Source organism: Desmodus rotundus, chromosome 11, assembly GCF_022682495.2.
Source record: "Desmodus rotundus isolate HL8 chromosome 11, HLdesRot8A.1, whole genome shotgun sequence".
Taxonomy (NCBI): Eukaryota; Metazoa; Chordata; class Mammalia; order Chiroptera; family Phyllostomidae; genus Desmodus; species Desmodus rotundus.
Window position 1 is genome coordinate 87,341,247 of NC_071397.1, and position 123,683 is coordinate 87,464,929.

General features: G+C 41.9%; 2 protein-coding genes, 1 long non-coding RNA gene, 2 other non-coding genes and 1 pseudogene across 8 annotated transcripts; 4 read left to right on the forward strand and 2 right to left on the reverse strand.

Moving 5' to 3' along the window:
* Positions 1–23,713: 23,713 nt before the first annotated feature.
* On the reverse strand, positions 23,714–24,453 carry SF3B5 (splicing factor 3b subunit 5). Its single transcript, XM_024552206.4, has one exon. The coding sequence runs from the start codon at positions 24,321–24,323 to the stop codon at positions 24,063–24,065; it is 261 nt and encodes an 86-aa protein (XP_024407974.1). The 5' UTR covers positions 24,324–24,453; the 3' UTR covers positions 23,714–24,062.
* Positions 24,454–26,750: 2,297 nt separating this feature from the next.
* On the reverse strand, positions 26,751–26,873 carry LOC112297482 (small nucleolar RNA SNORA25). Its single transcript, XR_002974051.1, has one exon. It is a non-coding gene; the product is annotated as a small nucleolar RNA SNORA25 (small nucleolar RNA).
* A 10,937-nt stretch (positions 26,874–37,810) lies between these two features.
* On the forward strand, positions 37,811–89,327 carry STX11 (syntaxin 11). Of its 4 annotated transcripts, none has more exons than XM_071219652.1 (3): positions 37,811–37,919; positions 56,280–56,469; positions 87,277–89,327. In XM_071219652.1, the coding sequence occupies exons 2-3, from the start codon at positions 56,421–56,423 to the stop codon at positions 88,143–88,145; spliced, it is 918 nt and encodes a 305-aa protein (XP_071075753.1). In that variant the 5' UTR covers positions 37,811–37,919; positions 56,280–56,420; the 3' UTR covers positions 88,146–89,327. The 4 variants fall into 4 exon arrangements, with proteins under 4 accessions (XP_071075753.1, XP_024407975.3, XP_045044804.2 ...); XM_024552207.3 differs by lacking the exon at positions 37,811–37,919 and adding an exon at positions 56,004–56,159; XM_045188869.2 differs by lacking the exons at positions 37,811–37,919; positions 56,280–56,469 and adding an exon at positions 60,038–60,291.
* LOC112297394 (nibrin pseudogene) lies at positions 73,544–74,668 on the forward strand (annotated as a pseudogene).
* Positions 89,328–106,753: 17,426 nt separating the features above from the next.
* Positions 106,754–122,286, forward strand: LOC128779533 (uncharacterized). The gene is made up of 3 exons (XR_008425562.1): positions 106,754–107,008; positions 114,247–114,302; positions 120,989–122,286. It is a non-coding gene; the product is annotated as an uncharacterized lncRNA (long non-coding RNA).
* Positions 107,668–107,750, forward strand: TRNAL-UAA (transfer RNA leucine (anticodon UAA)). The gene has a single exon. It is a non-coding gene; the product is annotated as a tRNA-Leu (tRNA).
* Positions 122,287–123,683: the final 1,397 nt, after the last annotated feature.

Consider the following 123,683-nt stretch of genomic DNA (forward strand, 5'->3'; position numbering starts at 1 on the left):
AGTGTGTGCGTGGAGCAGGAGAAAGGCACCGGACTACACTACAGAAGTGGCCGCTCCTCACTCAGCCTCCCCCAAAGCCTGCAGGACGGTGTTATCTGACAGCTTACCAGGGCTCCCACCAGGATGCAGTCAAGTCAGAAAGTAGCAGCAGCAGAGGCCACGCCTGACGGAGGGTTTATCATGGCCAGGTGCCTCCTAAGCCTCATAGCTGTTATTCTCCCAGGTCTCCTGGAGATACTAGCCTCGTTTCACTAATGAGCAGACACAGCTAATTGGGACGCTTGCCCAACGTCACCAGCTAGAACTTACTCCAATTCAGGGCTCCTGAGCCCATACTGTAACTATCACATTAGACTGCCTCGCTCAAAGTATGTTTGAAACAACTTAGAAAATTAAAAGTCTACATGCAAGTTTAATCAAAATGTGTAAAAGACAACAGACCCCTGAAGGAGCTGACAGCCATGTTTGATCCACCCATTTCTTTTCCCCTCTCCTTTCCCAGTGTAAACAATAATGGAAACGGAGCCACTTTAAAATGGAGCTGGAGTAGCCAGGACTGTCTTCATGTCTTATGTCTCCAACTTTGGAATGTTAAGAAGGGGCAAAATGACCTTTGCATGGGGCCTAAATAACCTTGTTTCCTGCAGAACTGTTTGTGAAGATAACAAGAAGGCAGTTATTTTGACTACTGAACTGAAGACAACTGGACTGAAAAAAAATTTTTAAATAATTGTTTAGAATGAACATTACTATGCTATGTGATTTGTACCATTAAAAGTGCCTTCTTTCTAGTGACTTCACTGTTGCCCTTCCCTTTCTCATACTCACTGCTTTTGTCTCCTATTGGAACTGGGCTTCTGTCTGAACTAATGATTCCCAAATAGCTGTTCTTATTAATCTCAACAAGTGCTTGTTGTCTCTCGCGTTGAAAAGCCTTTTATTTTCAGGTTAGCACCAAATAGCGCTTACGCCCGCCCCTTCCCGTCACCTCTCTCAGAGTCCTTTCTCCTCCCCTTCTCCCTCTCCTGGTTATCCCCTCTTTATTCCTCTTACAGTGTTCCTTTTGTGCCTTTCTCCTACATTAAATCATTTTAAGTGTTCCTAAGAAAACATGATGAGGGCCCCCCAAAATAGCACCACTTTTAAAAGTGCATGTAATTAAAAGACTTTATCTACCTGCATATTATATTTTAAGTGGAATTAAGTATTTAGTAAGAATGCAGGACATGTAAAATTTTTCTTTTGTTTTTTCTTGCCACCCCCTTTCTTGAATTAACTTTAGACATTTTACAAAGATGACAGAGAGCCTAGTAGTAAACTTTTAAGAATCATCATGAAACCAAAAGTCATTTGTACTCTAGACCGTCAGCGTATGATTACACCAGAATTTTATCAGATTTAAAAATAGGAACATAGATTTGACTTCACAGAGAATTCTAACTTCTCAGAGCTTTTTACTGAAGGATGCTGTTTACCCAGCTCTTCCGTCACTTTCACCGATGCCCTTCCCCCGAGGCTGATGGAGCTGCTCTGTCCTCTGGGCTGAATGTACTTCGTTCATTCTACACCCTTATTATCATCTTAAGTGGGTCATATTGTGGCCTGAGTTCACCTCAGACCCCCTCCGCTAGACAGAGATGGCGGGGGGAAACCAGCATTTTATTCATCTTTGTGTTTCAAGGATGCCTAGTTCATCAAGGTCCTCAAGGCAGATCTGTTGAGTAATGGGACAAAAATTCACATTTGGCCTTCAAATGGACTCGGGCTACCACAATACAGGATGCATTGGTCATGACTGGCTCTTGATTTGCCTGAATAAAAATAATCTAAAGCCTTCGCCAGTTGAGAAGAAGAAATGTATATGGTGCATTTTTCAAACCACCTACGGACAGGGTGGGCCACAGCTCCCTTCCTTTTTGTCCAGGTGATACCGATTTTCTGAGTTACGATTTACTACAATGCTAGTATAGAAACGATCACGTGAAAACCAACCCTCCCTTCCTGTTCCCTGGCAAGGTCCCTTTTCCACTCCCCTCTCACTCCAAACATGGCGTGCAGAACCAAAGCAGTCTGTCCTTTTGTTGCCAGCAAACCAACCTCTGCCTTTTCAACACACTTCCACGCATCCTACACTATCTGATCCGTATGGCGAGGTCGTAGGGACAAGTGTACAGGTGAGGAAACCGTGCTTCACATTTGTGTGACGGTCACACTGAGCAGAACCCAGTTCTTCTACCTCCTGATTCTCAACCAGGAGCCTCCAGCAAAATCCCCAGAGGAAAGTTTGACCAAAATTCACAGGCCAGGGCTTCAGCCCATCACTTCTGATTCAGGACCTTGGGGGTGGGCCCAGCAGGTGTACTCTGAAAAACTCTTCTGGTGCTTCCGGGAGGCGCCTCAGGTTAGGCAGCCGAACTACTGGACCACATACATCTTGTGATGTCGTAGGTATTCTCTGAACACGTCTGAGTCATTTCTGTTTTCATTCAGTGGCCAGTGAGCCCGTTCACACTCCGTGAAGCGCCTCCCCTCCCAACACACGTCGAAGCAGCGGCGCTGTCGCTGATACCAAAACAATACAGCGGCGCACCTGCAAAAGCTACCCCGGCCGCAGCCGCGGGCAGCGCGTCCCGCCCGCCACCCAACAAGGGCACCCTGCCCCCATGATTCTTCCCTATGCGTCCCCTAAGGCCCTGGGGGAGCCACAAGCCCCGGTCCCTTTTCTCCCTTTCGTCTGTGGGGACTTCCCCTGCTGCCACTCGGTCATTTTCTTCCCATCAACTCAGTCTCAGGGGACGGGCTACACTTGAACTTGAGATTCTCACGTTTGGGATGGTTCCGAAATTACTTTGCGGTAGACGCAGACATCCCCGCGCCTTCCGCTCCCCATACCCTGTGCACACAGAACCTGGATCAGGCAAGACACGTCCCTGGCCGGGGACCGCGGGACGCACGGGAGGTGACAGCCCCTCCATTCATTGGTCGCCGTGGCCCGCTCTGCCCCGCTCCGCGTAAGAGCGAGGAGCCGCGGAGAAACGGGAAGCGCGCCGGCAGCTGCAACGAGGTGGCCCGCGGCGGCCTGCGCGCTCGTAGCACGTGGGGCGGCCTCAGCTGGTGGGTATCCAGCCCCGCAGTGGTCCCGCCCCGGGCACCTGCGATCCTGCGACGGCCAGTCTCAGCGCACTCCGGCCCCAGCTGCAGCTGCGTCGAGCTACGGGCCTCACCTTCTCCTCCTTGGAAAGTTCTTGAGCCAGACCCCACGGCCAGGCGCTGACAGCTGGGGGAAAGAGGCCACTCTGGGCGGCAGCCGGGCGGGCAGCACGGAAAAGGAGAAGGGGAAGGGGAGGAAGGGGCGGGGAGCCTCGGTGGGGGGATCCCCTGCGACCCCAGCCTGTCCGCGGTGGCCATTCCAAGGGCTCCTGCTCTGACTTCCCACCCGGGGTTGGCGACTGTGTCTCCGACGACACCATTGTCATCACTTGTAGTAGCTAAGAGTTTGGGGTGGTCGGACTACGGTTAAAATCTTCCTTTAACTGTACCCATCCAGGGCACGTTCAGATTTTGTGGGGCCTGAAACTGCAAATGGGGAGGAGGAAGGCCTCTAAAAATGAAAACACAAAATTAGATTCAGGGCTTTGGAAGGGACTTGTAGAAGTGAGGAGGCCTGAGGCTGAAACTTTAGCTTTACGCAAGTGCCTCTGTAAACTCTTCTGCACAAGGCTGCGCGCGAGTAAAAGGAGGTGAACCTCGTGAACAGCCTAGAATGGGGCCTGGCAAACTCAACAGGTGTGCCCCACGGGGGTGATGTCCTTGTAACAGGTCAGGTGGACACAGGGTGGGGGGCGGAAATAACACTGTCAATTATGTGCCATGTGTTTTAAATACATGTTGAACTTAATTCATGCACAAACGTTATGCCAGTTTTACAGCTCAGAAACCAACCGGAAGCATGGAGCAGTCCTATCACTTGCTCAGGGTCACAAAGAACCTAATTCTGCCACATTGCAAGCACCCGGTTTTTCTGCAATTCCACCTCACAAATATTATTATGTAAATATATTACTATGACTGGTTGTTTAAGCAAGAAAAGGAAAAAATTCCCCCATGAGAGATCAAAGTGCACCAGAAATACCTGTATTTCTGAATTTTCACTGCAAAATTTCCCCAGCTCAGTACAACAGCGAGTGGATCGCCCTGGAAACCACACCAGCTGCATGTGAATTACCAGGTTGCAAAATCAATAAATGGCTTTGCTTTACATGTGTTCGGGTTGCTTGCTCTGCCAGCCCAATGTGTTTACTTTTTCTATAGAGTATTAATACCACTGCAGTTTAGATTAATGGGTTTATAATTTGTCTCTAAAGGGCTGATAAACGAAGACAAACATAATGAAAGGAACGCTCTTTGTGTGAGTTACTTGACATACTTTTCTCACTGCATTGCCACATCTCTGCCGTAGTTAACTGATGAAAGCTCAAAAAGTATATGTGTAACATATAAGCTTGCTTTCTTTCTTTTTTTTTTTTTTTTTTTTACAACTGACACGTACTTTATTTACATGACTGAAACCTTCTCATGGTACATACAGTGTTTCACAGGGTGGACCTCTGCTTGGTTCACTCTGCCTTCAGTGAGTTGTATTTGGGTTTCTAACCTAACACTCTGCTCAGTTGTTGCTGTTGCCCTTGGTTTCTTTTCTTTCAGGATCAAGGTGGGTACTTGCATTTTAAAATCTTATTTTTAACTCATCCTCTCACAATTCTTTCTTAGATTCTTAGTTGTGTATAATTGTACCTACGATGGAGCTGGCATCCCAAAGTCACCAAGATAAACCCTTCTGCTCCGCAACATGACATGATCTTCTGATTCTACCTTCCCCTCCCCAGCCTCGTCAGGCACCAGGCCCACCCTCGAAAGTATGTTAAGATATCTAAACTCACACATATGGCCAGGATTTAAACCCAGTTTTGCTTGGATCCTAAACCTTGGCACTCTTTTCTATACCTTGGGGAGAAGAGAAGAAACTAGCAAAAATACGTGAAATAATTCATGTCTTGCAAAGTGGGGGAAAAGAAAATACCAAATTCTAGTGGTTATTTTCTGTAGCCAGAGAATTAAACATACATTATTTTATGTTTAATTAATTTCACAAGTTAAACATAAATTTATTACACATAAAAAACTTGGACCCACAACTTGGTTTTCTAGAGTAAGGAAGGAAGAGTGCCTCCTATAGTGCCAGGCCCACGATGGTATATTTGTTGAATGAATTAATTCATAAAAGAATTAGTTATATGTTACCTGGTGGTGCCCATTAAGTCACAAACTTTCAATAGATGTGATTCTTGTAAAATGACAATACAGCAAAGAGGGTTTTTCCCCCTTTATTTTTTCTCACTGTATCCACTCTTGGGTCACTATCGGCCAATAACATGAGCAAATTAAATGTTAAAAGGGAGCAAAAGGAAGAAGGAAAGAACAGAGAATAATAAAAGGACCATAGGCAAGACAGGGAGAGGAAGGGAGAACGAGAAGGAACATCCTTTTCCTTGCCAGTTTCTGAGAAAGAAACTATTTTATATATATAAAAAAAATTTTAAAGCACCTTAAATCCTCTAACTAAAGTGTTAAATTAGGCCATCGCTTTATTCTTGTTGTATTTGTGTGGAAACAGTGATACCTTGTTAAGGCAGAAAATAAACCTGCATCTTAGCAGTGTGTGCCCCCCCTCCCTGTGGCTTTGGATGGGGTGGAGGATGGGAGGGGCGCATGCTTAGATAAAGAAGGCAAATTCACTCCCTCTGCCTCCGGCAGAGCATTCATGCAGGAAGTGAACTTTCAACGACTTTCAAAAACAAATTCAATAAAGGAAGTGGCGGGGACAAACATGCAATTTTCAAGGAATTGGTGATTTTTCAGATATTCCAGGTCGGGGATGGAATGGTGGCTGTAATACGGGAATGGTGGCTACCATTGTAGTGTTTACCCAGGCGAGCTGACTCCAGCGCCCATGCTGTGGAGCCCTTCTAAGCAGAGCGAGTTAGAGCATTTGATCTAGATATTGCAGTCTGGGCAATACAAAGTAACAGGGAAAAGGAACTCTAGGTGCTTTATTAAATGACCTGCAGAGGATGTGAGGCTCTTGAGCCTCGAGTTTAAAGCAAACTTTTAGGAAATGGATGAAGAATGTGAAGAGGTGAAAACAAACAAACAAAAATATCTATTAAGTGAATGAATAGGTTGGCTGAACTGCAAACAGAATCATCTCTTCTACAAAAATACAGAATTGACTTTACTCATTTAATTTTATTCAATAAATGTTAGGTATTTTTGACCTAGCATTTTTATCACACTAGCTTATGAATGAATAAAATTAAGCATCTTGAGACAAAAATAGTAATTTGTTTTACAGTTTTTTCCCGTTGCACACAAGGTCAGCTTTGCTGCCCGACAATAGAAATATCATAATTTTTTCAATTATTCTTCATGTATGTTCAATAGATTAATAACAAATCACTTGCTTATTGTATAATTCTCTAACAAGATCAAAAAATAAATGTAGTATTGAAAATGAAAGAAAGAAAGATCACAAAGGATACTTGTCTCTACTTACCAACTTCAAGAGGGAGGGTCATATTACAAAATACCTTCAAGTATCATAACCATTTTATTACATCAAAATTATCAAAGAGTTCTTAAAATTATATCAAAATATAAATTGCCAAAAAATTACGGAACCTTAAGGGAAAGTTGAAAAATCCACTACTTATTGGAGGAGGTCAACAAGAAGATATGACTGCTGGTTGATTCACGAGCTGGACTGGGGCAATCCCAGGCTCTTCAGCATCCCCCACCCCGCCCCGCACCCCCATCCCTGTCCTTAGAATATATGCTCCGACCGCTGTGCCCATAGTGGGAGCCGTTTTCAAGAACACAGCCTTGAGAGAGTACGGTGTCGTGGAGGCCATCCAGACTGTGTACATGATTGAGCCCAGGGTTGGACTGTACATAAACCTTAAAGATTCTGGCGGGCAGGTGCCCAAAACAAGACTTTCATTTCTTAAAGCTACCACCTACCAATCTAGAGTGGTCTGCCTCCTTCTTTGGTCTCTCCCTGTTCTGTGTGAGTATGGGGGCCAGTTTCAGACCACACAGATCAGCTCTCGAGGTTGTGAGCAAACCATCATTCACAACCCAGCCAGCCGGAACACTGGAGAAATGGGCCTTGGGAAGATGCAGGCCCACAGGGGAAACCCTGAGTTGACCATCCACCTCCATGTGGGAAGTGGCCCATGTGTCAGATGTCGAGGACTGACGTGTGAGTACAGGGGTGTTCTGGACAAGCTAACTGCTTTAATGAATTTGTCTGAGAAACCACGCATAATGCACTGTGGTTAAGAGAAAGGTATGGCTGCTACAGGGGGCTGGTCTACTGTGGGCAGCTCAGCTAGCCACTGATGCCCAACCAGAGTCTGGAGCCTGAGTTAGAATGTTGGAAGAAGAGCTGCAGTTAGAGATGGACAGCCAGTTGTCCACTACTCTGCTAGCTTCAGGTAGCCAAGGTCGAAGAGCGGAATAATAAGTTGGAGAATTTAGTATGCCTTTTTGCAGAGGCATACTAAATTCTCCAACTTAAGTAGGAGGGCTCAGGCTGCCACAGATTAAGAATCCAGTCCTTTGACAAAGCCTCACTCAGACACAAAGAGGTAAAATTCTGGGAAAGCGAGGGGAGTGGCGGGGGGAGGATGTTGTGGTCATAGACATCAAAACAGACAGTGTGTCTCATGTCCTGTAACCCCTAATACAAAGCAAAATTTTAAATAGTAATCACCCTGGACTTATGATAATAGAGAAATATACCCCCCAAATCCTAGGAGAAAAACTTGCATTCTTTTCTGTTCCTTGAAATTGTAAATCTCATCACATCTTGGAAATGTAAACACTGCCCACGATTGCCTGAGACTGAAAAATGAAGTGTGGGGGACTTTTCAAAATACAGAGTGAAACAGAGGCTCCCTTACCCCAAATCTAGTCAACAGCCTGAATAAGATTTCTGGTGAAGGGCAAATACGAATTTAAGTTTTCTCCACAAAAATTCGTAAAAAGCTTTCTCCGTGAGAGTAGATAATCTTAATTTGTTCTGTCTGCCAGTGATACATTTGGACTCAACTATTCTTTAAACTGATGAGTTTTACATTGTTGTACGTGATTCATGGCTAAAGGTTTGGAATGAAAGCGATGGTGTCTGTAGGTGTGTTTATGCGTTTCTATGGGCACATGGTGTGTATATGAGGTATTTTTCTACTTCTGGAGGGTATTGCCAAAATTAATTTCTAAAAGAGCTCTATTTAATTGGCTCAAAGAAAAATTAGCTTTAATATGAATAATGTACTTATGTAAAACTGAAACTTAGTTTTCTTTCATCTGCCTCATGGAAAAAGTTTTCTTGAACTATTTGTTTTTGATAGGATTTGTGAAAAGCTTTTCTTTATCTTTTAAGTAATCTGCCCAGAAAACAAGGATTCTGTGTTTTATCAAAATAGTTTCCTGTGCTTCATGTTGTCTTTATCAGGCCTTTGATGACTTAAGAAAACTGAGTCTTCTCTATTAAAAGAGCTAAGTTTTATGTGCAACTATGTAACTCTCTGTATTTGCCTTTGAAGTCTTTAACTGTCACTTTGTTTAAATGGATATGTTGTTTTTACAGTAAATTATGATCTTATGCAATAGAATGTTTTAAATCTGGATATTTTAGACAAACTTACCAAAAATCAAATTCTGAATATTCTTCTTGACTTTGGACTAACTGGGATTTTCCAGGGGTACCTGAAACATCTTAAAAGACGTGTTCTCTCTTCTTATGAAAGAACAATTAAATTATTAAACTAATTTAATTAGGCTTATTTGATATGTTAAATTATATGGGAAGCATTGTCAAGTAAGGAGTGATGCTAATTTTTTAGGGTATATTTATATGAAATTCTTAAAAATGTGGTATTTTCTGGTACAATGTTATAAGTCATAATTTGAAACTGTATGCCACTAAATTTTTTTTGTCAATTGTATGATAATGAACTCTCACCAGATAACTATGGTCATTTTTAACTCTATTGTCATTTACAGTTATTGTTTTACTCTGATGCCTTTGCAAAAGTGTGCCAGCAAAAGTGCTTCATCATCAAGATGGTCCATGGAAAAGACTGACAAGTATAGGTTTCTGATACCTAAGATCAATTTGCCTTCTTGTGGGGGGGAGTGACCACAATGAACCTTTTCGGTGCCCCCCGAAGGCTCCCTGCACAGTGCCACAATATGTCGTAGGAAGGTAGCCCAAGGTGTGTGCCTGTTCTCCCTATACTGATGGTAGGATGTTAACATGCGAAGACTCGCCTCTGCTGCGGGATGCTGTGGTTTTGCTGGAACATCTGTGAGAGAGAGGATGGGTCTTGAACCCCTAGGAAATTCAAGGTCCAGGCACCACTATAGGTTTTGGAGAATCATTTGGTCAGAACACCATTATGCAGCATGGGGTGGTACGCACTGGGGTCACAAGCCCCCGGCACAACTGACAGTACAGACCTTTTGGTGAGCAGCTGACAGTACCACCCATCATCACTCAGCAGCTGATGTTATCTCTTGGCAGATGATGATGCAGAATGGAATTTGGCGTATGAAAGGCAGGTGGGGTAGGTGGGTAATATTGAGTGTACAACTATGCAGACTGTCCATCACCAAGACAGCATATTTGCAAGTGGTGGACTGCAGGGTTAGCCAGTCAAATTTAGTTTTAAGGGTTGTCTTACCTAGGTATGTAACTAAGGAGAGCTGTTCTCTCAACCTGGGACTGGAGAATGAATTCACTTTATTTTATTTTATGTATATCTGATCGATCAAGCTTGTCAATGATGCTTTTCAAACCTCCTTACTATTTTTTAAATTTTATTTATTAATTTTAGAATGAGGGGAAAGGAGGGAGAAAGAGAGGGAGAGAAACATCAATGTAAGAAATATTGACTGGTTGCCTCTCGTATGCACCCCCAACCAGGCAGGCAACCCAGGCACATGCCCTGACTGGGAATCAAACTGGTGACCAACCTTTCATTTTGTAGAATGGTGCTCAACCAACTGAGCCACACTGGTCAGGACAAACCCCTTCCTATTTTTGTCTGCTTAACCCAAGAGTAATTTAAAGGGATTCTGTTGATACCTCCTACTGTGGTAGTGTTGGTGTGTAAACTGACCCCTACCCACGCAGAGGGCAAAGAGAGACCAAAGAACGAGGCAGACCACTCCGGATTGGTAGGTGGCAGCTTCAACAAGCAAGGTAACTTACCTGTGAGGCTTGTCTTGGGTGACTGGAAGGTAAATAGATCTTCACAGTGGCCCATCAGAATCTTAAAAGTTTACATAGAGTCCTTCACTGGGCTCAGTGATGGACACAGTCCAGAAGAGCTCTACACCCCCTTACTGTCTCAGGGCTGTGTCCATAAAAATGGCTTCCACTATGGGATCAGTGTGCCGCAGGGTATACATTCTAAGGATGGGGAGGAGCGAGGAGCTTCTTGTTGTCTGGACCCAGCTTGAGAGTCAACCAGCAGTCACATCTAAGTGACCTCCTCCAACACTCCACCCCCTGTGACTGCCTCTTACAATGTGACATGCTCCCGTCTCCCCCATGTGCCCTGAGTGAGCAGCAGGGGGTTTCACTAGCATGGAAGTATCTCGTTTGGCAGCTACTTGGCTGCGTTGGAGTCAGACACCACAATGATATGGGCACATGTAAGAAAAAACAGGGGGTTAACACATTATTAAAAGAAGCCATAATGCTATTATACACTAAAAAGACTACAGTGCAGTATACACATAACTTTTATAAGCACGGGGAAACCAAAAAATGTATGTGACTTGGTTTATCGCAATACTCACTTTATTGTGTTTGTCTGAAACTAAACCCACAATATCTCTGAGATGTGCCTATAAATTGTGTTAAGTATGTATCAAGTCCCTAGACTTGATAATTTGCAATATTATGGAAATTGCATAAAGGATACGACACAATTATAATCACTTACACTTATTGGGTACCTACAACATGCTTTTAATTTGTACTCTCCGTGTAATAAATCATTTAAACTTTGCAGCAACCTTATAAATAAGTTGTAAAATGATCCCTATTCAATGAATGAGGAACCAGAGGCAGAAGAAACCAATTAGGTTACTTTTCCAAGGCTTTTCTTACAGCCAATAAGTGACAGACAAGATTTAAATCTAGGCCGCTTAACCCCCTGATCCTTAGAGGCCTTAGGTCCTCAGCCTCCATTGCTGTGCAAAGCCTGTATTAATGTGGCCTAAGCTGGGAGTGAGACGGAAGTCACTCATTAGTTCTCAGTCAGTACAGGCCGGTGTCCACTTCCCTCATGGCTCCTGGGGACTTTTCCAGTTTCAGAGGGGCTTCGGGGAATCCCCATCCAAGTAAAGCAGTGTGGGATGGGTCTGAGAATACTGTTGAAGAGCAGTGGAAAGCCCCAGCCATTGAGAGATTTAAGGCTCTAGCAATTTCCCTTTGTCAGTGGTGGAAAAATGGCACCGGGTGTTAACCTCGGTTCAGCAACCTCAGTTCTTGAGTTCTGGCTAAGAGAAGAATTCAGAGCCAAGACTCAAGTTGTATAAGAGAAAGTTTATTTAGAAAGTCATTGAAGTAGAAGAAATGGGCTCAGAAAACAAATTACAGCAAAAGAAGGGCCCTTGGAGCTTAGGAGACAAAGAGATACCTGCTGGGTATGTGTGTGGGAGGAGGGAGGAAGGGAGAGAGGGAGGAGGGGGGAGGGGGGGGGAGAGAGAGAGAGAGAGAGAGCAATATCCCTTGGGGTGGGGAGAGGCACAGGTGTGCTCCATAGAGAGAGCAGTGCTGGGTCCTTCATCCCAAGGGCTTTGATCTGAGGTCTCAGGGGAGGATCTCAATAGAATACTTATCAGCTCTCCCAGTGTGTCTCCTGAGGGTCGTGGTCTCCACTGATTGGTTGGCAGCTGGCCCTGAGGTCAGCCATGGCATTGCTTCACCTGGTTTTGCAGTTTTTCTGGACCTGGAGTTGAAACACAGCTGAGGCCTAGATGTCATCTCCAGAGGTTTATGCTTAAGGAAGTGGTTGTGCAGGGGCCTGTAGTTCTGCCAGTTGCTGGGCACCCGGGGTTCTCCACGCTGGTGACCCTCTGCACCTGGCCTGTCATTCCTACTCTGCTCGTGCCTAACTCACTACCTACTACACCTTCCTGTCTCTTCTGACAGAACTGGTCAAAGTTAGTTAACAGAGATTGCGGCAGATCAAGACAAAAGTGGCTATGTGTGCCTTTGGAGGACGGCAGATGTCGTCTGTGGAAGGCCGCAGTGTCTACATCCCCCATGCCTTCCTGGAGCACTCAGGGGAGTGGACTTTGCACGTTGAAGATCAGTTCTGACGGAACAGACTTACACGGAAAGTTGCTTGCCACACATGCCTTTCTAGAATCCAAAGATGTATCACAGTTGCAAGTTTGAACTTTGTTCTGTTTTATTGCAAAAACCCACTTACATATCTGACACTCTGCTGAACAGTCTAAAAAACTGCTGTTAAAACTATTTGTATTAGTTTCCTAGGGCTGCTATAATAGTACCACAAATGGGGTGGCTTACACAATAATAATTTATTCTTAATTTTTGGAGGAAACTCCATAGTGTTTTCATAGTGGCTGCACCAATTTGTATTCCCACCAACAGTGCACAAAGGTTCCCTTTTCTCCACACCCATGAACAACACCTGTTATTTCTTGTCATTTCTTGCCCATTCAACCTTCCTGTAACTATCTGCTACTTCTCTCACTGGGTCCAGCCCCTTGTCTACTGTGGGGTCAGGTACCTCCGTAGGCACGGACTCCACTTGGAGTCCAGGGGTGGAACTCATGTCTAAAGTTAAATTAGTCGATTTATTATTACCCTTGGCCAGATTCTATAATCAGGGAAAGTCTGGATTTTGAACCTGAAAGAATATAGCCCCTAGAACTGGTGGTAGCCTTCAGCAAATAGCAAATGGAGGCCACACTGAGGAATTCGGTATAAAAAAATCAAGAAAGAGAAAAACAAAGTTGTGGTCACATATTTGAGCCCTGGATCATGAAGCACCGAGACAGAAGTACGTGCACTGGTCAGTGACATGAACCAGACGGTGTGGCCCTCCACATCTCCACCCCTGTTTTCTTCTAGCTGAAATAATCCAGACTCAGGGCAGGGAAGGCAACCCGCCCTGGGCGTAAAGACACATTCAACAAATATTTATGGCATGCCTACGTGTACACGCGCTGTGTTAAAGAAAAAAATAAGTGAAATAGTCTCTCCCTTCAAGCTGCTCTCACGTAGGAAGGGAAAATTCTCCCCCGGCCTCGCCCAAGTCAGCATGGCATTCTACCTGGACACTGTGTCCCCCCGAGCAGGACAAATGCAGATTTCATGTAAGTGGCTGTGTCAGGAGGAGTTTCTGTAAGTACATTGTATAACAGATACAGTTTGGACATTTATTAACCACACATTTATGGTAAACTCTGTCCTTTCGAAAACCACAGTCTCTCATTATGAAAAATTAAGCTGTGACACCAATTTAGAACATAAATTCAACATTAACTCTTGAAATAGCAGTGCTAAGGATATTCTTTAGTATCTCTTACTAAAGATACCCACATGGAAATGAGAGGGTAGTTTGAGTCAAATCCTTTTAAGGTTTCTGTGCGGTGCACCACCGATATTCAAGGTTTGGTGGAAATCTGAAACAGAAAATATTCAGCGGATTAGGCTGAAGAACAAAGAGAACTGTGCCGTTCTGGGTGCAGCACTCAGTGTACAAATAAATGCCATATTCACTCCAATGCCTAACGTGGCAGAGATAAGCCAACTGGTGTTGATTATTAATGTGCTGGGCACATAAAATTGCATTGTAGAATGCTCATGAATAGTCTGACACCAAAAGATTTCACCAATTTGGAGCAGGGTAGAAGAACTTATATCACTGAAAGCTCGTGAAAATCAGTATTATCCTGTGCATACTCCGGAAAAAGTGAGCTAGTTGTTATTAATGCTAATTGGAATTAATGCTAATTTTAAAAATCAAAGGTTAGGTGGAAACACAGGTTAAGAGAAACCCATACATGTGTTATATCATTGTGTGAAACCCCAAATGGGCATGTGCACAGAGCGAGAGCCAGGTGTGACCTTGGTAATGCCTATTCTTGTGTCTGAGGCAACACTAGGCTTTTACATAAATTAGAAATAATACATCAGAATGGGAAGGGACCTTAAATATCTTTAAAAGTGCTCAGATGCAGGGCAAACTCCTCATTTATAGAGTAAGGGTAAGCTGAATATCTATACATATAACTTCCTTGAAGACAAGGGGCAACCCTGTTAGGTCAAAGAACAAGTTTGAGATGATTTTACAGGCTTTTAAAGTCAAAGAGACTTTCTGTATGGCGATACCCACATCTATTCCTATTTCTGAATCTACAGTTGACCCTCAAGCAGTGCGAGTTTGAACTGAGTGAACAAATCCTTTTACACGGATTTGTTCTCAATAAACACTGTCAATGTATTTTCTCTTGTTCTTTTCTTAACATTTTATTTTTACTAGCTTGATTTATTGTTAAGAATAAAGCATATAATATACATAGAACATATAAAATATGTGCTAATTGACTATGTTTTCAGGAAGGCTTCTGGTCAACATAGGCTATTAGTAGTTATACTTTGGGGGAGTCAAAAGTTATACTCGGATTTGCCACTAAATGAGGTTCAGTGCCCCTAACCCCCATATTGTTCAAGGGACAATTGTATGTCTGTTTTTTATCTATCTAGAAATAAATACATTCTAAAAATTAAAACAATCCTTTCAGAAATACCGAAACAACAACCCCGAAACTACCCTACCCTGAAACTCTGAATATCAAGAGTGACTTTAGGATACAATCCTTTCCTTTCATATCGTGTGTGATGCTATTGGAAAGACGCGCCCTTTAGACAGCTTTCAGGTAACAGCATCCAGACACCTGTCTTCCTACCAGAAACATTTTTAAGAGTCCTGGCCTGGGTGGCTTAAGTAGTGAATAAGCTCACAACTATGCTCTCATTTGAAAGAAACTTTTGTTAAATAAATGAATCACCCTTAAGGTTTTTTTCAGATGTTTGATACAGAAGCATGAATAACCAGCTCAAATATAATCAGTACATTTAACATACTCAAATGTTCCTAATACAAATGAGTAATCCCTATAACTTCCTTCTACCGTACCCACCTGTAACAAATATAAATATTATTTAGCATTTAATTCCATTAACAACATTTTATAGAAATTAATGTGTGCTGTAAACTGTGGATTGCTACCTTAAAAATTTGGGTCTCTATGACACAAACTTCAGATTATGTGACATTTAGTTAACACTACATCTCTTAATATGTGAATTCTAAAGTTGTTGTAGGGCTCTGAAGTCGTATTGGCTTCACTACGCTAATGGTCTGTTAAGTTTCTTATCACAGAATAGCAAGGGTCAAAAGGAAATAAATAGGAAGGGAGATAGAATAAAATCCAAGAGACTACTGAAGAAGTAGAGAAAAAAATTGAGTATCAAAACAGCTTCCAACCATGAGTGTAAAGATATTGACTTTTCACAATTCGGAATCCCTGAAGTACAGGACTGTTAAAATTAATGGAAAATAAGGTGCACATTTTATCCTGTGCTACCACATTAGATTCACCACCCCCACATCAGATCCACACTGAGATGGATTTATGTTAGCTTTCATTTTCTATGTCGATAATTATTTTCTTCTTCTCATGAGAGATAATCTTGTTTTTAGCAAAATATCCTTCGTCAAGAAACTAAGCACCCCCACGTGACCCTATAAAAATGAATGTTGTGAAATTGCTTATCCAATCAGAAATATGTGCTGAGATTTACCTAGCTTGAAACGTACATTTTTTGGGAACTTGTCAAGTTATGTAGGTATTTGATATTTTTCACATTGCTTATTACTATGACAAGGGATAGGAACAAGTGTGCATTTCTTAGAGATTAAAAAATCTATCACGCATATCATACTTGATAGGATTAAAATCACCTCAGTGAGGTTCTTACCCATCACAAAACATCAGAGTTCTGTTTTGAACCTAAGGGTGGAAAGGTTCATAATCCATCTACGTTTGTTATTTTCTATGCCCATATCAGCTTTACCCAATCCCCATACTTCTTGTGTATTTGTTTGCTCATTTGTTATTCATTCACCTACTCATCGTTTGACACATACAGTTATTGAGTGTTCACTATTATGGAATCTGGATCTCCATTGGTATATATATTTTCCTTATTAATTGTGATCTTATTTTTTAAAATTGTTTTTATATTTCTTCAGTGTTTTACCTGCTCTGATAATAAGGTTGTTGGAAAACAAATATTTTTAAACCATCTATAGTGGATTGAATACTAAGCTACAGGATGGACAACACCAGCTCAAGCCATTGTCCTCTCTTAGTAACACTTTATCATCTGAAGTTCAAGTTAACCGAGCACAAAGACACAAGTAGTAAGAGATGTCCAAGCCCTAAATTTCATAGAAAATATACATTTTGCTTCTTTTAAATTAATTTTTAGAAAAAAATTTTCTAGTATTATTTTTAAAAAATGAAATGGAGTAAGGATCTTCCTTATTGGGAAAATTATTTTAAAAATAGGAAAGGGGGAAGCAAATTTGACAAAATATAAACAGTTGTTCATTTGAAGTGGAATACCCCATGTTATATTATTCTTTGTACCTTTCTTATTTTTTAATTGGACTGTTTCCCCTAAAAAGTACATATATTTGATCCTCATGGTAAAATTGATGGAGGTAGGACTGTGATGCCCTCATTGTAAAGGGCAGAATTCTGATAGAGCTGAACCAGAACTAGACACTAGTCTGCTAGCTGAGAGCTTGAACGGAAGAGGGAGGCTGAGGAGGTGAACCCCCGAACTCTTTGATGCTATGTACCACAACCCCCCAAATTACTTTATTTCCCCACATTTTTAATGGTGTGAGACATTTCTGAGTTTAGGGCCACTGCATTGTGAGGAAACATGGAGTTACAAAGGATATGATTTTTTAAAACATTTTATTTATTTATTTTTAGAGAGAGGGGAAGGGAGGGAAAAAGAGGAGAACTTCAATATGTGAAAGAAACACTTTGATTGGGTGCTTTCTGCATGCACCCCGACCAGGGACCCACAAGCCAGGGAAGTGCCCTGACCGGGAACTGAACCCAAGACACTGATTTACCAGATGATGCTCCAACCAACTGAGTCACATCAGCCAGGGAAAGGATAGGGTTTTTTAAAGCTGCTGGATAGAGTGATAAGAGGGAAAGCTGGAGGGCAAGATTAACCACTGAGAACAGTGGATAGAAGTGAGGGAGGGGGGAATGCAAGGATTCTGAGGAAGCGCAGACCCTTTGTGTATTTACATGAGAGATGAGACAGAGTCTTCCATTTCTTGAGTTCCCACCAGCACCATTCACCCTTTCCCAGTTTGCACTGCTTCTGACTGAGTGGGCAGGTATGTGTGGTGTGTGTATTACAGGTAAGGGAAATGAAGGACACCGGGAGCCTGGGAAGACTTTGGGACATGAGGTAAGAAGCCAGTTACATTAAGAACAAATTGTCATCTCTCTGAAGTAGGCCAACTGTTAGCTGCCAGAACACTCACTACTGATCACTCCAGACACTAATACAGTTAGTGAGCAAAAATGTCCAAATCCCTCAATAACATTGTTTTTTTTCCTCCATTGCTCTGGAGAATGAACCTCAGATAACTTCATAACTAATCTGTGTAATACAACTGTCTCTTTTCTTTCTAAGATCTTTTAAGTTGCTAGTCTTGGAGAATTGAAAAGAATCAGAGCTGAGAACAAAGAACTCTCTGCTCACAAAGGTATTCATTTTCAGCTGAGAGCGTTACAACCTAAGGAGGAAAGGAAAATTATCTGTGGTTACGGGTTCCACCTACACACTGCCGTCAGATTCATTTTCCTCAAGCCCAGGGCTGAATACATCATTTCTCTATTCAAATTTCTTTCATTGCCAAAAGCAGCACTCCCCTGCCCCCCAGAAAATTTTCTCAAAATTATCTTGGTAAGTATTTCTTGAGAAAAGGAACTCCAAGATCAAATAGGTTTAGGAAATGAGTTAAGCAAAATTTCTTACTGCTGAACTTTAAAAAACTAATCTGAAGCATCAATTTCCAAGGTGTGGGACATTTCTGAACCTTTTAAAATCAAGATATTCCCTTACCCTTATTCCCCACCACCCAACCAATACCTATGCAGAACTTTTCACAGATGGGAATTCTGTGAAACAGGTTTGGAAACCCTGACCGACCCTATGAAGACCCTGGATGCTGGAATCAGACTTGAGTCCCCTGTGTCAGTACTTGCCAGCTGAGTGTTATTTGAAACAAACAAAAAAAACCCTTAATTTTTCCTATGTCTGTTTGCTTAGTAGTGAAATAAGATAATGACCTTCCCAGAGTTTTGAACGTTGAGATAACAACCTTAGGATTTAGGCCTTAACTTTCTTTTCCAGCTTTATGAAGAAAGCAGGAAGGAAAGACTGGGGGATGATATAAACAATGAGTTATTGAAAGTACTGGAAAGGTTTTAAATAGGAATGAGTGGTTTGAGTTCTTCTGCCTTTGCTAGGGCAGCTGGTGATATCCTCAAAGGCTCATAATTCCTTGCCCTTATCATCTGAACATATGTAAATCCTACTTATCACTCATGGTCCTGCTTAAAAGACTCTTTCTCAACAACATCCTCATCCACACCCACACCAGCAGTTTGCAGTAATCTCTTTGTAAAAGCTCTACAGCCTTTTTTCTTTAGCACTTACCACTCCCTGCTACAGATCAGAGTTATTTATGTGCTGTTTTCTGTTTCCTTAACCAGCACCCTTTTAGGGTAGGGTCCACATCTTGCCCCATGTTTATCACTTTATAGTTCATGAAGCGGCTTTCTGATTACAACATCCCTGTAAGTAAATATAGAGTTGATTTTCTCCCAAGTAAGCAGGACCCTACACATTCCAAGCTCTTTCGAAAAGTAATTTCTATCAGAGCATCATCTGCTGCCCTCCTGTGTTTGATACAAATATAATTTTACACCAAAACAAAAAAGAATAACTGGCTCCATTCAATTTTTTTGGACTACACTTTGTTTTCAGATCCTTGAATGGATTTTTTCCTCACAAATCATTACTCTTCCCATTAAAATTATCTTTATTTAAAATATTTCAAGTTAACATCTTCATTATATAAGAACTTTTTATGTTGCTCTGATAGTCCTTCAGTAGGATTTACTACATTTTTAATGTTTCAATTTTTTTATCTGTGACAATAACTGATTTAAAATTACTCTACTATGATTTTTAGATACCAGGCCTGTTTGGGGAACAGTATATTTAAGACTTTGTACTTTGGAACAAAGAAGGACCTGGTTCAAATCCTGGCTTAGTCACATAGCAATTGTGACCAAATTGCTTTTCTGAAGCTTTATCGCAGGTAAAACAAAGACCATACCTCCAAAACATCACATGCAGCATGTAGTACACCATAAAAGCTATCCGTGTGAGCTAGTATTACTATTTAGGAAGCATGTTTTACATGTATCTTTTCTCTGGCATGACCTGTTTTGGTGAGGTTGAAGACTCCCTAAGAACATGAATTAGCGTGGGTCCAGCATACTATAGGATATCATATCTTTCCATATTCAACACTCAACAATTACTAAACACTTGTGATGTGCCAGGCACCAGTCTAGATACTTGAAATACAATAGGTAATGAAACAGACCCAAATCCTTGCCTTTGTGAAACCTAACAATGCAAATCCTAGCCAGTTCTCTGAATTACTAACTTCCTTTTAAATTCTTGCCGTTCTTATTGTCCATGTTACTCTTCTGATTCTTTATGTAAACTAACCCATACTTTATATCCCGTTCCGTCCTCTCTGTCTCCAGTGAAGGCGGTCATCTCTCCTGGTCTACTGCTACCACTTCCTATTCCGGGCACGGCTCACTCTCATGCCACTTTGTAAACCTCTATCAAGTTTTATAAGCATAGGGTTTTACTGCTAGGCTCTCTCCTAGTGTTTAAGGGAAGGAGGGGGGTGGGGGGGAAGCATTAGTGTTGATAATTTTATTTAATCACTGACAATTACCATCTATTCTCTTTTACATTACCTCTCAGTCTATTCTCAGCATAGCAGTCAGAGGGATCCTCTGGAACAGTTCAGCTGTTTTTCTTGAAATGATGTCCCATTTTATTCTTTTTTTTTTTTGGTGAAAACGTCTGCCAAGTATTTAAGTGTGAATAACCACCCAGGGATGGGCAAAATTAGCTTTACAGTTGTTCATATGGAAAAAGACTAGCAGGCTACGATTATTATAATAGCTATATTAACTCAGAAGAATGTCAGAATCTCACAATGAAAACCTACTTTTGCTTACCCCTGTAGTTTAATTTACTATCAGTCTATCCTTTCTTCCCTCCCAAGTAAAAATGGTGGGAAAGAAATTTGAGAAAACTCGTAAGTCAACACTGTTTTCATAATTCTAAGATTTGCCATTTCCACTGCACTCACACTTGCACTGAAGGCAGAAAAGCAACCGTGAGTGAGACCACCAGCAGGCATTGAGGCAGAGGCAGCAAACTACTGGGAGTCATTGTATTCTCCTCTGCCACGAACTTCCTAATGAAACCAAGAACACCAACATATCGACTGTTTCACTTAACAATGTTCTTGATGAAGCAGTAACAGTACTGATTTTATGAAATCTTACCCGGAGAACACATCTTTTGAAGTTTTTCGTGGGAAAAATTTGGTAGTATGCGTAAAGTGTTTCTGCTGCCACCAAAGTACAATGGCTTTCTCAAAGGAAAGCACTGTTTGGGTTGCAGACTTAACTGGCTACTTTTTTCCTCAAGGAATATATATCGTTTTTACTTGTAAGAACGACCAACTACAACCCTTCAGAATTATTTAGCAGACGTTTTCTTGAAAACAAACTAAGTGGGCCTGTCACTTCAAGGAAAACAGCAGGCCGTATTTGCTCCCAGCGATCAACTTTAGGCTAGCAAGCAAAAACTTACAACTGTGGAAAACTTACTCTATGAGTTTTTCGGCTTCCCAATACTATTAGCCAAAAAGTCTGTACGTTTTTTTCTGTAAGATAAAAGACACAGTTTTCATTTTCACCAATTTTATTGATCTGTATATTTTGACTATGTCGGCTATCTCCTGCGTGATGGAATATTGAAGTTGCTTTGAAAGCTATCAACTTCAACTGGCCTGACCATGGAGCACTGTCCAGTGAGGGTTCTCCAGCACGAAACTCCACAAACCACTCTTGACATGTTCGATCAGTCACAGCACCTTCTCCATACACTGCATACATAAATCTTTTGCATTTCAGTTGCTCTTTTACCTTTCTTGAAATAATAAAGCATAATATGCTTTTCTCATATCTTCAATATTAACATGGCTACACAAAAATTCACCAATTTTGATGTTTTTTTAAACGCACGCTGATATGACAGCTCTCACAATACAATCTGATAAAATTGTTTCGAATGAAGTTAAAGACAATTAAGCGCTACTAGAGCCATCTTATGGGAAAACCAAATGAACTTTTTGGCTAACTCAATATTAGACTTTCCCGATGATATCAGTGATGATATTAATACATGTGGCTTGATACGCATGACATATGTCAACATTTGGGAAGCCCATATAACTCACTGAGCCATATCCAAATGACTGATGCATGATGTTGCAAAATCATGTGGGTAAAAGATTCGTTCAAAGTTTTAGATAATACATTTTAAAGTAGAAGACAATGAAAAGTTCAGTGATCAAATTCCATGTTGTAACACACTTTTAGGAAATTACTACTTGTTGGGTTTTGGTGGAGTGTCAATTATCTACGTTTGAAAAAATTAGTAAAATATTTCTCCCTTACTACATATTCACGTGAAGTAGATTTTTTCATACTTCAACAAGAACTTCATATTCTGGTCCTGAACTGCTGCAGCTAAGTGGATTGAGCATGGGCTACGAACCAAAGGGTCACCAGTTTGATTCCCAGGCAGGGCACATGCCTGGGTTGCAGGCCATGTCCCCAGTATGGGGTGTGGGAGAGGCAACCACGCATTGATATTTCTCTCCTCTCCTTCTCTTCCCTTCTCTCTAAAAATGAATAAATAAAATCTTAAAAAAAAAAAAAAAAAGAACTTCATATCCCCATAGACTGAATGCAGGAGCAGACAGGAGAATCCCAACTGTTTTCTACTATGCTAGACATTGAAGACGTCTACAAATTTTTTTTTTTAAAAAGCTACCATAGTTATTTTAAGTAAAAACTGCTTTGCTAGCATGTAATGGCTTTATTGCTGTTAAATACATTAAATATTTCTAACTTTTGTTTTAACTTCTAATTTGGTGAATATCAACAGCTATAAACCTCATACACAAAGGCTCTGTGGAGTCTTCAAGAATTTGTAAGAATGTAATGGAATCCCAAGGCCTAAATGAGAACCACTGATCTAAAACATGGGAGATCTCATCACTTAATAATCTTCCGGTGGCTCCAGATCTCCCGCAGGGTAAAAGCCAGAGTTGGCCTAACAGACTCTTATCTGTTCCCTTTCCGTTACTTGTCCCTCTGTTCTTTCCCTTGCTTAGTACCTCCAGCCACACTCACCCCTGCTGCTCCTCCAACCAACCAGACACAATCCTGGCATTAGGACCATTGCACTGGCAGTTCCCTTTGTCTGGAAAGCAATTTCCCCAGTTTTCTGTATGACTATTTCCCTCACTTCCTTAAAGTCATTGCTCAGATGTCACCATCTCAATAGTCTAACGTGAGCATCCTGTTTAAAACTGCAACCCTACCTGCTCCTACCTGCTCCCAACACACTTCTAACATTCACTATGTCTAGCAGGGGTGTCCAACCTGCGGCCCGTGGGCCACAAGAGACCCAGGATGGCTATGAATGCAGCCCAACACAGAATCATAAATTTACTTAAAACCTATTTTTTTGTTCCTCAGTTTTCGTGTTAGTATTTGTGTATTTAATGTATGGCCCAAGACAACTCTTCTTCTTCCAGTGTGGCTCAGATGCCAAAAGATTGGACACCCCTGGTAATTTGTGTGGCTTCCCTCTCTCCCCAACCAGTATAAGACCCTCGGAAATGTGAAAAAATGCCCACCCACTACAGTAGGGTTCAATAAGTAATTGTTGAATATTGAGTTAATGAGAAAACGTTTTTGACATCTTGTTACATCTCATGACATGTCCACAAAGTCCCAAGAAAAAGAGGATTCAATTTCTAAGAGAGGGGAGGGTAATGATTGAAAATATTTTTTTTAATGGGAGAAAAATGAAGGTGGGATATAATTATCTCAAACCTCAATACTGAAGGCATTATGGGCCTGAAAATGGCTCTTGGGAGAAATCAGGGTGGGAGAATTTTTAAAGTTGTGCAGGGTGGCCTTAAGTGTCTGGCGAAGAATGCTGGCCTCCCCCCGCCCCAATTTCCAGCTCGGACTCCCACGAAACCAGAACCCTCCCTGGACCCCTCCACCTGAACACAAGTAGCCCACACAAAGGGACTGAAAATTTTCTAAACTTTATGGAAAAAAATCAACGACAATCAGCCAAAAACGAGCCTCCACTTTGCATCTCACTCCAATGCAGTCTCTCCTAACGCTCGCTGGCTTTAGAGTCCAGGGTCACAGTTCTCAGGTGTCCTGTCTCCCCAACGCTGTGTTCCGAAGGGTCCGCGCGAAGGCAGGTCAGGCGGGACGCCCGGGATAAGCAAGCACATTCTGTACAGGGACAGCACGAGAAGAAACCACGGAGAATCAGTCCGCTCGAGGCAGGGCCGCGCGGGAACGACGGCAAACGGTAGGCTCGCAGAAGGGATAGGCGCTCTCCCGCACAGCGCCGACAAGGCGGGATCTCAGTTCTCCTCAGGCTTGTCGGCTGGCGGCCCGCAAGGCTGCAGCATCTTCTCCATCAAGTTGAAGCGGACGCGAGCTTTGCTCTCATTCTCCGCGATGGCGAAGTAGTTGAGAAGGTCGAAATGGCCCATGTAGGAGCAGTAGGAGTCGCGGTGCTGGTTCACCAGCCATTCCCACTTGGTGGTGTCGGCGTGGCCGGTGCCGATGTATTTGGACTGCAGGTGCTCCAGCTGGCTGTGGATGGTGTAGCGGTCCGTCATCTCGCCGCTTTCCTTGCCGCTCTCAGGCCACAGGCCGCGGACGAGAAGAAACTCCTCTAGAATTTCACGCCGGAGAGGAACCGCTACACTCCAGCTCCGGACCGGTGCAGTCGCAGGCGAATGGCGTCACCGCGACGAAAGCTGCGTGTCCTCGCGCTTCCGGGACTCAGAGACGGAAGCGGATATGGGTTCTGTCCCGTAATTGGAGTTGCTTAGGCGACGCCATAAGTTGGCCGCCCCTATCAAGAGCCCCGCCCCCTTTAGGAGAGCGTTGCAAGATGGTCCATTTAGTCGCTCCTGTGTTAACTGGGAGCGTTGCATGCTGGGACTTGTGGTCTCCGAAGTCTCCTGTACCGGGCCTCTCGGACCCCTCGCAGCTTTTTAAGAGGCATTAAGCGACCTGCCTAACGGTGGGGGTTTCTACAGGCAGTTGACGTCCGTAGGCGGTTTGGGGCTGACGGGATATGGGAAACTCAAGAAGAAACGAACTGGGTATAATTTTGATTTCGGGGCCAATGTGGCTCCCCGGTAGCCCCTTCACAACAAGAGGTACATCGCCCTAAGTCAGGAGACGCGAGTTCTGATCCTTACTAGTCGTGTGCAGTGAAGGCTAGGTCAAAGTTTGCAGGCCGCCGTTTCCTGCCCTCTGGCCGTGGCACAGTACCAGTTCCAGCACGTTCTGGCTCTCACATGAAGCCCCTCCTTACTCTTGAGCTTGTAATAGTGATATCCTCCCTCCAAGCCGTCTCCCCACCGCACCCGCCCCTGCCTATACTCGTCGGCGTTCCGTGCCGCTCGCCTCCCCAGTTGTCCGTACAAGCTGTTCCCTCTGCTTGGAACGCCTTTGTACCCTTGGCACACTCTTTCCCCGTTGAGTCAGCTCAGAAGCATCTCCTTGAAATCGGCTTTGGCTATTCCAAGCAGATGTAAATTCTCCTTCCTCTTTGCAACTTGCCTCGTCCTCTCCTCTCCAGGTTATTGCCGTTTTCTATCCCCCCCCCACCTCTTTTTTTGGTTTAACAACTTCCTCATGAGACTACAAACTGCTTGAGAAAGTTTACTTTTTTGTTATCTTTTATAGTATGCTGCTTTTGTGATAGCCTCGTAGCCTGGCACGGGTTGTATTCTCAAAAAACATTTGATGAATGGATGAACAACAATAGAAAGAACTCTTTACTGGAAGAAAGATAACTTTAAAATAGTTTTATTCTGATGGAAGTTGCGGATTATAGTTAATACTGTATTGAATACTGGGAATTTTCTAAGTGTAGATTTCAGGTGCTCTCACCGCTCGTGGGTATGTTGATTACCTGGACTGTAGTAGTCATTTCATTATGTTGCACCCCTTCAATATAAACAGTTTTTATTTTTAAAGGAGATAAAAATGAAAATATTCTTTATGAGATTAAATGTCGGTACCAAGTATGAAAAAAAAGGGTTATTCTTCGGATTAAATCTTATTCTAACAAACGTTTCACTCCTAAAATGTTAGAGACTATTACAAAGCATACACCTTTGGATTCACCATCCAGATCATCAAACCTTGCCATCTTGCCATTTTTGTTTCCAAATCTGTTATTTTGGGGTTTTTTAAAGAAATAAAACTGTGGAAATAAACTTGGAGTTCTCCGTATTCCCCTCCCTTATCTATTCACTTCAGGATACTATCTTGAGTATTGATTGCTGATAGTTTGTGCATCCATAAGCAATAGTGTTAGTGTTAGGAATGTTTTAAAGCTTTATATAAATGACATCCTGTATGTATTGTTATGAAAATTACTTTCCCCCATTGTATCCCTGCCGATATATGTAGTTTTAGTTCATTTCTACCATTGTCTAGTATGCTACTGAATTAACATACCATCACATGCCCATGTTCTCAATGATGGACATGTAATTTCACATTTATATTGTAAGAAACAATGCTGCAAGAAATATCCTTGTACATATATTCTTATACATCTGAAGAAATTTCTTGGAGAATATATAAAGGAATAAAGTTGAGATAAAGGAATGTCTTCAAGCTTTGCTAGATGTTGCCAAATTGCTCTCCAAATCAATTATACCAATTGGCTCTCCCCCAGCACAATGAGAATTTATTTTGTTGCATATCCCTCCCAAAACTTGGTGTCCTCAGACATTAAAAAACTTTTCAAATCAAATGGGTGGAATGGAATTCCATTGTGCCTTTAATTTGCATATCTCTGCTTACAAAAGAGACTGAGTATCTTTTTTATGTGTTTACCGGCCTATTATATTTTTTCTCTGTCGATTGCATATTATATCTTGCCCATTTTCTTTTTGGGAATTTGGTGGGGTTTTTTTTTTTTACTATTTTTTAGAAGATATACATTCACGATACTAGTCTTGTTAGTTATAATGCAATGAAAATCTTGGATATATTTATTTATTATTATTATTTTAAAATGTTACATGTCCTTAGGAAACAGCACTGTTGAGTGTCTACTACATCCAATGGAGAATTTCAGTCTTAGGTCACAGCATAAGAGCTCCTGGTTTTGGTCCCACAGGCTCTTTTTGAAATGACCTATATGAAAATCTTTTTCCAGTCTGCAGCTCAGCTTTACCCTTTCTTTATGGAATCATTTGTTGTACAGAAGTTAACATGAAATTAATGAAACCATGAAAATTAATATTTCTATATCATGAAGAATGATTCCAAGGATATGTGAGAGTTCCTGCAAATTCAAAGGCCTGCAGAGATAGACAGAAAATACATTTACATGTATGAACTAAGAGCCAAGGTATATCAGTTTGCTAGGGCTCCCAAAACAAACTGCCACAGGCCGGGTGGCTTAAACAATAGAACTTTATTTCCTCACAGTTCTGGAGGCTAAAAGCACAAAGTCAAGGTGATGGCAGGGTTAATTGCATTTTGAGCTCTCTCTCCTTGGCTTGCTGATGGCCATTTTCTCTCTCATGTCATAACACGGTTTCCCCTATGTGGGTGTCTGTGTCCTAATCTCTTCCTATACAGACACCAGTCATATTCGGTGAGGGTCCCCCGTATGACCTCATTTTGCCTTAATAACCTCTTTATAGGTTCTAGCCCCACATGTAGTCACATTCTGAGTTACTAGGGGTTTGGACATCAACATATTAATTTTGAGGTGACAATTTAGCTGTGAAGTGTATAAGAGAACTTGTTTCTTTTTATAAATTTTAAATGTAATTAATTAGCTTTGTGAAAATAATTTAGGTAGGTGAACAGATTTTGTTAAAACAGACAATTGCAATATTTGCAAGGAAAATTAAATATATTACATTAATGAGTGTGATAATGTTTAAGAGTTAAAATTTGGAGTGGACCTAATTTTATGCAAAGGCCCCTTAAAAATGATTGTCAAAATTTGCCAGATTTATAGTTTAGGATTTTTAGCTGATTTTAAAAGCTTACGGAGAAAAGTGGTTTTTTAAAAATTTATAACTTTAAAAAATTGAACATTAATTTTTAAAACCTAAGTCAATCTCTGCCTAGTACCTTAGTACCTTCTGCATCTCCCAAATGATCCTCAGAGGCACACACACACACACAAACAAACCCTGCTTCAATTTTAATTGTAATCACACTGAATTTAAAGACTTATTTGGGGAGAAATGTCATTTTAACTATATTGCGTTTTCCCACCTATGTACATAGTATATATTTCCATTTATTTATGTCTACTTTTTTTACTTTAAATAAAGCTTGTGTAATTCTCATGTAGGTCTTTCCCATCTTCTGGTAGATTTATTCCTGGGCATTTAGTTGTACAGGGTGGGGCAAAAGCAGGTTTACAGTTGTTTGTATGGAAAATAATACAATAATTAATAAATAATAACACATGAATAAATTCTGTTTTGCCTACTCACAACTGTAAACCCACTTTTGCCCCACCCTGTATATTCCTTATGAGTTTTAAATTATGACCTAGTAAGGACTATCACGATTTCTTTACACTTACTGCCAACGAGGAAATTTGGTCTGGAACCAGGGGACTTGCCGTCAGGACATGCCAGGACAGCTGGTTCTCTTTCATGCTCCAAGATATACCCTCGAGTTAATCCTGTTACGTTCCTTGTATGTAACTATCAGATGCTGCCTGACAATTTGGCATTTGAGTGAGAAAAAATATGCAAGAAAAGATTCCACAGAAAAAAAGACATAGAATTAAAGATTTGTAATGAAAAATATGTTTTAGATAGAAAGTGATATATTGTCTAGTCTATTTTTTTAAATTTGGAAATGCAAGGCAACTTTTTCTCTTTTTCATCTTGTTCTTGTGCCAATGGCTTTAACTTTTTAAAAAAGTCATTTAATATTTTAAATAGCCAAGGCATCATTCAAAACGTAAAAGTACACAAAGGAATGCAGTTTCCAACATCTGCTCATTTTCCATGCCTCTTGTTACGTGTCTCTTGTATATCCTTCCAGAGATTTTTAATGGATCAATAAGCAAACACAAATATATATGATATTTTAGCCCTTGTAAAATTCAGATGGTAGCAAAATGCTCAGCATAGTTCTTTAGTTTTTTGTTCTATTGCCTTTGACGTATAACGGAGGTCATCCCATATGAGTGCATGAGGCGCTTCCTCATTTTTCATCCTCTTTTACAGCTGTGTAATATTCCATTGCATGGGTGCAGCATACTCTCAACATAACACTCTCCTATTGATAGTCAAACGTCTGTGTAACCAGAAATTATGTTTACATTTTATTGTAACTGCATAAAATGTGAACTTCAAATTGAAATGAACTAACGTTGCCCTTCCTTTGGTGAAATACTATTCTAGATGCCCCTTTTGTCTGTAAGCAAGCTTTAAATTATTAAAAGGATTTTCTATGGTAGAGGTACTGATGCCATGTCTCACACTAGAGGTCGCCAAAACAGCATTTAACACCAATAAATAAACTAGTGGTTGAGAGTATTTTATAACTAGGCACCTTGAGTTTCTTAGGAATCGTAAGTAGGAAGGGAACCTCATAATGGAAATACTGAAGAAAAATGTTCAGTTTGCTGTAGTTTTAAAGCAATTAAGACGTTGGGAATTTAGGAGAGAAGCAAGTGATCTTTCTCTTTTCATTACAAATTTTATATTTTGGGGTTTTATATTTAGTTGGATTAAGCAGTAATGTGGAATTTAGGTAAATTAAATTTAGGGAATTTATAAATAGAAGTTTGCTAGATATGTCTTGTTTTTCTATGGTTAAAAATATCTTCAGCTTAGCTTTTCTTTTTCCATCTACCATGGGTTTCATATATCTGAGAAGATCTAGAACTCTCCATTGCTGGAGGGTTTTGCCTCTACTTTGGCGTATGCTTCATAAGGACCAAGGGTTCTGCCCCTTTTACAGTCTCCCCTGAGGCAGACACGGTCGACATGGGCATGCATTCTAGAACCCCTCATTTGAGATTGAACAGGCTGGTCCCTCTCCGTTCCTTAAGGATAACATCAAACCACAAGCTGATGCAATTTTTGGAACAAAGATTTCTCATAGGGGAAAATCCACAAAGAAACTTTGAAGTATTATATACTCGTTCCATTTGTTACAGTGGTATGAAATCTTGTAGCTCCAAGATTAATGATTGCCATATCATAGGTACGAAATATTTATTGAATAACTGAATACATGCATATTCACGATAGCATCTTGAGTGATAGCAGATGATTGGAAAAAACTTCCGTGCCAACAATAAGAGAATAATTACATAAATTGTGATGTAATCTGGATACATATGGCATATCTCATTTGAATGTAACTTAAGTTCCTTTGAAATATGTTACTTTTTGTTCATTCTAATAGCATATTGACTTACCCATCATCAGCACTACATAAATACTTGTTGAATTAGGATACTGTTCTCACACTGGTTTAGGCGGGGAGATAGCTAAAATCTTAAAGCCCTTCCCTGTAGTTAGAACTAGCCATTTCAAAGTCACGACCATCTTTTACCCTAAGCCTAAGACATGTGGATCACATCAGCAATCACAAATTAGAACATGAAATTTAAAAACAAGAAGTGAAATGGATGGGAGTGGCCTTCTATGCAAAATTCAGGTATCCAATTAACCACGTGGTTTATCATCCTCTACCCAGAGTAAAAGTCACAGGTGAACCTGCAGGAAAGGATCTGACTTCCAGCTTTCCTTTGATTTGAATTTGTAATTTCAAGTGTAAGATTTGCCTGGTTCCTAGGGAATATTTAATGCTTCTCGGTTTTAAATCAACACAGGGGACGTGTTTTGTCTTTACTTTTTAGAACAGGTATGTGTATAGGGGAGAGGTGATGACAATCTTTATCAAAGTAGAGTTTTGTCCACTTTTCACAAGCTGCCCTTACTTTCACAGAACAGAGCCCTGTTCCAAATTCCATGTGCTTTTGAGATTTTATTCACTTGTATTATATCTCCTTCATGTGTCACCTATATTTCCTAACTTAAAGGTCCCCAAAGGATCTGTGTTGATATGCTGTGTACAGTAGCCTCAAAAGAAAACGGCACAGAAGTAAGCCTAATATTTTTAATGTCGTTAATTTGTTTAAGATAGTTTCAGGCTGAAGAGGAATTTGGGGTGGAACAATTGGCACGCAGAGCTGCTGCAAAGCACCAGCAGTGCCATCTCCCACCTGTTCTTTTCGCATGCTCTGCAGCTTACGTAAACCACTGTGCAAATGCCGTTTCAAGTCTCCCCACTCCCGTCGGGATCACCTGCCCCTAAGTCTCTCTGATAAAGAAATTCTAGCCTGACGGCTCCTGAGGACCGCTTAATAACAAGTTTCAGGGAGTTAACTGCCTAGCTGTTTGAGGAACTGATGTGCCCTGAAGAACTGTGAAATATTTCTAGTTAAAGTCTCATCTGGGGCCCTCAGGATAGCAAAATGCTGTTGGCGTACCCTTTCATCTCTACTTTTGTGTCCCTTACTTTCCTAGCATAACCTTTATATTTGGCTTAGTAGCTTTAGTTAAAGAGGCCAGAAAGCACTTTTTCTGTCCTAGTTTTAGTGCAGTTTTGCCCCTAGACCAAAACGAGAGTGAGCCTTGTCCTGGGCCCCCTTACTTGAGAGCGTCCAGCCATGTCTCCCTACCAGCTGTGCATTCCTATGAGCTGAAAAATCCATGGGTAAAGGGGACATACTCATCCATGCTCCCACTCCTCCAGCTCCTGGCTCACACACAGGCAGACTAAGCTTACAACACAAATTCCAAGGACAAACGAGTCTAAGCCCACTTCCAGGGCCAGTGCAGGCTGCGTCCTTGGGTCTGTCCTCCCAAAGGCTGACCTTGCAGTTGGTTGCACACCCCCGGGCCTGCTGCGTGCCCATGGAATGGCTATTTGCCGGTGTTAACCTCGTGAACTCAGAGAGGCAAGCTGAGAAATTCCATTTGAAGGGTTTGGGCTTGGAGGATACTCTTAACTTAGAAATGATTTTTAGAAGGGCTCAGGTATCTTAGTTCAGAAAGAGTACCCTATTCTTAAACTTCCCCCAAGCCCCCTTCCAGTCCCAAATTTCTTACTGGTAAGTAATCTTAGAGTCATAAACTATATATACTTAGTAATAATAACTTGTTTTTGGTGGTAACCTCAGCTCTCCTGAAATGGAACCGCTGATCACCTTCGATGTTAAAGCTGCTTTATTTAAAGGGTGAGTGACTTTCCAGTCAGAGGAAGATTTTAAATTAAATATGAAGATGATAAATCATACCATTAGTATTAATACTTTTATTTGAGGTTTAGGAATAACTTATTTATGTATGTTATTTAAAGTGTTAGCAATACTTAAAGGACTTTGGCATTTTAGACTATCTGACAGATTAATGTTGCGATTCTATTTATTTAAAATGTGTAATTGACTTATAATTCCAAATTAAAAGAAGACTGTGAGCAAGTGTGTACGTGGTGTTCTAATATTTAGAAGAAATGGACTCACCGGATTCATAAGTTACCATTAGATTTACAAGAGGCACTCACGTGCTTTGGAAGGTTTTTATTACCAGGAACATGTACTTGCCCGGTCAGGCATTTGAAATGCTTAAAATTGAACATATTAAAGCTATTAATGCAGTTTAAAATACTCAAGGGAGGTTGCTGGATACAAAATCAATATTAGGAAAAAGGAATGGTGTTTCTATATTCCAGCAACAAGAAAATAAAGTGGCCCCACACAAACAGGTACGTGGTACGTGGCACAGGCGTACTGCAGGGACGTGGGAAGAAAGACCATCTTTCCAATAAGGGCAGCCAGGACGACTGTGTAAAAAAAAAAAATGCAATTGGACTTCTGATTCACACTAACACAATAGTGAGTTCCAGGTGGGTATGAGATCTAATATGAGACAAACGATGAAGTTACTCAGTGATAAACAGGAGAATATCTTACGACTTTGCGATAGAGAAGTGTTTCTTAATGAGACACAAAATGCACTAACCAAAAAGTAAAGATTAGGAGGCTGAGGAAGCTCCCAGCAGCAGCAACACTTCAAGGGCTGGAGAGGGTGGCTGGTCAGCCCCAGCGTCATTTTAAGTCCAGAAGAAGCTGGTCCTTCAAATAGGCCCAAGAGGGTGGCACTGACTATTTTTGCACCCACTGAAGTAGCTTAAACATACCTAAAAGGACCATCTCCCTGGAGGGCAAGGAAGTGGTATCTCTAATAAGTTAATGGCATCTGCACCCACCTGGTGGGAAGACCAGCAATGATTTTGGGTCCCTAGTCACTGCCATTTCACCCTTGGGACACGCAAGCCAACGTAAGGTCATAAAGGAGAAGACCCAAACTCGGACCTGAACCGAGTTGGGTGGAGGAAAGCAGCCCAGGCCCAGAAGCAGGGCCCACTCCCAAGATAGCAGCTTGGAGCTCTCCAGCTATGTCCCCAACCTGTAGGGAGGAAAACCCCACATCCGCTTACACTCAGAAAGGCTCCCACTTCCCTGGGGCCCGACAAGAAACTCTAGAGATAGGGTGTTAAATACTGTAGTTTCTTTCAGCCCAAGGGTGCGGGGTGGGGAGAGGGGTTGTTGTACCCCTGAAGCTGGCTGTGCAGAGGCTGCGCTGCCGAGAAGACCTCAAGGGAGCGACCATGGTGGGGCTTGAAGTGGCATCTTCCATGTCCTTGTGCATCAGCGACCTTTTGCTAATTGGGCATCTAGAAATGACTAAAACAGTATCAGAGTTTAAAGCCACTGAGAAAAGAAACAGTGCGATGGGGGGTGGAGTACAGGAGGTCTCTGGATACCCACCCACTTCGGACCGTAATGCCAATTACCATTCATGAATTTTGCTCTCTTTATAGGAGCAAATTGTCCCCCCCCCCCCATCAGCCTTTGCTCTTCACCAATGATGTGGACAGTTCCCTTCACAAGCTACGGTTCTTCCTATCTGTCAATCCACGGACTTCTGCAAGACTTCAACATTTATCCAGATCTATCCAGGTGATGGGGATTTTAAACGCTCCATATGTCTTACTCTATCCCTGTTAACGGTGGGAAGAAGACATGCTCCAGAATCTTGGGATCATGGGTTAAATTCTTTAATAATACCTTAAAAACCATTTTCAAATGACAGGTTCATATAAATGACTCTCGGCTCTGGTTTGTTTCTGTCACCTTTTCAGAAAAAAGTCAATCGCTTCGGCACACCAGAAATGGAGAGAAAAGTTTGCTCAGGCCTCCTTTTATAGAGCTTCACAGGACCTCTGACCTGCATTCACAAACAATTTGCAGGAGAAACCTGGAGACCTTAGGCCAGAAGATTAAGCAGCTTGGCAGTGGAGCCTCAACTGGCCAGTTCCATGATATGAGCCAGCAAAGTCCATGGGCTGTCAAGAGCCACGTTGCTTTACCTTGTCAGGCAAGTGTTTTTCGAAGTCTGCAAAGCACTCCAGCCTCAATTCCCACACTTCACTCGTGTTGGACCAGCTGTTAACAGAGGGGAGGGTTTGGGTGGTGTAGCTACTGCCTTGAGTGCCTACCAGCATTATGCCAGGTGCTAGAAATAGCTCCTTCATCATAAAAATGTAGAAAAGAAACAGTTGCTTTTAGACACTCGCCTGTTGGCCTAGCTGCTGAAGAGCCCACAGGCGGTACCTGCCCATCTCCACTCCTTACCCAGCACAGACAGACCTGCCAAAGACAGTTTTCCCCCTTTCAATTGCCCTGCTGACTTGAAACTCTCATGCCATGTAACTCTGTCAAGTACTTCTCGTCTACATCCTTTAAATCGTTTGCAGTTCTAAAGTCCTTATAAGAAAGTTGTTTGGAATTCAGAGCATTTCCACCCCCCATTAAAAAATGTCACAAATCGTGGCTAGCTTTTCAAGCCTAAACACACTAACTTGTTTAACTTACAATGAAATGTTCTAATGGTAGAAATAAACTGTCATTTGTAACTATAGTCTTTTTCCTGAATAGGTAAGGAAATGATTGGTGAATTCCAAATTGGGCTGCCAAGAGGAATCCTGACATTGCAGTGTGGGCCCTGTGATCTACCTCCCTCTCCCACGCCCTCTGTCAGCCAGATGAACAGAAAGCTCTCTAGTTCTATTTTCTGGGGAGCAGAGGGAGGAAACCAGAGATGAGCTCAAAGGCCTTATAGAATGAGGAAAGGATGAACTATAGCAAGAGCTCCTGAGCAACAGTGAGAGAACTTCCTGCCTTACTCTGTCCCATCTTTTTTCCTTCCCATCCCTGAGGCTGAAGGCATGGTTCACAGTCAGGCTGGACACTGGGAGGAGCAGCAGGAGTTTCTGCACCTGTGGGCCCCATGGGGGTGGGCATCCACTTGGAAAATGTGCTATACATTCAGGATGGCCTGTATTGGAAAGATGCAAAAACTCTTAGCATCCTTTTCTCAACCTCTAAGTTGCATTGAGAAATTACTGGTCTTTGTATTTTTCCTAAGCCTTGCGTGTTTTGAAAAGTACATTGGTACCAAATTTTTTCTACAGTTGTACCAAAAACAAGATAACAAACCTGTATTCACATCACAATGTAATTTTTATAGGACTTAAAAAAATTTTACAAGGCAGAGTTGGGTAAAACATCTGAATTAAACTTAGCAATCATGTGCTGAAAAAGTAAAGATTGCAACATTAATTACATTAAGCACTTCTGTTCATCAAAAAATACCATTTAAAGAATTAAATACAAGCCATAGGCTGAGAGAAGATATTTGCAGCCTATGTAATGAAACTGTAACCACACCAAACTTGTTCCAAATATATAAAAACTGTTTAAATTTGGTAAGGAAAAAGGCAGAAAAACCAATAGAAAAAATAGATAAATGGTTTGATCATGCATTTCCCAGTAGAGGAAGTCCAGATGTCTAGCAAACATTGAAAATGCTATCAACATACTTAGGAAGCAGAAAAAAATCAATTAAAATAATGAGATGCCACTCTATGCCCTCCACATCAGCAAACTTTTACAAGTTTTACTATACTACGTATTGGTGAGGAGTTCTATTTGGTGGCCATGTACTATCACTTGTACAGCCACTTTGGAGGACAGTGGGGACTATCTAAGTTGAAGATAGCGATGCCCCGTGTCCAAGCAGTTCCACCCCTGGGCACATCCTTTAGAGAAGTGGTTCCCAAAGTGGGGTTCCTGGATCAACCGTGTCAGCATCGCCTGAGAACATTTTCAAAAGGCAAACTTGGCGACCTTTATTAAAATTACACCCATGTTGATTTGGGTGGTAAAGTGCTATTATATAGCTTCTGCTATTCTGGGATCCTATCATCTCCACGGTTATTGGGAATCCTAGTTCTGTAACAGCATCTCTTCCCATCAACCCTGGCCTATGGGGGAGAGCCACTGCTGAGCTTCTCAATGACGCTGGTGCCCCTCGGCACCCACCACTGGTAACTTTCTTATTTCTTGATGCACAGAGTCCTCTATGCTCTTCAGTGATCATAGCTGGCTGAGAAGATTTCCAGTCTTACACAGTAGGCCCTCGTCAGCGCACCCACTTCTGTTGCCTTTCCTCCGCAGTCTGACAGCTGGCATCTCTACTTGCTTGCGTATGGACCACTGCTTTTCAGATCTCCCAGAGACACTCCTATTATGCATTAGAACAGTCCGTGTGACGGTATTGAATCCTGTGTCATGGGAGAGTGCCTCCATGTTGATAAACTTTCCCTTGGTGAGCTTTATGTTCTGCCCCCACCTCGATTCAGCATCTCCTGATTCACTTCAAGGCCTCTTCCTCTGGCTCCCGGCAGGGCACGCTAGTAAGATTCTGCAGTCTCTGTGGTGTGTCCGCGCCCTCTTCCTTGGCAGGCTCCGGTGCGGTCACGCTGAAAGCCGGCCCTAGGTACCAGTGGGGTGAGCAGGGAGGCAGATGCGTACAGATCTTCAGGGAGCGCCAGCACTGCCTCGTAAGGGACCTGTCTCACTTGAGGCATTTGCAAAATCTTCAAGAGATGACCTCTATCTTGCAACAAAGAACAGTTGCCCACTTCAGTAGATCCAGAGAGTTCAGGAGAGTTTGGGACTCAAGGCACTCAAGTGAGCCCCCCAGAAATCACCTGGAGTCTTAGGGTCCTATTTCTTTCTGATGAGTACCCCGAGTCTGGGACAGGAGACTTGACCAGGCTGTGAATTCAGCCTTCTCTGAACTGCTGCTTCTCTGACAGTTAGGTGCTATGCTCTATCTCCTTCTGGCTGTAGGAGATGAAGATTTTTTAAATGCCAAGGAGGTCCTCTGACTCTCACACTTTGCTCTAAGTTGCTGATTAATATATTAGATACTGTTATTTTCTCTCTTCAGTGTATCAGTGGCGCTTAGCAACAGGCTCCCAGTTCCAGCGTTTACAGTTACTGCTTTGGTTTCCTCCAGGATTCTCAAAGTACAGAGACAGTGCACTAGCTATTGCATCTCTTTCCTTTTATTGGCCATCAAACTCACCACAGGTGAAAGGTCTTAGCGATTTTGTCTCTATAGTGTGCCAGGAGCTGACATTGTAACAGGGTGCAGCCAAGGGGGGGTGGCAAATAGGGATTTGTAATGGTGTCCAGAAGATATTAAATATATATATTTATATACGTATAAATATATATACATATATACATATGTAAATATATGTATATATGTAAATATATATACATATATATAGGGTGTCCTCACCCCCACAAGTCTGAGCTGGGGGATGTGACGCATGGAGCAGGACCATTGAGACTTGTTTTGAATAGCAACAGTTTTGTAGATAACCTCTAGGATGGTCGTTTAACATATCTATAACCTTTAACTGGTTTCGTAGATATGTTAAAAAGCTGTGGCCATGCTTTGAGCCAGGGGGGTGGGACTGACTTCAACGCATGATGTAACTGGGAGGCAACTCCCCCTGGTTACAGAACCTGAATAATAGCTTGGAGATGATTGGCTCCATACCACAGGGCCACACCTGCCTGGACTTACTATGGCAGCCCAGTAAAGCTGGAAAAATATGGGAATGATGGCAGCTGTGGCCAGTTGTGGGAGGAGTCAGAAGATTGGCGCTGGGATTTAAACCCAGGCGTGGCAGCCATTTGGGGTCTTTTGGGACCCCGCAGCTTGGGCAGAGAAGAACCACGGACTTCTATTTCTTTTTCTGAGGTACGGTACCCCGGACTGGGCAGAGGAGGAGGAAGGACTGTGCATTTGTGGGTATTTTAAAGGACTTTGGGATCTCAATGAAGACATTAAGTTATTACTCTTAAGTTTGTATAACTCTTTAAATAAATAATCCCTTTCCTTTTCACCAATCTCTGGCATTGAGAGACATCTTTCCCTGGTGGTGGGCAAGGCAAACCTAGTACAGGGTAGGGGACTCCCGGAGCACAAGGGTGGGTCCATTCCGTAATAGTATATCATTTGCCACACACCCCCACCCTGGGTCTGTTCTGTAACACCATTACTCCACCTACAACTAGTGATGGGGTTCTTGTTGCTCTCTAACCAGCAAGTGAATCAATTCCAGAACCTCATTCTTGAATTTTCTTAGGATTAATTCCAGTACCAATTGTCTCAGGTTGAGATTTCTACTAGCAGAGCTTGAGACCAGGGCGCTTGTGCAAATGATTTATTGAAAGAGTGCTCTCAGAGGGGGAGTGAGGAAAGACAAATAGGGGAGGGGAAAGGACTAAGCAAGGTCATGGGGTCAGCTGGTGATGCACTTCAGCCTGATTCTGTGGGAGGTCTGGAGCACGAATTGTACCTGAATGGTTCCATGAGTCACTGCCCGAATAATTTGTCTTTTCTTTGGTTTTCCCCTGCCCTAGAAAGTTATCTGATGTTCCTTGTATTAAGAAATGACTCAGTATTGGATATAGAGTTAGAACTAAAAATATAGCCTCATAGTGTATTTTCAATCCACCCATATACTCCCCTAAGCCTTCTTTGAGCTGGAGTAATGAGTGATCCTGAGCTCTGATCGGTGTCCTAATTCTTCCCATACAACCAGGGTTAACTCAAAGTGCATGAAATAGTTTTAATCAGATCAGAAACAAGAACTATGGACCCAAAAAGAGGTCAGAGAGGGCACAGAAGAGGGATAGACAGAGGGACAAATAAAATTACAAACAGGTTAATCTGAAAGCCTATTTTATAGGAACAGGTGTCCTTTTAAGTCCAATGTGGGATTGATTTTAAACAATTTATTAATCTTAATTGAAAATGTATTGTTTCTTTCAAACTCTGTAGCCATATTTCTCCTGTCTGACCCTAATTAAGAGCTAATGAAGTTGGCCAACAGCCACAAAAGATTAGTATGAAATAGATCTTGTCATATTTTAACATATAATTCTATCTGAAACTATTTCTCTCTCTACCTTTAGTCACAAGAAAATTAGCAGCAAGTGAACTAAAATTTCCTTTTATTATTTCTTTTTTAAAATGCCTTTAATTTTTTTTAAAAGAGAAATAGGAAGGGAAAGAGAAATATCAATTTGCTGTTCCGCTTATTTGTTCATTCCTTGGTAGCTTCCTGTGCGTGCCCTGACTGGAGCTCTAGCCTGCAACACGGGGGGATCAGAACCACACTCCAACCCACGGAGCTGTCCTGCCAGGGCCTCTTTTGTTATTTCTGAGGCCTGAGAGTTAAAAAAGAAAGTAACACAAGTGACACACAAAATGACCTAGCAAGTGTTTGACAGAGATAAGTTATAATACTTCTGCTAAAAAATTTAAAACTGTCACTTCCTTGCTGGAACTGAAACTAGCTTACAAGTTGTTCTTCCTGATGCAAATCCATATTAAGCTTTGGATATTAACACAGCACACTCAAGAACAATTCCAAATGAGCACGTGTAGTCTTAGAAAGTATTAAGTAATGAATAATGCTAGATTATTGATAAAGCATTTAATCCAATTTAAAAGAGAGCTGACTTGAGGTTTTTCTCTTTCCTTCGATAAATTCAGTGCTTACATACCAATTCCATTCTTAAATATCTCTTACATAGGTATTAGGTAAAAATTCAGAGACTAGGGGCTCCCAGGACTATAAAGATGAATAATGTAGTGAATACCATGTAATTTGCAATGTAATCATGCTCATAAACAAGAAAATTTACAATGTATTATAATGTAGGATAATATTAAAAAGTGACTATTCAAAGAATGGGCAGGTTATTTTTAAGAGAAATGATGACGTTTCTAAAAGGAATTTCATTGCGGGTAGGCCGTGCTGTGTTTCGGAAGTTGGCGATGGGCTTTTAGGAAGGTCTTCCCGGTGGAAGGAGAAGTCAGGGAGAACTGCAGGCAGGTGGTGTGTTCAGGGACTGGCCAGTTGAGAGGAATAAAGAAGAATAGGAAAGAAGACAGTGACCAAAGTGAAATGGTATTATGGAGGAAATTCATATCATGGCAAATAAAAGGGTTTGAACTTAATCTGTACGTAATAGGAACTCACTGATGATTAGGGGACCAGGGAGTAATTTAATTGAACCTGTGCTCTGAATCAATGAGTAATGACAGTGGCCTAGGAGAATGTGAAAGTGGAGACAGACTAGTCAGGCTCTGATGATAATGTAGGTGGAAGATGAGGTCGAATGTTGAAGAGTCTTGAGATATTAGGCCCTCGGGACGAGGACAGCTTGTCCTCCAGTACCTTTTCCCCCTTCTTCCTTTCAGCAAAGACTAATCCCCACCTTCTTGCAGCTGGATGGGGCCATGTATTTAAGGATGGGCCAACAGATGTAAGTGGGAACAGCTTGTGCAAATTCTGTGAATGATATTGAAAGAAGAGGTTTCTCCTGTCTGTGGTTAGGATGTGGTGCTATAGACTGAATGTTTGCCCCGCCCCCCAATTCACATATTAAATTCTAATTCTCCCTTTGGGTGAAATGTTTGTTCATGCCTTTTTCTTGTTTTATAACTAGATTATTTACAATTGAGCTTTGGGAGTTCTTTTTATATTTGAGATTTAAGGCCTTTGTCAGACACATGGCTTGCAAATCCTGCATTCTCTTTGCAAGGAAAAGTTTTTAATTTTGGTAGTTTATTCATTTCTCCTTTTTATGAGTCATGATTTTGGTGTCATGTCTAAGAACTTCTTGCCCAGGCTTGTTCCACAGAATATAGAAGTGATTAACAAGAAGAAGGCACATCACATCATAATCAATCTATTGAAAGTTAGTGATATGGAGAAAAATCTTAAAAGGAGTTAAGAAAAAACTATGCTAAACACGAATTCAAGGGACTGAAAGGGGAGTTACAAAAGGAATGGTTAATATGTTAGTTTTCGTGTACCTACCTACACGCGTGCACATACACACACGGAGTTGACCTCACACTGCTGGGTTGCCGGTTCAGGAAACTCTGTCGGGCGGATGCTGGAGCTTGAAGCCAGAGGGCGGGCAGGCAGGAGAGGAAGATGGAGAGTGAGAACAAGCTGGAGCTTCCCAGGACAGCCTGGAACCCCTGTCTGTTCCACCACCTCAGATATTGAAGGGGTGAGGGTCCTGCAGAATCTGAGGCCTCTCTTGAAGGAGCTGATGGCTCAAGAGCCGAAAAAGGGAGATCCTGGGGCAGATGGAGCACTCGGAGGTATGGCTGTGCCTCCCACCAGCGAGGTCATCCCACAGATCAGCAACAATGTGCGCGGGCTACAGAGATTTTCCCCAAACCCCACTCAAGACTATCTCCTGTGGAACCTCCCTAGTTAGAGGAGTTCTGGGAAAGAGAATTGAGCCTGGCCATCACACGCGACAGTTCAGTTTATTTTAGCAAAATTTTAATAAAGTGGACATGGTGATAAAGGTATCTGAAAATCACCTGGCAAAAGCAGCATGCGTAATTGGTAGGTTGAGATCTAATTTGTTGTGTGGTCCATGCTCCAGAAGAGTTTCATAAACTCTGCTTTACGGAGGGAGAACACATCCGAGTGGGCCCCAGAAGAAAACAAGTCCCTTCTGGCTGGGATTTTGACAAGGGTCTATTGAAATAACATGGTGAAGGCAGGGTGAAGAGCACCAAGAGGAAAACCGAGGCATCCAGAACAAGGAGTGGAAGGAAGCCTTTCCTTCCCATGCCTGAGGGAGCTGTGCTGATGAGGGAGCGTCTACTGCTGGGAGCTCGGTGTCACCTGCAAGGACTCGAGAAGAAATACCGTGGCCCAGTCCCATCCTGCCAAAGCCTCCTGGGGCTCAGAGCAGCAGATGGTATGGCTGAAAATGGATCTGGGAGGGCGCACAATGAATACCTAATGATATCTCATTCAGCCATACTTCCTAACACTTTACCAAAGAGCCTGAAATAGTTGTGACCAGAAATAATCTGGCATAGGGTTCACATTTTTGTGAAACTTGCTCTTTTCCACTGGTTTTGAAACCTATCACTGTCTTGACAAATGCCATTAATTTTCATTTTTCCTCGAATGGAACACTGTCCTACAAATTACTTTCATACAAAAAAGTGACTCATCTCTCAATAAAGGTGATTTATGGAAATCTGCCATGTTCTCACTCTGATACTCATAATGTTTGGGAAGGTTCTGGGCCACACTGACTCATTGTCAGGCATTGAAATGCAACCTGACTATTCCAAAGGTGAAAGTGTATACTGGGTTAATATGCCAGTCAAGAAAGCAAGTCGCCTGGCAAAGTCAAAACACAATACACTTAGTTCAAAGAGCTGGTGGATTTACCCCTGGCTGGTGTGGGTCAGTGGATTGAGTGCTGGCCTGTGAACCAAAGGGTCACTGGTTGGATTCCCAGTCAGGGCACATGCCTGGGTTGTGGGCTAAGTCCCCAGTAGGGATGGGTGAGAGGCAACCACACACTGATATTTCTCTTCCTCTCTTTCTCCCACCTTTCCACTCTGTTTAAAAATAAATAAATAAACTATTTTTTTTAAAAAGCTGGTGGATTTAAACTCATAAAGTCAATGCCATAACAAAATACCCATATTTTGCTGGTATAATGTGCACTTTTTTGCCCAAATTTTTGAGAGAAAAATAAGGATGCACAATATTCATGGGTAGTACTAATTCTATATCTATATAAATGTTTTTAATTCTTTTACTTATGCATTAAAAATATAACTCTAGAGAGCAATAATGAAATTCGTATGCAAAATAATCCCCTGGAATATAATTGATTTCATTTCTTAATATAAATTAAAAAATTGAATTAAAGTATTAAAATGGCCCTGGCTGGTGTGGCTCAGTGGATTGAGTGCTGGCCTGAAAACTAAAGGGTCACTGGTTGGATTCCCAGTCAGGTCACAGGCCTGGGTTGTGGGCTAGGTCCCCAGTAGAGGGTGCACAAGAGGCAACCATGCATTGATGTTTCTTTCCCTCTGTCCTTCCTTTCCTGTCTCTCTAAAAATAAATAAAATCTTAAAAATAAAAAAGCAGATTTTTTTCCTGAAAGTATGGGCCAAAAATGTGGTTGCACATTATATATGGCAAAATACGGTACCTCTCAAGTGCAGTCTTACCTTAAGTGCGAGTTTAAAAAGTCAAGCATTAAGTCTGGCTATTTCTGTGGACTGTATTTGGGGGTCACCCTTCCTCACTCCCTCCTTTTCTTCCTTCTATTTTCAAGCACTTTCATGTACAATGTCTTATTTAATTCGGAATAAAGGTGTTATCCCATAACACAGAGAATAAAACTGGGGCCCTTTAATGCAGAGGATGAAATGAGGAATTTCAAATAACTTGCCCACTCTCTCCAGCTAGAAAAAGCTACAATCTGCAAATTAAAAGCAGATAACGTACTTCCAAACACTTCCAACTTTAATAAAACACTTAAAATAATAGTTTTAAAAAAACCACTTACCTGCTTGCTGACTCTACAACCTATACTTTCTGTGACCCGTCATCCTAAAAACCAGTCTTCTGACTTCATGCCTCTGAATGCCCTGCCTTGCTAGAGGGATGTGGCGTGTTCATACGGCCTTATAGAAAAGCCTTTTTTATTTTTAAAACATCTCTGCAAACTTATAAGCTCCATTGTGATTAAAAAACGCAAATGGAAGTAGTGACCTTTAAAAGCCACTCTTTAAGCTGAGAGATAATAAATTGGTTACAGGGACAGCAGTCACCAAAAGCACCTGAAACATACATAACCAGCTCCTGAACGAGCTCGAAAGAGGAACCCTGCTGAAAGTGTGCTTGCATATTTAATCTTCTTCGACCAGCTTTGGGGAGTGCAGGGTAGAGCATACGTTTTTCTCAGACACATATTTTCAAGCAAGTCTACTCTCACTTGACACTTCCCCTCCATTCCCAATGATAATGATAATGGTATTTATTGAGTTCTGACTACCTGCCAAGCAACGCTCCTCAGATATTTATATACTAAATGCACCGAGTCCTCATATGGACCCTATGAGGTAGGTGCAGGTGATGATGGCATAAATTACAGATAATGAAGCAGGCAAAGGGAGGTGAAGTGACTGGCCCACTCACCCAGCCAATATTGGCAGAGCCAGGCTCCAAGCCCAGCAGTCTGAGTCTTAACCTGTGCGTCTCATTGCCCTTTGGCCAGGGTCTTCATCAATTTCCATCAGAGGTACTCCCGTTCCCCTGTCACCTTCCTCCAGAGCAGGAACCGGGTACCAGTAGAGTGCCCAGTACTATAAACACTCAGCAAGTGTATAACAGGTGAAGGAAGGAAGGATGGGTAAAAAAATGAATACACAAACAGTGGTTTTGAGAGGTCAGAAAAAGAAGCGATTCTTTTAGAGTGTTGGGGGAGGAAAAAAGGGTTATAATGAGGAGACTTGACTAATGATAGAATTTCAGGAGGCAGAGATAAAGAAAAGGAAAGTTCAGGTGGAAAAACTACAGAAGTAGAGTCAGAAATAGGAAAGCCTGGAGATACCTTCAGAGAACAGCAAGTTCCACAAGTTGGCAGTGGCTTAGTCGTGGCCTCTAGGAAGGGAACGCAGGGAGAGAAGTCTGATTGGGTAAGTTGAGGCTCGTTTGCTGACTGTTTTAAATGGCAGGCTGAAGGAGTGAATGACAGCTTAAAGAACCAGAGGCCTCTGGAGGAGATTGAAAGAAGAGGTGAGAGGGTGACCACCGCCAGGACTGCGCTTTAGGGAAACTAGAATGGCAGTAACGTAGGAAATTTAGAGCAGGGGCTGCTGGCCTGGAGTCCCTGGAAGAGTTTTAGGGAGACTGTAAATCCCTGAAATGAATACATTTTTTTTTCTATATTTGTGCACTTTTCTGTTGAGATTATCCATAACTCAGTGATTTAAAAAAATTGTGGCACCGCCCTCCCCCCTCCCCCCACCAAACAGGACTACTTCGAGGAAAGAGTCCAAATAGAGGTCACCTTCCATATATCTAAATATTTTAAAATTATAAATGAAGTTAAACTGTTAAATAAAATGTCTTTCATCCTATCTTGGCAAACAAAGCCTAACAATAAGAAAACTGAAAAATATGTGACTGAAAGTTGGCAAAGTATCAAAAATGACTAAATTTAACTTTATTGAGCATGTTTTGAGTATTGATGAATCATCAATGTTTTGATGAATAAGAAAATATAATTCATAGATTATGGCACATTTATTCCATGTAACTTGTTTTTCTTGCCTTCATTTCAGCAAAACATCATGTTGTTATAGGATTTCATATAATTTTGTTCTATTGGCAGTAATATCTAAATGATTTTACAAAATGAATAGTGATGATCTTCAAACTTTAAGTTTATTTTCATCAAAATGTAAATTGATGTAAATTTTAAACAATATTTTAAACAATATGTCAAAATGATCTATTAAAACTAAAAAGTAATTAAAATAACAATGAGACGCCACTACACACCTATTAGAATGGCTAAAATCTGAAACACCACCACAGACGCTGGTGAAGATGCTGAGCCGAGAAGCTCTCATTCATTGCTGGTGGGAATACAAATTAGTAAAGCCACTTTGGAAAACAGTTTGGCATTTTCTTACCAAACTAAACATATTCTTGTCACGTGCTATGGCAATCATGCCTTTCAATAGGTGAATAGATAAACAAACTGAGCATGTTCATACGATGGGATATTATGCAATAACAAACTGATGAGCTATCCAGCCATAAAAAGATGTGCAGGAACTTTAAATGCATACTGCTAAGTGAGAGAAGCCAATCTGAAAAGTCTACATATATAAAATTCTAACTGTATGACATTTTGGAGAAAGCACAACTAGAGAGACAATAAAAAGATCAGGGATTGCCAGTGCTCTGGGGGAGAAAGTGGGATAAATAGGTGAGCACATGAATTTTTTGAAGCAGTGAAACTTATTCAGTATACAGTATTAGTGGATACATATGGATACGTTTGTCAAAACACACCGGAGAATGTACAGCACAGAGCGAATCCTAATATAAATATATTAGGGGCATAAACTTTCAGGAGTGTTTTCTCACCCTGCCTAATCTATCTCTTTATCATCATGAAATGACTTTATTCCTACTAATATTTCTGCTCTGAAATGTATTTGTCTGACATTAACAGAGCTAGTCCTGTTTTCTTTTGATTTGTGTTAGCATGCGTATCATTCCATCTTTTTGTTTTTACCTATTTGTGTCTTTATATTTAACAATTGATTTTTTTTTTTTTTTAGGCAGCATTTAGCTGTGCTTTGCTTTTTTATCCAATCATCCCATTTCTGGTTTTTCATTGGGGGTGATTAGACCACTTATATTTAATATGATTATGTGTTAGGTAGAAATCTAACATCTTGCTATTTGTTTCATCTGTTCTTCATTTTCTTTTTCTGCCTTCTTTTGGATCAGTTGAGTATTTTAATTCATCTGTTTTCTTCCTTGCTGGCACGTTAGTTATAATTCATTGCTGTGTCATGTTATTTGCTTTTATGTTTATAGTACACCTCATTAACTTACCACAGCTTACTTTCCAGGGACATTGTATCACTTCACATATAGTCCAAGAAACTTATAATGAGGTACTTCCATTTCTGCCTCCCAGACATTGTGCTGCTATTGTCATATGATTCACATTAACATATTTTATAAACCCCACACTATATTGTTATTTTGGTTTAAACAGATAATTATCACTTAAAGACATTTAATTTAAAAATCTTGTGTATATTCATGGAGTTACCATTTCCATTCTTAATTTTTTTCGTATGGACTTCCATATTTCTTTCTAGTGTCATTTTCCTTTTTCCTGCGGACCTCCTTTTCCATGACTGACAGTGTGAGTCTGTTGGCAAGGAATTCTTTCAGTTTCTGTATGTCTGAGAAAGTATGGTTGATAGCTGACAGGGTTTTTCCTTAATACTTTTTACTTTAGTCCTCCACTGTTTCTCTGGTACATTATTTCTGATGTGAGATTTGCTGCCATCGCTCTCTTTTAACATCATTTTTCCTGTCCAAATAATGTATCTTTTCCCCTCTGGCTTCTTTTAAGATGTTCTCTTTATCAGTGGTGTTGAGTAATTGCTTATGATGTGGTTGGTGTACTTCCTGTTTCTCATGATTGGGTTCCTTAAGCTTCTTGGATCTAGGGGGTTTATATATTAAACAACAGAAAATATAGTCATTTGAACTTTTACCAAAAATCACTGATATACTTGTAATTAATTTTAAATTTTCTTTCTGTGCTTTATTCTGGGTAGTTTTATTGCTCTGTCTCCAACCTCACTAATCTTTCCTTCTGCAATCTGCAATTTGCCATTAATTCCACTAGTTTGTTTACTTTTAACCCCAGACATTGTATCTTTTATCTACAGAAGTTTGGATCTTTTAAATATTTTTGTCTCAACTTCTTGAACATACATAATATAGTTATAATAACTGTTTTAATATCCTTGCCTGCTGGTCCTAACATTTTTTTATGCATTCTGATTGGTTGATTTTCTCCACATTATAAATTGAATTTTCCTGCTCTTTAACATGCCTGGTAGTTCTTGAATGGATGTCACAGATTATGTATTATACCTTATGTATTATACCCAACTTTGTTGGGTGCTGGATAATTTTGATTTCTCATAAACATTCTTGAACTTTGTTCTGCTATATTACTTGGAAACAACTTTTATCTTACTGAGGCAAAATTCTTCTGACCTCATTATTCTGTGATAAGAAATGTTCCAGCCTGGCTAGTGGGAATAAACACAATTTATGGTCCTTTGTGAGGAACTGTTACTTCCGTTCATTTTAAGTGGTTTTTCCCACAGCCCCAGCTAGTCTTCTCATGCACACGCACTGATAAACTTCCTGTTAAATACTCAAGGGGACCCTATACTGATCTCTAGTCATCCCTCTCTCTCTCCAGTACTCTCCAGTACTATGAATTTTAGTCACCTTGGTCTCCCTGGACTTTAGCTTTATGTCCTCAACTCAAGGAATCTGTCCGGTTTCTCCTTCTTTGTGCCATGTGCTGGGAAGGCCCTCAAAGCAGTAATCTGGGGCAGGCAGTGCTCACTGTGTATATTTTCCATTTGTGCCTCCATAGTTACTACTACATTCACATTTGAGAGATGTATCATAACATTTCAATTCATTAGCACTAAATATGATCACAAGTATTCAATGAAGGCATTTTCATCAAAGTAAACTTATATTTTGGCATTTTATTTTAGGGAGAGTTTTAAAATTATTGACCAATTAAAAGCGTAGATTGATTCCCTGAGTGGTGTGGCTCAGTGGGTTGGGTGTCATCCTACAAACCAAAAGTTCACTGGTTTGATTTCCAGACAGGGAAAATGCCTGGGATGTGGGCCAGGTTCCCAGTTGGGGGTGTGTGGGAGGCAACTGCTTGATGTTTCTCTCACACATGGATATTTCTTTTTTTAAAAAAAGATTATTTATTTTTAGAGAGTGGGGAAGAGAGGGAGAAAGAGAGACATAGAAACATCAATGTGTGGTTGTCTCTCGCGTGCCCCCTACTGGGGACCTGGCCCACAACCCAGGCACGTGCCCTGACTGGGAATCCAACCAGTGACCCTTTGGCTCACAGGCCAGCACTCAACCCACTGAGCTACACCAGGCAGGGCTTCACACATGGTTATTTCTCTCCCTCTCTTTCTCCCTCCCTCCCCCTTCTCTAAAAATAAATAAATAAATAAATTTTTTAAAAAAGCAAAGATTGATGAGCTTTCCAGTCCAAGATGGCTCCTGAACTTCCTGTCATGGACATACTGAATCTGTTACTAAACAAAAATTGGAGTTCGGCTGCCTGTTATCATAAAAGCCAAACTCATGAGGCAGATGCTGGTGTAGAAAGGAAAGAGGTTTTATTCAGGTGCTGCATGATCTGGGAGAATGGCAGAGTCTTGTCACAAAGCCCATCTCCTCAGCAAGACCAAGAGAAGAGGCAGTGTCCAGAGTTCCTGCTCCAATTTAAAATACAGCCCTTTGAAGGCTACAGGAGGCTGCCAAATGGTCATCCCTATAGTTTAGTTTGTTCTCAGCTGCTATTCATTTTGGGTTCCCTTCTGGAGCCTGCATGTGGAGCCCACATGGCCATGGGCCATGGGCTATGGGCCTAGCGGCTGCTAGGGCCACAAGGTCACATGAACGCACAAAGAGTGCATCACCAGTGGGTGAGAGAGCCTTTCTTTGTTACCTTGGGATTATATTAACTTGGTTGTGGGATGGACCAGGTGCATTCTCAGGTTTTGCAGGCAGTCCCTTCTTTCCCCTGGCTAGACTCACAGGCCTCTTTTTCCCAGAACCTCCCCTGCTGCCATTTTGACTTCTATGGCACATGTGACTACCTTCCTCTGGTCCCACGCACCGCCCCCCACCCCCAATCTGGTACTGGAAGAAGGTGGAGAGATTTTTCCTCTATCTAATTATCTTGCTAGCTTTCTGGGAACTCAGTATAAGAAACTCCCTTGCCATCATCTTGGCCAATGGGGGAGACTCCCCTGGTGCTCCACCATCTCCATGCCCCTCATGTGCTAGTCCGCTACTGACAGAGTATCTGAACCAAAGGCCTAAGAGAAGGAACTCTTAAAACTCCTCAAGGCCTCTCAGGCAGTGTTGAGAGTGGCCTCAGTGGTAGGGGCGGGCATCTATAGCCAGAGGCAAGGCGTTTGCATGGAGTGTGGGGCATCCATGCTGGGGCAGAGCATCTACAAGGCACATGCTCCATTACCCAGGCAGCACGGCCTCACGCCTTGTGGAAGTGCAGCCTGGTGCTGCAGCTGTGAAAGTCAATGTCCTTGCCATGACCCCAGGTGGTTGGCCAAGGCATTCTTTGACTGGTTGCATGACCTCAGTACTCGAACCCTGAAGAGCATGGTTCGGTGCACAAGCAGCTCCCAGGTCCCACTTTCATGGCCTAGCTCTATAGCCCTGTCAGCCCCTCCATTCCCACCCTCAGCCCGCTCCCAGTGTTGTTCCAAGCTGGACCCTCCTTGGCCATACTGTCAACCAGTAACAATTCTACAGCTACACATGGAAAATTCACTCTGAAAAAAATTTAAAAAATAGCTGAGACTCCTACACATTAGATGACCAAGAAAAAAAACCCAAGCCCAAAGGGTGGGGAAAGCTGAAACACACTGTCACTATAAACTGCACACACAGCACAGTGATATACAATTGGGAGAAAACTCAGTTCCCAGCTTCTTCCTGAGGAGCCATAGGTTTGTGCCCCACCTAGTGCCCCAATTATTAAGACTTCCACCAGAGAGATGGGCCTCCCAAATGCCTACCTCTGACACTCAATGGGGCTTTTGTCCATGGAACCACCAGGCTTAGAAAACAAGGAAAGAATTCTTAGCAGGCTAGCAATGACTCATCTTGGGACTATCCCCCCAGGACTCAGCACAGAGGTGACAGTCAGAAACACCCATCTTCCAGGTTTCCCTGAAAGAGGCCTATTTGCATATCTTAAATGCTGCAGTCTGAGGTTCAGGCTCCTAATTTAAAATATAGCAAGTGGCTGACTGCGGTCCTCCTCAGAGGCCAGGACAGCCTATAGAGGCTGTCTCTACATTCTCCCTCCGGCCAGCTCCACATTGCTGGTATCCCCGTGGAAAGAGCTTGTGCAAATGTCTGATGCTCTGACTTTTCTAAATGCTGCCCAGGGGATGCACCCCTCAATCACCTGGCTCTGATGGCCAGGGGGACATCAGTTCCAGGTCCCACAAGATTGTAACAAACGAAGAAACACTTCTTAACCAGCTATACAGTTATACCCCTCAGGGCACAGCACAGATGGAGCACGCAGAGATGCCCATCTTCATCTTTCCCAGGACTATTATAAAAGTTGCACCTAAGCATCAGGCTTTCAATCAGCCTGCATTGAGGAGTTAACTGAGACCCTCTCCTTTGGGACACTGACAGGTCTTGGTACATCCTCAACTACTGGAAGCCACTAAGAACAAGAAAGCTTAAACAATCACAAAGGTCTGAGAGACAACCCAGAACTGGGACTGCACTGAGTCCAAAGAGAGCCATACTGAGACATGTTATAATTAACCTGTCAAAAGTTAAAGACAGAGAGAGAATCTTAAAAGCAACAAGAGAAAAACAACATACTATATACAAGGGAAACCCCATAAGATGATAAGTATTTTATTATTTCAGCAGGAACTTTGAAGGCCAGAGGGAATGGCATCATATATTTAAAGTACTGAATGAAAAAACTTATCAACCAAGAATACTCTCCCCAGCAGTTTTTCTTCAGAATCAGTTTTCCAGACAAGCAAAAGCTAAAGGACTTGGTCACCATGAAATTATCCTTATAAAAAAAATGTTAAAGGAACTCCCTCAAGCTGAAATGCTAATTAGTAACAGAAAAACAAATAAAAGTATAAATCTCTCTGTAAAGGTAAATATAAAAATTACACCTCAGCAGTAATCATCTGGGAGCTTTACGAATCAAGTTTTATTACTCTTAAGTCCTATGCAGTACATGCTACAATTGGGGCCATACAGCAGCAAGGTCACAAGTTGAAAAGAGAGATAGAGGAAGAGGGAGAGACAAAGGGGTGTGGGGGCTGGGGAGAGAGAGAGAGAGAGCGAGAGTGAGCACACGGGAGAGTGAGCAAGCGTGCACTGGGATTCTGCCTTGATTGGGTTTGAGGATGGGTGCCTGGGGTTTTACAGGTTTGCCACTTTATTGGTGAATCTGAAATATAAGAGTGGGAGTTAAAGCATGAAGTGGAAAAGCAGGATCACTCAAAGTTCAGTTATCTTGGTCACCCAGGGCTTTCTAAAAGGGGAACTTACTGGGTTAAGTGGCCTGGCTCCTTATTTGTGTTTAGTTGAGATGAATGTCTTTGAAATGAATGACTCGGCAATCATAAGCTTAATGCCAAACAATTACATTACAACCAAAGCTAATTATCAGGTACTTATGCTATACACACACACACACACACACATACACACACAGAAAGTCAAAAGATGGAAAAAGATATCCCATGTAAATGAAAATAAAAAGAAAGCAGGGTAGCTTATACTTATGTCAGACAAATTAGACTTTAAATAAAAAACTGTAATAAGAGACAAAGAAGGTCACTTGATAATAATAAAGGGGTCAATCCAACAAGAGGATATTACATTTGTATGTACTTATGCACCAAACATAGGAGTAACTAAATATATAAGGCAACCAAGAACAAACCTGAAGAAGTAGAGAGCGATATAATGAGAGTGGGTGAATTCAATACCCCCACTTTTAACAATGGACATATCATCCAGACAGAACACCAACAAAGAAACATTGGATATAGGTTACCCGTTAGAGCAGATGGATTTAACAGACATTTATAGAACATTTCATCCAGTAACAAAAGGATACACATTCTTCTCAAGCACACATGGAATATTCTCCAGGATAAATCATATATTATGCCACAAAAGAAATCTTAATAAATTTAAGAAGATTGAAATCATATCATGTCTTCTCTAATTATGATGGTATGATGCTAGAAATTAATTTGAAGAAAAAACTGAAAAATTCACAAATATGTGCAAATCAAACAACACAATACTGAGCTACTATTGGGTCAAAAATCAATCAAAGAGAACTAAAAAATGTCTTAAATAAAAATAAAAAACAACATACCAAAAATCTATGAGATGTAGCAAAACCAGTTTTTTTTCTTAATGTAGCATGCAATAAGCAGCTACATGAAAAAAAAGAAGGCCACCCTGGTTGTTGTGGCTCAGTGGATTGAGTGCTGGCCTATGAACCGGAAGATTGCTGGTTCTATAACAGGGTGCAGCCAAGGGGGGCGGTGCCCAAATAGGGATTTGTAATGGGGTTCAGAGCTCAAGGTATCCAGAAATATTAGAAAAAGTATATATATATAGGATGTCCTCACCCCCACAAGTCTGAGCTGGGGGATGGGATGCATGGAGCAGGGCCATTGAGAGTTGTTTTGAATAGCAACAGTTTTGCAGATAACCTCTAGAATGGTCGTTTAACACATCTATAACCTTTAACTGGTTTCATAGATGTTAAACAGCTGTGGCCATGCTTTGAGCCAGGGGGATGGGAGTGACTTCAACCCATGATGTAACTGGGAGGCAACTCCCCCTGGTTACAGAGCCTGCATAATAGCTTGGAGATGATTGACTCCATACCACAGGGCCATACCTGCCCAGACTTACTATGGCAGCCCAGTAAAGCTGGAAAAATACGGGAATGATGGAAGCTGTGGCCAATTGTCAAAAGAAATCTTGACATAGAACAAAGCTAGAGACATCACACTTTCTGATTTCAAGCTACTTTACAAAGCTATAGCAATCAAAACATGGTATTGACATAAAAACAGACACATACATTAATGGCAAAGAATAGAGAGCAGAGAAACATGCACACACATCTATGGTCAACTAATTTAGGACAAAGCAGTCAAGAATATTCAATAAGGAGAGTCTCTTCAATATGTGGTATGGGGAGAAATGGACCGCCACATGCAAAATAATGAGACTGAACCCCTATATCATACCATGCCCCCAAATCAACTCTAAATAGATTAAAGACTTAAACATAAGACCTGAAACCATGAAACTTCTAGAAGAAAATATAGAAGTTAGGTTCCTCAATATTTCTTTGCAATACTTTTTGGGCATTTGACACCAAAAGCAGAGGCGAAAAAACCCCCCAAACAACCCAAAAACAAAAATAAAGAGGTGGGACTACATAAATTTAAAAAGTTTTTGCACCTCAAAGGAAAACTATCAACAAAGTGACAAGAAAACCTACGGAATGGCAGAAAATATTTGCAAATCATGTGTCTGATAAGGGGTTAATATCCAAAACATATAAAGAATTCACGCAACTCAATAGCAAAAACAAACCAACAACCAATCTGATTAAAAATGGGCAGAGGACCTGAATAATCATTTCCTAAAGAAGACATACAAATGGCTAACAGATACATGAAAGGTGCTCAAATCACAAATCAAAAAGAAATGTAAACAAACAATGAGATATCACTTCACATCTGTTAGAATGGCTATAATCAAAAAGACAAGAGATAGGGGAGTGGGAGGGGAAGAGGGGGGAAAGATACAGAGAATAAGTAGCATAAATGATAGGCAGAAAATAGACAGGGGGAGGGTAAGAATAGTATAGGAAATGTAGAAGCCAAAGAACTTATAAGTACGACCCACAGACATGAGCTATGGGGGGGGGGGATGTGGGAGGGAGGGGGTGGGCAGGATGGAGTGGAGTGAAGGGGAGGAATGGGACAACTGTAATAGCATAATAAATAAATATATTTTTTTTAAAAAAGGAAAAAAAAAGACAAGAGACAACAAGTGTTGGCTGTGAATGTGGAGAAAGGGAACTTTTGTGCACTGTTGGTGGAAATGTAAATGGTTGGAGCCACTGTGGAAAATAGTGTAGAAGTTTCCCAAAAAATTAAAACAAGAATTACCACATGATCTAGCAATTCCACTTCTGGATATTTATCTGAAGAAAAAAAACAAAAAAACTAACTAAAAAAATATATATACTGTCACACATACATTGCAGCATTATCCACAATAGCTGAGATGTGGAAACAACCTAAATGTCAACAAATGAATGAATAAAGAACATGTAGTGTGTATATGTGTGTATATATATATATATATAAATAGTGATCAGCCATTAGAAAGCAGGAAATTCTGCCACTTGCAACAACATAGATGAAACCTGAAGACATTATGCTAAGGGGAATAAGCCAGACAAAGACAAATGCTTCCTGGTATCATTTATATGAGGACACCCCCCCCACCACCCCCCCAAAAAAGTCAAACCCATAGAAACAGAGTTGAAAACTGCCAGGGACTGGGGTGGTGGAAATAGGAAGAGGTAGGTGAAAGAGTACAAATGCTCAGCTATAATATAAATAAAGTCTGAGGATCTAATATAAACACAGCGACTGTAACTAACACTGTATAATACAATGAAATTTGCTAAGAGAGCAAAACTTAAATGTTCTCACATGAAAAAAGATAAATATAGGAGGTGATGGGTGTGGTAATTAACCAGATGGAGGGACCCTTCGCAATGTATACGTATATCGCTTGCACACTTTGAACACTCTAAATATCTTACGATTTTATTTGTCAATTATACCTCAATAAAGTTGGAAAATTTATGAATTGATGATTCAAGATGCATGTAGAATTCTGAAGGAAAAAATCATAGCAATGATAATGAGGATCATTCAAATGAGTGATCTTATTGCCTTAAAAATAGAGAGAATCTTACAGGTAACAAGTGAAGCACAAAATGCCCCAGTGCATTTTTCTAGTTTTAGAACAAACAATTTTGATTTCACTTCAATGAAACATTAAATCAATGCTTATTTTAATATTATTAATTTTGTACTGTTAATATGTAGGTTGGTTTGGATTTTATATTTTGTAGCCATAGGAATTTATACTATCTGTAAGTAAGTAACACTGTATTTATATGGTTAATATTTGGGTAACATTAGAGTGAAATAATTTGTCAGCACCGGGTGCCATACATTTCTTCTCCTTGAGGAGGGGTCTGCTCATTACTGAAGTTGGCAAGATGACAGACCAGGACCGTGAAAGACATGGGTTTGAATAGGTCATGTCCCCCACTTACATTTGCTAGTAATCAACTCTGATTTGCATGGGGGCATTTGTTTTGTAAATGTGTCTTTGGTGGCTAGGGATGTAGAGTTGTGGCAAAAGTTCCTGTTTCATAAATTACCTTTGTTCATCGCCAACCTGCAGAAAATAGGGCTTAAAGAAATCAGCTGGAGCGGCTTGCTTTCAACACCCAGAGCTGGTTATGCAAGGTCATACTAGAGATTCCTCCTCACCCTCGGGGTACACAGCAAGGTAAGGAGCTGTGGCCTGAGGAACATCTGCCAGCTTCTCCAAGGTTTCCCCAAGATCATCACCCCAAAGGCAGATATTCTCAAGGAAAGATTTTGCCCACTGAATTTGTGAGTTCACTGTTCGGATTTCAATGTTTTCATTATTATTTTAGTAAGTTTATCTTAAAAACATTTTGAAAGATGTTTGATTTTTGTGGTGCCAATATTATACTTCTACATTTTCTTAAGGGTCACAAAGGGATGCTGGCTATGGTCCCTGAACTCAGAGAAGTTCAAAACCATACTGAAGGAAGGAGTCAGCCCGTCTGAAGAGTGAGTTAAAGGAAACAGAAGACGGATAAAGATACGGAGCTGCAGCAAGGGGATGAAATGGATGAAGAGGAGGAAAAAGAGAAGAATACCACATCTCAGCCCCAAAGTAAGGCTTTTTGATGTATGAATATATAGTTTCTAAACAGATTGCACAAATTCATGTCAATGAAAAAGATGTAGATGTAAAGATTGTTTAGCCTGTTTGTGAAAATTACACCTGTTGAGAACTTAGTGAATTATTCAAATTCAAAACCAGTATTTAAAGGTTTATGACTAAACTATCATCTGTAAAAGGCATGGCTTATTTGTCATGTTCTGCTTATACTTTTCTTTCACTTTTATCAGTTCCGCAGGATAGGGCCATGGTGCAAAAGGGTTTTACCAGAAATGACTATTGAGTAACGGTCTCATCTTAAAATACTTTTGCAACTTGTCATGCATAATAGCAGTTGCAGAAAAATTGGTTTCCCTTAAGCGCTATTAAGCAGATCAGTTCTGCCTCTAGACCAGATTTTTAAAGCCCATGCTCTTTCTCATTCTATTTGTATGCATACAACGGGCAGTACATGCTAAACTTCAGGACTCTTACGAGTACGCCAATATCTAAGAGGAAAGTTTTCCCTTAATTGCAATTTGGGTTAATATAAGAATACAACAGTGTCATTTAAGGAATTCCAGGCAGGGAAAACATTTAATTAAATCAAAATAGTACAACTTCCACCACTTGATTTCTACCTCCTTGTGTACCAGGAACAGCAAAATAAGCTTACAGAACAACAAAAAGTTTGCTTTTCTATGAATTACTTGTTAGATTCTTTTTAAAGTAATTTTTCTAAGCTTACTTAGAATTTTTCATGGGTTAATGGATTTATTGAATTTTCATGGAAATCAGAATGAAAATGAAATGCTAGAGGAAGAACACCAGTGTTTAGATTGGCTTGCTCTGGAAGCCTCCCACACTCAGAAGTGGTTCTTGCATAGCCTGTAACTTGGATCTGGACTTGAGGACAGTAGAGGGATCATGAGTAGGAGCTAGTGGTGACCTGGTGACTCACTTTATCCCTCAGGATTATTTTCTGTTCTTTCATCAGTTTAAGAACCTCTGCACCTCGAGGTCAGGTGCCCTCCTTTTCTTCTATGGCAGTCTTAGCCATCTGTGGAGGGAGGGAGGGAGAAACTGGAGAGAGAGAGAGAGAGAGAATGAGTGAATAAGGAATTGATTGGCTCACTCAGTCGTGGGGGCTGAGAAGTCCCATGATCTGCAGTTGCAAGCTGAGGCCCCAGGAAAGCTGGTGACCTAATTCCAATCTGAGTTTGAAGGCCTGAGAAGCAAATGGTGTAAGTTCCAGTCTGAAGGCAAGTTGAAGGCAGGAGTTGATGTCCCTGGTTAAAGACAGTCAAGCCAAGAGAGAAAAGATTCTCCCCTATCTTGCTCTTTGTTCTATTTAGGCTTTCAATAGATAGATGAGTCCCTCCCACACTGGGAAGGGCAATCTGATTTACTTAGTCTACCAATTCAAACCATTCTCATCCAGAAACACCTTTACAGACACGCCGAGAATCACGTTTAACAAACCACCCGGGAGTCCTGTGGCTCAGTCACGTTGACACATACAATTAACTATCACAGCTTCCTAACTGATTGGCCTGCTCACATCCTTATCCCCTAATCTATACTTAACACAACAGTAGGGAAAATAAAAAGCACATCACAGGTCTCCTCTGCTAAAAATTCCTTAGTAGCTTCCCTTCTCAAGCAAAGTAAGATTTAAAAACCATATGACCATCAAGACCCTACATGTTTCACCCCCTACTCCTCACCTCACCACCTGTCACTCTGTCCCTTCTCATTCTGTTCCACGCACACTGATACTATCCCAAGACACGGAGCTTGCGCCTGCCTCAGGGCCTTTACCTTTTCAGATCCCTCCAGCTCGAAATGGTCTTAACCCAAATGTCGTTTCTCCCCTCAAGTGTTTTCTCATCTTGGGAGACTTGGTATATATTCTAACCCCTCATCCTTTCTATTTTGCTTTAGTTTTAAATAAACTTAATTTGGGGGGGAATAGTTTTAGATTTACATAAAAATTGTGAAGCACGGTGCCCAACCCGAGGCCCGCGGGCTGCATGTTGCACTGGATGGCTGTGAAGGGGGCCCAGCACAAAATCACAAATTTACTTAAAACATTGAGAAGTTTTTTGTGATTACGTGTCACAATGTATTGAGTGTGTGACCTAAGACAACTCTTCTTCTTCCAGTGTGGCCCAGAGATGCCCAAAGGTTGGACACCTCTGCTTCCACAAACCTCATTCCCATTTTCCCCTATTATTACCATCTTACATTAGTGTGGTACATCATCACAACTAAGCAACCAATCCTGATACTTTAGTATTAACAGAAGTCCACACTTTATTCCGCTTTCCTTAGTTTTTACCTAATGTCCTTCTGTTCCAGGACCCCACCCTAGATAACCACATAACGTGTAATTGCGTCTCCTTGGCTCCTCTAGGCTATGGTGACTTTTCAGATTTGCCTTGTTTTGGATGATGTTGACAGCTTTGAGGAAGTTTTGGTGTTTTGTAGAATGTCCCATCACTGGAATTTGTCTGCTGTTTCTCTAGTGGTAAGACTAGGGTTGTGGGTTTTGGGGAGGAAGACCACAGAGGAAAAGTGACATTTTCATCACGACATATCAAAAGTACAGCTATTAATATGAACGTGACTGTTAATGTTGACTTTGATCACCTGGCTTGAGGTAGTGGTTTTCAGGTACCTCCAGTGTAGAGTTACTCCTTTTCTCCATTCCATGCTTTTGGGGGAAAAGTCACAGTGAGCAAACCATATAGGAATTCTTCTGCAGGGGTGATTTATCCCTTCTCCACCATTTCTTTATTTATATCACTGTGGACTCCTGGATGTCTTTGTTTACTTTGGGTTGTAATCCCGCACTACTTTATTTTGTAGCTCAAACTGTTTCAGCTTGTGGCCACTGGGAGCTCCTGCATTTCCTTGACATCAGTGCAGGCTTGTTTCTTCTTTGAGCACTTCTTACAACTTTTCAACCTTCTTTTTCAAGGTTCTCACCACATAATGTACCCCACATAGAATGCCTCACGTAATATACACCTATCTGTTGATCCTTGCCCATTGGAATGCCAGGTCCTTGAGGGCCTGTCTCGCGGTATTTTGGACTACAGTTGTAGCCTCAGTGCTGGAGTGGACGCTCAATGGGTAGCAGACGAATGAATGAACCCGGCTGGTGTCAGGCCCGCTGCGGAGAGGTGCGGTCGGGTGGATTCTGGGAAGACCCAGACGGAGCTCAGTTGGGTTCTGGGAAGACCCAGATGGAGCTCAGCCTCGCCGCAGTGCGCAGGTTTCCGGCCAGCTCAGAAGTCGCGGCAGGTGCAGGGCGGCAGCTACCTCACGCGGCCACACCCACGCTGCGACCCTGCAGCAAGTGTCCGTGCTGCGGGAAATCCACCGACTGGGCCCACGTTGCCGCGGGGATTCCCAGGGAAAGTCCTGTCCTCATTGGGGGGAAAGAAAAAGGGGGCTGGGGAGGTGGGCCACGTGACTGGGGGCAGCACCTGGAGCGACGGGGCGGGCAGGGGAGGGGACTGGGCAGGAGTGGGTCCGCCCCACTCCCCCGCTGTCGGGAGCGCACCTACTCCAGGCGGGGCGGGGACACGCACCGGGACCCAGCGCTGTCGTCCCTGGGCGGGGCCTGGTCCCCAGCCGTGGGCGCTTCCGATGCCGCTGGGCTGGCCCGCAGCGCAGCGCCCAGATGCCTGGACGAAGGCAGTGCGGGAGGAGCCGCCAGAGGCGTGCGGAGCCTCGCCACAGGTTCCTGGACTCTGACTGCGCCCGGCGAGGGACAGGCGCCCGCGCACAGCGGGGCATCTGGGTTCTCAGGCTCCGCCCTTCCCGGTTCGTTTTCTCTTTTTCTCTCCTTAACTGCTCAAAAAGCAAGGATGTGCGCTTCGGGATGGGGGCTCCCCGGGGGATGCGGGACTGGCTGGTTCAGGGACTCGAGGGATGCCCCGGGGAGGGGGATTTCGGGCGTGGCCCCCGAGCTCACGCCGACTCTTCACCTCTGGGTACATTGGGTTTCTTATACAGAACGGAGGGATTGTCTCTCCCATTGGGCAAGGGACTGCGCTTTTAGGGCTTCCAGAAATTATTTCAGATACCTGTTGATAGGCTTCCCTTGAGTATTCGCTTAAGACTAATTCTACTTTAAGTCAAAAGGTTAGAGTTTTGTTTTTCGTTTTTGGAATTAGTGGGGGGCTTTACTTCGTTTGAATCACCTCTTCACTTCCTATTAGGTCACATTTTCTCAAAAATACCACCAGAATGGTTACTTCTTGACTTCCCAGTATGAGCAAGGAGCCAGGAAATACGGAGAAATTGCTACAGCTTGGAAACAGCCCCTTGTAAGTCCACATGAGACTTTTTTTAGAAGCCTGAAAACAAGAAGTAGTGGCAGCACCTCTGTGATCCCCACAGTCCGAGGGGGAATTGTAAGCCCACTGTCACCAGCTGAGATCAGTACTACTTCCTGTGGTTCTCATGCACTTGTTTAAGCCGTTTCTCAGCAAAGGGAGGAGTTGTTATTTCCACATGGGTATCCAAAAATGAGTCACAGGCTGCTCTTTTAATTGCGAGACTTTGTTAATGAACTTTTGAAAAGTGGGGTTTGCCCTCGCTGTATTTAAAATAAGACTTAGCTGTGAAATGGGTACACTCCTGCACTGGGGCGGTGGTGTAGGAAGTAACAGTTCAAGTTTTCAGTTTCCTAAAGCGCCTGCCAGTTGGTACAGCATACCAGCTAGGGTCACTAGGCTGATGTTAGATAACCATTTAAATCACATGCTTTGCCACAGAGGCCCAAGAGAAAATTAATTTCTTAATCCAGTAACTGATTTGTTATTACTTTCACTGGCATGGTATGGTAGAAACGTCATTTTACATAGTGATTGTGTACCACTCTCTGAATCAAAATATTTCGGGTCGTTTGTGGTTAGTAAATTAATGCTAAAACCACACGAAAATTTTTGAAGAAGATGGATACCAGTTGGAACTGAGAAATTGAAGTGTTTAAACTGATAGGCCTTGTTGCAGCTGGGTAGTAGCTCTTAGGAAGGAACTTATGTTATCTCAGAAGACAGGAGAGAAGACAGGAGAGAACAGCATCTCTGCTGGAGCTGAGCTGAGCCCAGGCAGCCCAGCACAGAGTTATCGGTCACCCTGTCTTCACTGAGCTCTGCTCGGTCATGAATAAGACAGGGTCCTGCCCACAAGGGCCCTAAAGGCCAGTGTGGAAGGTCGGAAATCCACTGGGAAGTCCCACAGAAGGAGGTGAGCGCTATGACAAGTCAGCACCAGAGCAGGGCCTCTGTTCCCATGTGACTGATGGTTTTGCAAGTCTGGGACTTTGAATGAACTGCATTGCCATTGCTGGGAAAATAAAGAAAGCTTTGAGCTGAATCATCTACCTGTCTTTGTAAGCAGCCTGCTGTGCTGACTGGTAAGTGTTTATTCAGTAAATGATGTAAAATATATTAATTAGAAGGGCATGATGTTTAAAGTTTGAATTAACTATATTTTGTATTATTTCATAACCATATAAAATAAGCCCAGCCTGTTATGACCCCTAGACAATCACAGAAACTCTTGGTTACCCTCCTTCTACAAAATAATGACGAATTAATGGCTTGTAACTTTATAACACCATATTGAAGCAACTTTCTGATCATTGTTTTTATAGTTCACATCAATCTTTTCCAACACATTATAGCTGTATGAGTCAAAATTAGTAAATCCACTGTGTCATAGCTTACTATTGAGATTGAAATCAGCTGAAGTACTTTTGGATTTGATGCCAAAATATATTCAATTTCTCTAATTCTGTAAAGTAGCCAACCAGTAAGGATAACAGTGCTAAATTTGAGACAATTTTGCCTGAATTTCCATAGTTCATTTCTCCATCAAGATACTCAAAGGCACTTTTTCCTTGAGAAAGAAAGGATTGAGTGTGATCATCATCACACTCTGTGAACTTGGCACAGTGAACGTGGAACTGTGAACTTTACTCCTGGTGTTAGGAAGTATTTCTTGATTAAATAGTGAACCTTAATGTAAGAGGAAGGGATGCTGTCAGGAAGATGGAAGGATGGGTGACTCAGCAGTAGGATCAGGGTTGGACAGTCAGGGAACTCCAGCCTGTTTAATGTGGGTACAGGGTGAAGGCTGGGGAAAGGGCTGGAGAGAGAGGCTGGGCCATATCACAAAGGCCTGTGCACTGGGTAGGAACTGTGAGTTTATCTTATAAAGGACTTTAAGCAAGTGAATGATATTAGGGAGACACAGAGGAGATGACTGTAATGTCTGAGAAGAGAAATGAAGGTTTGAGTCAGGCAGTGATAGCGAAGAATAGAAAAGAGGGAAGGAGCTGGCAGATGTTTAATAGGTGAAACCTGGCCCTCTTTAGAAGTGGGTGGCAGTGGTGAGGGAGAGGGAGGAGTTTAAGATGACTCCCACATTCCTAGCTGATGACTAAGATAGGGACATAAGTTGAAGAATAGGAAGATGAACAGAAAGATAATGAAGACCTCATACAGTGCTTGACACATTATCAGCATTCATTAAAAACTTTTGAATGAATGAATAATAATAGCTGAAATTTAGCGAGTGCTTATTAGTGCCAGGCACTATTCTAGGTTCTTTATGTGAATTCGGTCTTTTACTACTCACTGCAACCTTGTGAAGTAGATATTATAACTGACTGCTTTTGACAGGTGTAGAAAGTGCAATGTTGGTAGTAAATAAAGCCAGAAATCGATCCCAAGCATTTTGCTCCAGAACTTGCATTCAGAACCATTCTGCTGTGATATGCCGTCTCCATGAATCGGTGAGTGAATGGATGAAGTCTTGGGCACTGTGGCAAATGCAAACTGGAGCCATTGCTCTGATCCCAGCAGTTCTCCTTCATGCAGGAAAAGCCCAAAACACTATTAGATGCCCCCCCCCCCCCACCCACCATGGCTGTGTTGTGCTGCAGAGTCACCCTGTCCAAACCTACACCTCAAAATATACCTGGTTGATCTAGATAGAGACTAGAATAATTGGGAATTTTCAGCATTGTAATGGAGACTGACAGTGACTGAAGGTTCCCAGAGCTTCAACAATTGTGTCCCTAGACCTGCCTTGGTTACCTCACTTCCCAAACATTGAAGTTGAATGATTGGGGTTTCTCAGATGCAGGCAAAGTTTGGTTGCTAAGACCTGTAATATCCCTCCTGAGGGGAAGCAGAAAGGCTGGCCTGGGGGCATTCATCTCCCGTGTGTGGTCCAGTGGTGGAAGACTCGCTAACAAATGCAGGCAGGTTCACAACAACTCCCTTCCCCTCCGGGTTTGTGATCTGCCTTCTAGGGCCTATTTTGTTCTGATTTTACCCTAAAGCGGGTGCTTACCTGCCCATTCCTGCCTTTAACTTCCAGAATCCTATTAAGTGAACCTGGCCTGCTGTGTCCTCTGTCTTTTTGATTTTGGCCGAGCAAAATTGGTTCAAGGTCCCTGGGCTCAGGCCCTGCTTTCTGTTTGCAGATGCAGGAAGATTCCTTTGGTCCCGATGAAGGTATTTTTGACCGACAACCCGACCTGCCTTTTCCCCTCTAAACCGGCCCCAACTCTTCACTGTTCTCATTGTTGCATGGTTCAACCTACCTTAACTCTGATTTTTGTTCAGCAAGCCGGGTCTAGTTATCTTTTTCCCAGAGGCCTCTCCTTTGGCCACTTAAGGATTATGAACACTGAGTTAATGTTGTACCTAAACCGAATCAGCAACCTCATTGTAAGTTTGAAGTTCTTACATATTTTCTCTACACATGAAGAAAATGTTTCATTCAGCATTTCTTCAGATTTATTAGGAAATCAAGATACGTATTTATAGTTTCCAATTATTTGAGACCGACAGCCTTCTGGGATGATGTAGCCCACACGTTGATCTGTTGGTTTGAATTCCTATGTTTCTGACTGTAATTCATTCACTGTTCAGATAACAAGAAAGGGAAAGGTTTTGGTTACTATTTCATGTGGATTTGTCTTGCGTCTTCAGTTGGATTGTGTTTTCCCTGAGGGGCAGAGAGCAAAGTTGGGAGTCTCGTAGGTCTCTAAGGTCCTCATAGTTTTAAACAATTTGTGACTTTTACTGAAAAAGAAACCATCTGTTAGAGTAAGTCATTTGTTGGTCACTCCTTCTGGGTCTATGGACATCAGGAGTTATTTGCGTATTTCATTCAAGTTCTTGGCACGGCTTAACAATTTGGTCATTTTAATGTGAAACAGAGTTTTAGAGTCAGTAATTTTCAACTATCCCTCTTGATCTAATGAGATGTTTTCAGGTAAATTTGTGTGCTATTACATTTTTCTTGTCGGTGGATACAGTAGCAGAGTAATCCAGAAAATACTCAATTGCCTAGAAAAGCAGTCTTCATTTTATCCCCAACTGTTTTACTTGTTTCTCTGTTCAAAATGCCATTCCATTACTCATTGCATAACTTACTGGGTAATAATGTGAATTCTGACTTTCTAGAGTAGTGGAAATTGCTCTGCTGCTGTCTTCAGATGGAAACAGTGAATGAGTGTTGTTCTGTTTCAGTTTCAGGATTGTAGCAATGCACACCTCAGTTCCCGGTTTTCTTTCTAATTTTCTATTATGTGCGTGGGTGTCTTCATTAGTGACCCAAATCTGTTGACTTAAGTTAGAACTTGATCTGTAAGCCAAATTGTATAATATCAGCAGACGTCCCATTTCCTCCTCCCCTCTTCCCTGATCACTGCACAGAAAACAAACAATAGCGAGGTTAGCTGACAATATGATACAGCTCTTTACAAAGAACTCTTATGTATATTTTCTATTTTTAAATTTTTAATATTTTTTCAATTACAGTCTATATTCACTGTTATTTTGTAGTAGTTTCAGGTGTATAGCACCACGGTTAGGAAATCACTTACTTTACAAAATGTTCTAGGACCTGGTATTTCCAGTAGCCACCTGGTGCCATATGTACTTCCTGCAGTATTATTGACTACATTCTCTATGCCGTACTTCACATCCCCATGACTTTTGTCACTACCGATCTGTACTTCGCAGTCCCTTTACCTTTTTCACTCAGCCCCCTGTGCCTCCTCCCCTCTGGGAATTACCAGTCTGTTCTCTATGAGTCTGTTTCTGTTTTGTTTGTTTGTTTATATTGATCTTTAGATTCCACATATAAGTGAAATCACATGGTATTTGTCTTCCTCTGACTGACTGATTTCACTTAGCATAATACCTCCTGGTCTATCCATGCTGTCACAAATGGTGAGATCTTGTTCTTTTTTATGACCAAGTAATATTCCATTGTATATATGTTCCACAGCTTTATTACCCACTCACGTGATGGGCACTTGGTTGCTTCTATAGTTTGGCTATTGGAAATAATGCTGCAATGAACGTAACGGTGCATATATTCTTTCCAATGATTGTTTTGGTTTTTGTTTTCAGATATATACCCAGAAGTGGAATCACTGAGTCATAAGAAGTTCCATTTTTAACTTTTTGAGGATCTTCCATACTGTTTTGCACAGCAGCTCCACCAGTCTACATTTCTACCAATAGTGCAAAGGGTTCCCTTTTCTTCACATTATTGCCAATAGTTGTTGGTTGATTTATTGATGATAGCCATTCTGTCAGGTGTGAGGTAATATCTCATTGTGATTTTAATTTGCATTTTTCTAATGATTAGTGATGTTGAGCATCTTTTTCATATACTGTTTGGAAAAATATCTATCTATTCAGGCCCTCTGCCCATTTTTTAATTGGATTGTTTGTTTGTTTTTGGTGATGAGTTGCATGAGTTCTTCATACATTTTGGATATTAACCCCTTATCAGGCATATCATTGACAACTATGTTCTTCCCAGTCAGTGGTGTGTCTTTTCATTTTGTTGATGGTTTCCTTTGCTGTGAAAAAACGTTTTAGCTTGATGTAGTCCCATTTGTTTATTTTTTTTTCTTTTGGTTCCCTTGCCTGAGGAGATATATCAGAAAAAATATTACTAAGAGAAGTGTTCGAGATTTTACTGCCTATGTTTTCTTCTAAGAGTTCTATGGTTTTGAATCTTACATTTAAGTCTTTATTCCATTTTCAGTTTATTTTTTAATTATATTTTATTGATTATGCTATTACAGTTGTGCCACTTTTCTCCCCTTTGCTCCCCTCCACTCACCACCCCTCACTCCCTCAGGCAATCCCCACACCATTGTTCATGTCCCTGGGTCATGTGTATAGGTTCTTTGGCTGGCCCATTGCTTATACTGTACGGCTATTCTGTAACTTCCTATTCATACTTCGTAATCCCCTCACCTCTTCACCCATTCCCCTTCATCCCCCTCCCATCTGGCAATAATCAAAATGTTCTCTGTATCTATGATTCTGTCTGTGTTCTTCTAGTGTGCTTAGTTTTTTTAGATTCAATTGCTGATAGATATGTATTTATTGCCATTTTATAGTTCATAGTTTTGATCTTCATCTTTTTCTTAAATAAGTCTCTTTCATATAATGCATTTGAAATGGAATATATTATATTTTCTATAATAATTGTTCAATGATGATGAACTCCTTTAGGGTTTGTTTTTGGGTTTTTTTTTTTTTTTCCTCTGGGAAGCTCTTTATCTGCCCTTCAATTCTCAATGATATCTTTGCTGGGTAGAGCAATCTTCGCTGTAGGACACTGATTTTCATGACTTTGAATATTTCTTGCCAGTCCCTTCTAGCCTGCAAAGTTTCCTTTGAAAAATCAATTGACAGCCTTATGGGAATTCCCCTGTATGTAACTAACTGCTTTTCTTTTGCTGCTCTCAATATTCTCTCTTTATCTTTATCCTTTGACATTTTAATTATGATGTTTGTTGGAGTGGGCTTCTTTGTATCCATCTTCTTTGGGACTCCCTATGTTTCCTGGATTTGCATGTCTATTTTCTTCACCAAATTAGGGAAGTTTTCTTTCATTATTTTTTCAAATAGAGTTCCAATTTCTTGCTCTTTCTCTTCTCTTTCCAGTACCTCCATGATGTGAATGTTGGAACATTTGAAGTCCTCCCAGAGGCTGCTTAAACTATCCTCATCTTTTTGGAGGGGGATTCTTTTTTTCTTCTTGTTGTCCTGATTGGTTGTTTTTTTCTTCCTTGTGTTCTAATTCATTAATTTGATTCTCGGCTTCATCTACTCTACTGTTGTTTCCCTGTAAATTGTTCCTTATTTCAATTAGTGTATCCTTCGTTTTTGACTGGATCCTTTTTATGCTGTTGAGGGCCTCACAAAGTTCCTTGAGCATCCTTATAACCAGTGTTTTGAATTCTGCATCTGATAGATTGCTTATCTCTATGTTGTTTGGTCCTTTTTCTGGAGTTGGATTTTTTCTTTCATTTGGGCCATGTTTCCTTTTCTCCTCATTTTGGCAGCCTCCCTGTGTTTGTTTCTATGTATTAGGTAAAGCTGCTCTGATTCCATGTCTTGGTGGTGTGTCCTAATGTAGTAGGTGTCCTGTAGGGTCCAGTGGCACAGCCTCCCCTTTCACCCAAGCTTGGGAACTTGAGGTTTGCACTTTGTGTGGGCTGAGTACACCCTCTTATAGGTGAGCCTTATTGCTGTTGCCAGGTCAGTGGGAGGGATTTACTCAGGCCTGTCAGCTGCAAGGACTGACTGTGAACACTGACCACCTACCTCTGCCCTCTGTGAAGTATCAGCTGTGTGGGGGCAGGGTGGTGGTGCTTTGACATGGTCTGTAGCTGTCCACTGGGTCTGCATGCCATGGAGTTTCCCTGGGTGGTACAGGCCAAGGTCAGCCCCAACCTGTGTTTTGCCCAGAGTCACCCTGCTTGAGCTATAATGTAATCCAGGTGGGTTGCAACTTGTTTTGGGCTTGGAGATTCCCAGGCAAAGCCAAGCTGTGCACCTAGGCTGGCTGCTGCTAGTGCCGGGCCTGGGGCCACTTAGCAAGAGGTATGGGTGGCTGGGGGCTCACTGTGGCTGGCTGTTGCTTGTTTGAGAGCATTTGGAAAGTTGTGAAGCATGAGCTAAGACCTGCCATTCATATGGAAAAGCAGCTTGGGTGGGCTTGTAAGTTGGATGAGATAGCCTCTGGGGATCTCCATGGCATGGCAAACAGTGTTAGCCAGGTTGACGGAGTCTCAGATATGGCACCAGCCTGCTGGCTCTGTAGCTCTGTGGGGAGAGGTTTAGAAAAGGGACAATGGCTTCTGCCCACCTTTCTGTCTGGGAGAAAGCTGTCTCCAGCTATCACCTTGATGCCAGACACTCCAGTTTCTCTCTGTATACCACTGGCGTCTTTCAGGCTGATACACTGGTGATAGAGCTCAGAGGAAGTGAGTCTGAGTAAGTCTGTGTGTAGGTTGTTTAAGAGGAACTGCTTGGGACTCTAGAAGTTTCTTCCACTGACTCAATGCCTGCTGGTTTTTTACAGCCAGAATTTATAGTGAAATATCCTTCTGGCACTGGTATCCTGGGCTGGGGGACCTGGTGTGGGGCTAGGACTCATCACTACCAAGATACCCTCCTGGCTTTTTACCCACCACAAGTGGTTGTGGGACCAACACATTCTATGTCTCTGCTCACCCTGCCAGTCTGGATGGATGTGGTTTCTTTAATTCCATAGTTTTGAGACTTGCATTCAACTAGATTTATGATGGTTCTGAGTGATGGTTGCTTTATATTTGAGTTGTAATTTTGATGTGGTTGTGCAAGGAAGCAAGCCATGTTTATCTATGCTGCCATCTTGACCAGAGGTCCTAGAATTTATTCTTCTATATGGTATAGTAGGTAGTCTAGTTTCTTTTTTTGCATGTGTCTTTCCAAATTTCCCAACACCAAATATTGAATAGACTGTTTTTTTACCCCATTGTATGTTCTTGCCTCCTTTGTCAAATATTATTTGACTATACAAGCATAGGTTTATTTTTAGGCTATCTATTCTGTTCCATTCTCTGTGTATCTGTTTTTATGCCTGTATCAGGCTATTTTGGTTACTGTGGCCTTCTAGTATAATTTGATATTAGGTAGTATCATTCCTCCAACTTTGTTCTTCTGTCTCAAGATTGCTGTGGGTGTTTGGGGTCTTTTTAGATTCTGTATAAAATTTTTAATTATTGTTCTAGTTCTGTGAAACACACCATTGGTATTTTGATTTTGATAGTGAGTGCATTGCTTTGGATAGTATGGACATTTTAACAATGTTAATTCTTCTTATCTGTGATCATGAGTTATGCTTCCATTTATTTGTATCTTCCCCAATTTTTTCTTCAGTGTCTTATAATTTTCTGAGTACAGGTCTTTTACCTCTTTGGTTAAATTTATTCCTAGGTATTTTTAAATTGAATTTATTGGGGTGATATTGGTTAATAAAATTATATAGATTTCAGCATTAAAATTCTATATATATCATCTGTATGTTGGTATTGTGTGTTCACCACTCCAAATCACCTAAGTGTTTTTTAATGTAATTGTAAATGGAATTGTTTTCTTAATTTCCCTTTCTGATAGTTTACCTTTAGTGTATAAAAATTCAATCAATATCTGGATATTTATTTTGTATTCTGCTTCTTTACTAAATTTATCAATTTTGGTAGGTTGTTTTGGTGGAATCTTTCAGGATCTGTATATACAGTATGTCATCTGCAAATAATGATATTTTTTACTTCTTTTTCAATTTGGTCAGCTTTTACTTCTTTTTGTCTGATTGCTGTGGCTAGGATTTCCAGTACTATTTTGAATAAGGGTGGTAAAAGTGGATATTCCTGTCTTATTCCTGATGTTAAGGGAAATGCTTTTAGTTTTTCACCATTGAGTGTGATGTTAGCTGTGGGTTTGTCATATATGGCCTTTATTATGTTGAGATATGTTCCCTCTATCCCACTTTGCTGAGAGGTTTTATGATAAATGGGTGCTGGATTTTGTCAAATACTTTTTCTTATCTATTGATATGATTATATGGTTTTAATCCTTTATTTTGTTTATGTGGTATATCACATTAATTGATTTGCAGATACTGTACCAACCTTGCATCCCAGGAATAAGTCCCACTTGATCATGGTGTATAGTCTGTGTAATGTATTGCTGAATTCAGTTTGCTAATATTTTGTCAAGGATTTTTACATCTATGTTTATCAGGGGTATTGTCCTATAATTTTTTTGTTTGTAGCATCTTTATCTGGTTTTGAAATTAGGATAATTCTGGCCTTGTGAAATGAACTTGGGAGTCTTTTCTCCTCTTGAATTTTTTGGAATAGTTTGAGAAGTTTAGGTGTTAGTTTTTCTTCTAATGTTTGGTAAAATTTACCTGTGAAGCTTCTAGTCTAGCACTTTTGTTTGTTGGGAGTTTTTGATTACTGCTTCAATTTTATTCATTGTAATCAATCTGCTCAGAATTTTTGTTTCTTCTTGACTCAGTTTTGGTGATTGTGTGTTTCTAGGATTCATCCATTTCTTCCAGATTGTCCAATTTGTTGGCGTATAGTTGTTCCTAATATTTTCTTATAATCCTTTGTATTTCTGTGGTGTCAGGTTGTTACTTTTTTTCTTTTATTTTGGTCCTCTTTCTTTTTTTCATTATGAGTCTGTTCAAAGTTTTATCAATTTTGTTTATCTTTTCAAAGAACCAGCTCTTTGTTTCATTGATCTTTTGTACTGTTTTTTAGACTGTTTTATTTATTTCTGGTTTGATCTATACTATTTCCTTTCCTCTACTCAGTTTGGGCTTTGTTTATTCTTTTTGTAGTTCCTTTATGTGTCAGGTTAGATTGAGATTTTTCTTGTTTCTTGAGGTAATGCTATGAATTTCCCTCTTAGGATTGGTTTTGCTGTGGCCCATAGATTTTTGGGTTGTTATGTTCGTTTTTTGTTTGTTTGTTTGTTTTTTTGAGGTTAGTGGGATAGAATTGGAAGGCTGACCCCTTTGGGATCTCATCATATTTTCTCTATTAATTCCCACAAAACCCTTGTAAAACAAAATAATAAGTATTGTTGTTGTTGTCTGCATTCGAATTCTATAGATAAAGAGAAAAACACTTGGAGGGATTGAGTGACCACCTAACATTACTCAAGAAGTAATACGCAGGGCCCACGACACTGTGCAGTCAGTAGTTGACTGAAGGAGGCAGATTCGGTACCTCAAGGTCAATGATATTCCCTGGAACTAGACTCTGAGGTTTATCGGTTGGTCCTCTGGGAACAACACTTGGCATGGAGAGAGGTTAGCAGGTTTACACAGGGGGGAAATTGAACTACAGTACAGGTACAACAGTAGCCTCCACAGAAGAGAACTTTGGAGCTGGGATGGCCTTTCAGAATTGTTCTGCTACCTCTAAACAAGGGTCATTGTACCCCTTACATCATCATCTAGGATGTGGCTGCACCCAGGATGAAGGCATAATCTTGGGCTAAGAGCTTTCTTCAGTCAAGGGCAGTTCCTGGAGCTGTGAGCCCTTGGTGGATAATATTTCTGGCAACTGGGGGAACAAGGGTCTTGGTCCTGAAGGGGATCTGAGACTCACGTCATCCACAAAATTTGTGTGGAAGAGGGCATTCTCCTCTGCATGGACTTGTTTGTGAATTTCTAACCTAGACCATCACTCTGCTGAATGGAACCAGAAAGTTGGCATTTTGTTTAAGGTCCTTAAGGCTTTAGAAGAGCTGACCAGACAACAAGAAGACAGTAATCTTAATCCTAGGAAGATCAGGAACAGGGAAGAAGAGAAAGGAGGGGTAGACCAGGACAAGTGGAGAAGTGATAAGTAATAGACAAGACTAACAAAAACACTCTGCTGTCCATTTAACTGAAGTGTAGTGCATACCGGTCTTCGCTATAATTCTAGGCTTTAACATTGTAAATGGTAAGTAGTTTTGAGATATTAGGCTATGTTTTTTTTCTCTCTTCTTTCCTTCCTCCTCTCTCTTCTTTTTAAGCCTTTGAAAGGCTCCAAATCAGTCCATTGAATCTCACTAAAGCCTATAGATTACAAGCAACAGAATTACCTGGGGTATTTAAAAATACCACCCTCCCCAAACAACAACAACAAAAAAACAGAAAGGGAAGTCCAGGCCCATATTCAGAATCTACTGAAACAGAATCCTTAGGAGTAGAGCCCAAGAACTGACATTTTTACAAATTTTCCTTAGATGATTTTGATACATGCCAGAATTCAAGATCCATTGCCCTAAACCGTTTTGCCCTGATGGTGACTAAGACTGCTGGTATTTTCAAATTAGCAAGCAGCCATGGTAACCCTGGGAGAGCAGAGGAATACCTCAGCCTTAATCTGAGCAGGCCTGATACAGTGACATTCATCCCTTATCTTTCACAGCACCTCTCTGGTGTGGCCTGAATGCCTTGGCTGGCTTCTGACCAAGATTGCTGGAGAGAGAGGGTGATAGCTCTGGCTGGGCCCTATGATAACTTAGGTACCTGGGTGAGAGATGCCAAATTCCTTGAATAGTTGTAGATGAAGAGAATTCGAGGGATGAGGAATCAGTGAATTATAGGAATCAGTACATTTTCTAAGAGAATAATTTTTTTTTCAAAAGGAAAGCAGTTTTAAACTTGCCAACTTTGAGTCAGGTCATTGCAGGAAATACTAGTCACCTAAAGAATAATCTGATAAACTCCTAGGACATCTTGATATGTTTTGTTCAGTCCTGAGACATCAGATTGCTGTGGTTCCTATCCTTCAGTGTTTCATGCCTTCGCTCAGGTTGTGTTTGCCTTGTTTCCTTCTTCTCCTCCTTGCTCATCGAATTCCTGTTAAACTATTTAGAATAAGCTCGAATAAGCTCGCACAGTATCTTCCCTAAGAAGCCTTTCCTCCCCTCACCCAGATTGAGTTCACCACCCTCCACTGAACTCAGAAAGCACTCCCATATATCTCTCTATTATTACACTTATTATCTTTATTCTCTCTGCCAGCCTTTGAGCACCTTGGGGGCTAGGACCATCTTTTTTCAACTTTGTATTCAAGACACCTAGTCTTATCAACAATGATTGAGAAAAATAATCATTCTGGTAAACGAAGTTATTCAACAAATATTTATCTAGGCTTCCTTATATGCCAGCCCAGTAGAGCATGGATTTGAGTGAAAGGACAAAAGAAATCAAAATCCTCAGAATGGAATGAAAATTCAGGATGCCTTCACAAGAAACATCCACTGTAAAGGAACCCCCAAAATAAGCTTGGATAACAATACTGTAGTATCAAGTACTCTGGTTAAGATGAAAAATCCCAAACTATCAGCTGTTACCAGTGAAGCTCCCAGGCATAAATAGAGGTAGAGATTGGGATTCCCAGGACCAACTCCACCTGAAACTCCTTCCATCCATCCACCAAGGAAGGGGGAGGGGATGAAGAAAGTCAAAATTTCTTCATCTAAATTAGTAAGAATGGAAATGCCTTGTTCCCTCCTAGAAAAAACACAACCTGCTACACCCTCAATATGGAGAAAGAAGGAGCAACATCTATCTCCGAATGAGCTGCTGGGGAAAGATAACTTATTTACAGGTACAGATTCAAAATCCACTGTGAAAAATTCTGCCAGTAAATCTCTTTTTACGGAAAAACTAAGATCAGAAAAAAGAAAATTTGATGACTTAGCCATAGAAAATGAAGGATTGGAGGAGTTATTCAAGAATACAAAACTAGAGTTAGAAAGTTCAAAAATAAGAGGAAGATGTCAAAATCAGAAAAATGCCAAGATTGGATATAAAAACAAATGGATCTTTTAATGATGAAATGATACCAGAAAATAACAAAATATTTCAAGAAAATGAAATCAGGAAGAAATGTGAGGTCAAGAAAGAATTACTGTGGTCAGCTGACAAAACCAGCTAATGATGACAGGCATCGGGTGGGGGTGGGGGGGTGGGGGTGGCAACGCCTCCAAGGAAGGTGTCACTGACTGAACGGAGCTCACTGGTGGTTAGTAACTCTGCCTCCAGAAATGCACCCAGCGTAAAAGATGATTATGATCGACTACAGAATTTCAAGAAATTCAGAAAGGTTGCATTTCCTGGATCTGGAAAACTTCCACAGATCATTAGAGAATCAGACCGAATAGCTCATTGTGCTCGAAAGAATATAGAGTTAGATGAGTGGTTAAGGCAGGAAGTGGAGGTGCAAAATCAGCATGCAAAGGAAGAGTCTCTTGCTGATGATCTCTTTAGATACAATCCTAATGTAAACTGGAGAAGGTAGCTGAGGATTTTATACAGAAGCCTCTGAAAAACATTTACTGTTGAGCATTACTTCTTGTTTCCTCTGGGAGACAATGCATATAGTTGATACAAGGGATTTAAGTTACAAATATTCTGTGGCCTGAAGTTGTTAAATAAAAAGCACAAACCTCAAAAGAAAAAAGATTAGTTAATGAATTTCCTTCACATGTGGTCTAGGTCTAGGTGCTTGGGTCCCTGGGTGAATGAGTCTGTGTGCCAGTCCTTTAAGAGAGGACTTTCCAATCCACCCCCCACCCATGCCGCCCCACCTTTTGGGTCTCCTGGCTGTAAGCCCCATTGGAGTTCAAAGCCAGATGTTTTGAGGGCCCGTCTCTTTGGTGCAGGTCCCAAAGGTTGGAGTGCCTGATGTGAGGCTCATCGCCCTTGCCACTCAGGGAGATGCTCTGTGTGCCTCTTATTGTGGGTCATCACATGGGGTGCAGGGGAAGGGGTCTGGGCGGGACTACATCTCTGCCTCACCTATGATATCAATTGTTGTAGTGAGCTCTTCAGATAGGATTTGGGTCCTTTTCAGATGAAATCGATTCATATGTAGTTTAGATTTGGTGTGACCATGGGAGAGGTGAATTTAGCATGTTTTTGCACCACCATCTTGGACTGTCTTCATGAGACATTCACTTCGACATGAAAATTTTCGTTATGAGTGAGTTTGTTTCCTTGGCCCTCGTTTATACAGTAAATGCAAGGCACTGAACAGCTTCTACTTGCCTGATATTCTGAGTGTGTATAGCACATTAAGATTCTGTCCTCAAGTTATAGGAATAATACAGAACCGGTACTAGAAGATTTAATTGGTTTTGAAGATCATTTTAGGTCATGTGATCTGCAGGAGTCAGAGCATCGTCCCCTACCCCACATTTGCTTTTAGGAATCATGTCAGTTAACTGAGGAGCAAGATTTCTTCCCTACATTTTCCGGCATCTGACGAGAAAACAAAACAAACCCCACCGCCGCTAACAGCAAAACCTAACTAATGGGGTGGGGTGGGGGATGGGGCTTACCTTTGTGAGGCACTGATGAGGGAGATGTTTGGTGGGTATTTTTTTAATTAAAATGGTCAATCTGCTCCCAAAAGAAAGCCTAGGCACTGACTTTGTTATAAACAGGAAACCTTGAAGATAGCCAACCTCAGACTGGCTAAGGAGCTTCCAGACTCTTTCACAGCCTCCGGGCTGTGTGGAATTGGGGAAACCACCTGGAGATTGTTAAAGGTGAAAGTAAAATGTGAAGATTCTCTTCCGGTTTAAAATCCCTTTCCCATTCCAGGTTACCACTGGTGTTTCTTTTTCTGTGATTTCACCTGCACAAAGACGGTGGTGGTGGGAAAGCACAGTGGGACCTGCCCTGCGGCCCTGCATCCCTGAGAGGGGCCCCCAAACAATGAAACTCTGAACTCCTGTGGTGTACCGGGGAATCATTCTATATTTCACTTTATCGGGATCAGTTCTTCTGAATGCTGTCTCTCAATTATTCAAACTTTAGGGTAGAAGGGAGTCTGGAAGAATATATAAAAGACTTGGTCATTGGTTAATTTATATAGTTAATATATATAGTAGTATTAGATGATGAGAAATTTGTACTTTCCGTGTAGAACAGTTCTGTATCATTTGATATCTTCTCCTTCTCCTTCCTTTCCTTCCCACAGAGACTGCAGGTTGCTTTTATACTCAGAAAAAGAGATTTTACAACAGAATTGGAACAAAAGTAGTCAAAAACCCCAAATAATATAGTAAGGCACAGGTGTTGGTGTTCACTTGTGATTGTAGGCGAGGCAGGTATTAACCTGTTAGTAGTATGTGAGCAAATGCACATTTATACAATAGTTACTGACCCTACTGTACTTTTTTGAGTAAATCAAAATCCCAGAATAGACAATAATTGGTAGCGTATATGGGGTGCTTACTCTGCCAAGCACTGTTCTCAGAGCTGTATGTGGATTATCTTGTTTAAGTTCCCCACCATCGTAAGCAGTAGGTAGTACACACGGGGAAGAGAAGGTATGGAGAAGGTGACTACAAAAAAATGTGACGAGGAGAGGTTTGAAAAGCACTCATCCATCCGGAATTGACCTCTCTTGCCACTGGGAACCCTGAAACCAGCGAGGTAGCCCAGGCTGGGCCTGGTTGTGGCAGAGCTGGGATTTGAATATCTCCCCAGGGTCAACACTTGGCCACTCTCTTACAATTCCCTAAGTAGATGTGGAATTCTAAGCAGGTTCTATGACTCCAAAAAGAAGTACCCTGATTGCCTTTTGCCTTCTGAAAGATGAATAGGGCTGTTATCAGCTTGTGGTGTTCTTCCAACCTAGTTCATATCCCACAAATTTTTATTCTCTTTAGTAGAATAGCAAGAAACTGCTGTGGTCCTGTCTTGGAAGACAAAAGAACCTTTGGAATATGGCAGTGGAGTTGTGTTTGGAAACTGCATTTTGCCTGCCCAGTGTTCTTCATTTTGAAGGTCTGAATGACAGACTTGAGATACACTTAGAACTACTCACCTCCATTTCGAAACCGGCTCTTCAAGTTTGCAGAACCTCTTACCAAACTGAAACTCAGCCAGGGTCACAGCTGCCAGTGTCCCTGTGCCATGCTGCCCCCAGCCCGGGGACTCCTGTGTAGCACACTGCATTATCAAACAGTGTCTGCAGGGCCCTTCTGCAGAGCCTGCTTGTGTGTGAGATAATCTTTTTTTAGCATTGTCTTTTTTTTCTTCTGACCCTGGTTATGACCACAATCCTCAAAAGGAAAGGAAGGCTGCCCTCAGACATGTTAAGAAGCACATGGTCCTTTTAGGTGTGTGCTTTATTGTAACGTTTGTATACAACATGAATAGAATGTTGTAAACATAAAGTGCGTTAAAATCAAGGTACGTAATTAGGCTGGGATCATCAAGAGGGTGAACAGAGAAACCTGAAGAGGGGTGTTTGAGTTAGCTTTGTCAGTATAACAAAGCACCCCCAGACCATATCGTCATTTCTCATGGTTGTGAGGATTAAATGAGATAAAGCTTCCCTAATAGTTCATATAAAGCTTCTCTAACAGTAGGTGGCCTAGAGTAAGTACTGGGCGGTTCTGTCCCTCAGCTCACCTGGGCGCAGTCATACAGCTATAGTGGTGGGTCACCTGGGTGCTGGCCTCTCTTTCCTTGTGGCCCTCATCCTCCAGGAGGGTAGCTCAAGCTTCTTCACATAGTGGTTTCTGTGTTCCCGCTGCGGAGGCAGGGCAATCCCAGTTGTCCAAATGCTGTTCAAGTCTCTGCTTGCATCGCATTTGCTACTGTCCTCTTGGTCAAAGCAAGCCTCCTGGCCAAGCCCGGATTCAAAGGGTAGAGAAATTGACACAACTCCTTGATCAAAGGTACCGTTAAGAATTTGTGGCCATTTTTTTGTAATCAAGTACAGTCTGCCTCTGGTAAAATGTATTCACATTGCTCCTATAAGAAAAATGTGCTCGCCCTCACCCTGGGGTTCTCAGAAGTCTCATCCCATGGTGGCATCAGCCTCTAAGTCCACAGTCTTAGCCATGATTTCCATCAGTTCTGGATACAGATGGGAAACCTCAGACACAGCTCTTCAGATGCAGAACCTCTTGATCTTGAGACAATGGACTGGAAGTAAGTTATCTCCTCACACATGCCCAACGTAAATGGTGAAATAGGAGAAGGATAACCAAAATATGTAACCCCTAAAAACAGTCACACAGACATGTTGTAAGCAGCAATCCTGTCCTCAGCATTTCTACCCAGGTCCGTGTGGCTAAGTCCCTCTACTCCCAAGCCACAGGGCGTTCCCTGATTAGGACCCAATTGTTCCCCTCGGGAGTGGCTCACTGGTTTAAAGTTCTCCACTGCTTTTGGCTCTACCCTCTAAAGCATTCTTCCTTTCTCATAAGAAATGCCTTATTGTTGCTTCTGAATGGCTTCCTTGGCCTTGTTCCTGCTCATAAAAAGTCAGATACGCAGAAGCCTCTTTTCTTTTGAATGGTCTCTGTCTCTTTTAGGTCAAGCTTTTGTGCTTGTCAGTAAAACTCTTTTAAGACTTGGTAGATTTCCTAAGAATTCATAGGATCTCTAACCCTAAAACCCACATCCACACTCTCTTCTTTGGGCCGCGTGTCAGGCTGCTGTGAGGGAACACCTGTAGGAATCCCGGAGCCCCCGTGCTAGCTGAGATGGTCCACTACACAGAGGTTTTTACCCTGAGGCCATTTCTTACTATAGAATCTTTTCTTCCAGCTGAAGAGGCTGGAGAGGTAAAAGATTTTATTTTCCAGTGCCGTGAGGTCTGGTTCTTCTCTATTTTCTCTAAACAATGCTTATTGACTAGATAATTTATTTTTAGCTCATCTCTCTTCAGAAACTTCTATGCAGCTAGAAGCACACCACGAACACTTTTAGTATTCTGTTTTGAGATCTTTGCAGCTAGATCCAAAATTCATTGTGTACATTTTAATATCATGCTGCCAGGGGCAGCAATTTTGCCAATTATTTTGCTACTGCATAGTAGGGGTTGCTTTTTTTCCTGACTGCTATACAATTGTCTCATCACTTTTGCAGTCTCCACTAACTGTTGGCATACCATTTTCCCAGTTTTTGCTAATAGTTCCCTGCTTTTAACCTGCTGTCTGATCGCAAAGTCAATGTTGAATGTTGTAGGTTTTTGTTATGGCAGTGTGCTACTTCTAGGTACCAATTACTGTATCAGCTGGTTTTTATAGTCTACGAAACTGCTAGGAATCTTAGTGGCTTAAGCAGCAACAGTTTATGATTTCTCACCATTCTGTGGGTTGGCTGAGCAGTCAGTCTTCTGTTGCTGTCTCCTGGGCTGATTCAGGTACCTAGAGTCTGTTGATGGGTTGGCTCAGGGCCTCATGGTCCTGCAGGGAAGCCCAAACTTCCTTGTGTGGTTGTATCAGGGTTCCCAATAGCAAGCCCTTGTGTACAAGTGCTTTTCAAGCCTCTCGTTGCATCGTATTTATTACCATTTGGCAAAGCAAGTCCAAGTCTTGTGGCACACTCAAATTTGAGGTTTTGAGAAAGTCTATAGCTCTTGATTTGGAGGAGCTGCAAAGAATGTGTGGTAATTTTATTTTCAACCTTCCACAAAGAGGATGTACAAATTTGGGGGGAAAGAATAGGTCACTTAGGAAGTCAGACCAAGAAAGTTGGATGTGGCCCTGGCTGGTGTGGCTTGGTTGATTGGGCATTGTCCTGCAGACCGAAAAGTTGAGGGTTCAGTTCTCGGTCAGGTCACATGACTGGGTTTCTGGTTTGGTCCCCAGTCAGGACACATACAAGAGGCAACTGATTAGTGTTTCTCTCTCACGTTGATGTTTCTCCTCCTCTCTTCCCCTTTCTCTAAAATCAATTAAAAAAACAAAAAGAAAGTTGAATCTCAGATGATGATCATCACATCGGGGAAATAATCTAACAATTCGATGCTTTCCTACTTCAGATGCTATGCGGTACTAAAATAGTGAAGTCAGTAGCAATCACTTGATGAGGTTCCAACATATGGCAGGTTCATGAAAATGCCGTACATAGATTAGAATGTTATGGCTGTCAGTGGAAATGAGGAACAGGGGAGCAGAGGAGAACACGTGTTCTCTGTAGGAAGCCCACTTCCGAGAGGAGGGAAGAAGCAGCGGGGCTACCAAGGACAATTCCTCCTTCCAGGTTCACCAGTCTGATAAGGAATCCATGCCCCTTGGCAGGAGCAGGTGGAGAGAGCCACCTACAGGGAAGGGAATCTGAGAGTGGGAAAGGATGTTTCTTCTCATCAACACTAACCCCACTTACCTCCAGGTCTTCCCACAGCTCAGTGCAGGACTGAGAGGACAGAACATCAACATAGGATCTGGACAGATGTGAGCTTAAGTCCCAGCCTGCTTTCTTCCTAACGGGGTGGACTGGATGAGGAACTTAACTTTTCTGGAATCCATTCATCGGTCAATTGAAAATTGTGTTACCCTCATCACAAAGTTATTGTGAACATTGTGGATGGCTGGTGTATCAAACGTTCAGTACAAAGAGTGAACTATCAGTCACTCCATTTGTCACTGACGTTTTCCTTTCCTGCTTTACCTAGTAGGCTTGATTCTAGAAGGTTGCTGACCCCCATCTAGCGCACCATTATTAAATGCTTGGCTTTTATCTAATTTCTTCGTCTGCTACAGCCTGTAAGAGGACTGCAAGGAAGGCCAGTGTCAGTATACGGAGAAACTGAGGTTGGGTTTGACGTTTTAATGCCAAAGAAATAGATATTTTAAAATAAACAAAAGTGCATCCCCATGCAATTCAAAGATGTTAATAATGACAACCTGAGTCAGCAACAAGTTGGGTCCAATGACCTCTCATAAGGAAGCAATGAGCTATATTACTGCATTTTAGAAGAGGATTTTTAATACAAAATGAGTGAACACCTTTCACCTTTGAAGGGAGGAACTTCAGTTGGTAAAAGTCCCTTCCGTGGAAAAACCTCATACATTGATGATGTTGGATAACAGATTTTCCTGCAGCCAAAAATAAAAATAATTTATTTCCTTGGAGAATTGATGAGGAATAACCAGCCAATGAATCGGTGACTGAAAGGACTTTGTCTAAGAGAGAGAGGAGCAAAAAAAGGAATGTGAAAATTCTGTGGGATTGCCCTTAGCTGGTATTATGGATTGGAAAAAAAGTCACTAATGATTCTAGAAACTCTATTGATTTCTCTTTTTAAAAAGTTCTCCGTGGAATAGTTATGTAAAATAAAGCTTGATCAAAGACATACACATTTTCAAATTGGACTCAAAATTAATTCATTATTTTCTCCTTTTACATGAATGTCTTCTATATTTTCCAGCCGAAAGCTTGCTTCACATTCTAAGGCCAAAGCCAGATCAAATGTAAGATAGAGCAACAGCGGTTTTCGTTTGTAAATGCGAATGCAGACAAGAGTGGACAGACTTGTGTAGGTGATTGGACCCCTGACCCTGGAGCGCCCTTCTCCCTGAGCAAGCTCACCTGCCAGCATCTTTTCACTTACCGCTTCTATCCTCCTGACTGTAAAACTTCTATCTGCAAGTATCACTGCTTGGTTATTTCATCCTTGGGTCAGTCATAACCACAGTGAATCTTTGTTATAAGAGAATTATCTTTGAGCCGTAATAATCCTGTGGACTTTTGGATGCGTTACTGTTCATTTGAATGCTCTAAAACCTGAAACATCACTGTGTTTGGGGACACTCTGACATGAAGAAATTATTGTGGGAAAGAAGATAATGGTCTTAAATGATGAAAAGATTTCCTTGTGTGCATCATCTAAGTTACTACCTGCTAATAATTGTTCTATATATAAAACTTTGATTGGGGAATGCTGTGGTCTGTTTGTGCCCCCCAAATTTCATATGTTGAAATTGTAACCCCCAAGGTGGTGGGGGCACAGGATCCCTGGGAATTCCTGGCTCCTACATGATCTTTGTGCTGATGGTTGGGCTGGAGGGACTGGGTGAGGTGGTAGAAAAAAGTGGGTTCAGGGTGACCACATGGGACTGTGTGTGTTTTGCCAAGCACAAGGGCACCTGGCTGCATGGATGAGAGGGTCTGGAAAGCCCTCTCTTCCCAGTTCACCAGGCTCTGTGCCCTGGTGCTGGGGTGCATCCCCCTGGACAAAGGGGCACTCTTCTCGCTTCCCCAAAGATGTCATACGGTTCTTACACAAAGGTTGGTGAAGGCGCTGTATGGACCTGTGGTGAACCTAGGCATAAAGACCTTCTGGTTTGTCATCACCATTTTCTTTTAACGAGACAGTAAAAATTGTATAACAGGACGTAGGAGAGATGGATGATAAAATCTGAAAATCAGAGGATGGTAACTTCGTTGTTGAAGTAGCATTGATCAAAAGTTCTCTTTGAGAGCATATGTTTTGGGGCAAGATCTTTTTAGTTTCACTAGTAGATGAATGGTGTGTGTGTGTGTGTGTGTGTGTTTCTAAACATGTTACATATGTTTACATATGTTACATACATATGTTAGTTCTTAAATGAAACAAAAGCCTTAAACTTTCTGAATCCACATTATAGAAGAATAGTCTCTAATGCATTGCTTGTCATAACTACAAAAAGAAGGCCCTTGCGTGCTTTGGGGTTTGCTCCCCTCCTGTACTCCACAAGTTCGTCTTCACGGGAAACCTCACATGATTCACACATCACCTCGCTTGCATTGTGTGTCCCACGTCTGAGGTCTCTTGTGACTCGTGGAAATACTTTAACACATTGCTGTGAATCAAGGGAAAGGTTTTGTTTCCTGGTAGTAGGGCAAATTTGCTTAATGAATGTATTGCTTAATGTACAATAGTGTATAGATTATATAAAGACCTCCTTTTAACTTAATTATCTCTTCAAAGACCTTATTTCCAAATACAATTACGTTCTGAGTTACTGGGGTTAGGGCTTCAACGTATGAATCCCTACGTAGGGCTTCAGCGTAGGGGGATACAATTCAGCTCATAACCACGTATTAACATTTTTTTTTCTTGTTCTCCCTGGGGTAAGTAGGCACAGAGCCTCTATTTTATGATCAGAGATAATGACTATGTGATGTGTTTACAACCGGTTCCCTTAAAAGCATGTAGGGAACTATGACTTTCGTGGTTGTTCCTTGTAGCACCCAGGGTACAGCTTGCTTAGGCAGTAATCACCCCCTCTCTTTGGTTTTCTGAAATAGGTACAAAGCTGCTTTCTGAACCTCTTTCCCTCTCTTTGTGAATCTTTCTTTATCAGTTGTTTGTTCAAGTCGGCCCCAAAATGGGGACTATTGTAAGTTGTCTGGAACTGCATGGAGTTTGTGACTAAAAAGCTGCCATAGTAAGTATCTATGGAATGGGCCACAAATTTCGGTGTGCATTTGGATCACCTGCAGATCATCCTAGATCCACTGAATCAGAAACTTCAAAGGGCCCAGGCATCTGTACGGTTTGTAGCTGTCCAGGAGATTCTGTTGCTTCCTAAAGACCAAGAGCCACTGAGCTACCATCATTTGACTGTTTCTGTATTTTCTCTTACTTAAAATTTAATTGCCCAATGAAAGAAGGGTTGTGCAATTTCCCCTTCCTTCCCTAAGAGAACTAGTTCTCAGGGCGGATGATATGCATGCCTGAAAAGAGAATTAGAAAGCAGAAGCAGATTTCTGGTTCTAAATTTTCTTTGGAGTTCTTCATCTCTGTGTGAATCAAAGAAGGATTTATGTTAGTAATTTTATGACTACACTTTACTGAAGTTTATTACATTAGCCTTTATCACAGACAAGAAGGCCAGTATAACTGTTTGATCATTGTTTCTAATTTATGATAATTCCCTTTTCAGAACCTCACAGTTCACAATCAAGCAACTGCACGTGCAGTCTAGCTCGATGTTCTTTCTGTGCCTCCTTCTATATTTTGATGTAACTACGGGAAGGAATATACCTGAAACTCTCGGGAGACATTCTTAGAAATAGCGGCTTTTCGGTTGAGTTTCTGTTGTAGTTTTTCTAATGCTTGCTCTTTGGCAACCAGGAGACTTTCTAGGTCAGTGGGACCAACAGGTCTGGAGCTGGACTGCGCCAGGAAAGGTGGGAAGGAAGGCAAGGTGAAAGCCCCCTTCTTGTCTACACTTCCGTGGAGAATCTTTCGTTCCACACACTATTCCTTTCTCTCTCCTCACCAGATTATGGTATGAACCTAGGCCTTCACGTAATTTAGGGCCAATGACTTTATGGTTGGTAGGTCTTGAGAAAGAATGACCATCTCTGAATATCATCCAAGGCCATTTTCTGTATGATTGAAGTCTGCTTTGCTCTTCATGTTATGAATGAGATGGCGCACGGCTTAAGGAGAACAGCACAGAGCACGGGAACTGTCCAGGACTAGTGGGAGGTCAACGAGCAGATCCCTGATGTTCTGGTGTGTGGCACTGCCCCTTAAGCGCCCATTTCCTTCCATGGCAGTGCTTCCTGAGTCTTGGCCAAGATGCAGGGAAGGCATGTGTCACCAAGTCTTGCCTTGTTCATTAAAATTCATCCATTTTCTCTCCCATCTAAATCTTGCATAATAGAATAAATTGGATACTAAAACAGGTGGATGCAGCTCAATTCCGTAGTAGCTAAGTAATGTAATTTCCCCAGGTCATAAAAGATGGTGAGCTGGTTGTAATGCATGTGAGCCCCATGTGAGGCTCCCCAGCCAGGGTACCTGTGCCGGGAAGAGGAGTCCACATAACACCTGGCTTTGAAAGCCACTGAGGATTACATCTGAGAGAAATGAAGGGCTGTGGAAGACCAGGATGCTCTTCTTAGAGGACTCACCCACAAACTCACTCCATGCTCCAGGGCAGAGGCAGCAGCTGGAGAAGCACCTGGGTCATACAGGGAGGAATTTAATTGACTAACTTTCAGGTGAAGGGTGGAGGGGAGGGATCAGTGGTAACTCTCTCTGGGGATGGAACTGTTGGCAGATGCCATTGTTCCATTGTTGTGCTCTCCTTCCACGTGGCTTGCCCAGTGCAAGCAGGCACGAAATCTGCCCCTCTCCGTTAACCTGGCTAACACTGTTCACCCTGGCACGGCATTCCTCAGAGATCCTCCCCTGCCCAACCTGCCTGCCCTGGCTGGAGTTAATCCCAAGCCTGCTGCCGACCCTCCAAATGGGCGGAGGCCGGCCTTGGCCCACAGCACAGTCTTCACCAAGCACTCTTGAACCGGCACAAGTGGCAACCAGCTTTGGCTCGAATTGGAGATGCTTGGTAGGAGCTCCAAAGCTAACTAGCATATTTGATGGCCAGTTTCAGCTCAAATTATGGCATTTCCCAAGCGGCCATAAGCATGGCACATGCAGCAGCTGGCCTCAGCTTGCTTCATAGCTCCTACCAGGCAGGTCCAAGCCCAGCATAAGGGGCACCAGCCTGAGCCTGTACTGGGGCTCCTCCCAAGAGGCTCCAGATCTGACATTTCCTTGTTTAATAGAGTAGTCTTTCATGACTCACTGTTGTACATTTGCTGAAGATAATTGAGTATGGTGGTTAGGTGGGGTTCTCTGAAGCCTAAATGATCACTTACTGGTGGCCCTGGGTAAGTTCTTCAATCTTCCTATGCTCAACTTACCAACTCTGGTAATGACAAAGCCTACTTCATAGAGTCTACCTGAAGATCAAAGGAGATATCACATGAAAAGTGCCTAGAAATTGGTTACTGGCACTATGTAAGCCCCAGATACATATTAGCTGCTCCTATGGAAAAATATGGATACAGGGAACATTATTTTGCTTTGCTAAGCAGGAAAATGGTCACCACCACTCTTATAAAAACATAGAAATTCTCCTTGAGCTGCCAACTTGTTTCAAAAAGCCATTAAAAGTGGGCAAATATTGTTGCTGTGTGATGGATAAATGGGAGTGTGTTTTAGTATTGCTACTAAGCTTGTGCATGATTGAAATTTTCCATGTAAATGTTTTTTAAAGCAGTTTTGTTAATGATGCTCACTTCTAGAGACCTTGGGGAAAACTGTACATCTTTTGTCTTTCATTACTGATCCTTTATCTGGCTTGTGCTATGTGATTCTTGCCTTAATGTGTACCTTATTTCTGCTCACCTCTCCTACTTATTAAAATCACATTAAACTTAACTATTTTCTTATATCCTTTACTTTTAATACCTTCCATTAGAATATATCTTGATTTTTTCCCCTTCAGACATTTGTAAGCACTGAGTATTGAACAAGTATTCAAACTGAAGTATATTGGGCAGAGGAACAAGGAAATTTCAACTTCCAAATTTTATACTTCCTTGTTAGATTTTTGTCTTTGTGTATTTTGTTGTTTTACTTCAAGCATGTTTTACTTTTATAGCATTTTTTAATCCTCACCAAGGATATGTTTATTGATTTTTAGAGAGGGGGGGAACATCTATCAGTTGCCTCCTGTACACACCTTGACCAGGGATTGAACCTGCAACTTTTTGGTGTACGGGACAACGCTCCAACCAACTGAGCCACCTGGCCAGGTTACAACATTTTTCAAAGAAAAAAAAATTAAACCATGATTTATATGGTCCTATTTGAAGAGCTGTTATGATGTACAGGACTGAGATGCTCACCAGTGCTTAAATGGACACAGAACAGACATTTAGACTTGACCCCAAAGCCTTGTTAATTGACTCTCTTTATTAAAAAATAATGACCTTTGCAAGTATTTTCTTCCTATTTTTCCTTTTTCTGTCTGTTTTGATTTGTGATTATTGGAGAACTCAAAAGCAAGAAAAAGGTTGGTTCCCAATGCAATCCAAATTTTTAAATTGCTGGCTGAGCATTGTAACATTGAACTGCAGAGACCTACAGGCTATAAAATGCTACTGTGCCCATGGCTTTAAGTCACATTTGCCCTTTACTTGTAAGCAAAATGTCATAGAACATGTAGCTCCGTTCAGTGCCTGTGTTACACCCGAGGATAAAGAATTGGGAGTACTGAGCGGAGTGGTCCTTTATTTTCGCTTCAGTCCCCTCGGTGTGAATTTCTGACTGTCACTGGAGGAATTTAACCTCGGTATGTCGGCTTGCAGGCAAAATGAAGGACCGGCTACCAGAACTTCTGGAGTTAACCAGGCAGTACGACCAGCAGTTCTCAGACGGAGACGATGACTTCGACTCACCCCACGAGGACATCGTGTTCGAGACGGACCACATCCTGGAGTCCTTGTACCGAGACATCCAGGACCTTCAGAATGAAAACCAGCAGCTCATGGCAGACGTGAAGAGGCTGGGAAAGCAAAATGCCCGCTTCCTCACGTCCATGCGGCGTCTCAGCAGCATCAAGCGTGACACCAACTCCATTGCCAAGGACATCAAGTCCCGCGGCGAAAACATCCACCGCAAGCTGCGCTCCATGAAGGCGCTGAGCGAGGAGGCGGAGGCCCGGCACGGACCCAACTCAGCGGTGGCTCGCATCACCGGCGCGCAGTACAGCGCGCTCACCCGCACCTTCCAGCGCGCCATGTACGAGTACAACCAGGCGGAGATGAAGCAGCGCGACAACTGCAAGATCCGCATCCAGCGCCAGCTGGAGATCATGGGCCAGGACGTCTCGGGCGACCAGATCGAGGACATGTTCGAGCAGGGCAAGTGGGACGTGTTCTCCGAGAACCTGCTGGCTGATGTGAAGGGCGCGCGGGCGGCCCTCAACGAGATTGAGAGCCGCCACCGGGAGCTGCTGAAGCTGGAGGGCCGCATCCGTGATGTGCATGAGCTCTTCCTGCAGATGGCCGTGCTGGTGGAGGAGCAGGCCGACACCCTCAACGTGATTGAGCTGAATGTGGCGAAGACCCTCGACTACACCGGCCAGGCCAAGGCGCAGGTGCGCAAGGCCGTACAGTACAAGAAGAAGAACCCCTGCCGGACCATCTGCTGCTTCTGCTGCCCCTGCCTCAACTAGCAGACTGGCCTGGGACACCACACTCTATCCTAACGGGAATGGGCTGGGAAGCACAATGGGAAAGATTTGGGGGCTCCCTTTATGGGGGCGAGTTGTCCCAACCCCTATGGAACCCCAGTCTTTATAGAAAGAAGGAACTTGAGGTCTAAAAATTCCGATCCAGCCCATGCTTGGGACTACAGTTGATGCTGTCCGATGTTTCTTCAGTAAGTACAGAGATACCCACTGAAGTCGTATAAGGTCATTATATGGCAAATTGCACCCTTGCCCTTTTAACAGAAGCCCAATAAAGCACTGACGTTGTAGCATAGTGTAGGGTCGTTGTCCCAGACACGTCTTCTGGGAGGATGTCAATTCCGCATTGGCTAACAGTATGAACTCATCAAGACAAATTTCATTTACCCTGTCCCGAAAGTACCTTGGTTCTGTTCAGTTTCACGTCTTTCACTTCAGATGCTTTATCTGGTTAATGCTGTGTGATTCCTGCCTACAAGTACATCTTTCTGCTCACCTCCGTACTTATTTGAAGGCCAGCACTCAATCCACTGAGCCACACCTGCCAGGGCTCACATCCGTACTTATTAAAATCACATTTAACACTCACTATTTTCTTATCTCTTCACTTCTATTATCTTCCATCAGAATATAGTTTGGGATTTTTTTCCCAAATATTTTTAAGCACTGGGTTTTGAACAAGCACTCAAATTGATGAGTGTATCACATTTTATATTTTTTCATAAATAAAAATAATTTAAAATTTATCTTTTTTATGTGGTTTTTACAAATGCACATACATATGTAAATGTGAAATACTAATATTCACTAACACATGTACATAGTGAATGATTGGTTTTCCCTTTACTTTTGTAAATACAGACTATAAATATCAAGAAAAACACTTTTACTGGTTGTTGGTGTGGATTTTCTGGTTTTGAGTTGATCTCACTCTCATCTGCATATCTCGTCCAGTTGGGTCAAAACGTTATTTTGAACAACTCTGTGTCAGTTATGGTGATAAAGACCGATGTCAACAGCTGATAATGCATACAGAACTAGAGATAATAAAAGACATTCTTGGAAATATTACATTTGTTTTACTGTGGGCCATGCCTTTCATGATTTAAATTAAAGTAATTCTTTTTAAGTTAGTTTAATAAATATAACATATAAATATCCCTCTTATGTGTTTGTGTCTTAGTGTACTTTTTCAACCATTGTGTTAAAAATTCTTCTAGCAGCTTAAAGCTGAAACATCTGGATGAAACTCTGAATAGAGAAGAAACAAATGAAAGAGAATTCACACGGGGGTGTCTTTTTTCTCTCCAGAGTTACCTACAATAGTTGAGCAAAATCAGCATGTTTTAGAGGTTTGGTTTCATTTGCAAACTTGGGAGTGCCCCTACCCACATTTACCAGGTTTCCTGTCTTTCTCCCGAGTCAACTCTGAACTCTTTCTACTCATTATTTAATAAAAGTGAGAGAATTTATTCAGTGGTCATAATTCTCAGGTCCTTTGGACAATGAAATTTGGAAATAGACAGAAGAATGTGTGAACTCTGCAGCTCACTGTCTAAACTGCTTATGACCATGAGAATCCAGCCCTGCGTCTAATTTTAATTTCACGGTTACATATGAGAATTGTGGAAACCAGGTCCCAGTGGGCTCTTCTCAGATCTCTCCTGATTTCTTTCTCAGATAACTCCAGCATTGTTTCACCTTTGACCTAACTTGACCTAATTCCCTTTCCCTAAAAGAAAGTCTTCCTATAGCTCCAGTGTTGTCTTTCATGGAAGAGAAGAGGTACTATAAATGCAGACTGCTAGCTAGTTTTCAAAAGAGAATAATTCATGCATTTGACTTGTTTAAGCCCATAAAGCATTTTCTTTGCTCAGACCCATTCATAAAAGTGAGTGAGTTTGCAGGCTCTGTGTATTTTTGAATTCCCCACATTTCACATTGAAGAATTACATAAAAATTGCACTTTACTAAGAGATATAGTGAACTCTTGCCTAGGAAAAGGCAAGAATTTTTCTTTCTGCCTGTTAGTAACCATCTGGGTGTGACAGTGGTTAAGAGCACAGAATCAGGACCCCACTTTCTTGGTTTAAATCCTACCTCTGCCTCATGCTAGCTGTGTGACGTGGCGTGCTCCTTAACCTGTCTGGGCCTCAGTTTCCTCATCTGTAAATGGACACAATGGGACCTACCTCATAAAATTGTTTTAAGAAGTAAATGACTATGTATGTAAAAGCAAGAAGTGCCTGACATATGGTAAGTGCTCTGTTCATTTTTGTCATTAAATAACTTTCTCATAGACTGAGAGAGCTGCCATTGGCGCGAGTAAATGAATAGTTGTTAACTTCTGAGGAAAAAATACGTATTCTTTTGTTAACAGTCTTTCATAACATGGAATAAAGAAAGCAAGACTCTATCTTTGAATATGAGAGCTTTTTTGTTTCTGTAATGAAAAAAAACATTTTTCACGGTGGTATTTCTATTCCTTCTTATATCCCAACATGTTCTGAAAAAGAAATTAAATGTTCCATTCAAAAAACTTAAACAGGAAGCAGCTGTTCTGCTCAATTTGGCAAGTGCTTTCCCCCAATTCTTCCCAAACTGCGGATCACTAAGCCCCAGAAGGAGTTCAGCTGTGGAGGCCAGGCCACAGTAGACTGAAGGGAAGGGATCAGTTGGCTTTTCCCACATCCTGCCCTGTCCCCCCTCAACCCACCCACCGAGCCATCCTTGGCTCTGACTGCCACTCTGAGCAGTGGGTAAAACACTGCTTTTTTCCATAGGAAAGAGTGCTCCAGCGCCACCAAGAGATGCTGTAGTATTGGTTTACCCAATCTTGTGATGCTCTGATCTTGACAAATTCTGAGGAGTGACTTTGGACAGAAAGAAGACTTTGTGATAAACCTGCAAAATTCATATAGCAATGTCATTTCGTATGAAATGAAAGAACCCACCACAAAGAACAATACAGCCTTCAGGGGCTGAATGTGGGAATCTTTTAAAGCTATTTGAACATAGGTGGTGACTACTTCCAGCTAGCCAATTGCCACACCTTACTGCCACAACCACGGGTTATAGGTGATGACAACTCCAGAAATACCAGAAATAGGAAAGGTGTTCATCTAGGAGGCGTCAGTGTCCAGCATACCGTATTTTTCAGACTATAAGATGCACCTAGGTTTTAGAGCAGGAAAATAGGAAAACAATTTTGAAGCAAAAAATGTGGTAAAGTATTTAATAACCTCCTTTAAAGCAGAAATCCTTTTCTGCTTTGACATCTTTTAAAACTACGGTAGACTCAGCAGGAGACTATGGTACGCTATCGTATCTTTCTATGACAAAATACAGTAATGACAGAACTATCAGCACTGTGCCCTTCGTAGTTATGGGGGTGCTGTAGCTGAGAACATCAGTGGATGATTCACTGTTATGGGGGGATCTGCTACTGGAGGGCCACAGGTTGTGCAACACTCTTGTATGGGGACAGCAGTTGTGCACAACCTGTGTGGCTCTGCAGCTGTTGCCAAATTACAGCTCCCATCATCCCAACCTGTCCAAGCATGATGGGAGTTGTAGTTTTGCAACAGCTGCAGGGCCACATTGACAGGTGCCCCTGCAGTGGAATTTGCCTGTTAGTGTTAATGGGGAGGGGAGAAATACACTAGTCACGTGATGGAGGCACGAACCGGCGCCGCAGGCTTTCTCCTAACGTGCCTGCACCACCTGTACCCCCCTCCCTAGCACTGTAGTTTGCCGCAGCGGGACTCCGCTCCTTGCTTCGCACCGCGGGACAGCACCCCCTGCGCCCCCCGCCCCCCCTGCCTTCCCACAGCCAGCCAGGTAAGCTACATCCAGACTATAAAACGCACCCCCATTTTCCTCCCAAATTTTGGGGGGGTGCATCTTATAGTCCGAAAAATATGGTAATCTGAATTGCAGTTTTTTTTAAAGATGATTAATAATTTAAAAATGTTTGAACTGTGACATCATGAGAGGAAGTTTATGTTCTTCCAAGATAATGATTTGGAAAGAGGATAATGTTCTTGTGCCAATACTTTATTTAAAAACAATCCCAATGCATTGAAATAAAGAACAAACTGACAGTAACCAGAGAGGGGTGGGGGGGATAACGGGGGAAAAGGGAAAGGGTCATCAAGGAACATGTATAAAGGACACATGGACAAAGGGGATAGGGTTGAGGGTGGGAGGTGGGATGGCTGGGGTGGGGGAGAGTGGTGGGGTGAAAATGGAGATAACTACTTGAACAACAATTTAAAAAAGAGGAAAAATAATAAATAAATAGTGCCCTAAAAATAAAAAAATAAATGAGAAAGTTCATTATTTTATATTATATAATAATGCAATTCTGAATAGTATAAAATGCATACTTACAGGTTATAAATTATATTAATATATTATGCATTTATATTCTTATATTGATTTTCTCAACGTGTGTGTGTAAAAGTAAGCAGACTAAGTTACCCTTCATTATTTTGATGTCTTAAACAGTGTCGTAGCCACGTCTCAGTTTCTTAGTTTCCAAGGCATCACCGCGGTATTTTTCCACTATTACATTTTGGTATGATTTTATGATTTTAATATTTTTTGTAAAACTAGCTGCACTTTCTTTAAAGTTGCCATCTATTTGCTAGTAAATATGTACATGTGTACACATAAGTAAATTAATAATGAATGAGTGAATGAATAAATAAATAAATTAAAAAAAAAACACTCCCAATGCTTTATAGTTAAATGTCATATGCAAATATTTTTAGGCTCTACAATATAAAGTTCTGACCTTCACAGGAAACTACTGAAGATTGTATATAACTTAAAAATAATAAATAGGATAACTGAAGTCTTAGATTTTATAGATAAATCCCACCATTCAATTTTCTACCATCAGACATAATTTCTACCCTTCTCTTTGTAACACGCCTACTATTGCTCTCTGCAGCCTGTTATTCACACATTGCAATCAAGATGATAGTTTCAAACATCCAGTAGTAATCAGAGTAACAGTTGACTTGTTTTTGATGGCAGAATTGAAAATCATGGCAATTAATAAAATGGGGCCATTAGGAATGGAAAACGAATAGGCTCTGGAATGTAAATTCACCGTCATATAACTAGTAAGCATCTTTATTAGAGACATGTGTTATAAAGAAGAGGCAAACTATCCTTACACACTGAAAGCTTTTGTTGTAAAGATTATACATTTACTGGCGATAAAGAAGGCTTCCTGAACTGATGATCAGGGTAAAACTTCATAGGATGCTTTAAAACCAGTGATACCCTGACAAATCAGGAGTGAGAGACAAGTCCAATCACTATCATTTTTTAATTCTTAGTGTTTATTTTAAAAGTATTCTTTATCCCTGGCTGGTGTAGCTCAGTGGGTTGAGTGTGGGCCTGCGAACTAAAGGGTTGCTGGTTTGATTCCTGGTCAGAGCACATGCCTAGATTTCGGGCCAGGTCCCCAGTAGCAGAAATGCTAGAGGCAACCACGAATGGATGTTTCTCTCCCTCTCTTTCTCCCTCTCTTCCCCTCTCTAAAATAAATAAATAAGTAATATATATTTTTAATAAAAAATATTCTTTATACTCCATTTTAATTGCAAGGCATCCTTAGCTTGTCAGACCTCTTCCATTTTTCCTAATATATGGGGTCCAGCAGAAGTAAGGTCTACTTGAGTGTGGTTGGTAGAGTAATATATGGTTGTAATAATTTATAGTTTTAATTTGAACATTTTATCTAAAATGTCATATGGTGTGCTTGAGTGTAATATTGTTATGTTACAGAATTACATGCTTATGCTTTTGTAAAAAAATATTTTGTAATAAAGAAGGGGCATTATTTGTGCCAGAGGGAACCTGTGTATGTCTACATTTTCATGGTTCTACAGCGAACTCTTTAGGCATATTTCTTCCAGAATCCCATAATATTTTATAGTGGGTAAAAAAACAGAGCATACAAAACATGTATGTATATATACATATACACACACAGATATATATCCTTCTTTCTATTTGCAAATAGGCCCAGCTATTTGCATGTGTCCAGTCTAGCTATCCCAAACAGAAAACACTGGAAGCTGTGTAATAGGAACATACATGTAATGCATGTGTTTCAATCTTTCTATGCCAGGATCTTTATATATTTTTTATCAGTGTGGTCCCCAGTTATGTGCCCCTTTTGCCCGATACCTCCTGCTGATCCTAGGTTACCCACACTTGAGGATTTGTTCTAAGCCACCGTTAATGTTTTATGGAACAAGGTAGAGACAGAAGGTATGAGGAAATACCCACATATACCAAAGCTCACTTTGAGCAGTGCCTCTGTTTTCTAATTTACTTGGGCATGGATGAGACCTCACATCTGTCCTACACTCATTCCCCGCCCCTCGGTTTCTTTGTTTTGTTTGCTTTGTGTGTGGACATTTCACTCTCTGCGTGTTCCTGTCTGTCTAGTTTCTGGTCAGCTGCTCGCTCTGACCCTATATCCTCACTGTTGTTGCTTTGCAAATTTTCCCAGCTGTCTGTCACCCTAACCTTCAACTTATGTACACTTTGGGCACTAATCTGGGCCTGACCACACTTGGCTCAATAGTTGTCCCATCACACAACAGCCAGACATGTCATTCAACCAACATAACACCAGTGGTATGACACTTTCCAGTTTACAGAGTGCTTTGATCTCATTTTTTTTTCATGACCATCCTGTGAAATAATATTACCAGCTCATTTTTTTTGAGAGGTGGAAACTAAGAATTCAGTCCTCTAACATTTGACAATAGTTATGTACTTCTGTGTGGCTATTTCTTACTCTCGTATTACTAAGATTTCTCTCTAGGAACGTTCACATCAACACCAATCTAGAAGCATAAATTGCACGAAAAGAGAGAGAATGTGTATTTTCTTTGACTGATCGCTGTAATATCAATGAAACATCTTCCCTTGGCCTCTGACTCCACACTTTCCCCCTACCTTTTTCCCTCCTCCCCAGTCTTTTTTGCAGGTTTCTCTCCTTCTCCCCAGCCATCATCACTCAGTTTGCATTCATGGCCTTTTCTCTTCTCAGTTTACCCAGTCTCCCTGAGCTAGATCTCTCACTCCCAGAGTTTTAAACATCACCATCCTACATGCTGATGGTCTCCTGGTCCGTAATCTCCAGCCTGTACTTCTCAGCTGGGAGTTGGGTCTATACCTCCCACTGTCTGTCAAACATCTGTAATTAGATGTCCCAGCAGCACTTTTTTTTTTTTAAAGATTTTATTTATTTATTCAGAGAGGGGGAAGGGAAGGAAAAAGAGAGGGAGGAAGGAAGGGAGAAAGACAGGGAGAGAAACATCAATGTGTGGTTGCCTCTCACATGCCCCCTACTGGGGCCCTGGCCTGCAACCCAGGCATGTGCCCTGAATGGGAATCAAACCAGAGGCCCTTTGGTTTGCAGGCTGGTACTCAATTCACTGAGTCACACCAGCCATGGTCCACCAGCACTTTTAATGCTACAGAACCCACCACCTTTGCCCACTTGCAACTCCTGTTTACCTACCTTGCAAATGGCATCATCAACCACTCTCTATCCCACTGGCTGGACTAGCTCCCTTGCTGCGGCCTCCTGTCTCTCTCCCACCCCACCTCTCCCGAATATGTGCACTTCTCTCACCCCCACTGCCACCTCCCAGCTCACACAGTTGTCCTCTCTTGCCTTTATGATTTCAACATCTTCTTCTAACCTGTCTCTGGCCTCTCGTCTCGCCCCTTGGATCCACTCTCCACACTGCAGTCATAGTCCTTTTTCTTTATTTTTGTTTTGTCATTATGATTTGTTTATTTTAAATTGTGGTACAGTATACATAACAAAAAAGTTACCGTGTTAGGCATTTTAAAGCATATAGGTCAACTGCGTTAAGTACATTCACATTGTTTTGCCCTTCCATTGCCCTTCCATTGAGCTGTGAGCTCAGCTGGGCTGTAAGGCTCTCTCCCTGCTGAAGCTGACTTGGTGCATCTACTGTTGCTTGGCCCCAGGTGTCTCCCAGCTGCCAGCAGCTGAGCTGGTGCTCCACCTCTTTCAAAACAGGATGTGGGCAAAATCAAGAAGAGAATCTGCAGGGAGTACAGAGGATATACAAGGAATGTTACCCTTAGATAAAGTGAAATTATTTAGCCTCCATGTGACGAAGACAGGAATTTCTCTTGCAGCTAGGAATGCAGGAATGTTTAACTAGTTTATTCTGTTGCCCTGCCCTGTGGTTTACCCTGGTCAAATGCTCCCTTAAAAGGGCATGGATGAGGTAACATGGGTTCTCTTCATAATCTTCATCTGTGTTTAGTAATCTGGTTCATGGAAGAAACCTGTCAAACGAGAACTGTTACTAAGTGGCAAGATGTTAAAACATGCACTTACCCAGGAGAAAGTAAAACTGGGAATGAAAGAAGGTGCCTGTACTTACAATGCTGCAACCCATCGAGAGGGTAGCTTCTTGGGCTTGGCACTCCGCACTGACCATTATCAACATGTGATGTAACTTTGCACCAAGTCCTCATTTCCAAAAGGAAGCCACAGCTTTAAAAGCAGAAGTTGCATTTCTTCCCACTAAGAATTTCAGTGCTGCATTGAAAACAGACTGGAGAACACACTAGGGGATGTGAAAATAATGAAGAGAAATCCTTTCCTTCCTGATAAGAGGTGAGAGCCTTACAATTAATATTTTTGAAAGGAATAATTTGGTGGTGTGAATGAACTGGAGATCGAAAATAAAAAGAAAGACCCTGTCCTGGGAGTGATGTCAAAAATTAAGAACGGAGTTACCATATGACCCAGCAATCCCTTTTCTGGGTATCTACCCAAAAACCTGAACTATAGTTATTTGCAAAGATATATGCACCCCTTTGTTCATTGCAGCAATATTTACGGTGGCCAAGACATGGAGACAACCAAAGTGTCTTTTGATAGAGGATTGGATAAAGAAGATGTGGTCCACATGTACGATGCAATACTATTCAGCCGTAAGAAAAGATGAATCACTGCCATTTGCAACAACACGGATGGATATTGAGAATATCATTCTGAGCAAAGTCAGTCAGTCAGAAAAAGCACAGAACCACACGATTTCACACATATGTGGGATATAAAACTGAAACTCATAGACACAGACAACAGTATGGCGGTTACCAAAGGGAAGGGGATGCGGAGTGGTAAGGGATAAAGAGACCCAAATATATGGTGACGGAATATTATCTGATTGGGTGGGGGGCACCCAATCAGATAATATACAGATCGTGTATCATAGAAATGTACACTTGAAACCTACATGATCCTATTAACCAATGTTACTGTAATAAGTTTAATAAAAAATAAAATAAAGTAAAAAGAAAGAAAGGATACAAGATAGATTACAAAACAGATAAACCTGGACACCCAGAAGAGCAGAATGAGATTAGGAGACCTGACTGAAGTGGACCAAAATTTAGAAAGTGGAAGCTAAAAATACTAAAGGTAGATGAAGTTGGTAGGTTTCCTATTTTTTCACCCTCTGTGTATACCCTCTGGGTATAATTTGGTAAAATTGTGTATTATAGTATTCTATGACATAATTTTGTTTGGGCTTAGAGTGGTAAGTAGGATGGAAATCTTGGAAATTTCTTCTAACACTTAAAGGCCTGTATAGATTTCTCATAACTCAAAACCTTTAAATTCACTTGAATATTAATTAATTTTCCTTTTATTTTTCTATTAAAAATGACAAAAATCTGCCTGTTCTTAAAATTTGATAAAGTATAATTTCTAATCCTCTCTTCATCCTACTTTTGCATTATTTTAAAACAATAAATAAAATGGAGAGCATGATGTTGTTAATTTCACCTGATCTACTGTTTCTTTGCTTGGTCTGCTTCTCTCTTCAGAAGATATATATATAAAACTCGCAAAATTTTCAGTGTCTTAAAATAGTACATACTACAGTTTACACCACAAACAAAAACTCCTGGAATTATTGACACACCATCTTGCAACTGGACAACTGAATTGCCTCCTTAAAGTATATTGGAAAAACAAAGTGAAAGGAAACATTCATAATTTATATCACCAACTCCTCTGATTTATTTGACAGAAGAAAGAGACTGTAATTTGCCAAGAACCACATGCCTGGTATGGGCTTGGTTGACAGTATTTGCCTTTTCCATAGCTGCACCTGCACATATAGCTATAAAAAATCACCAGGTATGGTTAAGACAACTAATCATATTTTGCCGTGTATAATGCGCACCCATATTTTGTGTGCATTGTACATGGGATTATTATACCCATTATACACCCATATGTAAATGCGCATCCTGTTTCTCCCTCAAAAATTTGGGCAAAAAGTATGTATTATACACAGCAAAATATGATAAGAAAAGGGGGAAGGAAAAGCAGAAAAATGACTGCTTTCCAGTGCTTGATACACAAAGTTACCTCACATATTTTTTCAGGTTATTGGGTCACATAAATTAGCCCACACACTGGCAAGTGAAATGGCCAAGGGTTCTGCCCTCGACACTTCCTTTTCTGTACATTCTTTGTAGGTGATCTCATCCATCCCATGGCTTCGCTTCCAAACCCTGCTGGAGAGAGGACTGACCAGTGGTGATCCCAGCAGCCCTCTTTGGTTTGCCTGACAAGAAGCAAACACACAGCCTCAATCTTACCCAGACTACTCCAGTGCCATGGGCGTGAATGGGCAACCTCCCTGAGTGGCTGGCGCCCAAGCTAGACTTGTTTCCTTCTTCTTGCAAGACTGCTCTTATTCTCACCTTTGAAAAACCTTGTTTTTGAGTAGTGGGTGCCAGGTCCTGCCCAAGCACACCATGGGTGACAAGAGATCGCACAGGCATGGTGCTGGGGCAGCCCCTCTGCCTGTGCTTCTGGCCTATGGGGTATGTATGACACCTGTGAAATTTGCCTAAGTCATTCACTCTATCACTTATTTCTTTAGCTTGGATCTGGCACCTGAGCTCAGGACTTTTGTATTCTGCCTGCTTGACCTGTGTTTGAGAACGTCCCTCAGAGACAGGTTCCTCAAATGCAGAGCCTGTCCTTCTTCCCGTGAACCTCCTTCAGGTAATGGCATCATTATCCTGCCAGATCTGGAGATGAAACATCAGGATGACCTTCATTCCTTCCTATACTTTCTGTCTAACCCCAAATGAAATGAAAGGATTGCTGCTAATACTTTAAAAAATAGATGAATATTGGTGAGCTAGTGTGTGGTTAACGTCATCCGGAAGGCACACCAGATACTCGAGCTCTGAAGGCAAGTACCTGTTGAATTTGCCCAATTCACTTAATAAGGAAGTGTCTCATACTTCAGGAATTGTGTTTTGATTTCCATTTAAGTTTATGTAATTTTTAATATGGTTGTTCATTCAAAAAGTGTCTATTATGTGCAAAACTGATATTAATTTTAGTTCGAACATGCATATTCATTTCTTTTACATAATGTAAATTGCCTGGGACTGGGTTCTTGCAAGCTTGTTGCCCCAGCACAACAAGCTCCTTCTCTGACAAGTGTGTGGCTTTGGATGATAAGTTATATATATGGTCACCCCACATATATGATACATATGTGAGAGTGCCTTTGTTTGACATTTTCTAAGCTCTCCTGTCCCTTTAATACTGAGCTAACTTAGTCTGAGGCCCCGTCCTGAGTGGCTGCAGGAAAACCTGGCCTCTTGTTAGACTGTCCCTCTCCCTCCTCCGTGTGAAGGCTGTGGGGACAGAGGATGTGGCCTTTTTTTTTATTGCCGCTTCCCAAGGCCATATTTCTTACTCACCAAAAACACAAAGTCAAATAAATATGTCTAAGAAAAAAAAGAAAAAAATTAAAGTAAAATAACACCAGGAAGGGAGAAAATTGAGGAAAACTAAAATGTTGAAATAAAAAAAAGGGTTAAAATAGAAATGTAATGAAAAGTGAACTATTATAAGATAAAATAATTATATTTAATTATAAAATAAAAGTAAAAACATGAACATAGATTAAGAAAAATTCTAAGTTAAACCAAGAATAAAGATAACTTCAATAAGATGTAACAGTAATAATATTTTTTAAAAAATACAAATAAAGACAAAGTAAGTTGTCAACATAAGAGATATTCATACCTATAAGCATTTTAATGAGTTTATTTGAGCCAAACTGACGACAATTGCCAGGAAGCAAAGTCTCATTGGATTGAGAAAATGCTCTGGAAAATGGCAGTTTTACCACTTATTTTATACATCAGAATCAAAGAGGAAGACATAAGGGGGTTACATGAAATTCTTTGGTCATAGATTAGGGAGGCAGAAGAGAGCAAAGCAGGGAAATCTCTGGGACTGAATAAAAAGTAAAATGAATAGACAGATTTGTGGGTATAGGATAGTTAACAGTTAACAGTTAACACCATAACAATAACAGTGAGGGGTTTTTTGGTCTCTGCCCTGTGCAGTGAGGGGTCTGGAAAAAAGGAAATTACTCTGACATTCCAAAAGTATGTTATTGTAGATGCAAAAAGACAATAGACAGGCTCAGTTAAGGTGAAGATTGATCTTTGTCGGGGAAGATGCCGGCCTAGGACTTCACAGCCTGCCACAAGTACCCGCCATGACCAGCTTTTAGTTGGAGAGGTTTCATTGTAGACCATTCTGAGTGGTTACTGAGGTCTCTGAGTTTGTAAGGCCACCACGCAGGCCTCCCTGGCCCTGTCAGGCTCAGCATGCAGCCCCTTTACTGCCCACAGTGGAAAACAGGATAGAGATAGAACACTAAAAAAGAAATGGGGAAAATGAGGTTCAATGAATTAAATGAGATAACACATGTAAAGTGATACTGAAACGCTGCTTCATAAAACCAGATATGTCTTTAATAAAGTAGGAAAACAAAAGATGAGGGCAAAATCGAGGAGGAGTAGAGAGCCCTGCCGCAAACAATCTAAGAGCTCTTGGCAAAATTGCCACTTAGACTCCTCTGCAGCTGAGCTCTGCATTGCTGGGAAAGAACAGGCACAGGGCGTGCAAACCTTGTCCCTTACCCCGCCTCCCCCCCCACCTGGTCCCATGTCACCAGCAACCTTGCATCTCTTTGTGGTGCCTGTGACCCAGTGCTATCTGAAAGAGCCTCACCACCAATTTCAGCAGAAAGTCAGGCTTGACCGACCTCAGCCACCAGCTCTGTTCTTTGTAATCCAGAATAGCATGGCCAGGTATCTAGAAGTGTTTGGTAACCCTCAGCATGAACACACACACACACACACACACACCCAGAACCAGATGGCTTCCCATTCTCACCTTGGGATGAGAAAATAGGTTCTAGTGTTGATGGTGTCTAGCGATAAAATTGTGAAAAACTACGAATTGGCCATATTTCTTCATAGTATAACTGAGATAAGAATGTGTTTAAAAGTAACCCGGAAGTTGAAGCTTTTGGCTGATGTTGAAATACAAGGGTGTTAGAATGATGCTTGGAAGTGAGAGATTTCTGGTAAAGTGAAAGTGAAGATTCTGTCAAGAACGAGACACGCCTTAGGAAAAGGCAGCTTCAGGGTTTCACACAATGGTTTATGTATCTACTTGTAACAGAAAGACAGCAAGTGCACCCACAGAAGATAGGCTTACCTAGGACAGAGAGGTAGATGAGAAGAAATCAAGCCAATAATGGGGATTCACTGGGGAAGCAACCTCTAGGGAATACTGTGGACCCCTTTATCCCTTCTGCATACACCATATGAGCACTTGAGAAGGCATGCAGAAAGCCTGCTGTGATGACAGGGACTCTAATACTTGCACATGCCTCGGCATCATCAGCTTAGGTGAGGATTCAAGAAGTTGGACTTGGGCTCAAGGATTTGCATTTCCAGCAAGTTCCCAGGTGATCCTGATGTTTTTAGATCACTGGCGTATATTTAAAGGCATGTTAATTATCTCAAAAGACAAGTGCATTAGAGGTAGGTGGCTTCTGGTCAGCTGAGGCTCACTAAGGTCTTCACTGAGGCGACCAAGGGCAGAGTGTCTTTCCAGTTTACTGTTTGACATCTTTGGGGATTAGCTCCTTATCCATAGGCTTGTTCTCTCATGGTCACAGGATGGCTAAGCTCTCTGACAATTACATTTCACACCATCTCAGTGAACACAAGAAGAAAGAGGGGAGGAATAGCACAAGCTCCTGAGACTCTGTTGTTTCAATTCAGAAAGAAAAACATCCCCAGAACCCTCTGCCAACCTTCCCTTATCTTTTATTGGCCAGAATTGGGTCACACCCCACCCACTCTTCTCCTTATCTCCACCTTAGACCAATCATTGGCAAAATAGATGATGTAGGGAAAATGGAGTCAGCCAGGCTCCCTCACTGGGGATGTCCCAGAGACCGTGGCTTGGCAATGTTCACGTGGCCTTGAGTAGGGGCCTGCATGTGTAGAATGAAGCTCTGTTATATAACTGAAGGTCAGTACTGGCACCTTGCCGGCTTTGTGTGCATTTAGCATGTAAGGGAGTCAGGGCTTCCCACGGTGGGACATGCAGCTTGCAGAGTGTGTGGGTCACCCCACCCTGGAATAAAGACATGTCAGACATCCACATGGCTCCGTGAATTTTCTTCCATCTGCCCGAATCCAGGGTGAACCTGCCCGGCCTTGAACGGCTGCAAGACAGTTGACATGAAAATTATTGGTTGAGACCAATAATGATTAATCCTCTGGGTAAAGGGGAGGAAGCTACTTTTCCTGAAATCAGATTGGAGTGGCTGTTGGAAAAGCAGCCAATATTGATGGTCACTGGAACTTACCTTGAGCCAGGCACCCTGCTAGATATTTTACATACCTTATGTACTTCTCACATTTCTCTGAAGTAGGTACTATTATTGCCACTTTAGGGATGAGGAAACTCAGACTTGGGGAGCACTTTGCCTACAAAGCTAGAAAAAAAATAGAATTTGAACTAGGTCTATTGACTCCACAATCTAAACAATACAGGCATATCTCTGAGATAGTGAGAATGTGCGGTTTCTGTTCTAGACAATGGCAGTAAAGTGAGTCCTAATCTTTTTGCTGGTAGAGAGTCTTGCCCTCAATTTGCAAAAAAAAAAAAAAAACAACCCAAAACAAACAAACAAAAACAACAATAAAAAAACACATTTGTGAAGTGCAATGGATGAAGCATAAGAAAAGGAGGCATGGCTCTTGATGTCCTGCCGCCCCTTGTTGTATCTGTAGTTCAGAAAGATTGGGGCTATCGTAATGGCAACCCTTAATTAAGAACAAAAAGATTAATTTGTTTTCTGCTTACTATACGGTATATGTGTGTTCTACAGTTCATGACATTTCACACAAAAATTAAATTGTGTAAGTACTTCAACAGCAAATTCTGTCTCCAAGAATATTATATTCTTAATAATATCACATACCTTAATTTTTATTATAATAAATGAGAGTGTACAGTGAGAAGGACACTTCTAAAGTGTTATTTGAAACTCCCTGAGTTTTGTACACTCATATTCATAGCTGCAGGTAAATGTAACTTACATTTACTCATTTTACTTTACAATTATATGTGTGGTGGGACGGTAGGATTTATGCTGGGCTTTGGGGGAGAATTAGGCAGAGAAAAGCAACATGGAAAAGGCAGGAGAGGGACAGAAAATGGCTTAGCATCTTCAAGGGACAAGGGGTCTCAGTATAGGGGGTTTTACATTCTACCTTATTCGTTTCTATATTGTTTGCACTTTACACAAGTTTTAAACTTGAATCTGTTTTAGTAAAGACCTTTTCATTCAGCAAAGATAAAAAAGAGGAAAAGTAAGTGTAGAAGCCCCATGTCAGAGGTTCTGGGGAATATGAAAAGTGAGTGGATTGGGAATCTATGGGCAATCCATTCAAGAGTCTGAAAGCAAATGGAAGAAGGAAAGTTAACAAAGGGGTCAGCAAGATTATTCTTTTAAAACATATGTGTGGAAACAAAATATATGCCTGTGAATATATCCTCAAAGCTAGAGAAACTAACTTTGGCCAGTGTGTGTATTAGTTATCTACAGCTGCATAAAAGTAACACAAAACTTAGCATCTTAAAACAATAAATATTTATTATCTCACATAGTTTCCTAGGTCAGGAAATCAGGGTGTGGTGGTTGATCTGGTTCAGGGTCTTTCGTGAGGTTGCAGTCAAGATGTTCAAGGTGCTGGCCAGGGCTACACTCATCTGAAGGCTTGACTGGGCTGGAGGACCTGTTCCCAGGCTCACTCATGTGGGACCCCAGTTCCTTGCCAGCTGTTCCTCACCACACAGGCTTGTCAAATAGCTGCTCATGACATGACAGCTGGTTTCCTCCAGAGGGCATGATCCGAGAGAGAGAGCAACCCAGATGATAGCAGCAGTGCCTTTTAATGACCTGGACTCAAAGGTTGCACAGCATCTCTTCTGCTTTATACTATTCATTAGAAATGAGTCACTAGGTCTGACCCATATGGAAGGGGAAGGGGATTAGGTTCCATCTCTTAAAGGGAGGAGTGTCAAAGCATTTGTGGGTATGTTTTTTAAATGACTACAGAATGCATAAAGAAGACCATGGCTTAAATAAACACACACAGAGTGAAGGGTAGATGGTGTCTAGTAAGAAGTATGCTAAATGTGATTCTTTAACATGAAGCTATTTCAGTGTTACAAAGTCTGTCTTAATATTGTCACTTTCTCTCTAATATTGTCAGTTATAACCAATGTCATCGTGCAGTGCTTTTCACATTTTGTCCCAACACTTGAGTGGATATTTGTCATGTCTTGCATTTGCCAGCATCTTTTGAATACCCTTCCTATGTGGGGGAAATTTCCTCCATTTTGAGGCTTGCCTCCTAGCGTCCCTTGCAGCTAGGATCTAGAACTTGTATCCTTTCAGGCAGACAGTCCCATGTAAGATGTGAATTTAGAAAACAGTAGCTTGACCCGGAACCCAGGAAAAATGGAGGAAAAGACTCCAGTCGTTGATGAAACCACATCTGGGGCTCTTTACCGCAGGACTCTGCTTTCCCCACGGTGGCTTTATTCTCAGGTAGGCAGTCTCCGTGTAGTACTCCCAGGGCTCCAGCACAGTATTCCAGTTTATCAGTCTCAGAAATTTCATTTATTGATTCAATTAAAAAAAAAACCTTAGCAAAACAATAACATTTTATCCAGCCCATAGATTCTGTGAGTTAGGAATTAGAGAAATATACAGGGAGGATAGCATGTTCCTATTCCATGATATCTGGGTACTTAGCTGGAAAGACGTGTTGGTTGGAGGTGTCCCTTGATGTCTGGGGACCAGAATCAGCTGAAAGCTTGTTCTCTTGGACCTGTAGCAGTTAGTACTGACTGTTGCCTGGAGCTGTCAGCTTGAACAAGTACATAGAGCTACTTGGGCTTCCTCACAGTATGGTGGCTGGGTTCCCAGATCGAGCATCCCAAGAGAACAAGGCAAAGAATAGAACCTTTTATGACCTAGACCTGGAAGTCACAGAGCATTATTTTGCCACAGAGACAAGCCTTGTGATATCAGTGAGGGGGGACACAGACCACACACCCCCTCGCCCCCACATCCATTGATGGTAGAAGTATCAAATCTTCCACACAGAGGATTGATTTCATCTCCTCTCCACTGGTTCGGAATCACCTGTAACTCTGATTAGACTAACTTGTATTACAGGCCCATCCTTAACAGCAGCCAGAGAAGCTTAACACGATCCTGTGGCTTCTGCAGAGTCACTACTAAGGGGTGCCCTGTGAGGTGGTTGTGTTGTTCAGAACTGCCATAAACCAGGGGCTTGTTGGAGGTTAAATAAGAATATCATTCAAATATTGTATTGCCATGTTCCAGAAGATCATGGAGAATTCAACAGGTGGATTGGTGGTGATGCTCCCAGGTGGGGCAGCGCACATCTAGGAGGCTGCTTCTTGTATTTGAGTGAGTTTGTAACTGGGCTTCCGTTGCCTAAACTTCAAAATGGTGATATGAACTCATACTTTATAGGGTTAAGAACATTAAATTAGATAATATATGTAAAGAACTTAGAGCAATGATTGTTACATTGTGAGTACTCAACATATATTTTTATTATTACCATTATAAGTACCTTGAAAGCTCAACTCTATGAAATCTGAGGCCTGTGACAATTTAGTGCAATAAGATTCTGGGTGGTGAATGGTGTTATCACCCCTTGGATGTGTTGTCATCACTTGGATGCCTCTAGATCCCAGCAGAGCCCAAGTTCCCCTTTTGCTCTCACCAGGGCATGACTAGGCCAAAGGAATGGCTCTATTTTCTTGTCTGTGTGCTCTGCAGTGCCAGGGCAGCAGACACTCAGTAGGAGAGATTACTGTTGAGGGTAAGACCCGGACACAAGCCACTGATGCCTCAAAATGTTATGTGGCAAAGTGAGTCAGGGCACTTTCACCAGTTATTACCCTGGGGCAGTCAACGTCCTGGGTTGGAGAACCAGGGCAGCAGTCTGTGGAGCACCTCCACAGGTCGTGGCAGTATTCCTAGGGATCACTGGACTTCTGGGACGTGCAGGCCAAAGGCTTTCTTACAGTGTGACCCAGTGGGTGAGGAGCCAGTTGGTGAGGCCCCAGCAGAGCGAGGTGAATGTGAGCAGCATCCTGGACGATAGAAGCTCTTGGTCAAAGACAGACCGTGCTGTACGGACAAGGCGTGGCTGCCAGGCCCTGGCTCAGCCTCCAGGCTCCCTGATGCTCCAGAACGCAGAATCCTTGACTCTGTGGTTGCATGGAGGCCCTGGGGTGAGAAATGGAGTGGAAATTCCGGAGAAGGAGTCGCCAGGGCAAACTGACACTCCCGTGTAAGGTAAGCAAGGAGCACACAGTTAAGAGCACAGGGCTGGGTCGTGGGAACGGAGAGGAGGCCACTGCACGGCCGGCTGGCGAGGCGGTGGGGTGTCTGCGGCCAGCAGGGGACCAATGGGGCCACCCCACCCTGCATTTGTCGTGGCGCAACTTTCTACAGAAGCTTTCTTCCCGCCTTACTGGTGGCACTCGCCGAGAAGAAAAGCGACCTATGGGTAGGGTCCAAGAACTCTCCTGGTGCCCACGCAACTCTTTTCTTTAAGTTTATTCCATTCTGAGTAAAACAAACCGAACAGCACTCTTGGGGCTCCGTCCCGCACCCCCGGCCAGGGGCACCCCCAGAACACGTTCCTGGGAATGCAGAAGTTTACTAGTGTTTGTTTCCCGCGCCCGCGCACCTCGAAACCGGAAGCAGCACCGAGTTGGGCCCCGACCGAGCCGCCGAGCGCCGCGGCTGCCGAGAGCACGCCTGCTCCCCTGTGGTCCTCTCCGCAGCCCTGGCGGGCCCTGCGGCGGTGGGAAACCTGGCAATGGCGGGAAGGCCTCCCAGCTCTGCCAGGAGAGCTGAGACAGTGGCCGCCAGGCATTCCTGCAGGAGGGAGTGGGGAGGACGGTGGAATACAGCTTGTAGGAAGAGCGAAAGCGACCCTGTACGTGTGTACCAGGATGGCCGAGTGGTTAAGGCGTTGGACTTAAGATCCAATGGACATATGTCCGCGTGGGTTCGAACCCCACTCCTGGTAGTTGTGCTTTTTTTTTTTTTTTTTTTCTTCAAGTGTTTAATTTTTTTTTAAATATAAATTTCACCCAGCACACCACCCTTCGGACTCAGGAACTCAGTATTCTGGCCCGGAGAGACGGAACCCTCACAACGGGCGGCTCCGCTTCATCTGGGCCTCACGCCCCGCAGCGAGCGAGCGGGCTGGCCGTGGAGCTAGGGCAGCCTCCCAGTTCCCAGACAGGCGCCTCACTGGGCTCAGGGTGCTCGCTGGCCCGGGTGGGACGGGACTCAGTGGCCCTTGCAGCCCGGCTGTGCCCTTTTGCTGTAGGGCTGGTGCCTCCGGCCGGGCATGAAGGGCGCTTGTGATGTGGCAGCGCAGCCTTTTTCTTTCTTTTCTCTTCTTCCTTTTCTCCTTCTCCTTCTTCTTCCTCCTCCTCCTTGTCCTTCTTCTTCCTCCTCCTCCTTGCTTCTTCTTCCTCCTCCTCCCCCACTTTCCCCCCTCCTCCCCCCCACCTTCTTCCTCTCCCTCCTCCTTCTTCCTTCTCCTCCCCGCATGTTCTTCCTCCCTTTTTCACCAAAATTAATTATATGTACAGAATTCTTCTAGGAACTTGAAGGCCAAGCCAGTATGCATCATAGTTCAAAAATGGACTGTAACTTGCATTTGGCTTGTACTTTTAGGGCCTACTTACCTACAATCTTAACAAGCTGATTTAGATGAGATCTTTTGCTTTATTATATCCTTCTCTACAAAAATGTGTTATCATCAGTTTCCTCTGATTAACAGAATTCTCGAAGTCAATTTAATTTAATGTAGCAACATAGAAGAATATTATTCGGTTTATAAAAGTTTCAATCATTTAAATCAAAGGTGACTCAGTAGAAAGAACTCAGGCTGTGGGGTCAGACTTACCAATTTTCCCAGGTTACCAGTTATTTGCAAGTAGCAAAATAATATTTACCTCCACAGCGTGGTAACAAGGCTGTAACACTCTTCTCGCAAAAGTAGGTGTTTCATAACTCCGTTCCCTTCCCTTTTTTGGAGCCATTTCTTTGTGGGAAGTAGAACAAAATTGTGCGTGTAGAAAGAAATCTTACCTTTCTTCTGTAGACCAACTTGCAGTTTTCAAAACACTTTTACATTCACAGTCTCCTTTCACAGATCAGAGCATGCGCCCACACCAATTACACCTAGGTGGTGGGTACAATTAGACATTATTTTCCTTAGAAAATTTTAACAGTAGTATTTTTTTCACTTAAAATGACATATATAGAGCTAAAGGGTATTAGTTCTTAAAAACTGATATGTTTTTTTAAATATATTTATTGATTATGCTATTACAGTTGTCCCATTTCCCCTCCCTCACTCCACTCCATCCTGCCCACCCCCTCCCTCCCACATTCCCCCCCTATAGTTCATGTCCATGGGTCATACTTATAAGTTCTTTGGCTTCTACATTTCCTACACTATTCTTACCCTCCCCCTGTCTATTTTTCACCTATCATCTATGCTACTTATTCTCTGTACCTTTCCCCCCCTCTCCCCCTCCCAATCCCCTATTGACAACCCTCCATGTGATCTCCATCTCTATGGTTCTGTTCCTGTTCTAGTCCTTTGCCTAGTTTGCTCTTGTTTCTGTTTTAGGTGTGGTCGTTAATAACTGTGAGTTTGCTGTCATTTTTACTGTTCATATTCTTTATCTTCTTTTTCTTAGGTAAGTCCCTTTAACATTTCATATAATAAGGGCTTGGTGATGATGAACTTCTTTAACTTGACCTTATCTGAGAAGCACTTTATCTTCCCTTCCATTCTAAATGATGGCTTTGCTGGATACAGTAATCTTGGATGTAGGTCCTTGCCTTTCATGACTTGGAATACTTCTTACCAGCCCCTTCTTGCCTGTAAGGTCTCTTTGGAGAAATCAGCTGACAGTCTTATGGGAAGTCCTTTGTAGGAAACTGTCTCCTTTTCTCTTGCTGCTTCTAAGATTCTCTCCTTCTGTTTAATCTTAGGTAATGTAATTATGATATGCCTTGGTGTGTTCCTCCTTGGGTCCAGCTTCTTTGGGACTCTCTGAGCTTCCTGGACTTCCTGGAAGTCTATTTCCTTTGCCAGATGAGGGAAGTTCTCCTTCCTTATTTGTTCAAATAAGTTTGCAATTTTTTGTTCTTCCTCTTCTCCTTCTGGCACCCCTATAATTCGGATGTTGGAATGTTTCAAGATGTCCTGGAGGTTCCTAAGCCTCTCCTCATTTTTCCGAATTCTTGTTTCTTCATTCTTTTCTGGTTGGATGTTTCTTTCTTCCTTCTGGTCCACACTGTTGATTTGAGTCCCAGTTTCCTTCGCATCACTATTGGTTCCCTGTACATTTTCCTTTGTTTCCCTTAGCATAGGCTTCATTTTTTCATCGGGTTTTCGAACAGAGTCAACCAATTCTGTGAGCATCTTGATAACCAGTGTTTTGAACTGTGCATCCGATAGGTTGGCTATCTCTTCCTCGCTTAGTTGTATTTTTTCTGGAGCTTGGAGGTGTTCTGTCATTTGGGCCATTTTTTTTCTTTTTTTGTCTTGGCGTATCTGTTACTTTAAGCGGAGCCTTAGGTGTTCACCAGAGTGGGGTAACGCTGGTCGCTGTGCTGTGATGCTGTATGTGGGGGAGGGGCCAAGAGGGAGCAATGGCGCCCACTCCCCTCTCCATGAGATGTAAGTCTTTCACTCCGCTACGCACAATCAAATTGGGCCCCTCTGGTGCTGGTTCCCGAGTGGGTGAGCCTGTGCACGTCCCAGGCCCCTGTGGGTCTCTCCAACGACCTCTCCTGTGAGGCTGGGAGTCTCTCCTGCTGCCGCCCCAACCCCCACGGGCGTTTTCAGTCAGAGGTTTGAGGCTTTATTTCCCCGAGCTGGAGCCCTGGGTTGCGTGGTCTGCCTCGCTCCCCACCATTTGTCCGATTTATCTGTGTGCGAATGTGGGGCCGCTCTGCCTGCCCCGTTCTCCACCACTCTGAGTCCGGCCCTCTGGGTTTATCTGTGCGAATGTGGGGCCGCAGGGTCTGCTAGTGGTCAGACTGCTGCCCTGTTCGTCCCACACTCCGCCAGTCTCGGTCCCGCCACGGCAACGTGAGTCCTCTCCACCCCAGTGCCCATCTCCGCCCCTCCTACCGGTCTGGATGAATGTTTATTTTTTATTTCCTTGGTGTCGGACTTCCTTGCCGTTTGATTTTCTATCAGTTCTGGTTGTGCGAGGAGGCGCAGTGTGTCTACCTACACGGCCATCTTGGTTCTCTCAAAAACTGATATGTTAAAAATAGAATTTTGACTTCTGGCCAAGATGGAGGCACAGGTGGACACACTGTGCCTCCTCGCACAACCAAGAGAAGGGCAACAACAAGTTTAAAAACAAAACACAACCAGAACTGCCAGAAAATCCAACTGTATGGAAGTCTGACAACCAAGGAGATAAAGAAGAAACTTTCATCCAGACTGGCAGAAGGGGCGGAGAGGACTCACAGCAAGGCGGTGGCTGGCGGATGGGGGCGGGTGAGGCAAGGGCTGGCAGAGCCGGCGGTCCCACATCTGCATGTGGATAAACCGGGAGGAATAACTGGGGAGCCAGACAGACCGCACAACCCAGGACTTTAGCCCTGGAAATAAAGCCTCAAACCTCTGACTGCAAACACCTGTGGGGGTTGAGGTGGCAGTGGGAGAAACTCCCAGCCTCACAGGAGAGTTTGCTGGAGGGACCCACAGGGGCCTAGAACGTACACAAGCCCACCCACCTGGGAATCAGCACCAGAGGGTCCCACTTTGCTTATGGGTAGCAGGGAAGTGACTGAAAGCCGGCTGAGAGCTGAGCAAGCCTCATTTTTCCCTCTGGGACCCCCCACACAACATACAGCACAGCATCACAGCGCAGGGACATGGGTCGCCCTGCCATGGCAAATACCTAAGTCTCTGCCCCTCACTACATAACAGGCATGCTAAGACCAAAAAAAAAAAAAAAAAAAGGTCCAAATGAAAGAATAGATCAAAGCTCCAGACAAAATACAACTAAACAATGAAGAGATAGCCAGCCTATCAGATGCACAGTTCAAAACACTGGTAATCGGGAAGCTCACAGAATTGGTTGAGTAAGGTCGCAAAATAGAGGAAAAAGTGAAGGCTATGAAAAGGGAAATAAAGGAAAATGCTCAGGGAACCAACAGTGATGGGAAGGAAAATGGGACTCAAATCAATGGTTCGAAGCAGAAGGAAGAAATGGACATGCAACTAGAAGAGAATAAAGAAACAAGAATTCAAAAAAATGAGGAGAGGCTTAGGAACCTCCAGGACAACTTTAATCATTCCAACATCCGAATCATACGGGTACCAGAAGGAGAAGCGGAAGAGCAAGAAATTTAAAACTTATTTGAAAAAATAATGAAGGGGAACTTCCCCATTCTGGCAAAGAAATAGACTTCCAGGAAGTCCAGGAAGCTCAGAGAGTCCCAAGGAAGTTGGACCCAAGGAAGCACACACCAAAGCCCATCATAATGACATTACTCAAGATGAAAGATAAGGAGAGAATCTTAAAAGCAGCAAGAGAAAAGGAGAGAGTTACCTACAAAGGAGTTCCCATTAGACTATCAGTTGATTTCTCAAGAGAGACCTTGCAGGCAAGAAGGGGCTGGCAAGAAGTATTCCAAGTCATGGAAAGGCAACGACCTACATGCAAGATGACTCTATCCAGCAAAGCTAGCATTTAGAATGGAAGGGCAGACAAAGTGCTTCCCAGATAAGGTCAAGTTCAAGGAGTTCATCATCACTGAGCCCTCATTATATGAAGTGTTAAAGGGACTTATCTAAGAAAAAGAAGAAAACAAAAAATACAAGCAATAAAATTACAACAAACTATCAACAACCAAACCTAGAAAAATAAAAACAAGCTAAGCAAACAACTAGAACAGGAACAGAACCACAGAAATGGAGATCACATGGAGGGTTATCAGCGGGGAGGGGAAGGGGAGAGAACAGGGGAAAAGTTACAGGAAATAAAAAGCATAAATGGTCTACAAAATAGACAGGAGAGGTTAAGAATAGTATAGGAAATGTAGAAGCCAAAGAACTTACATGTATGAACCCATGAACATGAACTAAAGTGGGGAAATGCTGGTGGGAAGGGGTTGCAGGGTGGAGGGGAATAAAGTCGGGGAAAATGGAACAACTGTAATAGCATAATCAATAAAATATATTTAAAAAACAAAAAATATAGAATCTACTTTTCCTTGAAAAGCAGACTTATTATATTAGACTATTTTTCAAAATTCTTAAAATATTTTGCATTTAAATTTGAATCACTTGTAAGTATAGTATCACTAGCTTAGAATGATTTTGCAATGATTATTTTAACAAGAAATTAAGTGACTACTTTGAATTATAAATTAAGAGGGTAGATTTATAAGCATTCTTATTGTGGGTTTAAACTAGTTGTAAGTTATTCAAATTTGTTTGATAATTTTCTGTTGGACACCTGAAACTGTAGGAAAAGTGTCGCCAGTACATTTCAACAGTGACATCTACTGGTTGGTTTTAGGAAAATTTGTTAAATTCTGTCTGCTTTATTCTGACTATAAAAAATCCAGATAAAGTGTTGTTTCACAGTTACTGTGTTTAAGACCACTTTAAGGCTAAGTTAAATCCAGCCAGTAATTGACTTTCTTTTTTCTTTTTCAATCATTAATGATAAATATCCCATTAAAAAGAATCCCAAATCACTGATACAATTTGCACAAACTTATTTTAACTGTATGAACCTTCATCTTATTATATCCATTATCTTTGTTTCAATATAATATATTTTTTCAAAGTCCAAAACTGACTATGAAGTTGAAGAAGAATAGAGATTTGGATTAGCTCTCAGCTTTAAAACACAGAAGTCACGTACAATTTGAGAAATCCTGACCTAGAAGCTTTCTTTTGTCCTTAATAACAAGTTAGAATTTGGAAATCTTAATTTTTCCCTTTGTTTTACACTTTGCTTTTAGATACAACTGCAGCTAGTTAATGAACAATTTGAATGCATGTCACACATTTGCTAATTGTTCAAATGAGATAAATGATAATGCTCCAAGTTTTAATGAGTATGTTCAGTCACAAAAATGCCATGTAAGAGTCAAGGAGCACGATTTCAGGTTCCTCGCATCTACCCTAGTGCTGGCTAGAGGGCTATTGTATACCACCTGGTTCATTGGGAACCACCTGGTTTCATTTTCATCTAATAGATTTTGATGCCTCTGACCCACTTAGCAGAGTGCCTGGCAGGGAAGCAATAATCACACTGGGTCCTCAATGAAGTAAAATGGAAACTGTACCTGAGTTGTCTGGTATCTCTAGAAATTAGCTAACCCTGGGGCAGGCAGTCCCTTCTCAGTCAGCAAGGACCCAGGTGCCAGAGCAGCAAGAATATGGTAAAAAAGAAAATACAGTTAATGTAGGCATTCTCACACTTCTTTTCCTTCTCCTCCATCTCTTTCTTAAGTAGGCTGGATCTTATCTAATTAGGAGAATGAAGATTCAGAAGCCCAAAGAAGCAAACATGTAAGTAGTTTTGGGGTCATTCTATCTGGGTAGGTTATGCATTCATGTCTCAAATTTATCTTTGGGTTTAGGTTGCATTTCAGCCATTTTATAGCATTTCATTGCTATAGAGGTGAGGCTAGCAGTCACTGAATAGGGTAACTTTTTAATTGTATTGAGAAGATGGATTAAGAAGAGAGTCGCATATTTGTTGCAGTTCCACAATCTCCTTTTTATACAGTGAACCACACAGCGTAGGTCCTAAGAGGCAGTACAGAGCTGTGATTAAGAGTCAGCCAGCCCGAGTTTTAATCTTATCTCCAGCCCTTATTAGCTATGTGACTTTGGACTGGATATTTAGCTTCTCCAAGTCTTTGTGCTTTCAACTCTAAAATGGGTGTGATAAAAGTGCCTCTCAAACAATTTGTTGTGAGAATTAAGTGTGATGCTGATGAAGTGCTTACAAAGTGCCTGGTATGATCAGGCACCTAATGACCAATGGGTTAATTATTGGTTATACTTTAGTGATTCTTATAAAGTGTACCTATGGGTTATAACTATGAGACCGGTCTTGCAATAAACATAAAATGAACAGGGCCTTTATTCTGCTGTTGGGTGTACAGTGTACCCACCATAATAATCGCAATGAAGTGAGATTGTTGGCAAAAGGTACAACCTTTTAAAGACATGACAGTTGGGAGAGAAGCATAGATTGCATTCTTCTGATTTGTTCGTTACACTTTTTTCAATTCAAGTCTTTAAATGCCTAATTTTCCATTATTAAAAAATCTCTTAAATAAGATTCTGGGTACTTCCTTGAATAATTTTTATGTCAGAAAATAGCACAGAGTTCTAAAGTCTAGCTTTTCAAAGTCACGATGAGTGAACTTGCTGTTTTCCCTTGAGCGTCACACCCACTGGGTTAGTCACAAGGAACTATATTAAGGATGTTGTTCACATTTTTTAAACACTAGCAATTCTGACCCACCCAGTTCAGCTTCAGTTTTAGGTACAATCAGACTTACGGGTTTTTTTTTTATTCCACATAAGAAAAACAAGAAACCCCTATCACTTGGACGATGTGCAAAATAGTTTATAATGCTGTTGAGTGTGGCAGAGCGCTTCGTAGAGTAGAGACTGGCACTGAAGTCTATTATGCAGGAGAGCCCTTTGGCTGTGACTCAGTGTGATGCCTAATTCTGTCAGGGCATCACAAAGGGCAGTATGCAAAGTGTACATGGAACCGCGATGAAATTTTAAAGTGGCCTAATGAATTGAAATGATTTCAGTAATATACTAATTGAATCCATCAGTTCATTTCTTTAATGCTGACTTTAGTCTTCGAAGAGTGGTCCTCAGACTAAAGTGAGAGGGGGATGAATTTGCCTGACTCCAGGTGAAGAAGAGCCTGGGTGGATCTGGAGTGAGGGGACCTTCCCACTGGATTTCCCCGGTTTGTTTCCACCTCTCAGTACCGTAAGTCAGCCTAATGTCTGCGTATAGAATACACAGCTCTTGCTGCCTTTTGCCCATGTTTTCAAAATGTCTAAGAGAGTCTTGTAGAGTCTTGTAGAGAAATACCAGTACTGAAAGCTGGGCAACCTTTAGTTCCAACTGAGCAGTTTATTCTTGCAGTGAGCATTTTTTTAAGTGACCCAAATGGGCAGTGCTATGCTGGTGTAGCACTGTGTAGAAAAGACAAGGTCCTGTCTTCATAGGTCTTACATGTTACTAGGGAATACCAGCATTAAACAACTAATCATGACAGTAACTTTTTCACAGTTGTAGGTTCCTCCTTCAACTACAGGGCACAGTTCAGACAGGAGGGGAGAAGCAGAGAGCTTCCACAGAGTGGATAGGATGTGAATGGAGGATGGTCAGTAGCCATCTGCCCATCACCAGGAGAGAGCCTGAATTCATCCCACAGAGAAAGAGAGAGAGGGAGGGAGGGGGAATAGGGGGAAGGGAGGGAGGGAGAAGAGAAAGAAAGAGAGAAGGAAGGTAGGAAGGAAGGAAGGAAGGAAGGAAGGAAGGAAGGAAGGAAGGAAGGAAGGGACTGGGAGGGGGTCTCCAAAACCTGACTTGAATTCTTGGATCCAGTTGTTTTGGATTCAGTGCCACACTTGGGTTTCCAAGTTAAGACAGTAAATTCCTCCATTGTGTGTGAATGGACACATATTTGTATTGGCTTCTTGTGATTTGAAGCTACAAGTGTCCTGGCTAACATGGCTTTTAAGTATTGGTATAAAGTCGAGTATCTTCTTGAATATCAATGGAGAAAAAAATTGTAATGTTTCAGAAGGGAACAGGTAATGGCATTGAGATTTAATCATGGGCTTGTTGCGTGTCAGAGTTGGGAGGGATTTACTTAGACAGTGCTTCTGATAAGGCAGAAATAACCCACTGACCTCTCCTGGCAGAAGTAAACTATGGTCCTTAGTTGTAATGGCAGGGGGCCTGGGGGCCTTCTGGATGAATGTGGGGCACTTTTGGCTTGTCATAATAACATGTGGGGTCTACTGCCAGTAGGGAGGGCGTGCTGGGCCTGCTGCAGTATATGAGAGTCCCACACAATAAAGAGTTATCCTTCATCCTGCGAGATTTACGAATGTCTGACAGGACACTCCTGTAGGTTAAAAGCCTGTTTCTCTGAACCCACAACCTAACTTCATTTTTCATACTAAACATGAAATGTTTTCTCCAGCTTTCAGTATGCAGTGCATTTTCCAAGTGCACAACTACCACGTAAATCAAGAGAAAACTGTACTTTGCTTTCAGAATTTCATTAAGTTAGTTCACCTGTGGGAAAACTTACGTCACTCGCACTAAAAGCACTAGGGGCATTGGAGTCACTGGTTCAACACACCTGCCTCCGCACACATTTGTAGCTGCTGTAGTGCTGATGACTCGCTGGGTCCGTCTCCACAGTTGTGCTCCAGCACTTACAGATCGAGATATGATGCAGGACCAGCAGTTTTCAATCTCCTCACTCATCAAGCAGGCTTTTCATCCCAGCACTGACTCATTTGTTCCTGTGCGGAGATAGGCACAGCTTGCCTGCTCATGCCCCTTCCTGGAACAGCTGCTTCCCAAATCCTGCTGAGGCCAAGAGTGCGGGATCACATCACCCCAGCCTCCTTGCCACTGTTGACTAGGCCAGAGATGGGCGCCTGAATCAACAGGGCCAGTTACATTCTCTCCCAATAATTTGGGTTATAAATTTACTGCAGGGATACATAAGGCCATTTCCTGCTATGGGCACAGAGAAGCAAGACAGTCTGATGTGCAGAGAGAGAAAAGGACGAAGCAAGTACATGGATAAAAACAAAGATGAGTGGCCATGTGGCCCAACAGAGAAAAAGACTAGTGAGCAGCTGCTTTGGTCCTCAGTGGATTTCCTAGTTCAAGTTCTAGGCTTCAGGAAGCCTGGCTGAGTACTCTGCTGCTTGTACTTGTGATGGAATGGCCCCCGACACAGAAGACAGCCTTTGCCTGGTGGTATCAGTGCACTAGTTCCTTAGAACTATCAGTTCCTTAGAACTGATAGTCAAGTAGAGGGAGTCTTGAGCTACCCTCTGCTTTAAATTTCTCCTCTAACACTCTGCTGCTTCGTGTGTCTCACTTGAACTTAATGTAATTGATTTTTAAAATCTTTTATTGGAAATAATTGAAAACTTTCTGGGAGGTGGAGAAATAGTACATCCTTTACTCAGATCCCCAGATTATTAAGATTTACTACAGTTGTGTAATCTCTCTTTACCCACTGTCTCTGTAGTTTTCTAAATCATTGGAGAGTAAGTTATAAATATGGTGCTCTATTACTCCCACGTGTTTCCTAAAGCACCCGGCTACTTTCCTACATTACTACAGTATAATCATCAAAATTAGGACATGGATGTTAATATAATATTACCATCTAATCCCCTACCTTCAGTAGTGTCCTTATATATACCTTTTCCTTTTGGGTCCATGTCTCCTGTCTAGACTCTTCAATAGTCTCTCAGTCTTTTCTTCACCTTTGTGACCTTGACCTTTTTGAAGATACAGAACAGTTATTTTGATGGAATATCCCTCAATTTACATTTGTCTTGTATTTCCTCGTTATTAGACCCAAGCCATTAAATTTTGGCAGGGATACCGCAAATGTGATGCCATGTTCTTCATAGTGCATGATATCAGAGGCGTATGATATCAATTTGTCCTATTTTGGTGATGTTGACTTTTACATCTTAGACAAGGTGACATGGGATAGGTTTCTCCACTGTTAATTTACTAAGTATTTTGTACTTCCACGCACTAACATTAGCCTCCATTCATCAATTGTTTCTGTCTGAAACAATTATCACTATGATTTTTGGCAAATGGTGTTTTTTTTTTTTCCTATGAGCACCACTGTTCTATGTTTCTCAGTTGGCACTTTCCTGTAAGAGGAACTTTTATCTTCTCCCTCACACAGTAATTCATTTCCTTCCTTATATCAGTATGGGCTCGTGGATTCATATTTTATTCAATTGGTTGTAATCCATATAATCACTAACTAAAATTTGGCTGTTTGAATTTTCCCAGACTTAGCCAGCGGTAGCCCCTTTAAGCTGGTCAGCCCGCCCTTCTTCCTGTCTCTTCATGCATGCCAGCCAAGTGGGCCCAGTCCACCTGCTCCGACCTGACACCAGCCCTAACTCTGGGCCATGTCCGTATCCCAAGTAATTATGAATCTAAATGACGAACCTGAAATAGCTGTTTAAGCAGCTTTTATTTCAGCTATTCTTTTAAGTTGTTCAGGTCACTTTGGATTTTGATTCTGTCACCCAAATGTATTCATTGTCTTTCTTACTTTTGATCTACCCAAGCATTTCATACATTTTTATTCAAATTATTGATACAATCTTGAACATAACATGGGGGAGACTTTCCTGGTATTAGAGACATTCTTTCCAGGTGGAATCTATACATTAATATACACTCTTTGTATGCCATTGTTTGACCAGTGCCAAACATACTTTTAAGGACTACCTAGTTTGGGTTTATTTGTTGCGACCACAAGATACCTTGTGATATGTTTTTTAATAGTGCTCCAAAATTAAAATGCATTCTGTCTGTGCATAGTGAAGTGACCTTATAAAATATATAATAAAATTATGTCAGTTTGACCTGAGATCTTATTAATGAATCCATGCTGGCTGCTACTGTTTATTGCTTTCTTATCACAGGGGTTAAGTGACTTGCTCAGAGTATGACCACTAAGTGCAGTATGGGATTTGAACCCAGGCCTGTATATCTCTAATGTCTCTCTTCTCTTTCACAACACTGCCATCAGTTACATGGGGACAGGGAAAGGACTTTCTCTTTCTGATTTTACGTTGTACCACTTTAATGACATATTGTCAGAATGCAAGTTCTGGGCCACAGGTGTACCCAGGGGCAAGCGAAAGGTTAACCCCCTGGTAGGGCCCAGGAGTTACCACTGCCTCAGGTCCCTGGGTGTACACAGGTAGCCGTTCTTCACAGTTTCTTGAACCCATTCCCAGGATGCCCCAGGATGGCCCATTTGTTGTATGGATTGAAACCTAACTTAGAAAAGCAGGTTTGAATCTCTAAATAAAAACAAAGCATTTCGGGGGGAGTGGGGAGGGGACAGTGAGGAGAGGGGATTACAGGAACTACTATAATGGACACATGGACAAAATCAAGGGGGAGGGTGGAGGTGGGGGAGGGAGGGGGGTTTGGCTGGGGTGGGGTGGAGGGATGGGGAGAAAAGGCACACAACTGTAATTGAATAACAATAAAAAATTAAAATTAAAAAAAAATCTCTAAAAAAAACCCAAAGCATTTCTAAAACACCATAAGGAAATGAAATTATTTGTACATGTGAAATATTTATCCAACATTATTTTTCTCTCTCAGAATATCGACGTTTTAAGTTGATACTTAAAATTTCTATGCAGCTTTTTAGTTCAAGGAAAAACGAAACCTCTTTTTTTTAACACTTTTTATCTAAGGCTCACTCCAGCTTAGAAATGCCACAAAAGCTACAGAAGCTACGAAGTTGGCTTTGCTAGACACAAAACAAGGAGGAAACAACCAGAAATCTCCTTAAGTACTGGGAGTAGTTCATTGAGACTGTTCTGCTAGATTTGGTAGAATTTTTGTGGGCAAAGATCAAATTCTTGAGGTTGTGGTTCCATTGAAGGGGTAAGGACAGAGGAAGAGGAAAGATTCCGAGGGAGATTTAAGGGAGATTTAAGTTGACTCGCGGGGAGAAAAATCCCCCAGGAGGAGTCTGTAAACGCAGGAGAAGTGGTGGGAGTCCTCCTTGGAATACGTAGACAGGACCTGCACAGACTAGCAGAGGCACTTCTGCGGGGAACAGTCCCAAGCTGGCAGGAGCCCCAACTAGTCCACCCACCGTGACTCGGCCACTTACGGTTCTCAAGCTTCTGGGGTAAGAGCCCCCTGCCCACCACCCCTCCGGAAAACAGCCTGTGGACCCCTAAGTTCTGTGTGCACAGGCTGACCACCGTGCTGTGTTGTACCTGAAGCTGAACAAGCATGAGGACCCTTGAAAAGAATCCTATGAGTTTATTGATTTTATACATACAAATATCTTTTTTTCTCCACAAAATCTTTATATGAAAGTAGTAGCTCGATCTTTTGTTGTCATCAAATAAATCTAGATATTTTCTCTTGTTTTTTTTTTTATTGTCCAGAAAACAATATTGCTGAGACTGCTGGTTGTGCCTCTCCCCCGTCAACAGTCTACTTCATCCATAGTAATGCAAGCACAGTGTGTGCAGGACACGGAGCTTCCTGGGCTAAAGACCGCGTTGTGCAGCTGTTCTCTCAGCGGCAAGCAGCACTGTGACTAAGTTCCCCAATGACTTATAAGTAGAAGTATTACTGAAAAGCTTCCAGGCAAACATCCTTAAAAACTGTGTGGCATGCTCTTTGTCAGCTCCCAGGAACATGGATTGATGGCTGGTGCTTCAGTCATCACACAGGACCATGAGGATGAAGGTCACAGCCTAGGGTTGGGAGAGAAGTGAGCTCCAAAGAGCTTTGTCCTTAAACCTTAGTAGAGCAAAGCCACTGTCCCATCTCTGGACTACCCACCTTCAGACTTCCATGAAGACTGAAATAGATTGTTATTTAGGGGTGATTTCTTTAAGTGCAGCCAATGCTAGTCCCACTTGATATTGGTACAGATTAGTATAAATGTTAGTATTATTATAAGAAATACAAGGAAGCAGTCACTGACCATCACCCATATTAACACTTTAGCTTTTTTTTTTTTTTTTGTCATGTCCTCTCAACCCTGCTCTGGAATACTGATATACAGTTTAAAAGAATGGTCAGATTTTCCATCTCTCTACCAGAATAGCGACGAAGGGGGGGGCACTCACATGCTCTTTTGCTTCTATGTGAAATTATAGTGGACTAATATTAAGGTGCCAAGCAAAGCAGTTAGTAGCCTCTCCAAATTTTTTTAAAGGTTTTTGTTGTTTGTTTTAAAACATTAAAGAAGCATAAGAGTTTCTGAAATTGAGAGTTCTGGTCACATTACTATGTCCTTCCTCTCTGCTTCTCTAAGGACCCTCAAATATAGGAGATTAAAACCTAGGAGGAAGGCAGGCTACAGACATAAAATGGGAGTCGCCAGCCTACGGGTGACAATGAAGGCGAAGGGCTGAGTACAATCAGGTAAGAATGAGGGTGTGGGTGAGAGTCTCTTACGGAGGACTGCAGGAAGTCCATCTTTACGTAATGGGCAGAGGAAGAGAACCCCCTGATGAAGACTGTGAAGGAGTGCTCAGATTCTGGAAAAAATCGGATATCATCAATGCCTTTTCTTGATAAACAGGAAATAAGTTATGAATTGATACTCCTTGGACCTAGCAACTAGGAGGTCATTGGTGATGGCCGATGCAAAGACAGGTTCAGGTGGCAGGGGTGGGGCTTGGGGAGTGGTCCAGGCAGAAGGAGGGGCTGAGATTCTGTGTGTAGACTATCCAAGGCTATATCCAGCACACAAACTAATTTGGCTGCTTTTTGTTTGCGTTCAATGGCAAAGTCAATTGTTTGATTGATTAGACTTTTCAAGTCTTTCTTTAAAATTTTTATTGTTATTCAATTACAGTTGTATGCCTTTTCTCCCCATCCCTCTACCCCACCCCAGCCGAACCCCCTCCTTCCCCCACCTCCACCCTCCCCTTTGATTTTGTCCATGTGTCCTTTATACAAGTCTTTTGAAGTAAATTAATATTTGTATGCAAACCCAGACTATGTCAGAAGAACAAGAAAACTGGAAAGCAGCCTTTTTTGGAGGGTAAAATTTCTTTATGGCAAGCACTGTAGTCCTGCCAAAGGCCCTCTTGTGGGCATCTGGGAAAGGCAGGAAGCACTAATGGCCTCCACTAGCCTGAACATTCACATTAGCCTTGAAAGGCATTAAAGAGAGCAATGGCTCTATTGTGTCCAAAATCGAGCACTTACCATCTGAAGGAAGGAGGCTGAAATCTGGAAGGGAAGAAACCTACGCAAAGTGACTGAGAAATTGACTTGCCTTTTGGGGGCCTGGAATTAGGATGGAAATTTGGAACTTGGAAGACTTTTTGTGTCCCCCCCCCCACTGTGTTTTCTATAATTACTTCCTTTTTACAAAAGCCTGGTATTCTCTATTCCTGTCAGGACAGTTCCTTCTTTTTATCTCTGTTGCTCAGTGCCTTGCATTATCACTTACTAAATATATTTCACCATTTTATTTACTTTGGGCTGAAGTGCTGATACCATTATGTGACTTCTCTACGTCAACTCCAAGCTGCACTTTTCAAAGACAAATCACTGTAATTATTTATTCTCTTGAAAAGAAGCAGGAGGTATAAAAGCCAAACTAATGTGCACCTTTAGCCCACCCGAATGATGCTTTGGAAACCAATTGCTCAGAACCCTAAACTTTGCCTCTGTATTTCCAGATTCTCTAATAGTTATCAGATAATTGAGAACTGTGAAATGAGTGGGAAGTTCTTGCTTATTTTTCAAAGACTTCCAACAATAGCTACATATGTATAAGGATTTTTGGTGAGTCCTACATTAACCCTCAAGGTTGGTTAGCTCATCAACAAACTCAGAAATAAACTGGAAACTTGAGACTTGGGATTTAGAGTGAAGGTTCAAAACTAGGGCTATGGAAGTTTCTCTTCAGTTGATTTGGTTTATTTTTAGAAGGCATTTTTATCCCACTATGAATTTTCTTAAGTAACAGAATGCAATCATAATTACAATTTCAAATTCCCTTCCCTTTGTGATGGGAAAAGAAAAAGAAAAGAAGTTTGCTAAAAATCATTTCCTATTCCAGTCTGATGCAGAGAGAGAAGTTTCCTGAAATTTTTTTTTCCTCAGGTGGAT

Bases quoted from the DNA above. Each gene is read 5' to 3' on its own strand.
- SF3B5 (XM_024552206.4), bottom strand. From the start codon at position 24,323: ATGACGGACCGCTACACCATCCACAGCCAGCTGGAGCACCTGCAGTCC.
- STX11 (XM_071219652.1), top strand. From the start codon at position 56,421: ATGGATGAAGAGGAGGAAAAAGAGAAGAATACCACATCTCAGCCCCAA. The intron at 56,470-87,276 runs GTAAGGCTTTTT...GTCGGCTTGCAG, and splicing joins TACCACATCTCAGCCCCAAA to GCAAAATGAAGGACCGGCTA.